Source organism: Lepidochelys kempii, chromosome 1 (genome assembly GCF_965140285.1).
Source record: "Lepidochelys kempii isolate rLepKem1 chromosome 1, rLepKem1.hap1, whole genome shotgun sequence".
NCBI classification, from domain to species: Eukaryota; Metazoa; Chordata; order Testudines; family Cheloniidae; genus Lepidochelys; species Lepidochelys kempii.
In genome coordinates this window covers 249,649,634-249,793,812 of record NC_136380.1, presented here as the reverse complement: position 1 = coordinate 249,793,812, position 144,179 = coordinate 249,649,634, and the positions used below count along the sequence as shown (strand labels likewise).

At 44.4% G+C, this 144,179-nt stretch overlaps 2 protein-coding genes and 1 non-coding gene across 3 annotated transcripts; 2 read left to right on the top strand and 1 right to left on the bottom strand.

The window, feature by feature from the left end:
• Positions 1–80,636: 80,636 nt before the first annotated feature.
• Positions 80,637–135,058, top strand: AKR1D1 (aldo-keto reductase family 1 member D1). Its single transcript, XM_073330061.1, has 9 exons — positions 80,637–81,064; positions 102,815–102,982; positions 109,128–109,244; positions 114,818–114,895; positions 118,533–118,655; positions 121,025–121,134; positions 122,594–122,759; positions 123,111–123,193; positions 134,903–135,058. The coding sequence occupies exons 1-9, from the start codon at positions 80,972–80,974 to the stop codon at positions 134,943–134,945; spliced, it is 981 nt and encodes a 326-aa protein (XP_073186162.1). The 5' UTR covers positions 80,637–80,971; the 3' UTR covers positions 134,946–135,058.
• LOC140905657 (U1 spliceosomal RNA) lies at positions 131,361–131,524 on the top strand. The gene has a single exon (XR_012156902.1). It is a non-coding gene; the product is annotated as a U1 spliceosomal RNA (small nuclear RNA).
• A 2,082-nt stretch (positions 135,059–137,140) lies between the features above and the next one.
• On the bottom strand, positions 137,141–143,687 carry LOC140908530 (uncharacterized). Its single transcript, XM_078852109.1, has 3 exons — positions 143,009–143,687; positions 142,212–142,421; positions 137,141–137,175 (listed from the first exon to the last, which is right to left on the bottom strand). Exons 1-3 carry the CDS (start codon positions 143,589–143,591, stop codon positions 137,141–137,143), a joined length of 828 nt encoding a protein of 275 aa, XP_078708235.1. The 5' UTR covers positions 143,592–143,687.
• Between the last annotated feature and the right edge of the window lie 492 nt (positions 143,688–144,179).

Below are 144,179 nucleotides of genomic sequence, written 5' to 3'. Positions count from 1 at the left end.
ACTAACACGGCTACCCCCTGACATTTGTACTGGTTATGTTACTCTATCTAGTTACGTACAAAGACCCCAATCACAGTGGTATCTAGGCATGGGGATTACAGGCTTAAAGGTCCCACCTATGCACCATGGAGAGATGGCATATTGCTGGAACATCATCAAAACCCAACAGGCCAGTCGGAGCATGGATTTAGACAGTCTAGGACAAAAAAATCTGTGAGTCCAAATTGTACACTGAAGTCTCTTTAATTCACTGTCTAAACTGAGGATGTAAAACACATTTGGTGAAGTACAAATTACTTCAATTATGGTTTATGGACAAGATCTACAAAGTTAGGGGCTACTCACTCCTCTTTAGTCCACAACAGATCTTCCACTGACATCAATGGGAAGTTCAGGGAGTGACTGAGGGTTGAATTTGGCCCCTTGTGGTAACTAAAGTTTTATTTAGTAATGTCACATTCAGATTACTTCAGTGGGAAAAAGTGACAAGGAACTTTTAGGCCCACTGTTATCTCTGTTCTTTGTTTAGTAAGCCATTTTCACATGCAGTCGCAGTAACAGCAGAAATTAGGTGCACCTAATTATTTGAAAGTCAAGTTCATAAGGTGCCATCACTAGACTTAAGAGTTAATATATCACTGAAAAGAATGTGGGCAGATCACATCACAACCTGGAATAGCCTTGTCTGCAGACTCTGGAAGGCCACATCAGATTTTGCATTGATTGCTTTTCATTTAAATTTGGAAGGTTTTCTTCACTCCCCTAATGGCTAGAATCCGAAGGCCAGATCCTCAACTGGTGTTAGGGAGTGAGGCTCCATAGATTTCAATGGAGCTATGCCAATTTACACCAATTGGACAGCTGCCCCTTACCTTTTAAAAGACAAAAGCTTGCATTCTGCAGAACCTAAATTTGCCCTGGGGGTTAGATAAATACTATTAGACAGCAAGATCTGGCCCAGGGAGCAGGTGTTGGACCCCACTGGCTTAGATATTTCTTTGCAAAACCTGCTCTTTTCAGGTCTGTGAAATGCTTCTTCAGTTTTATTCAGTTCACTCTTATTGTATTCATTGCAATTCATCTCTTATTGCATTCAAAGCAGATGACTAATGGATGCTGTGCTAAACATTTGGTGAAGAGGGTACAAGTTGATCCCAATCCACACACATCATTGACTTCACTGGTAGGTCTTCTGTAAAACAATGACCACTGTCTGCTTTAATGTGGAGTTCAGACTGCTTAGGTACTCAAAGGTGTTAGCCTGTTTTTCTGAAAGCCATGCCGTTTTGGAAAACAGTATCCTGCTTCTGAGGTCAGAGCTCAGGTCTTTTCTCCAGGCTCTCAAGAGAAGTGATGGAAACCTAGTCACTTGCATCATTTAAATCTCGAGTGGATAAATTAGTGGAGAAATTTACAGTAGAGAACAATTCTGCTGTAGTAAAATGTCCAGGGGATGGATGAAATGACCTAATACAAGATTTTTTCATGCTCTCTAATTTCTATGATTAAAGTAGTTGACATCAACCTCTTTACTATTTGGCCTTCTAATTAACATTACCATGCTATTCTCTCTACTAGTAGGGAATCTCATGAATAACCTGCTAATTACTTTGAAATAATTGTAAATGTTTTAATGACCACCACTGTAGGACAATCTGATATGCTGCTATTATCAGATACTCCATTCTTCATTCTCATGCACGCTCATGTCTGTTCACGCTAAACTAAGAGGTGGCAGACTCACCGCTGTTCCTTGCTTCTACAGGATGTCAGACTGTTCCAAAGTCCAATCAAATGCTGTGACAACAAGCTCCTCCTACCACCATATCTGGACTAAAAGAAAAGGAGTACTTGTGGCACCTTAGAGACTAACCAATTTATTAGAGCACAAGCTTTCGTGAGCTACAGCTCACTTCATCAGATGCATATCGTGGAAACTGCAGCAGACTTTATATATACACAGAGAATATGAAACAATACCTCCTCCCACCCCACTGTCCTGCTGGTCATATCTGGACTAACTCCTTTCTTCCACAGCTAGCTTCCAAACACTATTATGCATTAAGTTCTGGCTTGTTGATAGAACAAGGGACACTAGTATGTTCCCGTTAGGTGCCTGAAAACTATAATGGGATCACCTCAGTCTTCTGCCTTCCAGTTTGTCCCCTGCTTAACCTATCCTAAGCCAGAGCCTTCCAAACCATGAATTAACTTTGTTTTTCACCTCTTTGCTCTCTCCACAATCTGAATGTTGTATTTTAAAGCCAGGCAAAGTGTACAAAATATAATAGGTGGGGTACGCTTAGGCATCTGATTTGAAAGGTTTTCCTTTGTTTTTCTTATTTCCATACTTTACAGCAGTGATACTCAGATATCAGAGGTTCAGGACCCAAATTAAAGCAATCAACATTATCCAAAAGAGCCACAATGCATTGTTTCGTTTACTATAGTACTATATATTCACATTTTAGCAGTATGACAGGGGAAGTATTTAGTTTGTCTATCTATTATTCTCACAGCAAAATGAGTGACCAAGTATTATTTTATCAACAATAATTGGTTAATATAGTAAAATCATCCTGATTTAATTATTAGCTAGTCTAAGTTATTAACCAGTCACACAGTGTTTAAATATCATATGCTGCAAAGAGCCGCAGGGAGACGCATTCAAGAGCCATTTGCAGCTTGAGATCCACAGTCTGAGTATTACGGCTTTACAGGAACAAACAATGAGACATACTCCCCATGGTGTCCATTATACTGCGGTAACAGATGCATAATGTACAGGAAACACTTCTCCTGCTTCCCTCAGCTTGGGTTATGTTAAGAGGAGAATGTTCAGGATTGATGAGAGCACTGATAAAACCACTGCTCTGCCAATTCCACCATGCATGTGACTTGCAATGAGTAGAAGCCAGGCTTCCCCTACTGGACTTGGGACTTTGTGCTGCAGTTAGAAGGGGATCCAAAAGGTATCAGATAAGAAGATGGACAAAGCAAAATAATCAAACAAAACCTGAAGGACTTTGAAAATGAACATATGGAGGGGTGATACTTTAATAAGGGTTTATTTGTTTCAGCATTTAGTAATGAGGTTCGCTTTGAAGAAAGAATTACATTCTCTCTTAGAAGGAAGTTAGTCACCAACAGTTAAATGCTGAGGTTTTTAAAACAGTGCAGGAAATTTAGTCACACATTTTTCATTATAATGAATGTGAGATTGTGCCTAAATCTCCTGCGCTAATTTGATACTCAAAGATTGGGGGTGGGGCAGGCAGAACAGATGTGGGGTTTGGAAGGGGCAGGCAGATTTGATGTCACTTTCATTTCTGTAGAAAATGATAGACCTCCCACTTTTTTCCAGCCCACTGGAAGCACTTACCATTACACCATCTAATCTGACGTCTTGATAATCACAGGCCATTAAATTTCACCTCTGTATTGAGCCTAGGTAAAAGTGGTAGAAAAACTAAACCATTGTATTGACAGGTAAACATAATAGAGGGGTGAACAAGGGTCTGGAAGTAGAGAAGAAAAACTGACTAAGTTATATTCCATGTAAATGTCTATTGCAGAAAGACCAGAGAAGATTCCCTCTTTAAATCTCTCCTTTGCTGTGTTGCCTACAAACTCTGTTAGGCTACTGGTGTGCTAAGACTACTGTCTATCATGCTGACCAATATTATCTCACTGTTTCTGTGTATTCCCACATTGGTCTCTCTCTCTTTTCATCTGTTGTCTTTTGTCCTGTACTTAGATTGTAAGCGGTTTGGGGCAGACATTGTCTTTTTACTGTGTACACACAGCACTTAGCACAATGGGGTTCTGCTGCGGGACAGTGACTCACAGGTGCAACACAATACAAATACTGTCATAAGAGAAGCAGAACAACGGAGAACTTCATCAGACAACGCTCACTAGGAAAAACCTGGCCATCTCTCCAGAAAGATACTGGTGAGCACCTAATATGAACAGAATTTAACTGATCTCTATGGCCAGAGGGCAACGTAACTTTAGCTAAAGTACAAGACTATTAATGGTATAAAATATGAACTTCAACTACATGACAGAGGGAAAGATCTTTAGGAAGATTGGGCTTGTTTACATGCAGAGTTGCACTGGCTTAACTAAAGGAAGTGATTTTAAACCAATATAGTCAAGGCAGTGTTCAGTTTAAACATACTGAACTTAGAGCAGTTTAAAGAAGCTTATTTCAGTTTAGCTTAAGGCAGTCAGGAACCGGTTAAGGTAACCAAAAATAAACTACTCCAACTAACGTAAGTGTCCACACTAAATCGCTTGAAAAAAAAATCATACCAGAGTCAAACTGGTGCAACTTTCTTACGCACACAAGCCCTTAAATTGAATGTGATCATTAGTACGTAACACACACACTCTCAGTTGCTTCCACGCTCTCTGAAACAGTTATGATGCATGCAATTCAATGTTTGCTTTATCTTTTGCTGACCTAGTTTTTCCATCAGCTATCAGGGTAAAGTCCCCGCACTGCTCTACAATTATCCCTGTTCCTTAAGATTTAGATACTTGATAAGAGCTCCCCCCTCCTACCTGGATGGGAGCAAAGATTAGAAGTTTCACTTTTACTCCAGAAAGGTATAGTTCATTGAACTTGCACTTTGGAAACCTCCAATTGCATTTTGATTGTAGCACTAACACGCAGGCCAGGATATGGAGGTTTAAACCAAAGGTCCTTTAGTGTTCAGTGTCAAAGAGTAACTCTGCTTACTATGTGGCCAGGATTCATAAAAGGAATTTGTACCGTTCGCCCCCTCCAGCTTGTACCACTTTGAAGCCTGAATCAATGTTCAGTATTTGAGCAGCAGCTCATGAAATTTGAAGAGTTCCTCAGGACAGAAAGAAGTAGGTTTTATAAAGCCCTACCTCCACCTTGGAGGGTTTTATAAAGCCCTACCTACCTCCAGAATGTTCTGTCTTTGTTAAGGAGGGGGGGAGAGGAAATATGAAGGCTTAACCTTAAACACTGACCTGAGTGTTTTCCTGAATAGGGATGGACTTGAAGTTAACCACACACTTAAGTGCTTTGCTGAACTGGGGCCAAAGAGGGGTAGAAGTAAACAGAAAGAAACACAGCTTGCAAAGAGCTTCTTAAAATAAGTGACATTAGCTGGTAAATATAATAAGAGATACTTTCAATTGATCCAGATTAGTGAGATCTCAATGATGGTTTCAAATTCCATTTTAATACCATAAAATAATTAGCAAATGAGCCTAAATTCTGAGGGAGTGAAATCGCTACCCAGATCTGATTCTGAAAAGAACCCCTACATTTATAAATAACTGGCCAAGGCAAAACCTCAGTCTCAGAACTTCTCCCTCTTGTCCCCCCACCAATCTTGTGGTATTAGACGAATGAATCCAAAGCTAGATTGTGTAGCTTGAGCCCATTTCTAATATTAGTTAATAATAAATATCAAGCAATCTAGGTTTTACAGAGGCCTCAATTTAAATGCACTACAAAAATCTTAATAAAAAACATTTTTAAGCCAATGTAGACCTCTATCATAGTTCAACACACAGGAGCTTTCTGGAGGAAAAACGAGGGCACCATAATATGCCTCAGGGCTTTTACCACACTTCCTATGGCTTGTCTGAGAGCTCTGTCCTGGGATAACAAAGAGCTGGGCCTGACAGTTGGGACATGTACTATGCTGAAATAACTCATAAGGGAACTACTAGCACGCAAAGCTCTGCTGTTTGACTGCTTCAGCTGAATGATGCTGGCTAATCAATAGTGGTGATCAGCAAATATAGGGAGTCGCAGTGTTTTGCTTTATTCAGTTCAGTGACACAGTAGATGCTGTTGTGCGCTTCTCAGAAAGTAGACTCTGCCTCCCAAAGTTCTCTAGCACCGAGGAGGAAGCCATTGTAATCTCTATAGTGCAGGAGAGTTTATCCGCAGGGAAATTTCTAGAAGGTTCTTTAGAGTGTCACTTGCCCTTAGCACACACTGCAATGTCTGTGCAGACAGTGTGGGGTATGTTTATATTAGAAACACTACAGCGACACAGCTGCAGCGCTGCGGATACACTGCTGTAATGTAGACATGTACTACAGCAAAGGGAAGGGTTCTTCCATCGCTGTAGTAATTCCACCCAGTGCTGGATTAAGATACAAGATAACTAAGCTACAGCTTAGGGCCTCACAATATGAGAGGCCTCTGAAAAAGAAAAAAAAACAAACCTGACTATTTCAAATTTTATAAAAATTGGTTGATAAAGAAGATATGGAAAAAAGAAGATTCTCTCTAAATATAGACATTTTTGTTCAAATATGACAAAAATATACACATCTGACTACACAAATACCCTTACCCTACCCTTACCCTTCACTAATTGTTCATTATCGACAGGCATGAGGCCAGACCTGAGGAAAAAAACAATAGTTTCACTTGTAAAATTAGTATTTCTACAAGTAAGTCTGCTATCAGTCTCCTAAGGCAGCATTTTGTTGGCCAGCTGCTACTGGGAAAATTCTGACTGTACCTTCATAACTTAATAAATAAACAAATAAATAATCAATCTTACCACTGATAAAAATCTGGAAAAAAGCGAGGTTGGAGACGGCAGTGACGTGAAGCAATTCTGCCAAGCTCATACTTGTATGTTAGTGTGTTCTGTCTTCTTTTGATCTGTACATATGTTTAATTGTATATTTTAGTGAACACGCTGCTTTCTGCTTCATACACTATCCACGCTTCACATGATTGAGTTTGCAGGTGATCATCTTATGGACTTGGGTCGAGTGGATCTTGAGAAGGATAAATTTGTGTTGGCTTCCCTCCGTTAGCTTCGGGAACTTTCACAGTAAATATCAGAGAGTGCTGAGGAAAGGATGAACAGAGGGTTTTGAGAGAAGTGAAGGAAGATACACATCTCAAAATATTTTGAGTACTTGGTGACCAAGTTATTTCCGACTATGTGCATATATGATTTATAGGCTATTAAAGCCTATAATATTCATTATATTTGTTTGAATATAGTGAGAAAAACTAGCCTCTCTCAATGCCTGTCCGGAGATTACCAGTCTTTTTTCTGATAAATTCTCTCTCTTTCACACATATAGCTTGTTGTCACTCTGCGTCCAAGGTGTTTACTCAAGATTAATTAATGGTCCCGGGGGAGTGTCGTGGATCAGGCCCACGGTCGGGGCTGCGTGGTAGTGTGGTGGGAGTCAATAACTGGGTGGGGTTTCTACACCTGTTGTTTCTGGCAGGTGCCTCCCCAGCGGTTGGGCGGGGTTTGGGGCTTACCCCCCTTGGCTCGTGCAGGTGGGTAACTCGCTCCGAAGGTTGGCCTGAGTCTCTGGGGGTCTCTGACCTTTTACCTCACACCTCCGACCCTTCAGCAGCCAGGTAGTCTTCCATGAGGCTGGCGGCCTCAGAGAGTGAGGTCAAGTAATGACTTTTCACCCACTCCTTCCCTCTGGAGGGGAGGCTTTGCATGAATTGCTCCAGCACCACCACTTCAGCCACCTGAGCCCCTGTACTCTTCTCTGGCTCCCGCCAATGCCAACAGCTGTGCCGTAGCTTCTGGGCCATGGCCCAGGGCAAGCTCCCGGTGGGTATCGCTCCCGGCAGAAACGTTGTCTGTAAGTTCTGTCTGGTCAAGGATCGCCGCTTTGACCTTCTGGTGATTCTAAAGCATCCTGCAGATCTAGATTGCAATCAACAGCCTGCACGGAACCAGTCAGATATGGCGCCAGAAGGGTGGCCCAGTGTTCCCCAAGCCACTACGCCGTGTTGGCGACCCTTTCAAAAGTGACCAGAAATGCCTCTGGGTCATCACCAGGCCCCATCTTGGTCAGGCGTAGGGGTAGTCCCATCAGGCCCCCTGCGGCTCCCAACCCGCCGGTATGGGCGTCCGGTGCGGGGGTGGGCCTCCATAACGTCGCCACCTGTGGCATCAGGCATTCCTGTTGGGCCTGGTGCAGGGCGGACACCTTCCGCAATAGCTGTTGCTGCTTTTCCTGCTGCTGGGCCAATTGCTGCTGCTGCTGAACTGCCATCTGTTGCAAAAGCTGCATTTGATGCTGCTGCTGCTGCTGGGCCACCTGCTGTTGCTGGCTCTCCAGCAGCCATTTTAGGACCTTCTTGGCCTCCATTCACGTTGGTCACTAGGGGATCCTCATGGCCAAAAGAAAAAATGGCCACAGGAAAAAAAAATAGGGGAAAGAAAAGGGGTGACTGTAGCAGGGCTCTCTTTCAATAGGCCTCCCCCCAGGCCCAAATTGTTACCTGCATTCTGCACCATGTTGTCACAGGTCGGGCCCACAGTCGGGGCTGCGCGGCAGAGCGGCCAGAGTCAATAGCTGCCCCCAGGACTCGGGGTTGTGCGGCCCAGCGGCTGGAGTCAGTCACTGTCAGGATGGGCCGCCACCTCGGGGCGGGGGGGGTGGGGGGGGCAGCGGCCAGGATAGGGGGACCCGGGTCCTCTCTCTCCCCACCGGGTCCCAACCCAGGGCCCTGTTGGTGGTGGGTGCCTGCCACCAGCTCGGCGGGGATCTGGCCGAAACAGACTGAGCTAGCTTCCAGTTGTCCAACCAACTCCCGGTAAAGACTCCCTGGGTTATTTCCTACCTGCTTCTCCGCATCTCGTGGCTTCCTAGTTCCCTCAGTTCCTTCGCCCTCAGTCACATCCAGCACCTGGGGATTGAGGTTTGCTGTCAGCTGGCTGGCCTCCGTGTCGTGAAGTGCCCGCGGCCCTTCAGCAGGGGACAGCAGCACACCTCCTTTCCCTATGGCGATCCACCCAGACTGAGCCAGGCTGCTCCCTCTTATAGTGGTGTTGCACTTTGAGCATACCGTGGGGGGCATGGTTTCCTCAGCCCACAGTGAGGGGTTGCATGGCCCGTCACAAGGAGACAAAGGATAGAGAAGCAAATGCGAAGAGAGATGTCTGCCTAGAAAAAAGACTGGGATTTTCTGTTTGGCGGGTTTGGAGTGCATAAGATATTTTATTATAGGTAGTATGCTATGTAAAAATTCTTCTATAGACTTATAAATCACACACCATATGCATAATACATTGTATTTTTACAGTATGGCAAAAGAAATATCCCAGCAATTCATTGTTTTGTAGCAAAAATTAAATTGGAATAAACATTTGTAAATATATTTTATGTATAGTCTGGATAAATTTTGTATTTCCCTAACAAAATTAATCAAACTTTTTTCATTTATTCATATGAACAGAGGGATAATTTTCCTTATTCATGGTGTAAAAAAATTATATATCTTCTTGTTTTCCTGTGAGAACACAGACAAAACAGCACTAACTTTCACAGAAATATCCTGGTAAAATAACACAGGTTTTAGGCATTGTGACAAAGTTCCTCCTCTGCCTTGGTGGGTCCTGTGCTTATTGGCAGATTTGCTCACCTCAGAGACTCATGGCAGCCCTCAGTTTGGCCACTTTTGCTAGTGGCTCAAACCTGCCGTTCACTCAGCTAACCTCATCACTGGCCAGCATGGGAAAAAGGAAGGAGAACAATCCCCGCAGTCTCTGCTGGTCCACCTAGAGGGTCAGGGGACATTCCAGGGACTTTCTCCTTTGATAGGACCCACAGTCCAGGTCAACACCTCCTGTATCCAATAGGGAGTTGGGGGGATGGGGGGAACCCGGGCCCGCCCTGTACTCTGGGTTCCAGCCCAGGGCCCTGTGGATTACAGCTGTCTACAGTGTTTCATGTAACACCTGTGTGACAGCTACAACTCCCTGGGCTACTTCCCCATGGCCTCCTCCCAACACCTTCTGTATCTTCACCACAGGACCTTCCTCCTGATGCCAGATAGCGTTTGTACTCCTCAGTCCTCCAGCAGCATGCCCTCTCAGTCTCAGCTCCTTCGCACCCCTCACTGACTGAAGTGAGGTCCTTTTTAAACCAGGTGCCCTGATTAGCCTGCCTGTCTTAATGGATTCTAGCAGCTTCTTAATTGGCTCCAGGTGTCCTAATTAGCCTGTCTGCCTTAATTGGTTCCAGCAAGTTCCTGATTGTTCTGGACCTGCCCCTGTTACCTTACCCAGGGAAAAGGGACCTGCTTAACCTGGGGCTAATATATCTGTCTTCTATCACTCTCCTGTAGCCATCTGGCCTGACCCTGTCACAGCATATATAATTTTAATAAAATATTTGTTGTTGGTGTATAGATATATAAATCTCAACATTTATAATATAAAATTAAATTGTTGTTGATTTCAATAAAAGCTTTCTGCTACTAATTTTACTACCCATATTAGGTAATTCAGCATAACCTTCTATAAAAACAAAACAAATCAATTTATTAGAAAAATACAACTCGCATACAATTTTCTGATGGCTGGCTTATTACCTGGGTGTAATTCATATCTATACATGTAATAGCTGAGCTTTAAGCTTGTGGGTTATCTGCATCCTATATCCTCTCTTGCCATCTGATATCCTCTAAGAGTCTCATTGTGTATTTAGACAAGGAATTCCACAGTTTAGATGCCCCAATAGAGAAGAAAAATTTCCTCAGAACTCTTAAAGTAAATAATACAATTTACTAGATTTTTTAAAATATTGTATTGTTTACTTCAAAGTAATGTGTCTACAATTTATTTCTGTCATGATGTCATCATTACAGAGAGGGCTGCTGAAAACGAAGATTATTATTCCAGTTTTACAACCTCGCCTTTGTATATAGGCGAATATAAAGCCTTTGTTTTTATATAGCCAATGTCCTTTCTGTGAAAATGATAAATTCTTTTTTTTTTTATGGTATGGGGCCTCTTACACTTGACATAGTTTAGGGCCTCAGAATGTCATAACCCGGCCCTGACTCCACCTCTCTGAGAGGCGGAAGCTAGGTTGACAAAATAATTCTTCCATCAACCTAGCGCCATCTATGTTGGGGTTTAGTCCTCTTAACTACCTCTCTCAGAGGTGTGACTTACTAGGAGATCATCACTGGTCCCCAGCACTGCACTCAGAGTGATGGAAAATGTGGCTAGTTCGGTTCACATGAACTTTTGACCTTAGTTCAGATGGTGTGCTGACTTCCACCTACCTGTGAGACAGAAGAGATTAACAGACCTGGGTACAGTTTTTCAGGGGAATAGTTTATTTGCCGAAAAATGCAGTTTCTGATCCAATGAAACTGTAAATTTGACATAAATCTGCCAAATAGCTTTAGAGAAGAATTTGGGGGGTAGGGGGCATAGATTCACAAGGGGACTTAGGGTATGTCTGCACTGCAAAGAAAAGCCTGTACCACCAAGTCTCAGAGCCTGGGTAAATTGACTCAGGCTTGCAGAGGCCAGGCTGCAGAGCTAAAATTAGCAGTGTAGACCTTCCCACACAGGCTGGAGCTCAGAGAGGGTCTCAGAGCCCGAGTAGGGAACATCTACGCTGCTATTTTTAGCTTCACAGCCTGGGCCCCAAGACCTGAGTTAACTGACTTGGATTCTTCTTTGCATTATAGACGTGCCCATAGGTGCTATTCACAAAACCACTGGAGGTGGTGGGTGGATGGCTCATTGGGCCAGAGAGAGTTAGAATAACTCTAGATCCTGGTAGTTAAGGGCGCTCATGTGGGAGAGCAGACACTTGAGTTCCAGTTCCTGTTCCAGTTACTATTTACGTATGTTATATACAAAGTGGAACAAGTGGAACAGGAGACACTGAGAAAGACCCTACGCCAGATTACTGTATAACCCACGGGTTAGGTACTCGCCTGCAATATGGGAGATGCACGTTAAAAACCCTACTCCAAATCAGGGAGAGCGGGGACTTGAACCTTGGTCTCAAACATCCTAGGGAGTGTGCCAAATGCAGGTCTAAAGGCAGCGATACACCCACCTCATCTTCCTCTTCTTTTGGCAATGTTATTTCCAAATTTCCTTTCCTTTGTTTAAAAATGCCTAAAATCAAAACAAAAAATTTCATTTGATCCAACATGAACTTCTTCGGTTTTCTGTTTTGCCAAGAAAAAGAAAACAATTTTTGTTTTGGGTCAATCTGAAATGAAGGGGTTTTTGTATTTTGTTTTCTTCCAATTTTTCACTTCAGTCAGCAAACTGAAAAAAAAAAATCTATTTGCACAACTCTAGTGATAAATCTGCTCATGACCAATAGCTCTCCAGAAGGTTCATAAACCTTTCAGAAAGGTTTCAGAGTAGCAGCCGTGTTAGTCTGTATTCGCAAAAAGAAAAGGAGGACTTTTGACATCTTAGAGACTTACCAATTTCTTTGAGCATAAGCTTTTGTGAGCTACAGCTCACTTCATCGGATGCATTCCTCACAAAAACTTATGCTCAAATAAATTTGTTAGTCTCTAAGGTGCCACAGGTACTCCTTTTCTTTCAGAAAGGTATCCTGAATTTTGATTTGTAACAAAGTATCAGAACTCAACTTGTCTGGTTTCAGATTTCATGGGGAGAGTTTTGCTCTAACACTGACATAAAAAGGAACTTTTGAAACAGCTTTTTGGCAAGTGTTTGTTTTCTAATAAAAACTGGAATGAAATTCAACAGGGTTTTTAAAGACCTACTGTACCAGCACTCAGTCACAGGGAAACATTTTAAAAAGTCATGGGAGCTTTCTTTTAACATTAGGTTCAGATAAATGGAACCGACCTTTTTAAAAAAAGTAACTTTAAAAAAAATGAAATCCAGGAAAGCTCACTTATTCAGTTAAGGCAGACACAGTCTATGGGGGAAGACAGTCAACTCTGAGCACTTTTAGGTAAGTTCCAACCTATATTTAAGTGTGTATGATGAGAAGACGTTCTTTCATTCTAAAGAAGTGGCTGATTGAGTGTTAATACGCTAGACCCTGTTCCCCCTGAAGTTAGCAGTTAAATCCTCACTGACTTCAGTGAGAGCAGAAGCAAGCCAGTAAATAGCAATCAAAATCTTCTGTTTTTCCTGTTTTTTTTTTTTTAAATCAGCCTTTTCACACAAACATGGCCACCTTCATGGCGTAACTGCAACCTTCCATCTCCCTAGAAATACTGCAATTTTTGCAGATTCCTCTTCAATTCTTGCCAAAAGCTCTGAAAAAAACAAAACCAAACATTTCAGTTTCACTCATTGCACTCACTGTGGCATGCCAGGAAATGCCCCAGCAGTACGGTGCTCTTTCCTGGCTGCCTTCAGCCCATAACGGTGAACACTCACTGACCATGCTGGCATAGCAGTTTTATTTAGCAGTGTATTGTGTGCTGTGGCTGTGGCTGTGCAGATGGGTGCTGTCCTCAGCTGGCTGGCTTTCCACTATGCCTAGCCTTCAGCTTGTACTCAATTGCACAGTGCAAGACGCTGAAGCGAACTTGCGAAGTCCGTATCGCACTGCCAGAGCTCCTCTCATTTCAGAAGATATGTGCATACAAGGCTGGTTCAGAACAGCTGCAAAACCTGCAGCCCCAAGAAGTCCCAAGATCAAAGGCCCATGTCTAGGATTGCTTTTACCTGTAGATGGCCACCAAAGCTGAGTGAGTGTTATGGCAAGTCTCCCTCAGTTTTCTTTTCGTTCAGCCAATCACCAACTAGCGCTTTGTCTGGTAGTTGCTCACTAAGACTCCAGCTTGCTGGATGGATTGTTAAGAGTCTCTCCCCTTTCAGGGCAGTAAAGAGTCTAGTGAGCCTCTTTATACCAAAAGCAGCTGTGCAAGTTAATGGGGTTATAGCTCCCCCCTGTTCGAGTTACACAGAGGGACTAGGCAGCAATATTCATTGTCTCCTTTACTTTTCACATTGTGCAAAAGGCTCCATGGCCGGAGGATAAGGAACAATGAAACTATGAAAGAATAAACCTTGCAGGAACACATCAGAAAACAACTTTATAGGATGACCATCTAATATTTTTATCTAACCCAAACATTTTCCTAAAATAAATAATGAAAGAAATCCATGACTTTGGGAAAACATCTGGATTCACAGTAAATTATGCCAAATTTGAAATGTGAGCTATTAATTTGCCAAACTCTGAGAAGTCATTCTTCCAGAAAACTTTTGGATGCAAATCAGCAACAAGTTCTATACGATCCCCGAGAGTTCAAATCTCAAAACAACCTAGAAGAGCTCTGTGATTAAAATGTCAAACTACTGCTTCAGCAAATGAAAAAAGATCTGGAGTATTTGGGGAAGTATGCAGTTTTTTGGCTGTGAAGAGCAGCACCGTCAAAAACGAACATTTTGCCAAGGATATCTTTCTTGTTTCAAAATAGGTCTGTAATCATCCCAGGTAAAATCCTAGCAGGAATACAGAGGGTGGTGTTAGACTTTATACGGAATAATGAAAGGCCAAGAGTAAGTTCAGGGTGACTGCTAGATTACTGGGAGCCTCTCATAGGAAAACAAATAGTCCAACTCTAGAGGAATGTTTAAAATATGGGAGGTTGTTATGGAAAAATTAATGCAACAGTTACATACCCAGCAAAATAGACAGAGGACAAATAGATATTCACTATTTGGTTACCATTTATTCAATACTCAAAGTACACTCACTTTCAGAGAAGCCCAGCAGCACCTGTCCAACTTCTCTGAATACACTAAGATTTGATAGATATGCCTGCTTTGTTAAATATGTATAATCAGAGGTTTCACCCAATTTAATAAAGTCCCTAGAAACAGCATGTCATGTCATTACATTGCTTCTTTGTACATTTCACCCTACCTTTGCTTCAGAGGTGCACTGTCTTAACTTTTTGTTCCTCTCCTGCAGTTCTTAGCTGCTATTTATTGCCAAAGTATGGATCCAGAATTTCTCCCCATACTCCCAGTTCTGGCTGCCCCAGCCAGGGTCACATTCTTTGGTCTTTATTTAAAAAAGATATTAAACTTTATAAAAAGATGGAAGTACCCAAAGGGTTACATGCTAAATACCAAAGCCACATCACACTTGCTGCCTCTCTCTGGCACAGGAGTCTGTCAGTGTTGCAACTGAAGGAGAGATTCAAATGGAGTTTTAGTGGCATTGGTTTTGTTTTTTTTTTAATTTAAAAAATAAAACAAAACCAACCCAATTTATCTTAAACCAACAAACAGGATTTTACAAACCATGATTGCTGGTATAGGTCCTTAAAACGTTACATAATTACACAAAAATATTTACACACACACACACACACACACAAATTCTCTTTTGCCTAATACCCTCGCACTGCTTTCATTAATTTTTATTTACACAACTGTATTCAGATTACATTCCCATCTTGTACAATCAGAGACAGTCAAGTTTCAATGGAAACCCCTTATTCTTTAGTGATTTTGATTAAATCATATTTACAAACCATTTCTGTGGGAAAAGGGCCCATTTCCTTCAGAATAACTGTAAAGAAAAACTAGGGATAAAAACAGTGGTGATAGTAGCCACCTGACCCCCTTGTATAATTTGTTTAACTACCAGGGTTCCACCTAATATGACTGTACCGAGTTGAACATATATTTACATAGCTGGATTTTATTATCAAACCAAAAACTTCTTTCTTATGACACCACAACTGTTCCTCTTTAACATCTTCACAACTCTTACTTTTTAACATTTCCACAACTCCCAGCTGTTTACTTCCCTTCAAATTCCCTCCAAACTCTAGCATTAATTTCTGCCAAAGCTACTTGTAACTCTTCACTCACTTTAAATCACTTACTTCTGAATTCAATTCTTTAAGGTGGTACATTTTGCCTGTAACCCCTGCGACACAGCTGCCTTACTCTGTGCTTCCTTTACTTTGGGATTATTTAAAAAGACAGTAAAACATTTGTCTCCATGGTCACCCATGGATCTTTTGCTCCAAAAATTTAAATGGAATCCAGCAGACTTCTGTCATGCTTTGTCCAAAAAATCTTTTCACTAAGTATCCAAAGTACCCTCCATTAAACTTCAGAAAACCGAAAGTGTGAGAGAGGTGGGTGGGGTAGAAAGCAACCGATTAACCCTGTGAGGTTAGTTTGAAGTACAGGCTCTCAGTTAAAACAGTTGAGAACCCTTACCCCTAGATTTTTATACCTGCTCTGGGAGAAGAGTGAGGGTTGTTACCTGTTCCTGCAAACCCTGAATTTGTTCCCCCAGTGTCTGTTTCTTTTGTTTGCACCTCAAGTGAGTTGCAGGAGTGCCTTTCTCCGTTGCAGTTAACTGCTTCCAAGCACCTCCATGAGCTAACTGGCTCACTATCTGCTTTTCACTTTGAAATATTTTGTTTCTTCATTCCCATACCACCAAGTCGCAGCTCCCCTCTCTTAAGATGGTCTGTTAACTCTGCTTCTGACTCCAAACCCTGTTTTGCAAAATTATCTTTAGCCACTCCTAACTCTAATTTACAATCCTCCAGTTGCCTTTGCTGGAGTAGCACTGAACTTGAAAGATTACTGGCAGCCTCCCATAATGCTGTCTTTACTTCAAACCTCTTTTAAGTGGACTTAACTGCCTCCTTTCCCTGGAAGGCATCCTGTCCCCATGGGCACAGACCTCATTCTGCTACCCATTTACCAAGGAGGGTGGGCTCCTCAGCCAGCCCCATCCCTCTGGGTCCCCAACACCATCCCCATCTCCTTTTTAATCTCATCCCAGATTGATTCCATCTTGCAAGGCCCCACAACTACCATCATGAGAGTCTGCCATACCCCTCCAAACAGTTGCACAGACAGTTGGGGACTTACATGGCTGCTACTTACTGTCCAGCATGATGCATCCAAGTCACAGCACCAAGATGTTAGAGGGCTTTCCCTTCACCCTCTCCCCTGGTTCTTGTAATGCAGACAGAAAGCAGAAGACCAGAAGTCTGAAGAGCAGGCAATTCAATGTTTATTGGGGTTAGTTCCAAGCAAGCATATTCATAGCTGTACACACCAGCAGAGTCTGTTTCCTAGTGTTTCGTTCCCAGCTCTGACGCCGCAGACCCTTTACCTCATATCCATCTTCCCAGCTCTGAGCCTTGCCTGTGTCCCCATTCCCATCTCCTCCTACCTGCAATGCACGCCCCTAGTCACACCCCTTACAACTTACAGTCCTGTTCCATTTTTGAGAGTCATGAGTTAGGGTCTTCGTCCCCTCGCTTTTGTACCCCATGGAGGGTAAGGAGTGAGGTTGTGTTCTGGCCAAGGCCAAGTCTTTCTTCGGCTTTTAGTGTTTCTTATGCCTTCCGCCCAGCCCTCCTTGCTCCTCCTAACTGGTTGCTTGACTTTGCCTTGAGATAAGGAGTTGAGGCAGTCTAAGTGTGCGGTCATATATTACATTCCCACCATGCCCAGAAACACTTTAGCTGTATCCCTTATCTTTTCCCATTGTACTAAAATCCCCATCTAGTTGTGGGAAATGCAACAGTCTCTTTGTTCATTGTTCTTCACACATATTAGTATAAGATAGGAGTATCAGAGCATCAAACCCAAAATTCTATCTCAGGCTGGCAAACAAGCCTATATACTAACAAAGAGGCTCTGGGTGGTGAAGATCCCAGTAAAGACACCCCCCACCCCCATCTCCCCTTCCAGCCAAGCCTGGTTCATGTTCAGCAATGATCCGGATACAAAATAGCAGGAACTTCCAATTTAAAAGACAAGTTAAAGTCAAATCTGAACGTTGTTCAGCTGTGCTCATCAAAATAGATCACAGTGCCATCTGCTCCTTGCCATTATAGTAACACAAAGGTAGTAACAGTAGTAGAAGAGTAGTAGTAATGGTTGCTTCAACCTGTTTCTCTTTGAGGCACTGTCTAAAAATCGGAGATGTTTAAAAAGAACGTGCACAGAAAGGAGACATCAGTTTTTCACGCTGGTGGTATGTGGACAAATAACGCTTGAGAACCACTGCACTAGTTCCTATAGTGTGTGTTAAGCAGAAAGTCAGACTAGGATCTCAGAGGTCCCTTCTGGCCTTAGAATCTATTAATCTATTGTACATGATTATTTACATACACACACATTTGTGCCACTTGTTTCTTCTATACAAGTGTTCTTGACGCTCTAGCTTCTGTTAAACCAGAGCAGACAGAAACATAAATCCATTACTACATCAGAGTGCATTTTTGCACCTGTGATATTAATTACAATACACAGACTTATTATTAGTGTTTTTTGATTTACCCAAGTATGATTGCTTACTCAGTGCACACCTTCGGTTTCATAAAACTGTATTTTTGTATGTTATTTATGGAACTAATTATTTTCAAAACCACACAAAGCATATTCACTACATCATCCCTCGTTTTGGAGAATTACCCAATTCTTTGCTTACCAACTTTTCAACTGCTAGCTATATTAGCCCGCCATATTATCTAAAGGCTAGAAATGAGATGAAAAATAGGGAATATTGACACACTGATGGTCGTTATTTTACAGATACAGAGAAAATGGCTGCATGTGGCTTTTTGAGAAACCATTCAAAATTGAGAGCATAAATTATGCTAAGGAATTTTTAAAATCACTTATTGCTTTCAGTGTATTCATCCATCTGTTTTTCATTATATTTGCTATTGATGTTTCTATGAGAAAATAGTAGTGGGAAAGAAAGAAGAATTATGCGGTCAGTGAAAAGTAGAGCATACCAGAATGACACAATGAGGGAAGCAAAGCTATTAATACAGAATGAATTTAGAAGATCCTAGCCCTCTATTCAAGGATTAAAGTAGTGCAGGGTGGATCCAGCTTTAAACATTTTCTACTACAATGTAGAGCTCCACAGTTATTGGCATTAATTTCCTTGGGAGTTCCATGCCATCATAAGGGGAATCTCTCTCGGTCTCCAATGATATTTCAGTAATGTTACTACAGTATTATGCAATAAGATGCACTTGTATATAAAAAAAACTAGTTCACATTTTTGTAATTCAACTGAGGAAAAAAGTCACTGATCTTAATTCATAATTATTTATGTGCATGGATCATAAGCTATATAAAGTATGTGGATTATTACATGTACCTCTAATGCATTTAAAACATACATATATATTGAAAATATTGAATAGTACTAGACCCAAGACTGACCCCTGCAGGACCCACTAGATATGCTCTCCCAGTTCGACAGCAAACCATTGATAACTACTCTGAGTACAGTCTTTCAGACATCTGTTCACTCACCATATAATAATTTCACGTACACCACATTTTCCTAGTTTTCGTATTAGAATGTCACGTGGGACTGTGTCAAAAGCCTTACTAAAAATTACATACTGACTCCCTCCTATCCTCTAGGCCAGCAACCCTGTCAAAGAAGGAAATTAGGTTGGGTTGGCATGATTTGTTCTTGGCAAATCCATTTCTTGTAACCCTATTATCCCCCAGATGCTTACAAATTGATTAATAATTTGTTCCAACATCTTTCTGGGTATCAAAGTTAGGCTGACTATAATTCCCCAGGTTCTCTTTTTCATTAAGCATTAAACACCTCCATTTTCTTGGTGTCATTAGTCATTAGCCCTCTATTTTACCCTGGGGATTCCCCTGGGAAGTTGTCTGGGCAACCACACAAACTTTGGCTTGCTGTGAGTCCAGACTTCACCTTGTCTCCTTATCCTGGTCTCTGATCCCAGCCTGATTCCGACCCTGACTCTTGCCTCCTGATTCCAGCCTCGTACTACCTCTGACCTCCGGTCTCTGACCATGGCCTGACTGACTCTTGCTTACTGAACCTGGCTCTTGGGATTCCTCCAACTCCTACTCAGTGACATGCAGACCCCAGCCCATCTATAACTGCTAGGTCAGACTGCCTATGCCCAGTCCCTTATACCAGCTGTGCATGGGGCCCAGGCTTTAAAAAGCACGCAGGATCTGAGTGGCTGGTGAGACGTATGCAGCTGGGAGACAAGGGTGTTAGCCAGTAGAGAAAGGCAGGGAGGTAGGGTTGGGTTATTGTTTCCCCTTTCCTTAACTTGCAGGTACCCGACAAAGAAGAGACCACAGTGGGAGGAAAACAACAACAACAAGCTCCACTTCCTCTGCCTGTACCGTGGGACTCCCACCAAACAGGCATCCTGACCCTGGAGGCTTCCACCCAGGCCCTGGTCTTGACTTGCTGGGAATATGGACTGCATGTTCCCACTGACGAAAGCCAGGCAGGGGGAACCACGTGGAGTGAGAAGCGTCTGTTGTTGGAGTTCCTCAGGAAACAGGTAAGAGAGCTGCAGGAGGAGGGGGCTCATCTGCATAACATCCAGCAGCACAAGACTTCGATAGGATGCACATGGAAACATCTGGGTTGAAGGATGCTAGCCGACTACAGATGAATACACTGGAATTAGAAGACAAAGGAAAACCAGCTGCTCTATGGGCAGAAGACAAGTTGCTGGCCACCTTGGCCAGTAGAGAGTGGTCCACCAGTCACCCAGGTCCCCCATCCATCTCTGTCAAGGACCAGTAGGCTGTATTGGCAACAGGAGGTGAAGAGCAAACCCCAGTTGCAGAGAAGGAGGGGTCATCTGTTCCTAAGACTTGGAGCCTCATGATCACTGCACGCAAGAGGAGGAGGCATAGGGTGCTGGTGCTTGGGGACTCCCTTTTGAAGGGCAACCGAGGCATCCATCTGCCAATTTGATGTGATGTCCCAGGAGATGTGCTGCCTGCCTTGAGCCTGCATCCAAGAAGTTACAGAAAGGTTGCTGAGGTTCATCAGTCTGCCTGACCACTACTCCATGGGGCTTATCCACATGGGCACTAATGATACTGCCATATAGGATGTCGAGCAGATCAGTAGTGACTACAGGGCTCTGGGAGTGAGGGAGAAGGAGTCAGGGGCTCAGGTGATGTTCTAGTCTGTCCTCCAGGTTGAAGGTAAGGGTCCAGGCAGGGACATGCACATCCTGGAGATTAATGCATGGCTGTGCAGATGGTATTGATGGAAGGGCTTCAGCTACCTCAACCATGGGATGCTGGTCCAGGAAGGATGTGTTTTGAAAAGACCTGGGGTCCACCTGACTAAGAAGGGGAAGACATCTTCTCATTGACTTACCAACCTAGTGAGGAGGGCTTTAAACTAGGTTCAAAGGGGACAGGTGACAAAGAGCCCACAGCTAAGCATAAAGAGAGACAACCTTAACAGAAGGCTAGATTTTGGGACGTAGGGGTAAGAGAAGGCAGCATGGAAAATTACAATAGGTTCAAAAGAGCAACAAGAGGGAAATCAGCGGGGGAGTCTGCTCAGCATCTTAGATGTCTATACACAAATGCAAGGAGTATGAGGAATAAACAGGAAGAAATTGAACTTAACTGTCATCACAGAGACTTGGTGGGACAAATCTTATGACTGGAATATTGGTATAGAGGAGCATAGCCTGTTTAGAAGGGCAGGCAGGAAAAAAAGGGAAGAAGGGGGTCACATTATACATCAACAATATATACACTTGTTCTGAGATCCAGAAGAAGGTGAAAGGCAGACCAGTTCAGAATCTCTGGGTAAAGATAAAAGGGGAAAAAATAAGGGTGACATTTAGTAGGGAACTACTGTAGACCACCAAATCAGAAAGACGCGCTGGATGAGGCATTTCTAGAACAAACAACAGAAATATCCAAAACACAAGATGTGGTTGTAATGGGAGACTTTAATTACCCAGGCAGACATCTGTTGGAAAAGTTATATGACAACACAACACCAAGTTTCCAATAAGTTCTTGGAATGCATTGGGGATAACTTTTTGTTCCAGAAAGGGAATGAAGCAACAAGGGAAACAGCCATTTTAGACTTGATTCTGACCAACAGCAAGAATTTGGTTATGAATTTGAAGGTGGAAGTCAATTTGGGTAAAAGTGATCATAAAATGTTAGATTTCATTATTTTAAGGAAAGGAAGGAAAGAGAGCAGCAGAATAAGGACAATGGATTTTTTAAAAAAAAAGCAGACTTTGACAAACTCAAAACTGGCAGGTAAGGTCTGTTGGAAAAAAATCTAAGGGATAAAGGAGTTCAGGAGAGCTGGCTGTATCTCAAAGAGACAATATTAAAGGCACAACTGGCAAACTATCCTGATGCAAAGGAAAGATAGGAAGAACAGTAAGAGGCCAATATAGCTTTATCAGAAAGCCTTTAATGACCTGAAAATCAAAAAGGAATCCTATAAAAAGTGGAGATGGACAAATTGCTAAGGAGGAGTACAAAAGGATATAGCACATGTACATGGGGACAAAATCAGAAAGGTGAAGGCACAAAAAAGGTACATCTAACATGGGACATAAAGAGCAATAAAAACACGTTCTTTAAACGCATTAGGAACAAGGGAAAGATGAAGGAAAGTGTAGGTCCTTTACTTAGCATAGAAGGCAAGCTAATAACCTATGATATCAAGAAAGCTGAGGTGTTTTAATGCCTAGTTTGCTTCAGTCTTCAATAAAAGGGATCATGGTGACTAGATACTCAATACAATTAATATTAACAACAAGGGGGAAGGAACGCAAACCAAAATAGGGAAAGAACAGGTTAAAGATAAGTTAGATGTATTCAAGTTGGCATGGCCTGATGAAATTCATTCTAGGGTACTAAATGAACTAGCTGAAGCAATCTCAGAATCATTATCTTTGAGAACTCCTGGAGGATGGGTGAGGTCCCAGAAGACTGGAGAAGGGCAAACATAGTAACTATGTTTAAAAAGGGGGGGAAAAGAGGACTCATGGAATTATAGACCAGACTAGTCAGCCTAACTTTGATACCTGGAAAGATACTGGAAGAAATTATTAAATCAATTTGTAAGCACCTAGAGGATAATACAGACGCTCCCTGACTTGTGCAATCATTCTGTTCCAGAAAGCCTTTCGTAATTCGAATTTTGTGCAAGTCGGAAACATATACCCAAACGTTACACAAAAAACACAAACAAAAAAAACAAAAAAACATCCCCTCCTATTTCTAGCTTATGGAACTTTTTTTGTAAGTCTGAATTTCCATAAGTCAGGTCTTGCATAATCCAGGGAGCATCTGTAGGGTTATAAGGAGTAGCTAGCGTGGATTTGTCAAGAACAAACCATGCCAAACCAACCTAATTTCCTTCTTTGACAGGATTACTGGTGTAGTGGATGGGAGGAAGCAGTAGGTGTATCTTGATTTTAGTAAGGCTTTTTGACACAGTACTACATGACATTCTAATATGCAAACTAGGGAAATGTGGTCTAGATGAAATTACTATAAGATGAATGCACAACTCGTTGAAAGACTATATTCAAAGAGTAGTTAATGGTTTGCTGTCAGACTGGGAGGATGTATCTAGTGAGGTCTAACATTGGTCAGTACTGGGTCCAGTACTATTCAGTGTGTTTACTAATGACTTGAATAATGGAGTGGGGAGTACGCTTACAAAATGTATGGATGACACCAAACTGGGAGGGGTTGTAAGCACTTTTGGAGGACAGGATTAGAACTCAAAACAACCTTGAGAAATTGGAGAATTGGTCTGAAATCAACAAAATGAAATTAAAGATAGTTAAGTGCAAAGTACTACACATAAGAAGGAAAAATCAAATATACAACTCCAAAATGGGAATAGCTGGCTAGGTGCTGGTACCTCTGAAAAAGATGTGGGGATTTTAGTGGATCACAAGTTGAATATGAGTCAATAATGTGACACAGTTGGTAAAAGGCTAATATCATTCTGGGGTGTATTAACAGGAATGTCGTATGTAAGACATAGGAGGTAACTGTCCTGATCTACTTAGCACTAGTGAGGCTAGCCTCAGCTAGAGTATTGTTTCCAAATCTGGGTGCCACTTTTTAGTAAAGATGTGGACAAACTGGAGAGTCCATAGGATAGCAACAAAAGTGCTAAAAGTTTAGAAAACCTGGCCTAAGAAGAAAAGTTAAAAAAACTGGATGTTTAATCTTAAGAAAAGACAACTGAGGGGGAACCTGATAACAGTCTTCAAAATGTTAAGGGCTGTTATAAAGATGATAGTGATCAATTGTTCTCCATGTCCACTGAAGGTAGGACAAGAAATAATGGGCTTAATCTGCAGCAAGGAAGACGTAGGTTAGATGTAAGAAAAAACTCTTACTGTAAGGGTAGTTAAACTCTGGAATAGGCTTCCAAGGGAGCTTGTGGAATCCCCATCATTGGAAGTTTTTAAGAACAAGTTAGACAAACACCTGTTAGGGATCATCTAGGTTTACTTGGTCTTGTCAGCACAGGGGGTTGGACTTGGTGAGTTTTAGGTCCCTTCAAGGCCTACATTTCTGTGATCCATGAACAAAGGTCCATTTAACTGCTGGAGGACAAGAGGACCATGTCACAATAGGCATAGCCACCAGTTGCCCTACCCAGGCCATCTGGGTTGGGATTGGTCCCACTTCAAGATGTTGTTATAGACTGCGATGGGGTGTCCACCCCACACAGGACTGGAAGGAGTTAAGGATTTTAGGTAGGCCTATTGACTCCAAAGGCTGCACCTGAAGGGAGAGCCAGGGAACTAACAGCAAGCTGGTTCAGCTGGGCAGGAATAGGTAGGGCCTATAAAACCCAGTAGCTGGCAACAGAGAAGGGCTGCTGCTGGGAAGGAGCAGTCACTCCCTGGGAAGAGGGAGGAGTGTTTAGAGGCTGTAGAGACTTGTAGGCTGCAGTCACTCCCTAGGAAGAGGATTGGAGCTGGTACACCCAGAGAAATCAGGGAAACCAGAAGTGTAGGAAGCAGTCCAGGGAAGGAGCAGTGAGGGCTAGGAGAGGAAAGCCCAGACTGCTGGGTGTAGAGTCCCTGGACTGGAATCCAAAGTAGTGGGCTGACCTGGGTTCCCCTACCAGCCACCGAGGGCATGGCATAGACTGGCAAGGCTGTGAACAGGAAGACTGCCTAGGTCACTGTGGGAGAGAGAGAGAATTGAAGGACTGTATCCCCGAAGTGGGGAAATGCTGAGTAACCTAGCTGGAGGACTGAGTCACGAAGAGGACGCTGCAGTTCCGGGGATGAGAGGAGCTTCAGACCTGAGAGAGAGACAGTGCATCGGCGTGCAACCACAGAAAGGGACGTTGACCTTGAGAGCTAATCCCCACAGTGAAAGGGAAGAGGCAGCAGACAAGTGGTGCATGGAGAACCCCGTGACACAGACTTTATTGATGCGGTGACAGAGGGGCTGAGGTAAAAGAACAGATGTTCGGGATCTCTTTCCTTTTGAAGACAAGGACCTGTTCCTGCTCTAGACAAAGACCCAATGAACCAAACGGTCAAAGCATGCCACAGGACATGAGGGGCAAAACTTGTGCAAGAGGAACGTAGACAGTTGTGTGGGTGAATTGGAAGAGCCACAGTGGCCTACGTCCCCAGAGTTCCACCTCCTGAGCCAAGTCCCACTGATGGTGGGAAACCATTGGTGTTCTCTAATTTACATCTTGAGCAACAAAATGAGTATGCCTTCTATCTAGAGCATTTATGAAGAAAGGGATAGCTCTTGTAGAATGAGAGGTAATAAGACCAGAATTTTCTACCTGACTGCCATGCTTTGAACTATGAGACCTCCAGCAGGTGCTGGAAGGTTTGCCCAGATACCCATACCCTGCATATTCAGAAAAGAGTTGCTGAGGCTGTCCCAAAAATACCAGTGGTGGGACACCTGGCCATGAAAAAATGCTCACCTGTCTCTTGCCTTACTACTTTTGGCTGAGGATCCACAAGGAGGTAAGAGGCATCCCGTCTGACTGCCAATTAGTGGCCCTTAAGTGGGTAAAACCAGCCCCATTAGCTTCCCTTCTGTTGGTTCAAATGGTACTTCCATGAGTAGGAATAGACCTTGGAAGCAGAATAGAAAAATGTTCTGCTACATATAAGGACATTCTGGTCATGATAGACTATGCCACTCATTATCCAGAAGCCATTCCCCTTCAAACCACAGTCCAGGTGACAGCATTGGAATTTAAGATATTTGTGACAGTAGGACTACCTAGGGAGATTTTAATTGACCAGGGTGTGAATTTTACCTCCAGACTGATGAAAGTAGTATGCACGAAAGCTCATGCTCAAATAAATTGGTTAGTCTCTAAGGTGCCACAAGTACTCCTTTTCTTTTTGCGAATACAGACTAACACGGCTGTTACTCTGAAACCCGCCCTAGTTGAGAGGTTCAATCTGACCCTAGAGGGTATGATCAAGCACTTCATTAAGACTGACTGCTGCTGAGAGCTGCTTTTCTCCCCTCACCTTCTGTTAACGATATAATAAGACTCAAGGGCCTCAATGAGTTTCACCTCCTTTGAGCTTCTCTGTGGTCCCCAGCTGAGGGACGTGATGAGCTTAGTGAAAGAGGACTGAGAGGAACAGGCCAATTCTTAATGTGGTACAGTATGTTCTACAACTTAGGGACCACTTGAAGGTTTTTCATGACTTTGCACGGCAGAACCTATAAAGAGCCCAGGTGATCCAAGAACAGGTTCCTATACCAAAGGAGCCAGATTAAGCGAGTTCAAGCCTGGTGAGCAGGTACTAGTACTGTTACTCACCTGGCAATCTAACTTATTAGCAAAATAGCAGGGCCCATTTGAGAGTACCCAGAAGGTCAGGCCAGTGCTGAGTTTCGGCAGTCAGACTGGAAGAAGGAAAAACAAATCATATCAATCTATTAAAAGCCTGGACAGCAAAAGAATGGTTCCTTACAGCCCCATATTTCTATAAACCAGAACTAGGACCATAAATACCAATGCCTGTTACAGGCTCAGAGGTCCAACTAGGTGAACGCTTGACCCCCAGGCAACTAAGGCAGGCTGGGCTCTTGGTAAGCAAGTTCAATACCATCTTCTCAGAGAGGCTGGGACAAACAAGTCTGGTGTTCTACTGAGCCTGAGCCAGAGAAAGTGGTGTGGGAACCAGGTCCTTGAAAGACAAGTTGAGAAGATGCAAAGGTTAGGGGTTGTTGTGGAATCTCAAAGTGTCCAACAGTTCTGGTCCCCAAACCCAACACTTAGTCATATTCTGCATAGACTTCTGTTAAGTGAACAAGTCTAATGCCAACCCTATGTCTCACCTGGAGCAAGCCTGGTGTATAACGACATTAGATCTGACCATAGATATTGGCAAATCCCCCTGACAAGAGCACCTTGGGAGAAGACATCCCAGGGACTATGAATTTACAGACAGGGCCTTCAGCCTACATGGTACAGCAGCCCTTTTCCAACACTTAATGCATAAGATCCTATGACCACATATCAATTATGTGGCTGCCTACTTAGAGAATGAAGTCATCTTCAGCCAGGACTGGGAGACACAGAGAAAGTCACAGTTGTTTTACACTCCTTAAAGGCTGCCAGACTGACAGTGAACCCAGTCAAATATGCTATCATCAAGAAAGAGACCCAATACCTAGGGTACTTCCTGGGAGATGGGGCAATCAGACCCATAATTGATAAAGTGCAGGCCTTGAGAGACTGTCCACACCCATGACCAAAAAACAGGTATGGGCTTTTTTAGGCCTAGCAAACTATTCTAGAAAATTGGTACTGATGTTTTCCACACTAGTGACACGCCTTACAGAACTAAGGGCTCCAGCCCCTGAAAGGTACATCAGACTGCCAAATTCCCAAGTAGCTTTACAAAAAATTAAAGAGATTCTATGTAGTTAACTGGTTTTATGAACTCCAGACTTTGAGAGGCTCTTCATACTCCAGACATTATCACAGGGGTGATGCTGTCCCAAGAACATGACAAGGAGGAACATCAGGTGTGATACTTGAACTGCAAGTTACTTCCTCATGAACAAGCCTATGCGATATTCCAAAAGGAGTGTCTCACAATGAAGTAGGCCACTCAGACACTGTGCTACTATCAGCTAGGCAACTGCTGTGGATTAGTGACCAAACATGCTCTGCTGAAATGGCTGAACCATACGAAGGACACATATTGAAAGAGAGGAGGTCTGTCATGGGGTCTATATGCCCCATGTTGATTTGGCAGCCAAAGGGTTAAGGAAGCAAGGGTTAAGTTTGGCAGCCCAACTGCAGCTGAGAGGATAAAAGGGCTGCAAGGCAGGTGAGGGGGCAGCTGCTAGAGAAGCAGAGGTATTGTAGAGAGATGATCCCTCCAGCGCACTGGTGAGACGCTACCAGAAAAATCAATACTCCAAAAAAGAGAGAAGCAGGACAAGAAGCTGGGGAAGTCTACAGAGAAGGAGCAGTAGCAAGTAGCTCAAGGAACTGATAAGGATGAGCTCTGGCTGTTCCAAACAAGAATCCTGAGCTGGAACCCAATGGATTGGGCAGGCCTAGGTTCCTCCTACCTACTCCATCCAAAGACTTTTGGAGAAGGAAGTCCTAAACCCAGGCCACAGAACTTCCAACTCCCTATTTTCCTGAAGTGGACAGTGACTATTAAGGATCTGGCCAGAGGGCTGGGTCACAACAAGGATTTAAATGCAGAGTTGGAACCAGATTGGTGTAGCTCCCCATGTCACTGTGTGGGACCACGAATAGACAAATACCATTCTGTTTTTTAATCAGAATGTCATGTGGTATCAAGTCAAATAACTTACAGGTGTCTAAGCATATTACATCAACACTATTACCTTTATCAACGTAACTTGTAATCTCATAAAAAACCATATCAAGTTAGTTTGACAGGATTTATTTGCCATAAACCCATGTTGACTGGCATTAGTTATGTTGCCCTGCTTTCATTCTTTATTCATTGAGTCCTATATCAGCTGCTCCATTATCTTGCCTAGGATCAATGTCAGACTGACAGGCCTATTGTTACCCAGGTCATCCTGTTCACCCTTTTTAAATACTAGCACAACATTAGCTTTCTTCCAGTCTTCTGGAACTTCCACAGTGTTCCAAGATTTACTGAAAGGCAACATTAATGGTTCAGCGAGCTCCATAGCCACCTGTTTTAAAACTCTTAGTAGCTACTCTTTAACATCCTCCTGAGATAACACACTTTCCATTCCACAGGTATCACCAAATGATGAGACTTCATCTGTTCCCCATTCCCCCAACTACAGAACAGAGATTCATTAAAAAGTTCTGCCTTTTCTACACAGTTACTGATAATTCTACCACTTTCATCTGGTAATGGATTGTCACAGGGTAGCTGGTCTCTGTGTTTCGACTGAGCCCAGCTCCCCTGAACTGGAGCTGCTTGAGCCTATTCCAGGCCTGGGCTACACCTGGGCCTATAAAGCATGAACTGCCCCACCCCACCCCCTCACTTAATTTTGCCTCCGTTTGCTCATCTAAAATGGGGATACTACTACTTGATTGACAGAGGCATTGTGCAGGTTAATTCATTAACATGTGTGGAGTGTGCTAATAGTCTTGGATGGAAGGCATTTTTAAAGCCCCAAATAGAATACTACATCACAGCATAAGATAACATGACAGCTGTTCACTAGACAGACAAGGTGGGAACGACATGGCTACAGCTACACTGCATACAACAGTTCTTCACTAGGACAGTGGCACAGCAGAAGCAGCTACACCAGCTGGAAGATAGGTTTATTCAGGAGGAAGACAGAATATGGGCACTTCAGTTCAAAACACAGCTATTTCATAAAACATGTTGATGTTTCCCAATTTTTAAATATAAATACCCCACCCCACCCCCAGGTCAGCGGCATTAGGGGAAAAGAAAAATGGTGGGGAGAGGAAGAAGAAAGAGATGTTTGGATTTGTGAGTGTTTCAGTGAAAAATCAGAAACACCATGTTCAATCAAAAAAAAAAAAAAGTCTCCAGTGAAAACTTTTGACCAGCTTTGGATACCAGGGTGAGGAGCATGGTATGAGAACCTAAATGGAATAATAGATCCTGCCCCCACCTACAGCCTATGGTCATAAAGCTTGGCAGTTTGAGTAGACCTTTAAAGGCCTCTCCTTTGATGCCCCTGATGCCGAATACACTTCCCTGTGCTAAGGATTCCTTCCCTGGTCACTGAACCAGAGGTAGCACCCACCAAAGAAAGGAAGAGGCCATTAGGCGATGCAGTTCACATGGAGGTGCTACACCAAAAGTTGTGTTGCCTGGCACATTAAAGCATGTGTGGGCACACTTTAATAATCCACTGATAAGACTATTAAGTCTGCCTATGGGTACTTTGAAGACTGCTCTTTTGCATTGCCAGTTTCTCCTTCTGAGAGCATTTCCTGTGTGTACGTCAGTGGTAGGGGGCACCAGTGAAACCTGCCTTTGAAATCTTTGAAGTAGCCACAGGAAATGCTTTCAGTAAGAGAAGCCAGCAGGTTTTTAAAGTTTTTCCTTGGGGCTTACCTGCAAGGCTGTCTTTACAAGTCAGCAGATTTCCTCCACTGAAGTTGTCATTAACCCAACTCATAGGTACTTCAAAGGCAAGACTCTGTGGTGGTGGCTGAAGCTGAAAGCAAAAGAGCTGGATCAGTAGAAATTGGAGGCTTTAGGAGCTTCATGATCTCAGAACCAACAGTGCTTTTAGAATTATAATCTGCATTAATAGTACTAAGCAAAAGAGGGAGAACATTGCAAGTGTTAAGTATCAGGGGGTAGCCATGTTAGTTTGTATCCACAAAAACAACAAGGAGTCTGGGGCACCTTAAAGACTAACAGATTTATTTGGGCATAAACTTTTGTGGGTAAAAAAACCACTTCTTCAGATGCACAAAGAAGTTCTCTCTCTAGTATTTTTGCTGGGCAGCTTGTGCCAGGTATTCTGTTGTTGAATAACAAGTTCTGATCTGTACACCTGCTTGCTAATAACAGGACAGGTGGGAACTTGGGTTTACCCATTGAGTTAGGTTTTTGGTATGTTTGGTTTCTTACTGGAGATAAGGAAGAGAAACAAGCCGGTCATCTGCCCCCTCAACATGCTAGGAAAAAACCTGAGGTAGGGAAAAATTGAAAACATCTATTTATTCAGTGCAGGGGTTTGGGGAATAATATATTAGAAATTAACTCAGAAGGCTACAAAGCACAAGATACAACCAAGAGAATTATGTGATGGGATAGATATAGGGTGAACATAGGGTCATGACCCTTGAAAAAGGGGTAGTGTAGTAAGCCAAGCTGGATCAAAGCTTCACACTGCCATGGGAATTATCTTGCCACCTTAACTGACGCAAGTCCAGGTCAGGTGATGCATCTTACTCTCTCCCAGGAATTCATGTGTGTAATAGGAGACTGATACACAGGAGTGCTGCTAGGAGTAGACCAGTCTATCTGATCGGGCACAGGGTGACAGAAGTAATTACCTTAGTCACATGACACAGACAGTGTCCACAGTCAACAATCCAGAAGTTACTCATTAAAAAAATAATCAGACAATGGCAAGGAAACATAATCAACTCAAGTTACTACCAGTTACTGTATCTAAACTGCAGTGGCTCTGAGCACCTAGCCACTTGTTCTCAAACAGTTCCATCTACTGGGGCTTGTTTAGCCATTGAGGTGAATCTGAAACCTGGAGTTATACATGATATTCCTGCTGCTTTTCCATTGACAGTGTCTGGTGGGAAATGTGTTACTGATGTCAGCACAGGGGCACTAACTGCTGCATTCTGGAGGTCCCCAAGAAAGACAGTGGTTAGTTGCCTTTGTTCTACATGTAGGAAACTTATGACCTTGTAACAGCCACTTTGTTTAGAATCTTATAATTTGTCTGTGACAGAGGCCCCATTGGTGATTCATTATTGTGTTTCAGCAACTCCTATCAGGCCTGACAAACTCACTATACCTAACACATAGCTGTCATAGTATTTATATATAACAAATGTCATGTGCGGTATCAAATGAAAGCTGGTGACATGCTGGTCACTAATACCATTGTGAAATGCGTGTAATTAATGTTATCTGAGGTCTTATGGATATTTATTGATATTATGCTTTAAAGTCTGAAACCAAACACAGGGAGAAACAGGATTTCTTCCAGAGAGGAGGGGAGGTAGTTATCTCCCCCACCTCTGATGTAAATTTGGCATTGTGTGTCAAATACAATGGGAGTTACCTTTTCAAGTAAAGTAAGCAGGAAAAACAAATTAACCAGGGGGACGTGAAAGCAGCATGGCACCGGCACACTGGAGAAGTTAGCTGTATGTCTGCTTCCCTCTGAAAGGTCAGTTACAGAGTTTCCTCTCTATGTCTGAATCACAGCCCGCTTGTCTGGGCAGACAGATGCTGAATCAGCCCCTCTGTCCTGGGCATTCCCTCCCAAGTGATCAGCATGGGGACATTCATGTGTTAACAACATTACTTCCCCATTTTCCTTCTCTGGAGCCTCCTTTAGGACACATCTCTCTATGCTTTCTAGCATGGGGTCTGTGTGACCTTGCTCAGCTGCAAAACTCTGGCAGTTAGCAGTTGAACAGCCTTTCCAGTGAATTAATTTGCAAATTGGATACTATTAATTTAGGCTTAAATAGAGACTGGGAGTAGCTAAGTCATTATGCAAGGTAGCCTATTTCCCCTTGTTTTTTTCTACCCCCCACCCCACCTTCTGGTTAAACTTGGATTTATGCTGGAAATGGCCCACCTTGATTATCATGCACATTGTAAGGAGAGTGGTCAGTTTGGATGAGCTATTGCCAGCAGGAGAGTGAGTTTGTGTGGGGGGGGGGTAAGAAAACCTGGATTTGTGCTGGAAATGGCCCAACTTGATGATCACTTTAGATAAGCTATTACCAGCAGGAGAGTGGGGTGGGAGCAGGTATTGTTTCATGGTCTCTGTGTATATAATGTCTTCTGCAGTTTCCACAGTATGCATCCGATGAAGTGAGCTGTAGCTCACGAAAGCTCATGCTCAAATAAATTGGTTAGTCTCTCAGGTGCCACAAGTACTCCTTTTCTTTTTTCCAGTGACAGGCACTTACCCCCATTGGCTCTGTGGTGCTGGAGCCAGTCTCAAACTCCCGTCCCGACACACACACACACCCTACTGGAAGCATGCTGCTTCTCCTTGCTGCAGAGGAGTCAGAGGGACCTTCACTCACTTCCTCAGCAGATACTAGGGTTTTATGATCTTTCTCTGGGATTTTAACACTATTATCCCTTTTGCTGCGAATTACTACACAGACGGCTTTAGCACAATGGAAAAAAATCATTTCCAACAAGCATGACAGCAGGGAGACCTATTACCCCCTCCACCAAGTGCTTCCAGGCCCTGCCACATTGCATGAATTTTAGCAAAAGGCACAGGAACCCTGGATCCACCTACTACAAGCTCTGCTGTGTCATCAGGTAACATGTCAGCTTGTTGAATTACACTCTGTTTAAGCAAAGAAATGTGTGCCCCTGAACATAAGAACAGCCATACTAGGTCAGACCAAAGGTCCATCAAGCCCAATATCCTGTCCTCGGACAGTGGCCAATGGCAGGTGCCTCAAAGGGAATGAACAGACAGGTTATCATCAAGTGATCAATGCCCTGTCACCCAATCCTAGCTTCTGACAGAGACTAGGGACACCATTCCTGCCCATCCTGGCTAATAGCCATTAATAGACCTATCTAGCTCCCTTTTGAACCCAGTTATAGTATTGGCCTTCACAACACCCTCTGGCAAGGAGTTCCAGAGGTTGACAGTCCGTTGCATGAAAAAATACTTTCTTGTGTTTGTTTTAAACCTGCTACCTATTAATTTCATTTGGTGGCCCCTTGTTTTTGTATTATGAGAAGGAGTAAACAACACTTCCTTCTTTACTTTCTCTATACCACCCATGATTTTATAGACCTCTATCATATCCCCCCTTAGGTGCCTCTATTTCAAGCTGAAAAGTCCCAGTCTTATTAATCTCTCCTCATATGGAAACCGTTCTATACCCCTAATAATTTTTGTTGCCCTTTTCTGAACCTTTTCCAATTCCAATATATCTTTTTTGAGATGGGGTGACCACATCTGCATGCAGTATTCAAGGTGTGGGCGTACCATGATTTATATAGAGGCAATATGATATTTTCTGTCTTATTATCTATCCCTTTCTTGAGGATTTCCATCATAGTTTGCTTTTTTGACTGCCGCTGCATATTGAGTGGATGATTTCAGAGAACCATCCACAATGACTCCAAGATCTCTTTCTTTAGTGGTAACAGCTAATTTAGACCCCATCATTGTATATGTACACTTAGGATTATGTTTTCCAATGTGCATCACTTTGCATTTATCAACATTCAATTTCATCTGCCATTTTGTTGCCCTGTTACCCAGTTTTGTGAGATCCTTTTGTAGCTCTTCACAATCTGCCTGGGACTTAACTATCTTGAGTAGTTTTGTATTAACTGCAAATTTTGCCACCTCATTGTTTTCCCCTTTTTCCAGATCGTTTATGAATATGTTAAATAGGACTGGGCTGAATACAGATCCCTGGGGGACACCACTATTTACCTCTCTCCATTCTGAAAACTGACCATTTATTCCTACCCTTTGTTTCCTATCTTTTAGCCAGTTACCAATCCATGAGAGAACCTTCCCTCTTATTCCATGACTGCTTATTTTGCTTAAGAGCCTTTGGTGAGGGACCTTGTCAAAGGCTTTCTGAAAATCTAAATACACTATAGCCACTAGATCTCCTTTGTCCGCATGCTTGTTGACCCCCCTCAAAGAATTCTAGTAGATTGGTGAGGCATGATGTCCCTTTACAAAAACCATGTTGACTATTTCCCAACAAATTATGTTCATCTATGTGTCTAACAATTTTGTTCTTTACCATAGTTTCAATCAATTTGCCTGGTACTGAAGTGAGGCTTGCTGGCCTGTAGTTGCCAGGGTCACCTCTGGAGCGCTTTTTAAAAATTGACATCACATTAGCTATCCTCCAGTCATTTGATACAGAAGCTGATTTAAATGATAGGTTACAGATGACAGTTAGTAGTCCTGCAATTTCACATTTGAGTTCCTTCAGAACTCTTGGGTGAATACTATCAGGTCCTGGAGACTTATTACTGTTTAGTTTACCAATTTGTTCCAAAACCTCCTCTAATGACACCTCAATTTGGGACAGTTCCTCAGATCTGTCACCCAAAAAGAATGGCTCAGTTTTGGGAATCTCCCTCACATCCTCAACAGTGAAGACCGATGCAAAGAATTATTTTAGTTTCTCAACAATGGCCTTATCGTCCTGTGAGTGCTCCTTTAGCATCTCGATCTTCCAGTAGCCCCACTTGTTGTTTAGCAGGCTTTCTGCTTCTGATGTATTTTAAAAAAAAATAGCTATTACTTTTGAAGCCTTTGGCTAGCTGTTCTTCAAATTCTTTTTTTGGTCTTTCTAATTATATTTTTACACTTCATTTGCCAGAGTTTATGCTCTTTTTTATTTTCCTCGTTAGGATTTATCTTCCACTTTTTAGGGGATACCGTTTTGCCTCTCATTGCTTCTTTTACTTTGTTGTTTAACCACGGTGGCTCTTTTTTGGTTCTCTTACTATGTTTTTTAAGTTGGGGTATACATTTAAGTTGAGCCTCTATTATGGTGTCTTTAAAAAGTTTCTACACAGCTTGCATTCCCTGTCATTCATTTTAACTGTCTCAACATGTCCCTTATCTGGCTCTTGAGAGCCATCCCCTACAAAACCAATATTGTTAATTTCAGGTGTAGAACCAACCTCTACAAAACTCGCCAGGTAAGTTAGTCCTGCACCAGAGGTGTCTGGATTAATAGCTGAATTTACATGAGCAGGTTGGGGCTTGGTTTCCTTTAATTTAGGGCAGTGATTTCTCAGATGTTCAGTGGAGTTACACTTTAACACCTTTTAGTCTCCTCATCCCCTTCAGGAGAGAAACTACCAGGAGAAGAGGACTTTGGAAAGGTGAGTGCCTAGCCTCCCAGCCTCTTACCTTCTTCCCAGGAGAAAAACGGGGACCCTGCTTTCCATCAGTTTTAAATGCCTCTTTCTGTGATTTATTCTTGATACATAACTGGGTCTGCTCAGAGGCATCTGCTAGAGCAGCTGTTTCTTCCACAGATGTCACAGTTTTATCCGAGACGCAGTTTTACATCATCTTTACATATACTCAAGAAATGTTTCTGACCAATGAGATCATCACTTGGTCAACATTTTCAATACCTTTCCCCTTAACCCACTTCCTTATCAGGGCATTCATCCTCAGAGCTGTCCCTAGGGGACGGCGAATTGGGGCAACCGCTCCAGGCCCCACGCTTTGTGGGGGTCTCACGGGCTGGCGCAATTGGCCGGTGCCACATGGGCGGTAGGTGAATGGCTGGCTGGGGGAGGCTACTCCCAGCCCCGGCCCGTCCACCCAAGGGAGAGTGTGCGGGGGGGGGGGGGGAGAGCATGTGGCGGCACTGCTACTGCTGCAGCCTCCCTAGTCCTGGGAAGGCGGGCAGCATCCCCCCCCCCAGGGAGGGGAGGGAGGAGTGTGGGCAGGGCCATGCCTGGCTGTTTGGAGAGTCACTGCCTCCCCTACCCGTGCCCCCACCAGTCGGTCCTGGAAGTGACATCACTTCCACCCCAGACCCCACACCTACCATTACTCAGACCCACATTTCTCTTGAGATTTCTAAATTTTACCCTGTACACATCAGGAGTAACTTGGAGCATTTTCAAAACAGTGTCTTTAAATTTAGTATATTCTAAAGCAGCCTGAATCGGCATTCCATTAAATATATTTTGAACGTTACCAGTCAGTTTTGCAACCAGGGTGGGGACCTTCTTGTTATCAGGAATTTCATGGACTTCACATAGCCTCTCAAAAGTGGTGAAATAATCCAGGATACAGTCTGACTCTTGGTATGTGGGACACAGTTGTTTCCCAGTTAGAAACTTTTGGAGTTATGGGAATCGTTGGGGTTGGAGGCTCTGCTTTTTTATCAGATCCAGTTGGCATTTACGTTTTCTCTCCTTCTCTTCATCCTCTTTGGTTTTCAGCTCCATGGCCCTCCTGAGTGAGGCTTCTTCACTGGCAGCCTGCCCACCCCTTCTCCTTCATCTCCAACTCTTTCATTTTTATTCTAATTTATGCTTCTTCCATCTGGTGTTGGTGATTTTTCCTCTTTCTTCTGCTTCTAACTGGAAGATGTCTAACTTTGTAACTGTTGCTCTAACTCATATCTATGCTTTTTCTGCTCCTTTCCCCCTTTCTCAAAATAAAGAAACAGAAAGTAACTTTTTTTGACTGTTTTCAGCCACCACACTTAAAATCACTAAACCAGTGTATGAAGTGCAAGTCTTACTCAAGACAACAAACTGTGCCTTTCACCCTGCTCACTGCACCATTGTAACATCCTCCAGGGTATAGTCTGGACTCTGGGACTCTTGTGCCCCCTTTAACTCTCCAGCCCAGGCTCTCTCCTTCACTGCTACACTAGTGAACAGCAAACCTCTCCAGACTCTGTTCACTCAGCCATCAGCATGCAGAGGCACAGCCAGAAAAGTACATGAACGCTCTCCCCAGACTCTCATGAACTATATACAGGGAGACACCAGCAATTCCCCATCGCCCCGCCCCAGCCTTGCACCCCAGAAGTGTGCATTTTACACTGCTCAAGACCTTCTTGAGCAATGTAAGGTCATTAATTAATTTGCCACTCCAGCAAAGGATAGTGGACATGCACCCGCCTTTGTAACCTGAGTATGTTCCTCAAACTTCAATCAAAACCACATTGGCTTAGATAAAACATTAGAATAAGTTTATTAATTACAGAAACATAGGTTAAGTGATTTATAAGTGGTATAGGCACAAACATTCAGAATTGGTTACACAAAGAAATAAAAGATAAAAATCAGTCTAATTCCTGAACTTTATCAAGCTAAGTCAAATTTGAAGTGATAAGGTTTCTCTTACCCAAAAACTTACAGCAGTCTGTGCTAATGGAAACCTTTTCCAGTTCAGGCCACTCCTCCCAGTTCAAATGTTTCTGTGTCTTCCAAGAGACCTTGTTGCCTTCAGTGTAGTTGGGGGAGGAGAGGTCAGGTGGTAATGTCACTGTCCCTTATTTTATACTCTCTTCCAGGTGCTGAAAAAATTCTTGCTGTGTCAGGCGGGTTAGGCAGCACCAGGGGGTATGGGCTCGAGCAAATGTCTTTCATGTGAATTGTAAATCTCTCATTTTCAAGTCCCCTGCTGGCAAATGGTCGGTGATGGTTGCTTAACACCTGACTGGGTGTTGGTCCCCCACCCCCTTTGTTGCCACTGAAGAGCCAGTCTGTGGGCATTTCCCAGACTCACAACGTTTCAGTAACAAACATAGCAAAATCTCATAACTTCATATACAATGATACTGTCCTGTTAAAATGTGTGTAATCTGTTGACCATTATGACTTTTCCAATGATACCTCACAAGGCATACTTTGTGCAAAACATATCATATAACAGTGGTGAATATGGGAGTTTTAGGGTGCTATTTTGAGGTACAGTGAATCATAAAGTAAACAATGGCAGAGGTTCTGAGGAGGTGGCTAACAGATTGGAGCAACAGGGAGCTGACACCCAGGTTAGCACCAGCAAATCTCTCTCTCTCTCTCACTGAGCGAGGCAGGGTGTGGAGGTGTAACAAGGTGACTCACAGTCATGCATACCCTGAGAAAGCTTCATAGTCTTCCACTGGAAATGGAGTTAACAACTCGTTCCAGTAGCTACTGTTAAAATTTTGACTTTAGCTGGGGTTCTGAGGAAGTGTGCATGCCTATTTCAGAGCTTCGGCAGCCCGGGCAATACTGGTGCAATAGCAGAAGATCTGGAGTAGAAGCTGAAGGCATTGGTGGCAAAAGGGAGTGCTAACAGCAGGTGGAAGACTTGGAGAAGACAGCTGTCTTCTGGTTTGACTACTAGCAAGCTCTGCTAACTCTGAACTGGATTGTGTGGGCAGGGCCCAAGAGGGACATGGTGAAGCAGGAGGTGCAGAAAGAAGTCACCTTCATTTCATTTCAGACACTTGGTAGGGCAATAAAAGGGCTACTGCCTTTCAAAAGAGCCTTTATGTTTATGGGCATTAGGAGCAACACCTCCCCTCTTCCTGTAATTAAAAGCCCTTCAAAGGCTATTTGTGCCCCTTTCCAAGCCTGATCAGTGGTGATCTCTATAGCCTACCTGAAGAAATTAGAGCACAGCAGACCAACAGTTGAAAGATGATCACATTTAGAGAGTAGCATGGCCCAATGGATATTGCACTACAGTGGGAATCCCACTGACCTACTGCATGATGTTGAGCAAGTGTTGTAGAGCAGAACACAGATGGTCAGGTCTAGTGGTCACAGCAGGAGCCAGGACCTTGAGCTCAGAAATTAAGACAGACTTGGGAGTCAAGCCTAGGGGAGAGTCAGAAACAGGCATCAAGCCAAGAGTTGGAGCCAGAAGCCAGGAATGGGGCATAGAAGCAGGGATCTGGAACAAAGCAGGAGGGCAGGAATAAGGCAGCGTTCACAAGTCAGGTGAGAAGGTGGAGTCCAATGCAGCAGCCAACCAAGAATTCACCTTGTTGCTCAGACAACTTTGTGTGCCTTGATCTGGCTCAGACTCACTATTTATGCCAATCAGAGCGGCCAGACATCTCCTCCAATTGGGAGCTTTGTGGGCAGTGCCTGTGCTGAGCTAGGGTTCACCAGCCCACACTCCCTAATGGTACCAGTGAGCTGTCAGCTGGTGGATGCAGCCTGACGATTGCTTAGGGACCCAGGCTCAAGACCCATGATCCCTCACACCAAGGGCAAGTCACTTTGTTTCTCTCCCCCCCATTCTTTATTGTTCTTATTTAGACTATAAGCTCTGCAGGGTTGGGACTGTCAGACTGTATGAAAACCTAGTATAATGCAATGCCTCTGTTACTGGAATACAAGGAAGCCAGCAAGGAGGTGAAAATGAAGCCATGTGGTAAGCACCTCCCATTTGGACAAGGCTCTCCTACTCATGCTGCAGCAGAACTAAGCTGTGACTCTGCCGGATCTGCAGTAACCCCTCTTCAGGCAGCATTGCCAAGCCTGCAGACCCTGGGGGACCCTGGCTCCTATCATACCAGGCACAGTGATACATTTACTGCTCATGATTTTGTACTGTGTGGCAGGAGGTGGTAACTGCTTTGCAAGGAAGCAGGATGGCCATTTCTACATGCAGGGTTTCTGTGACATTCCTCCAGTGTTGCTTTAGTGCAACTCCCTTTCACTGCTAGCAACAGTGGGAGTGCAGCATGCACCATCAGCCAGTGTTTTTCAATCCTACCTAAACCTGCTCAGAACAGGCTAGTCCATACTAGCTCTTCAGTGCTACGAACAGCAGAGAAAGAACTTCAGTGACACCTCAGTGTCTCCTTTTCCTCATAACCCTGGGTGGGGCACATTTCTGTTATGCAGGAGAAGGGGGGAGCAAACAAACTTTAATTCACTATTTCCCCAATTTACACCCCACCCCCCAAAGGCACTAGTTGTGGACACATTTCCTATTTTCCCCTTCTTTTTTGCCTGGGTACACAACAGAAACACTGCTCCATCGCTGAAAAAGTTGGGTCAGATAAGATGGGCTAGGAAGTGATCCAGGGTATGACTACACTGCAGACTATGCCCAGTCCCCGGGGACCTGGCTTGAGGACTTTGTGTTTCCAATGCTTGAGTGTCCACACTGCTATGTAAGCCTGGGCTTAATTGCTGAACCCAGGTGTCTCAGCTGTGCTAATGCATCCATATCGCACACATTGACTCAGGTCTGCAGCTTGACCTCCATCTCCACTGCAAAAAAATGACAGGGCTGGGACCAGAGTCTCAGCAGGCTTCGGGCTCTGACCCACCCTCCAGCAGGGTCCCAGGACCTGGGTCCTGAGTATCTGCTGACCGAGTGTCTGAACAGAAGGGGGGCCTGAGACTGAAACCCAAGTCAGATCTTGGGCTTACTGTGCAGTGTAATTGTGACACTCCTCAGGGCACCCAAGGTAGTGAGGCTCCTTCTTGCCATCTGCCTCCAGCATGAGGAAGTCTTGCCTGTGTCAGCTGGGTGTTGGCTCCCTGACACAACCAGTTAATCAGCCATGTAAGCACTCTCCTCTGGATTATACCAGCCCTGCTGGTTGCAATAGATGTATCCCAGCCCCCAAGTCCCTTTAAAGTGTCCCCATATAATATCCAGCCCTGGTCAATGGATACCTAGAGAAATCCTAGATTCACCATTCCCAGAGAAGGAGCGTACCCCACTTCACCAGTTTTACCTCAGCACACTGTTGCTGTATCGCATACACCATTTGAGTTCAACTGTAGTAAAACAAAAGGAAGCTTATTTAAGAAAGAACAGAGATTCAAATAGAAACAAGGGTGAGTGATGGAAACAAATGGTTACATACAAAACAAAATCATAGCACATGAACAAGGGCCTACACTTAAGTTTGCTTTAGTAGATAGGAAAGGTGATTCTCACCCCAACTTTTAGTCTTTTGCAATGTTTGCTAGCCCCGAGGAGTCAGCACCCACTCTTTCATAAAAAGAACAAGGAGTCTGGTGGCACCTAAAAGACTAACAGATTTATTTGGGCATAAACTTTTGTGGTAAAACACCACTTCTTCAGATGCATGGAGTGAAAGTTACAGATGTAGACAAAAATATACTGACACATGAAAGGAAGGGAGTTACCTCACAAGTGGAGAACCAGTGTTGACAGGGCCAATTCGATCAGGGTGGATGTAGTCCACTCCCACCAATAGATGAGGAGGTGTCAAATCCAGGAGAGGCAAAGCTGCTTCTGTAATGAGCCATAGAATCATAGAATATCAGAGTTGGAAGGGACCTCTGGAGGTCATCTACTCCAACCCCCTGCCCAGACCAGGACCAATCCCCAACTAAATCATCCCAGCCAGGGCTTTGTCAAGCCTGACCTTAAAAACTTCAAAGGAAGGGGATTCCACCACCTCCCTAGGTAACGCATTCCAGTGTTTCACCACCCTCCTAGTGAAAAAGTTTTCCTAATATCCAACCTAAATCTCCCCCACTGCAACTTGAGACCATTACTCCTTGTCCTGTCATCTGCTATCACTGAGAATAGTCTAGATCCATCCTTTTTGGATCCACCTTTCAGGTAGTTAAAAGCAGCTATCAAATCCCCCCTCATTCTTCTCTTCCGTAGACTAAACAATCCCAATTCCCTCAGCCTCTCCTCATAAGTCATGTGTTCCAGACCCCTAATCATTTTTGACAGATTTCAGAGTAACAGCTGTGTTAGTCTGTATTCGCAAAAAGAAAAGGAGAACTTGTGACACCTTAGAGACTAACCAATTTATTTGAGCATAAGCTTTCATGAGCTACAGCTCACTTCAACGGATGCATACTGTGGAAATCATTTTTGTTGCCCTTCGCTGGACTCTCTCCAATTTCTCCATCCTTCTTGTAGTGTAGGGCTCAAAACTGGACACAGTACTCCAGATGAGGCCTCATCAACATCGAATAGAGGGGAACAATCACATCCCTCGATCTGCTGGCAATGCCCCTACTTATACACCCCAAAATGCCATTGGCCTTCTTGGCAACAAGGGCACACTGTTGACTCATATCCAGCTTCTCGTCCACTGTCACCCCTAGGTCCTTTTCCGCAGAACTGCTGCCTGGCCATTCGGTCCCTAGTCTGTAGCGGTGCATTGGATTCTTCCGTCCTAAGTGCAGGACTCTGCACTTGTCCTTGTTGAACCTCATCAGATTTCTTTTGGCCCAATCCTCCAATTTGTCTAGGTCCCTCCGTATCCTATCCCTACCCTCCGGCGTATCTACCTCTCCTCCCAGTTTAGTGTCATCTGCAAACTTGCTGAGGGTGCAAACCACACCATCCTCCAGATCATTAATGAAGATACTGAACAAAACCGGCCCCAGGACCGACCCTTGGGGCACTCCGCTAGATATCGGCTGCCAACTAGACATGGAGCCATTGATCACTCTTAGTTGAGCCCGACAATCTAGCCAACTTTCTACCCACCTTGTAGTGCATCCATCCAGCCTATACTTCTTTAACTTGCTGACAAGAATACTCTGGGAAACCGTGTCAAAAGCTTTGCTAAAGTCAAGGAATAACACGTCCACTGCTTTCCCTTCATCACAGAACCAGTTATCTCATCATAGAAGGCAATTAGATTAGTCAGGCATGACTTTCCCTTGGTGAATCCATGCTGACTGTTCCTGATCACTTTCCTCTCGTCTAAGTGCTTCAGAATTGATTCCTTGAGGACTTGCTCCATGATATTTCCAGGGACTGAGGTGAGGCTGCCTAGCCTGTAGTTCCCAGGATCCTCCTTCTTCCCTTTTTTAAAGATTGGCACTACATTAGCCTTTTTTCAGTCTTCCGGGACTTCCCCGGATTGCCATGAGTTTTCAAAGATAATGGTCAATGGCTCTGCAATCACATCCGCCAATTCCTTTAGCACTCTCAGATGCAACGCATCCGGCCCCATGGACTTGTGCACGTCCAGCTTTTCTAAATAGTCCCGAACCACTTCTTTCTTCACAGAGGGCTGGCTACCTCCTCCCCATGCTGTGCTGCCCAGTGCAGTAGTCTGGGAGCTGACCTTGTTCGTGAAGACAGAGGCAAAAAAAGCATTGAGTACATTAGCGTTTTCCACATCCTCTGTCACTAGGTTGCCTCCCTCATTCAGTAAGGGGCCCACACTTTCCTTGACTTTCTTCTTGTTGCTAACATACCTGAAGAAACCCTTCTTGTTACTCTTAACATCTCTCGCTAGCTGCAACTCCAGGTGTGATTTGGCCTTCCTGATTTCACTCCTACATGCCCGAGCAATATTTTTATACTCTTCTCTGGTCATTTGTCCAATCTTCCACTTCTTGTAAGCCTCTTTTTTGTGTTTAAGGTTAGAAAGGATTTCACTGTTAAGCCAAGCTGGTCACCTGCCATATTTACTATTCTTTCTACACTTCGGGATGGTTTGTCCCTGTAACCACAATAAGGATTCTTTAAAATACAGCCAGCTCTCCTGGACTCCTTTCCCCCTCATGTTATTCTCCCAGGGGATCCTGCCCATCAGTTCCCTGAGGGAGTCAACGTCTGCTTTTCTGAAGTCCAGGGTCTGTATTCTGCTGCTTTCCTTTCTTCCTTGTGCCATGATCGACCATCTCATGGTCATTGCCTCCCAGGTTCCCATCCACTTTTGCTTCCCCTACTAATTCTTCCCGGTTTGTGAGCAGCAGGTCAAGAAGAGCTCTGCCCCTAGTTGGTTCCTCCAGCACTTGCACCAGGAAATTGTCCCCTACACATTCCAAAAACTTCCTGGATTGTCTGTGCACCGCTGTATTGCTCTCCCAGCAGATATCAGGATGATTGAAGTCGCCCATGAGAACCAGGGCGTGCGATCTAGTAGCTTCAGCGAGTTGCCGGAAGAAAGTCTCATCCACCTCATCCTCCTGGTCCGGTGGTCTATAGCAGACTCCCACCATGACATCACCCTTGTTGCTCACACTTCTAAACTTAACCCAGAGACTCAGGTTTTTCTGCAGTTTCATACTTGAGCTCTGAGCAGTCATACTGCTCCCTTACATACAGTGCAACCCCCCCACCTTTTCTGGCCTCCCTGTCTTTCCTGAACAGTTTATACCCATCCATGACAGTACTCCAGTCACGCGAGTTATCCCACCAAGTCTCTGTTATTCCAATCACATCATAATTCCTTGACTTTGCCAGGACCTCCAGGTCTCCCTGCTTGTTTCCCAGGCTTTGTGCATTTGTATATAGGCACTTGAGATAACCCGCTGATCGCCCCTCATTCTCAGTATGAGGCAGGAGCCCTCCCCTCTCACACTCTCCTGCTTGTGCTTCCTCCCGGTGTCCGGCTTCCTCACTTACCTCAGGGCTTTGGTCTCCTTCCCCTGGTGAACCTAGTTTAAAGCCCTTCTCACTAGGTTAGCCAGCCTGCTCGCGATGATGCTCTTCCCTCTCTTCGTTAGGTGGAGCCCATCTCTGCCTAACACTCCTCCTTCTTGGAACACCATCCCATGGTCAAAGAATCCAAAGTCTTCTCTCTGACACGACCTGTGTAGCCATTCATTGACTTCCACGATTCGACGATCCATACCCCAGCCTTTTTCTTCCACGGGGAGGATGGACGAGAACACCACTTGCGCCTCATACTCCTTTATCCTCCGTCCCAGAGCCACCTAGTCTGCAGTGATCCGCTCAAGGTCATTCTTGGCAGTATCATTGGTGCCCACGTGGAAAAGCAGGAAGGGGTAGTGGTCCGAGGGCTTGATGAGTCTCGGCAGTCTCTCCGTCACATCGCGAATCTTAGCCCCTGGCAAGCGGCAGACTTCTCTGTTTTCCCGGTCAGGGCAGCAGATAGATGACTCAGTCCCCTTGAGGAGAGAGTCCACGACCACTACCACCCGCCTCCTTCTCTTGGGAGTGGTGGTCGTGGAACCCCCAACCTTAGGACAATGCATCTCATGCCTTACAACTGGCGGAGTCTCCTTCTGCTCCCTTCCCCCAGACGTATCATCTGGGCCACTCCCCACAATGGTATCTGTGGAGAGAACATGAAAACGGTTACTTCCCTGTATCTGCGTTGCTGGTACATGGACGTTCCCCCTTCTTCTTCTGGAGGTCACATGTTGCCAGATTTCTTCACTGGCCTCCTGTCCCCGCTGTACAACCTGCTCTGAATCTTCAGAACCTTGTGCCCGTAGAAGCATATCCTGACGTCTGTCCAGGAAATCTTCAGATTCTCTTATGCAAAGCAGGGTCAATACCTATTGCTCCAGACCTTCAACCTTCTCTTCCAATATGGAAACCAATTTGCATTTTGTACACACAAAGTCGCTTCTGTCCTGTGGAAGAAAGACAAACATGGCACATCCAGTGCAGGTCACAACAGCTGAACACCCCCCATCCATATTACCTTCCTACTACGAGCTTCCTCAGGAGATGCAGTAATTACTCAGAGAAGCCGTCAGGGTGTAAGCCTCAGTGGGCTCACCCCAGGCGAACTCCCAGGCAAACTCCTGCTGTTTGCTGCTCAGCTGGTTCCCCGCTGCTCAGCTGGTTCACAGAGCGCCGGCTTTTTTAAACAGTCAGGCTCACCTGAAACAAAACACTGCCAACTCCCGCCCTTTTCAGCCAACCAATCAAGCACTTGCTCAAACTTTCCAGCTGCCCTCACTACAAATACTCCAATCCTACTCAAATGCTTTCAGTAAGAGAAGCCAGCAGGTTTTTAAAGTTTTTCCTTGGGGCTTACCTGCAAGGCTGTCTTTACAAGTCAGCAGATTTCCTCCACTGAAGTTGTCATTAACCCAACTCATAGGTACTTCAAAGGCAAGACTCTGTGGTGGTGGCTGAAGCTGAAAGCAAAAGAGCTGGATCAGTAGAAATTGGAGGCTTTAGGAGCTTCATGATCTCAGAACCAACAGTGCTTTTAGAATTATAATCTGCATTAATAGTACTAAGCAAAAGAGGGAGAACATTGCAAGTGTTAAGTATCAGGGGGTAGCCATGTTAGTTTGTATCCACAAAAACAACAAGGAGTCTGGGGCACCTTAAAGACTAACAGATTTATTTGGGCATAAACTTTTGTGGGTAAAAAAACCACTTCTTCAGATGCACAAAGAAGTTCTCTCTCTAGTATTTTTGCTGGGCAGCTTGTGCCAGGTATTCTGTTGTTGAATAACAAGTTCTGATCTGTACACCTGCTTGCTAATAACAGGACAGGTGGGAACTTGGGTTTACCCATTGAGTTAGGTTTTTGGTATGTTTGGTTTCTTACTGGAGATAAGGAAGAGAAACAAGCCGGTCATCTGCCCCCTCAACATGCTAGGAAAAAACCTGAGGTAGGGAAAAATTGAAAACATCTATTTATTCAGTGCAGGGGTTTGGGGAATAATATATTAGAAATTAACTCAGAAGGCTACAAAGCACAAGATACAACCAAGAGAATTATGTGATGGGATAGATATAGGGTGAACATAGGGTCATGACCCTTGAAAAAGGGGTAGTGTAGTAAGCCAAGCTGGATCAAAGCTTCACACTGCCATGGGAATTATCTTGCCACCTTAACTGACGCAAGTCCAGGTCAGGTGATGCATCTTACTCTCTCCCAGGAATTCATGTGTGTAATAGGAGACTGATACACAGGAGTGCTGCTAGGAGTAGACCAGTCTATCTGATCGGGCACAGGGTGACAGAAGTAATTACCTTAGTCACATGACACAGACAGTGTCCACAGTCAACAATCCAGAAGTTACTCATTAAAAAAATAATCAGACAATGGCAAGGAAACATAATCAACTCAAGTTACTACCAGTTACTGTATCTAAACTGCAGTGGCTCTGAGCACCTAGCCACTTGTTCTCAAACAGTTCCATCTACTGGGGCTTGTTTAGCCATTGAGGTGAATCTGAAACCTGGAGTTATACATGATATTCCTGCTGCTTTTCCATTGACAGTGTCTGGTGGGAAATGTGTTACTGATGTCAGCACAGGGGCACTAACTGCTGCATTCTGGAGGTCCCCAAGAAAGACAGTGGTTAGTTGCCTTTGTTCTACATGTAGGAAACTTATGACCTTGTAACAGCCACTTTGTTTAGAATCTTATAATTTGTCTGTGACAGAGGCCCCATTGGTGATTCATTATTGTGTTTCAGCAACTCCTATCAGGCCTGACAAACTCACTATACCTAACACATAGCTGTCATAGTATTTATATATAACAAATGTCATGTGCGGTATCAAATGAAAGCTGGTGACATGCTGGTCACTAATACCATTGTGAAATGCGTGTAATTAATGTTATCTGAGGTCTTATGGATATTTATTGATATTATGCTTTAAAGTCTGAAACCAAACACAGGGAGAAACAGGATTTCTTCCAGAGAGGAGGGGAGGTAGTTATCTCCCCCACCTCTGATGTAAATTTGGCATTGTGTGTCAAATACAATGGGAGTTACCTTTTCAAGTAAAGTAAGCAGGAAAAACAAATTAACCAGGGGGACGTGAAAGCAGCATGGCACCGGCACACTGGAGAAGTTAGCTGTATGTCTGCTTCCCTCTGAAAGGTCAGTTACAGAGTTTCCTCTCTATGTCTGAATCACAGCCCGCTTGTCTGGGCAGACAGATGCTGAATCAGCCCCTCTGTCCTGGGCATTCCCTCCCAAGTGATCAGCATGGGGACATTCATGTGTTAACAACATTACTTCCCCATTTTCCTTCTCTGGAGCCTCCTTTAGGACACATCTCTCTATGCTTTCTAGCATGGGGTCTGTGTGACCTTGCTCAGCTGCAAAACTCTGGCAGTTAGCAGTTGAACAGCCTTTCCAGTGAATTAATTTGCAAATTGGATACTATTAATTTAGGCTTAAATAGAGACTGGGAGTAGCTAAGTCATTATGCAAGGTAGCCTATTTCCCCTTGTTTTTTTCTACCCCCCACCCCACCTTCTGGTTAAACTTGGATTTATGCTGGAAATGGCCCACCTTGATTATCATGCACATTGTAAGGAGAGTGGTCAGTTTGGATGAGCTATTGCCAGCAGGAGAGTGAGTTTGTGTGGGGGGGGGGTAAGAAAACCTGGATTTGTGCTGGAAATGGCCCAACTTGATGATCACTTTAGATAAGCTATTACCAGCAGGAGAGTGGGGTGGGAGCAGGTATTGTTTCATGGTCTCTGTGTATATAATGTCTTCTGCAGTTTCCACAGTATGCATCCGATGAAGTGAGCTGTAGCTCACGAAAGCTCATGCTCAAATAAATTGGTTAGTCTCTCAGGTGCCACAAGTACTCCTTTTCTTTTTTCCAGTGACAGGCACTTACCCCCATTGGCTCTGTGGTGCTGGAGCCAGTCTCAAACTCCCGTCCCGACACACACACACACCCTACTGGAAGCATGCTGCTTCTCCTTGCTGCAGAGGAGTCAGAGGGACCTTCACTCACTTCCTCAGCAGATACTAGGGTTTTATGATCTTTCTCTGGGATTTTAACACTATTATCCCTTTTGCTGCGAATTACTACACAGACGGCTTTAGCACAATGGAAAAAAATCATTTCCAACAAGCATGACAGCAGGGAGACCTATTACCCCCTCCACCAAGTGCTTCCAGGCCCTGCCACATTGCATGAATTTTAGCAAAAGGCACAGGAACCCTGGATCCACCTACTACAAGCTCTGCTGTGTCATCAGGTAACATGTCAGCTTGTTGAATTACACTCTGTTTAAGCAAAGAAATGTGTGCCCCTGAACATAAGAACAGCCATACTAGGTCAGACCAAAGGTCCATCAAGCCCAATATCCTGTCCTCGGACAGTGGCCAATGGCAGGTGCCTCAAAGGGAATGAACAGACAGGTTATCATCAAGTGATCAATGCCCTGTCACCCAATCCTAGCTTCTGACAGAGACTAGGGACACCATTCCTGCCCATCCTGGCTAATAGCCATTAATAGACCTATCTAGCTCCCTTTTGAACCCAGTTATAGTATTGGCCTTCACAACACCCTCTGGCAAGGAGTTCCAGAGGTTGACAGTCCGTTGCATGAAAAAATACTTTCTTGTGTTTGTTTTAAACCTGCTACCTATTAATTTCATTTGGTGGCCCCTTGTTTTTGTATTATGAGAAGGAGTAAACAACACTTCCTTCTTTACTTTCTCTATACCACCCATGATTTTATAGACCTCTATCATATCCCCCCTTAGGTGCCTCTATTTCAAGCTGAAAAGTCCCAGTCTTATTAATCTCTCCTCATATGGAAACCGTTCTATACCCCTAATAATTTTTGTTGCCCTTTTCTGAACCTTTTCCAATTCCAATATATCTTTTTTGAGATGGGGTGACCACATCTGCATGCAGTATTCAAGGTGTGGGCGTACCATGATTTATATAGAGGCAATATGATATTTTCTGTCTTATTATCTATCCCTTTCTTGAGGATTTCCATCATAGTTTGCTTTTTTGACTGCCGCTGCATATTGAGTGGATGATTTCAGAGAACCATCCACAATGACTCCAAGATCTCTTTCTTTAGTGGTAACAGCTAATTTAGACCCCATCATTGTATATGTACACTTAGGATTATGTTTTCCAATGTGCATCACTTTGCATTTATCAACATTCAATTTCATCTGCCATTTTGTTGCCCTGTTACCCAGTTTTGTGAGATCCTTTTGTAGCTCTTCACAATCTGCCTGGGACTTAACTATCTTGAGTAGTTTTGTATTAACTGCAAATTTTGCCACCTCATTGTTTTCCCCTTTTTCCAGATCGTTTATGAATATGTTAAATAGGACTGGGCTGAATACAGATCCCTGGGGGACACCACTATTTACCTCTCTCCATTCTGAAAACTGACCATTTATTCCTACCCTTTGTTTCCTATCTTTTAGCCAGTTACCAATCCATGAGAGAACCTTCCCTCTTATTCCATGACTGCTTATTTTGCTTAAGAGCCTTTGGTGAGGGACCTTGTCAAAGGCTTTCTGAAAATCTAAATACACTATAGCCACTAGATCTCCTTTGTCCGCATGCTTGTTGACCCCCCTCAAAGAATTCTAGTAGATTGGTGAGGCATGATGTCCCTTTACAAAAACCATGTTGACTATTTCCCAACAAATTATGTTCATCTATGTGTCTAACAATTTTGTTCTTTACCATAGTTTCAATCAATTTGCCTGGTACTGAAGTGAGGCTTGCTGGCCTGTAGTTGCCAGGGTCACCTCTGGAGCGCTTTTTAAAAATTGACATCACATTAGCTATCCTCCAGTCATTTGATACAGAAGCTGATTTAAATGATAGGTTACAGATGACAGTTAGTAGTCCTGCAATTTCACATTTGAGTTCCTTCAGAACTCTTGGGTGAATACTATCAGGTCCTGGAGACTTATTACTGTTTAGTTTACCAATTTGTTCCAAAACCTCCTCTAATGACACCTCAATTTGGGACAGTTCCTCAGATCTGTCACCCAAAAAGAATGGCTCAGTTTTGGGAATCTCCCTCACATCCTCAACAGTGAAGACCGATGCAAAGAATTATTTTAGTTTCTCAACAATGGCCTTATCGTCCTGTGAGTGCTCCTTTAGCATCTCGATCTTCCAGTAGCCCCACTTGTTGTTTAGCAGGCTTTCTGCTTCTGATGTATTTTAAAAAAAAATAGCTATTACTTTTGAAGCCTTTGGCTAGCTGTTCTTCAAATTCTTTTTTTGGTCTTTCTAATTATATTTTTACACTTCATTTGCCAGAGTTTATGCTCTTTTTTATTTTCCTCGTTAGGATTTATCTTCCACTTTTTAGGGGATACCGTTTTGCCTCTCATTGCTTCTTTTACTTTGTTGTTTAACCACGGTGGCTCTTTTTTGGTTCTCTTACTATGTTTTTTAAGTTGGGGTATACATTTAAGTTGAGCCTCTATTATGGTGTCTTTAAAAAGTTTCTACACAGCTTGCATTCCCTGTCATTCATTTTAACTGTCTCAACATGTCCCTTATCTGGCTCTTGAGAGCCATCCCCTACAAAACCAATATTGTTAATTTCAGGTGTAGAACCAACCTCTACAAAACTCGCCAGGTAAGTTAGTCCTGCACCAGAGGTGTCTGGATTAATAGCTGAATTTACATGAGCAGGTTGGGGCTTGGTTTCCTTTAATTTAGGGCAGTGATTTCTCAGATGTTCAGTGGAGTTACACTTTAACACCTTTTAGTCTCCTCATCCCCTTCAGGAGAGAAACTACCAGGAGAAGAGGACTTTGGAAAGGTGAGTGCCTAGCCTCCCAGCCTCTTACCTTCTTCCCAGGAGAAAAACGGGGACCCTGCTTTCCATCAGTTTTAAATGCCTCTTTCTGTGATTTATTCTTGATACATAACTGGGTCTGCTCAGAGGCATCTGCTAGAGCAGCTGTTTCTTCCACAGATGTCACAGTTTTATCCGAGACGCAGTTTTACATCATCTTTACATATACTCAAGAAATGTTTCTGACCAATGAGATCATCACTTGGTCAACATTTTCAATACCTTTCCCCTTAACCCACTTCCTTATCAGGGCATTCATCCTCAGAGCTGTCCCTAGGGGACGGCGAATTGGGGCAACCGCTCCAGGCCCCACGCTTTGTGGGGGTCTCACGGGCTGGCGCAATTGGCCGGTGCCACATGGGCGGTAGGTGAATGGCTGGCTGGGGGAGGCTACTCCCAGCCCCGGCCCGTCCACCCAAGGGAGAGTGTGCGGGGGGGGGGGGGGGGGAGAGCATGTGGCGGCACTGCTACTGCTGCAGCCTCCCTAGTCCTGGGAAGGCGGGCAGCATCCCCCCCCCCAGGGAGGGGAGGGAGGAGTGTGGGCAGGGCCATGCCTGGCTGTTTGGAGAGTCACTGCCTCCCCTACCCGTGCCCCCACCAGTCGGTCCTGGAAGTGACATCACTTCCACCCCAGACCCCACACCTACCATTACTCAGACCCACATTTCTCTTGAGATTTCTAAATTTTACCCTGTACACATCAGGAGTAACTTGGAGCATTTTCAAAACAGTGTCTTTAAATTTAGTATATTCTAAAGCAGCCTGAATCGGCATTCCATTAAATATATTTTGAACGTTACCAGTCAGTTTTGCAACCAGGGTGGGGACCTTCTTGTTATCAGGAATTTCATGGACTTCACATAGCCTCTCAAAAGTGGTGAAATAATCCAGGATACAGTCTGACTCTTGGTATGTGGGACACAGTTGTTTCCCAGTTAGAAACTTTTGGAGTTATGGGAATCGTTGGGGTTGGAGGCTCTGCTTTTTTATCAGATCCAGTTGGCATTTACGTTTTCTCTCCTTCTCTTCATCCTCTTTGGTTTTCAGCTCCATGGCCCTCCTGAGTGAGGCTTCTTCACTGGCAGCCTGCCCACCCCTTCTCCTTCATCTCCAACTCTTTCATTTTTATTCTAATTTATGCTTCTTCCATCTGGTGTTGGTGATTTTTCCTCTTTCTTCTGCTTCTAACTGGAAGATGTCTAACTTTGTAACTGTTGCTCTAACTCATATCTATGCTTTTTCTGCTCCTTTCCCCCTTTCTCAAAATAAAGAAACAGAAAGTAACTTTTTTTGACTGTTTTCAGCCACCACACTTAAAATCACTAAACCAGTGTATGAAGTGCAAGTCTTACTCAAGACAACAAACTGTGCCTTTCACCCTGCTCACTGCACCATTGTAACATCCTCCAGGGTATAGTCTGGACTCTGGGACTCTTGTGCCCCCTTTAACTCTCCAGCCCAGGCTCTCTCCTTCACTGCTACACTAGTGAACAGCAAACCTCTCCAGACTCTGTTCACTCAGCCATCAGCATGCAGAGGCACAGCCAGAAAAGTACATGAACGCTCTCCCCAGACTCTCATGAACTATATACAGGGAGACACCAGCAATTCCCCATCGCCCCGCCCCAGCCTTGCACCCCAGAAGTGTGCATTTTACACTGCTCAAGACCTTCTTGAGCAATGTAAGGTCATTAATTAATTTGCCACTCCAGCAAAGGATAGTGGACATGCACCCGCCTTTGTAACCTGAGTATGTTCCTCAAACTTCAATCAAAACCACATTGGCTTAGATAAAACATTAGAATAAGTTTATTAATTACAGAAACATAGGTTAAGTGATTTATAAGTGGTATAGGCACAAACATTCAGAATTGGTTACACAAAGAAATAAAAGATAAAAATCAGTCTAATTCCTGAACTTTATCAAGCTAAGTCAAATTTGAAGTGATAAGGTTTCTCTTACCCAAAAACTTACAGCAGTCTGTGCTAATGGAAACCTTTTCCAGTTCAGGCCACTCCTCCCAGTTCAAATGTTTCTGTGTCTTCCAAGAGACCTTGTTGCCTTCAGTGTAGTTGGGGGAGGAGAGGTCAGGTGGTAATGTCACTGTCCCTTATTTTATACTCTCTTCCAGGTGCTGAAAAAATTCTTGCTGTGTCAGGCGGGTTAGGCAGCACCAGGGGGTATGGGCTCGAGCAAATGTCTTTCATGTGAATTGTAAATCTCTCATTTTCAAGTCCCCTGCTGGCAAATGGTCGGTGATGGTTGCTTAACACCTGACTGGGTGTTGGTCCCCCACCCCCTTTGTTGCCACTGAAGAGCCAGTCTGTGGGCATTTCCCAGACTCACAACGTTTCAGTAACAAACATAGCAAAATCTCATAACTTCATATACAATGATACTGTCCTGTTAAAATGTGTGTAATCTGTTGACCATTATGACTTTTCCAATGATACCTCACAAGGCATACTTTGTGCAAAACATATCATATAACAGTGGTGAATATGGGAGTTTTAGGGTGCTATTTTGAGGTACAGTGAATCATAAAGTAAACAATGGCAGAGGTTCTGAGGAGGTGGCTAACAGATTGGAGCAACAGGGAGCTGACACCCAGGTTAGCACCAGCAAATCTCTCTCTCTCTCTCACTGAGCGAGGCAGGGTGTGGAGGTGTAACAAGGTGACTCACAGTCATGCATACCCTGAGAAAGCTTCATAGTCTTCCACTGGAAATGGAGTTAACAACTCGTTCCAGTAGCTACTGTTAAAATTTTGACTTTAGCTGGGGTTCTGAGGAAGTGTGCATGCCTATTTCAGAGCTTCAGCAGCCCGGGCAATACTGGTGCAATAGCAGAAGATCTGGAGTAGAAGCTGAAGGCATTGGTGGCAAAAGGGAGTGCTAACAGCAGGTGGAAGACTTGGAGAAGACAGCTGTCTTCTGGTTTGACTACTAGCAAGCTCTGCTAACTCTGAACTGGATTGTGTGGGCAGGGCCCAAGAGGGACATGGTGAAGCAGGAGGTGCAGAAAGAAGTCACCTTCATTTCATTTCAGACACTTGGTAGGGCAATAAAAGGGCTACTGCCTTTCAAAAGAGCCTTTATGTTTATGGGCATTAGGAGCAACACCTCCCCTCTTCCTGTAATTAAAAGCCCTTCAAAGGCTATTTGTGCCCCTTTCCAAGCCTGATCAGTGGTGATCTCTATAGCCTACCTGAAGAAATTAGAGCACAGCAGACCAACAGTTGAAAGATGATCACATTTAGAGAGTAGCATGGCCCAATGGATATTGCACTACAGTGGGAATCCCACTGACCTACTGCATGATGTTGAGCAAGTGTTGTAGAGCAGAACACAGATGGTCAGGTCTAGTGGTCACAGCAGGAGCCAGGACCTTGAGCTCAGAAATTAAGACAGACTTGGGAGTCAAGCCTAGGGGAGAGTCAGAAACAGGCATCAAGCCAAGAGTTGGAGCCAGAAGCCAGGAATGGGGCATAGAAGCAGGGATCTGGAACAAAGCAGGAGGGCAGGAATAAGGCAGCGTTCACAAGTCAGGTGAGAAGGTGGAGTCCAATGCAGCAGCCAACCAAGAATTCACCTTGTTGCTCAGACAACTTTGTGTGCCTTGATCTGGCTCAGACTCACTATTTATGCCAATCAGAGCGGCCAGACATCTCCTCCAATTGGGAGCTTTGTGGGCAGTGCCTGTGCTGAGCTAGGGTTCACCAGCCCACACTCCCTAATGGTACCAGTGAGCTGTCAGCTGGTGGATGCAGCCTGACGATTGCTTAGGGACCCAGGCTCAAGACCCATGATCCCTCACACCAAGGGCAAGTCACTTTGTTTCTCTCCCCCCCATTCTTTATTGTTCTTATTTAGACTATAAGCTCTGCAGGGTTGGGACTGTCAGACTGTATGAAAACCTAGTATAATGCAATGCCTCTGTTACTGGAATACAAGGAAGCCAGCAAGGAGGTGAAAATGAAGCCATGTGGTAAGCACCTCCCATTTGGACAAGGCTCTCCTACTCATGCTGCAGCAGAACTAAGCTGTGACTCTGCCGGATCTGCAGTAACCCCTCTTCAGGCAGCATTGCCAAGCCTGCAGACCCTGGGGGACCCTGGCTCCTATCATACCAGGCACAGTGATACATTTACTGCTCATGATTTTGTACTGTGTGGCAGGAGGTGGTAACTGCTTTGCAAGGAAGCAGGATGGCCATTTCTACATGCAGGGTTTCTGTGACATTCCTCCAGTGTTGCTTTAGTGCAACTCCCTTTCACTGCTAGCAACAGTGGGAGTGCAGCATGCACCATCAGCCAGTGTTTTTCAATCCTACCTAAACCTGCTCAGAACAGGCTAGTCCATACTAGCTCTTCAGTGCTACGAACAGCAGAGAAAGAACTTCAGTGACACCTCAGTGTCTCCTTTTCCTCATAACCCTGGGTGGGGCACATTTCTGTTATGCAGGAGAAGGGGGGAGCAAACAAACTTTAATTCACTATTTCCCCAATTTACACCCCACCCCCCAAAGGCACTAGTTGTGGACACATTTCCTATTTTCCCCTTCTTTTTTGCCTGGGTACACAACAGAAACACTGCTCCATCGCTGAAAAAGTTGGGTCAGATAAGATGGGCTAGGAAGTGATCCAGGGTATGACTACACTGCAGACTATGCCCAGTCCCCGGGGACCTGGCTTGAGGACTTTGTGTTTCCAATGCTTGAGTGTCCACACTGCTATGTAAGCCTGGGCTTAATTGCTGAACCCAGGTGTCTCAGCTGTGCTAATGCATCCATATCGCACACATTGACTCAGGTCTGCAGCTTGACCTCCATCTCCACTGCAAAAAAATGACAGGGCTGGGACCAGAGTCTCAGCAGGCTTCGGGCTCTGACCCACCCTCCAGCAGGGTCCCAGGACCTGGGTCCTGAGTATCTGCTGACCGAGTGTCTGAACAGAAGGGGGGCCTGAGACTGAAACCCAAGTCAGATCTTGGGCTTACTGTGCAGTGTAATTGTGACACTCCTCAGGGCACCCAAGGTAGTGAGGCTCCTTCTTGCCATCTGCCTCCAGCATGAGGAAGTCTTGCCTGTGTCAGCTGGGTGTTGGCTCCCTGACACAACCAGTTAATCAGCCATGTAAGCACTCTCCTCTGGATTATACCAGCCCTGCTGGTTGCAATAGATGTATCCCAGCCCCCAAGTCCCTTTAAAGTGTCCCCATATAATATCCAGCCCTGGTCAATGGATACCTAGAGAAATCCTAGATTCACCATTCCCAGAGAAGGAGCGTACCCCACTTCACCAGTTTTACCTCAGCACACTGTTGCTGTATCGCATACACCATTTGAGTTCAACTGTAGTAAAACAAAAGGAAGCTTATTTAAGAAAGAACAGAGATTCAAATAGAAACAAGGGTGAGTGATGGAAACAAATGGTTACATACAAAACAAAATCATAGCACATGAACAAGGGCCTACACTTAAGTTTGCTTTAGTAGATAGGAAAGGTGATTCTCACCCCAACTTTTAGTCTTTTGCAATGTTTGCTAGCCCCGAGGAGTCAGCACCCACTCTTTCATAAAAAGAACAAGGAGTCTGGTGGCACCTAAAAGACTAACAGATTTATTTGGGCATAAACTTTTGTGGTAAAACACCACTTCTTCAGATGCATGGAGTGAAAGTTACAGATGTAGACAAAAATATACTGACACATGAAAGGAAGGGAGTTACCTCACAAGTGGAGAACCAGTGTTGACAGGGCCAATTCGATCAGGGTGGATGTAGTCCACTCCCACCAATAGATGAGGAGGTGTCAAATCCAGGAGAGGCAAAGCTGCTTCTGTAATGAGCCATAGAATCATAGAATATCAGAGTTGGAAGGGACCTCTGGAGGTCATCTACTCCAACCCCCTGCCCAGACCAGGACCAATCCCCAACTAAATCATCCCAGCCAGGGCTTTGTCAAGCCTGACCTTAAAAACTTCAAAGGAAGGGGATTCCACCACCTCCCTAGGTAACGCATTCCAGTGTTTCACCACCCTCCTAGTGAAAAAGTTTTCCTAATATCCAACCTAAATCTCCCCCACTGCAACTTGAGACCATTACTCCTTGTCCTGTCATCTGCTATCACTGAGAATAGTCTAGATCCATCCTTTTTGGATCCACCTTTCAGGTAGTTAAAAGCAGCTATCAAATCCCCCCTCATTCTTCTCTTCCGTAGACTAAACAATCCCAATTCCCTCAGCCTCTCCTCATAAGTCATGTGTTCCAGACCCCTAATCATTTTTGACAGATTTCAGAGTAACAGCTGTGTTAGTCTGTATTCGCAAAAAGAAAAGGAGAACTTGTGACACCTTAGAGACTAACCAATTTATTTGAGCATAAGCTTTCATGAGCTACAGCTCACTTCAACGGATGCATACTGTGGAAATCATTTTTGTTGCCCTTCGCTGGACTCTCTCCAATTTCTCCATCCTTCTTGTAGTGTAGGGCTCAAAACTGGACACAGTACTCCAGATGAGGCCTCATCAACATCGAATAGAGGGGAACAATCACATCCCTCGATCTGCTGGCAATGCCCCTACTTATACACCCCAAAATGCCATTGGCCTTCTTGGCAACAAGGGCACACTGTTGACTCATATCCAGCTTCTCGTCCACTGTCACCCCTAGGTCCTTTTCCGCAGAACTGCTGCCTGGCCATTCGGTCCCTAGTCTGTAGCGGTGCATTGGATTCTTCCGTCCTAAGTGCAGGACTCTGCACTTGTCCTTGTTGAACCTCATCAGATTTCTTTTGGCCCAATCCTCCAATTTGTCTAGGTCCCTCCGTATCCTATCCCTACCCTCCGGCGTATCTACCTCTCCTCCCAGTTTAGTGTCATCTGCAAACTTGCTGAGGGTGCAAACCACACCATCCTCCAGATCATTAATGAAGATACTGAACAAAACCGGCCCCAGGACCGACCCTTGGGGCACTCCGCTAGATATCGGCTGCCAACTAGACATGGAGCCATTGATCACTCTTAGTTGAGCCCGACAATCTAGCCAACTTTCTACCCACCTTGTAGTGCATCCATCCAGCCTATACTTCTTTAACTTGCTGACAAGAATACTCTGGGAAACCGTGTCAAAAGCTTTGCTAAAGTCAAGGAATAACACGTCCACTGCTTTCCCTTCATCACAGAACCAGTTATCTCATCATAGAAGGCAATTAGATTAGTCAGGCATGACTTTCCCTTGGTGAATCCATGCTGACTGTTCCTGATCACTTTCCTCTCGTCTAAGTGCTTCAGAATTGATTCCTTGAGGACTTGCTCCATGATATTTCCAGGGACTGAGGTGAGGCTGCCTAGCCTGTAGTTCCCAGGATCCTCCTTCTTCCCTTTTTTAAAGATTGGCACTACATTAGCCTTTTTTCAGTCTTCCGGGACTTCCCCGGATTGCCATGAGTTTTCAAAGATAATGGTCAATGGCTCTGCAATCACATCCGCCAATTCCTTTAGCACTCTCAGATGCAACGCATCCGGCCCCATGGACTTGTGCACGTCCAGCTTTTCTAAATAGTCCCGAACCACTTCTTTCTTCACAGAGGGCTGGCTACCTCCTCCCCATGCTGTGCTGCCCAGTGCAGTAGTCTGGGAGCTGACCTTGTTCGTGAAGACAGAGGCAAAAAAAGCATTGAGTACATTAGCGTTTTCCACATCCTCTGTCACTAGGTTGCCTCCCTCATTCAGTAAGGGGCCCACACTTTCCTTGACTTTCTTCTTGTTGCTAACATACCTGAAGAAACCCTTCTTGTTACTCTTAACATCTCTCGCTAGCTGCAACTCCAGGTGTGATTTGGCCTTCCTGATTTCACTCCTACATGCCCGAGCAATATTTTTATACTCTTCTCTGGTCATTTGTCCAATCTTCCACTTCTTGTAAGCCTCTTTTTTGTGTTTAAGGTTAGAAAGGATTTCACTGTTAAGCCAAGCTGGTCACCTGCCATATTTACTATTCTTTCTACACTTCGGGATGGTTTGTCCCTGTAACCACAATAAGGATTCTTTAAAATACAGCCAGCTCTCCTGGACTCCTTTCCCCCTCATGTTATTCTCCCAGGGGATCCTGCCCATCAGTTCCCTGAGGGAGTCAACGTCTGCTTTTCTGAAGTCCAGGGTCTGTATTCTGCTGCTTTCCTTTCTTCCTTGTGCCATGATCGACCATCTCATGGTCATTGCCTCCCAGGTTCCCATCCACTTTTGCTTCCCCTACTAATTCTTCCCGGTTTGTGAGCAGCAGGTCAAGAAGAGCTCTGCCCCTAGTTGGTTCCTCCAGCACTTGCACCAGGAAATTGTCCCCTACACATTCCAAAAACTTCCTGGATTGTCTGTGCACCGCTGTATTGCTCTCCCAGCAGATATCAGGATGATTGAAGTCGCCCATGAGAACCAGGGCGTGCGATCTAGTAGCTTCAGCGAGTTGCCGGAAGAAAGTCTCATCCACCTCATCCTCCTGGTCCGGTGGTCTATAGCAGACTCCCACCATGACATCACCCTTGTTGCTCACACTTCTAAACTTAACCCAGAGACTCAGGTTTTTCTGCAGTTTCATACTTGAGCTCTGAGCAGTCATACTGCTCCCTTACATACAGTGCAACCCCCCCACCTTTTCTGGCCTCCCTGTCTTTCCTGAACAGTTTATACCCATCCATGACAGTACTCCAGTCACGCGAGTTATCCCACCAAGTCTCTGTTATTCCAATCACATCATAATTCCTTGACTTTGCCAGGACCTCCAGGTCTCCCTGCTTGTTTCCCAGGCTTTGTGCATTTGTATATAGGCACTTGAGATAACCCGCTGATCGCCCCTCATTCTCAGTATGAGGCAGGAGCCCTCCCCTCTCACACTCTCCTGCTTGTGCTTCCTCCCGGTGTCCGGCTTCCTCACTTACCTCAGGGCTTTGGTCTCCTTCCCCTGGTGAACCTAGTTTAAAGCCCTTCTCACTAGGTTAGCCAGCCTGCTCGCGATGATGCTCTTCCCTCTCTTCGTTAGGTGGAGCCCATCTCTGCCTAACACTCCTCCTTCTTGGAACACCATCCCATGGTCAAAGAATCCAAAGTCTTCTCTCTGACACGACCTGTGTAGCCATTCATTGACTTCCACGATTCGACGATCCATACCCCAGCCTTTTTCTTCCACGGGGAGGATGGACGAGAACACCACTTGCGCCTCATACTCCTTTATCCTCCGTCCCAGAGCCACCTAGTCTGCAGTGATCCGCTCAAGGTCATTCTTGGCAGTATCATTGGTGCCCACGTGGAAAAGCAGGAAGGGGTAGTGGTCCGAGGGCTTGATGAGTCTCGGCAGTCTCTCCGTCACATCGCGAATCTTAGCCCCTGGCAAGCGGCAGACTTCTCTGTTTTCCCGGTCAGGGCAGCAGATAGATGACTCAGTCCCCTTGAGGAGAGAGTCCACGACCACTACCACCCGCCTCCTTCTCTTGGGAGTGGTGGTCGTGGAACCCCCAACCTTAGGACAATGCATCTCATGCCTTACAACTGGCGGAGTCTCCTTCTGCTCCCTTCCCCCAGACGTATCATCTGGGCCACTCCCCACAATGGTATCTGTGGAGAGAACATGAAAACGGTTACTTCCCTGTATCTGCGTTGCTGGTACATGGACGTTCCCCCTTCTTCTTCTGGAGGTCACATGTTGCCAGATTTCTTCACTGGCCTCCTGTCCCCGCTGTACAACCTGCTCTGAATCTTCAGAACCTTGTGCCCGTAGAAGCATATCCTGACGTCTGTCCAGGAAATCTTCAGATTCTCTTATGCAAAGCAGGGTCAATACCTATTGCTCCAGACCTTCAACCTTCTCTTCCAATATGGAAACCAATTTGCATTTTGTACACACAAAGTCGCTTCTGTCCTGTGGAAGAAAGACAAACATGGCACATCCAGTGCAGGTCACAACAGCTGAACACCCCCCATCCATATTACCTTCCTACTACGAGCTTCCTCAGGAGATGCAGTAATTACTCAGAGAAGCCGTCAGGGTGTAAGCCTCAGTGGGCTCACCCCAGGCGAACTCCCAGGCAAACTCCTGCTGTTTGCTGCTCAGCTGGTTCCCCGCTGCTCAGCTGGTTCACAGAGCGCCGGCTTTTTTAAACAGTCAGGCTCACCTGAAACAAAACACTGCCAACTCCCGCCCTTTTCAGCCAACCAATCAAGCACTTGCTCAAACTTTCCAGCTGCCCTCACTACAAATACTCCAATCCTCTCAACAAACACACACTCAGATACCCAGATACTCGCCAGCCACTCCCAGTCCCTATTCAAGCCCAAATTAATTGTGTTAAATATGCCCAAATGAATTTTAGTTCTGCTGTTTCTCTTTGAAGTCTGTTTCTGAAGTTTTTTTGTTCAAGTATAGCTACTTTTAAATCTGTTGTAGAATGTCCAGGAAGATTGAAGTGTTCTCCTACTGGCTTTTGTATGTTACCATTCCTGATGTCCGATTTGTGTCCATTTATTCTTTTATGTAGGGACTGTCCAGTTTGACCAATGTACATGGCAGGGGGGCATTGCTGGCACATGATGGCATATATAACATTAGTAGACATGCAGCTGAATAAGCTTCTGATGGTGTGGCTGATGTGGTTGGGTCCTCTGATGGTGTCACTAGAATAGATATGGGGACAGAGTAGGCAATGAGGTTTGCTATAGGGATTGGTTCCTGGGTTAGTGTTTCTGTGGTGTGGTGTGCAGTTGCTGGTGAGTATTTGCTTCAGGTTGGGGGGCTGTCTGTAAGCGAGGACTGGCCTGCTTCTTTCATGAAGCCCTCTTGCTGTTTGAAGGTACCGCCTCCCTGAATGGAACCTGAAAGTCTCTCCCCAGTCTCCACCCTGTACTATACTGATGGAATCTTTTGTCTTTATTCATATAGAGGACAAGCCCCTCACTGTCATATGGTTCCTTTTCACTCCCAGATGGTTTTGATGTTTAGAGTTTGTCCTTGATGGTTTTCCATTGATATTTTTGGGTTGTTACAATGATAGACAATTGAGCAACACCATATTTAATCCACTAGCCAGAAAGGGGTGACAACTCCCATTTGAATGGGCCATCACCCAGACACAGGATTCCTTGTACCTCATTTTCACTCCAGGACCATACAAGCATGGTTTTCAATATAGTTACATTATTCCTTAAAGATTACTCATCATCACTGTGAGAAGTGTGTATCAGTAAGTTACATGCTTTCAGTAGAGACAGCACATATTACCCTATGGATAAATACCAGGAAAGCAGTGTTAGGTGTTGTGAGTTTGTCAGGTCTGAGTCAGGATTTGCTCATAATGAATACGGAGCCCTTTGCCAATTGGCACAAATAAGGCTCTGACTGTAATGCAGTGTGCAGAGTAGCGCAGTGTAGACAGTGTTGACTCAAGTCTTGCAGTCAGACGGCCAAATTAAAAGGCTTTGCAGGAGACCCCAGCGTTACATGAACCACCACTGATACACTCCTTGCTTCCGGCTACTGCTAACCATTGCCAAGATTTAGGAGTCTTATGATTGGTCCCTAATCTTACTTTTGTTTAAAAGGAGATTTGAGCAGAACGGTGTGAAGTTTGGCAGTTTTGTTTCATAGGGGTTCAGAGCACATAGGTAGGTTTTCTTCCACATTGGTTCACCTGGTTGTGTCTCAGTCACACAAGACTAATTTTGCATGACTTATAAATAGAACCATAAGTCAGTCCAGGCTCACTTGAAACCGGGCCTGTGTGCACTGTGGCTGGGTTTGGGAACCTTAACAGACCCTTCAACAGGCCTGGTCTGTGATTTTGATTTTGATTAGATACAAAACCAGAAGTCAGGCATGGTATGTAGGCAAGTAATTTACATGGGTCTAGAGCTAAATGTCTGGTCTATGCTTAGAAGTTTTGGCAACATAGTGTCAGTTAGGAATGTGAAGGGGGGAAAAAGTCACAATCTTAACTGACAGTTATGCGAGCAAAGCCCGAGTGTAAACACAGTTATAACCAGCAAATAAGTCCTTTTGCCAGTATAGCCTTAAAAAAAACCCCACACACCACACAGGAAACTGGTTTAAGCCATACCACCTGCAAGAGGACTCTTGCTGGTATAATATCTTCACTATACTAGCAAACTGTTGGCAGCATAGACCAGGCCACAGCCTGGGCTTATTCTCCCCTTTTCTCAGGAGCCATTTGATACTGTGACTCTGGATAGTCAATAAGGATAATGGGGGACGTGGAGGAAGAGTACAATGGATCAGGAAAGGTAGCTCTTTCTCCTCTTGACCTGTTGCCATTTGCATTCATATGACTGTAGCTGGAGGCTCCAGTCAGAACGAAGAGGGCTCCACTGTGCTAGCTATTGTACAGATATGGTGCCTGATTCCACCCTCACACCAGTTTTACTCCAAAGTAACTCTACTGAGGTCAGTGACAGCGCCCCCAGTTTATACTGGTGTAAGTAAAAGCAGAATAGTCTGTCAAGGCTAAATCCCCACTCTGGCACTTTGAGAACAGAAGGTGGGGGCCCACAAGGATTCTAAAAATTAATATGGGCCACTCCAGGCTTGTATTAAACTCCCAAGCTTACAGCTTTTCTCTGACCTTGGCTTAGTAAACGCTGCTACCATCCCAGTGCAAAACCCCCCCCACTGCTTGGATCCAGGAAGGAACACTTGGGAATTCCTCCCTATGGGGTACCCTCAAACCCTTTTACCTCCCTCCAGGGAAGAGCTGAGAAAAAAACAACAAAGGAAATTAGCTGTAGCCACCAGCTAATCAAACAGTATATGCACAAACCTCTTGGACACCAAAAATCTAATCCTATTCTTTGAAAAGGTAAATTTTATTAAAAACAAAAAGGAAGAAAATACATCTGGAACTTATGCTTATGCATAGATTTTAAAAGAGTAATTCCAAAAATTAGACACCCAAACTAGCTGGGGGGGGAGGGGGAGGGGAGGGGAGGGTCAGCTTAAAGGTTACAAGCAAACAAAAGCATCAGGAGTTAGCACAGAGGAGATCCACAAGCCAAAATAAGAAATACACCTGATAGCGTCTAACTAAACGTTCACTATCCAAATTATTTTTTCTGGGTATGGAAGATACTTTTTCATACCTGGTTCAAACCTTACACAGCATTCCTGCTTATAGCATTGCTGCTCCATGTCCCTCCAGCCCAGAGAACAACAGACAAAGGGAAAGTTTCTTTCCCAATTTTTAAAAGTTTTAGCCTTCCCATTGGCTCTTTTGGTCAGGTGCCCACTTTTTTTTATTTTCTCTTTACCTGGGGGACTTTTAACCCTTTACAGGTAAAGCAAGAAGAGAACAGCTACCAAGAGGGATTTTACAGCTAACTGGCTGGCTGGCTAGTCATTAAAGGGAGCTACCCCCCACTTATCACACAGTTCCTCAGGGGCCTTCAGACAGTGGTACAAACAGTAAGGGTGAGGATAAGGGAATGGAGCAATGCAAACAAGATTAAATTTGTTAAGATTAAAGAGGTCACTTGAATGAAGAGTCAGAACCTTTACAGGAATGTGTTTAGGTAGCTGTAACATCCCTCCAGTGAAAGCTGAGTGACAATCTCTGGTCTCAGTTTGCGGATGCTTCGGTGCTGCTGAGGACCCAGTGAAATTTCACTATGGAGTGATTTCTAACAAGAGTGTGGTCAGTTTCCTTCATGGTACATCTACCGTTTGAAATCCAGGTCCAGTCATGGTTGTTCAGGCACCTAAATCAGAAGCCCATAACAGACAAGCCCTCAGCAGCACAAAATGAGCATTGAGTAAGCATGCAGAGATGGGGTTCCATGTGGTTAAAGTCTGTGCAAGAGGTTGTCTAACAAGACCACACCTTCAGTTCAGTGTGGACCACCAGTGTGTGGAGGAAGGTTGCTCCTTCCACAGTAACTTGATCGCTTTGTGGCAATGAGCCTCTGATTCTGGCAATCATGATGGTATGAGTGAATTCTTTGAAAAGACCTTAGACTAGTTGTCACTTAGCTCTCACTGCATTTTCCAATTCCTTGCAAGACAGACATCCACCAACAGTACAATGTGCAGCATTTATCCAGGGATCCTGTGGACAGCCTAAAGTAAAACAACCTGAATCCTGCCTACAGTGCCATTATGTGCCTGGCTGGCAGCCATAAACAGCCTTCTAACATCCCCATCATGAAACCAGACAGTTCTCCCTACTCACTGAGGGACAGAAAACAAGTTATGAAAGTGTGCTGAACCATGCACCCTCTGACATGGCTGCAGACCCAGGGACAAACACTGATCTTCCATTGCTCAGGAAAGTATGAAAGGCCACCCAAAATTTAATGAACAGACATGCTGCTGGACCTGATGATATTCCACCCAAGCTGCTCAAAGATGCCGTGGAACCAGTGAGCATCAGCCTGCATCATCTTAAAAGTGTGGGTGTCAAACAGAATGGAAAGACTGCATCATAGTGTCCCTGAATGAGGGCAAAGGATCTCTCTCTCCGAGTGGCAACTACAGGTCAATCTCATTGTTGTCAGTTCCTGGAAAGGTCTTCACCCACGTTCTGCTTGGTAGGATGCAGCCACTTCTTAAAAGACATCATAGAATCATAGAATATCAGGGTTGGAAGGGACTTCAGGAGGTCATCTAGTCCAGCCCCCTGCTCAAAGCAGGACCAATCCCCAACTAAATCATCCCAGCCAGGGCTTTGTCAAGCCTGACCTTAAAAACTTCTAAGGAAGGAGATTCCACCACCTCGCTAGGTAACACATTCCAGTGTTTCACCACCCTCCTAGTGAAAAAGTTTTTCCTAATATCCAACCTAAACCTCCCTCACTGCAACTTGAGACCATTACTCCTTGTTCTGTCATCTGCCACCACTGAGAACAGTCTAGAGCCATCCTCTTTGGAACCCCCTTTCAGGTAGTTGAAAGCAGCTATCAAATCCCCCCTCATTCTTCTCTTCTGCAGACTAAACAATCCCAGTTCCCTCAGCCTCTCCTCATAAGTCATGTGTTCCAGTCCCCTAATCATTTTTGTTGCCCTCTGTTGGACGTTTTCCAACTTTTCCACATCCTTCTTGTAGTGTGGGGCCCAAAACTGGACACAGTACTCCAGATGAGGCCTCATCAATGTCGAATAGAGTGGAACGATCACGTCCCTCGATCTGCTGGCAGTGCCCCTACTTATACATCCCAAAATGCCACTGGCCTTCTTGGCAACAAGTGCACACTGTTGACTCACATCCAGCTTCTCGTCCACTGTCACCCCTAGGTCCTTTTCCGCAGAACTGCTGCCTAGCCATTCGGTCCCTAGTCTGTAGCGGTGCATGGGATTCTTCCGTCCTAAGTGCAGGACTCTGCACTTGTACTTGTTGAACCTGATCAGATTTCTTTTGGCCCAATCTTCTAATTTGTCTAGGTCCCTCTGTATCCTATCCCTACCCTCCAGTGTATTTACCTCTCCTCCCAGTTTAGTGTCATCTGCAAAATTGCTGAGGGTGCAATCCACACAATCCTCCAGATCATTTATGAAGATACTGAACAAAACCAGCCCCAGGACCGACCCTTGGGGCACTCCACTTGATACTGGCTGCCAACTAGACATGGAGCCATTGATCACTACCCGTTGAGCCCGACAATCTAGCCAACTTTCTATCCACCTTATAGTTCATTCATCCAGCCCGTACTTCTTTAACTTGCTGGCAAGAATACTATGGGAGACCGTGTCAAAAGCTTTGCTAAAGTCAAAGAACAACACGTCCACTGCTTTCCCCTCATCCACAGAGCCAGTTATCTCGTCATAGAAGGCAATTAGATTAGTCAGGCATGACTTTCCCTTGGTGAATCCATGCTGACTGTTCCTGATCCCTTTCCTCTCCTCTAAGTGCTTCAGAATTGATTTCTTGAGGACCTGCTCCATGATTTTTCTAGGGACTGAGGTGAGGCTGACTGGCCTGTAGTTCCCAGGATCCTCCTCCTTCCCTTTTTTAAAGATGGGCACTACATTAGCCTTTTTCCAGTCGTCCGGGACTTCCCCCGATCGCCATGAGTTTTCAAAGATAATGGCCAATGGCTCTGCAATCACATCCGCCAATTTCTTTAGCACTCTCAGATGCAACGCGTCCGGCCCCATGGACTTGTGCACGTCCAGCTTTTCTAAATAGTCCCAAACCACTTCTTTCTTCACAGAGGACTGGTCACCTCCTCCCCATCCTGTGCTGCCTAGTGCAGTAGTCTGGGAGCTGACCTTGTTCGTGAAGACAGAGGCAAAAAAAGCATTGAGTACATTAGCTTTTTCCACATCCTCATTCAGTAAGGGGCTCACACTTTCCTTGACTTTCTTCTTGTTGCTAACATACCTGAAGAAACCCTTCTTGTTACTCTTAACATCTCTCGCTGGCTGCAACTCCAGGTGTGATTTGGCCTTCCTGATTTCACTCCTGCATGCCCGAGCAATATTTTTATACTCTTCCCTGGTCATTTGTCCAATCTTCCACTTCTTGTAAGCTTCTTTTTTGTGTTTAAGATCAGCAAGGATTTCACTGTTAAGCCAAGCTGGTCACCTGCCATATTTACTATTCTTTCTACACATTGGGATGGTTTGTCCCTGTAACCATAATAAGGATTCTTTAAAATACAGCCAGCTCTCCTGAACTCCTTTCCCCCTCATGTTATTCTCCCAGGGGATCCTGCCCATCAGTTCCCTGAGGGAGTCAACGTCTGCTTTTCTGAAGTCCAGGGTCCGTGTTCTGCTGCTCTCCTTTCTTCCCTGTGTCAGGATCCTGAACTCGACCATCTCATGGTCACTGCCTCCCAGGTTCCCATCCACTTTTGCTTCCCCTACTAATTCTTCCCGGTTTGTGAGCAGCAGGTCAAGAAGAGCTCTGCCCCTAGTTGGTTCCTCCAGCACTTGCACCAGGAAATTGTCCCCTACATGTTCCAAAAACTTCCTGGATTGTCTGTGCACTGCTGTATTGCTCTCCCAGCAGATATCAGGGTGATTGAAGTCTCCCTTGAGAAGCAGGGCCTGCAATCTAGTAACTTCCGTGAGTTGCCGCAAGAAAGTCTCGTCCACCTCATCCCCCTGGTCCGGTGGTCTATAGCAGACTCCCACCATGACATCACCCTTGTTGCTCACACTTCTAAACTCAATCCAGAGACTCTCAGGTTTTTCTGTAGTTTCATACTTGAGCTCTGAGCAGTCACACTGCTCCCTTACATACAATGCAACTCCCCCACCTTTTCTGCCTGTCCTTCCTGAACAATTTATATCCATCCATGATAGTACTCCAGTCATGTGAGTTATCCCACCAAGTCTCTGTTATTCCAATCACATCATAATTCCTTGACTGTGCCAGGACTTTGAGTTCTCCCTGCTTATTACCCAGGCTTCTTGCATTTGTGTATAGGCACTTGAGATAACTTGCTGATCATCCCTCTTTCTCAGTATGAGGCAGAAGCCCTCCCCTCTCGCGTGCTCCTGCTTCCTCCTGGTATCCCACTTCCCCACTTAGCTCAGGGCTTTGGTCTCCTTCCCCCGGTGAACCTAGTTTAAAGCCCTCCTCACTAGGTTAGCCAGCCTGCTCGCGAAGATGCTCTTCCCTCTCTTCGTTAGGTGGAGCCCGTCTCTGCCTAGCACTCCTCCTTCTTGGAACACCATCCCATGGTCAAAGAATCCAAAGCCTTCTCTCCGACACATCACCATTCGTTTACTTCCAGGATTGAACGGTCTCTACCCAGGCCTTTTCCTTCCATGGGGAGGATGGACGAGAACACCACTTGCACCTCAAACTCCTTTATCCTTCTTCCCATCATCCACAGCAATCAGGTTTCACTGTTGGGCAGTTGATAACGGATGCTGTATTTACCCTCCAGCCTCTGACTGAGCTGTACTGAGAATTTAACTGCCCACTTCACATGGCATATATCAACATCAAACCAGCCTTTGATTTGGTCAACAGGTCAGCACTTGGCTCGCACTGAAAGAAGTTGGAGTTCCAGATGTTTTGCTAAATCTGGTATGCAATCTTCACACTGATTCCAGTGAGAGAATGCATATTGGTTCATGAAAAGAACAGGAGGACTTGTGGCACCTTAGAGACTAACAAATTTATTAGAGCATAAGCTTTCATGGGCTACAGCCCACTTCATCGGATGTGTCGGAGAAAAACACAGTTCCCACTCTCAGGTTGGGTGCGGCAAATCAGATACACTTTATTTCCTCAAGCAATTGCACAGAGGGAGAGAGTGCACTAGGACAGAGGGTTTCCCTGACCTAGGCAGGTCTCTCCCAGATAAACAATTAGAGCAAGTATTTAGATCTTTATTACAGACAATAATAAGCAACAACTGCACATTGTTTATATATATTCCTTCATGATATCTTATTTTTCTTACCATTTTTCTTATAGTCTGCATTCTATTCTTATCTAATACAAGGTCACAACAGCCTCTTTCACAGTTGTTTTCCACTTGCTTCGCAGTATCCCCTCTTCTACAAATCTCACGTTATTAAAGCTAGAGTTAGCCTGACTCCTGCTCATTTCAGAGGCCTGCATAAATTCCCTTTATCTACTTCCACAGATGCATAGAATGGAACATATAGTAAGAAGATTATGTATGTATGTATAATTAAGATGAGCTATTATCATCAGGAGAAAAAAACTTTTGTAGTGATAATCAAGATGGCCCATTTAGACAGTTAAGGTGTGAGGACACTTAACATGGGGAAATAGATTCAATATGTGTAATGACCCAGTCACTCCAAGTCTCTATTCAAACCCAAGTTAATCGTATCCAGTTTGCATATTAATTCAAGCTCGTTGGAGTCTGTTTTTGAAGCTTTTCTGTTGCAGAATTGCCACCCTTAAGTCTTTTACTGAGTGGCCAGAGAGGTTGAAGTGTTCTCCTACCGGTTTTTGAATGTTATGATTCCTGATGTCAAGATTTGTGTCCATTTATTCTTTTGCATAGAGACTGTCCGGTTTGGCCAATGTACATGGCAGAGGGGCATTGCTGGCACATGATGACATATATCACATTGGTAGATGTGCAGGTGAACGAGCCCCTGATGGCGTGGCTAATGTGATTAGGTCCTATGATGGTGTCACTTGAATACATATATTCAAACTTGGGTTTCAATAGAGACTGGGAGTGGCTGGGTCATTACACATATTGAATTTATTTCCCTATGTTAAGTATCCTCACACCTTCTTGTCAACTGTCTAAATGGGCGATCTTGATTATCACAACAAAAGTTTTTTTCTCCTCCTGATAATAGCTCATCTTAATTAATTAGCTTCTTACCGTTTGTATGGCAACTTCCACTTTCTCTGTATGGATATATCTTCTTACTATATGTTCCATTCTATGCATCCGATGAAGTGGGCTGTAGTCCACAAAAGCTTGTGCTCTAATAAATTTGTTAGTGTCTAAGGTGCCACAAGTCCTCCTGTTCTTTTTGCGGATACAGACTAACACAGCTGCTACTCTGAAACCTATTGGTTCATAGTTTTTGCTACATTTCTATACAACCTTAGGCCTGCAGGAGGGATGCATTCTCACCCTGGCACTATTCTGTTGAGCTATCAACTGGATATTAGGACTTGCTGCTCCACACATCAGAAACAAGGTTGATCAAGAAGCATTCACTGACCAAGACTATACAGATGATGGTCTTGCTTTAGAATTTCAGTCCTGCCCTCCAAAGTGTCCAAGATGCTGCCCATGCTATGAGGTTAAACATCTCATTGCAAAAGCCTGGGGTCCAGAACCTCAGAGCTAGGCCACCAAAACCTCTGGTGCAGGTAGGGTTGAGTACTGGGGAGAGGGTTGAGAAGTTCATCTACCTACGCTGCCAGCAGAGTTCAAACGACCACAGGAAACTGGATATTCTTTGATGAATAGGTCTTGCTGTCTCCTGCATGCAGTCCATATCTAGCTTATGGGTGCAATTATGTCTTTGTCCTGAGACAAAGTTCAGGATCTATCAAACCTGTATTGCTATATGGATCAGAAACCTGGACCCACTTTCAGGCAGACTTGGACTGGCTAGAGGCATTCCATATACCCTGGCCCTGCCAAATGCTGAGCATAAAGGGGTTTGACTGTGTGAACTGTCATAATGTTGCAGAGATCTGGCCTTCCTTCAGTCACTCATATTCAAAAGCAACATTGCATGCTCTTCAGCCACGTCACCAGGATGAACAAAAACACTTCCGCACACCATGTTCTCAAACTCTTCACTGATGCACAAAGAGGTGTGCAGCCAGACCGTACCTGGCACCACTTGTAGGGCTGCCCCAGACATTCATGGATTCTCAGGATTGAGCCAGATCTAGGAATTTTACTGCATGCTGCCAGGTGCGACGCCATCAACCATGGTCACTCTGGCTGTCACAGCTGTTCTCTGGGTGTTTGATGATGACGCCCTCCAGAGGTTCGAAGGCCCTGTCTACACTGAGGGATTTCAGCTATCAGCAACAAGCCACCAGTATAATGGCATCAGTACAAAGCCCCTCATAGGCAGATGACACTGCTGTAAATCACAACTCCAGCAGCTTTGCCTGTCTATAGGAGGGGTTTGTTCTGGTGCAGCTACACTGACAGCTGTAATTAGGACACATCTCCAGTACAGCAATGGGATATTTTTAAATAAAATAATGATTGCAGTAAAACAAAGAGCATGTTATTTAGCGGTTTCTCTCCACACAATATTCATTCCTTTCAGCACATAAATAACTGGTCTATCACTATACAGTTTTCACATAACAGTGGGAAGTTTGCAAAAAACGCCTCTTAGTAAGCCTATTGATATCACACTTCCTATGCAACACTAGGCTGTTATCCCGCAGGGCATGTGGCCTCCTCATTGTGTAACAAACAATATGAACAAAGGGAGAAGAGTACATACGCCCACACATGAGTAAATCCTTAGCCATTAACTAAAGTATTAACATGTACAACATAATAAATTGTTTGTCTCATCGAGTCTCCTTGTGAGCTAGACTACTATATGTAATGGTGATAACTAGATTCTGGGTGGTAAGAATTACAGTAGAGAAACCTCATGTAAAATAGGAAATATAAATCGTCCCAAAGGGGGAAAAAAGCCATGCAGAATTCAGTTTGTTTCTACACTGGAGATGGGGTGTAAGAAAATCCTCCTTCAATTAAAGATTTGCTGCATTCACAGTGCAGAGATTGCTTCACAAAGATAGATGGTGGGTTAGAGGATTTTTTTTAACATACTTATTGTATTTTGTGATTATGTACAATTGATTTTTTTGTATTTATATGCTAGAATAAGCATATATATAAGAATAAGCTAGTGAGTCTCCCCACAGCAACCCAGGCTCCCATGGCAGCTCTTACCATGGCCAGGCTCCAGCTTCTGGCTTCCTGGGAGAAAGAGGAGGAGCAGGGGGCAGGGCCCCAGTTCCAGCACTGGTACCCGCCCCCCCCTTCCACCCAGGTTCCAGCACTCCTGCAGGGGGCCCCCCAAATTGGCCAGGGCCCCAGACACAGACCCCAAGTGTTAATCTTCCACTGGGTATACATGATGAGAAGAGAAATGCCAGTCATAAGTATACCACCAAAAGCTCAGTGCTAAGGAGCTATAACAGTATATGATAGATACATGCCAACATAGACGGACTGGTCTATACAATTTGATGATAAAGGTCCAGTTGAGGATATGCAAACATATAAGGCCAAATTTCAACATGCAATCCAGCACCTAGCTATATAAACAGTACTAAAATACAGCTTACAGAAAATGGATGCACAGCACTGCTAAAGCAGTATAGCCGAGACCTCTAGTCAACATAGAAGTACAAGAGTTTAAAGAACAATTAAGAAGAAAGACTTACAAAAACCCCAAGGTTTTAAAGACTGCAAATCAAATACCTCCAAATTAAGTTTAACATCAAACACATACAAGACATAAACGAGGACTAATTTTATACCTCCCCTACCCCCAAACAATACCTTACTAATTTCTCAAAATGATTATCAGAACAATGAATCACTCAAGGCCTTTACCTACACCCCTTTACATCACCTGTACTCAGCAGCATACATCTCCCCTCTTTCTAACATCTTCTCTTTTTCTCCTGATGCTTGAATAAGGCTGTATTTAAAAGCCCCCTCCTCTTCTCCCAGTATGCTCAGCAATAGGATATAAAATGAGAAAAAGGAACCTGTGGAGTGACTTGTTTCTTCAGGTGCTCTTTTGGATAGTAATCTTATTTTACGTTGATAAGGTGTTTCTTTAAAGTAGTTATATTTCTTTAGTACTAAGAATAATTCAGCTTTTTAGGAAAGGGATATTTGATGCATTTTTCTCTTAAAGCTCAGATCTCAGGGCTTTGTTAAAAGATATATTAAACTAAAATAAGCTTGTTAATGAGTGGATTTCTTCTTTCTAAAACCTTCGTATTATTGCTTACAATCGTGTGTTTGTCTAGTCAGAGTATACATAAAATCCTCTCTCTCTCCCCAGAGCTCCATAGGCTGTATGGATTGCTCTCCAGGCTGGTCCTTCTGTGCATATTTTAAAAGCGTAGTTGAATGCCTATTTTGGAATTCTGAACCTATGGTATGATGCTACCTCACCTTAAGTAATGTTAAGGTTAGTCTGAAACCTCACTGTTCTCTTCCTAGGAAATAAACTGAAACCACATAAGTACTGAATAGCTGTTGGCTAATAACTCTAGTAGCTGATCAAGAGCTTAGTACATAGATGCTCTTCTCATTTTTAATGGAAGCTGCTAGATTGTGTGCTCCTTGGAACACATGGACAACTTATTTAGATCCCAATTAGCAACTGAGTTCCCTTGAAAACCTAGCCTCACATAGCTACTACTAACCTGAGCTGTAGGTGAGAGGCTCCAGATCTCATTGCTAAACTTATCCAGAGTCCCTTTTTCCTAAATACTATTTTATAGGCTATTTATGCCAGCTTAAAACACACTAGTAATTCTAGCTTCCAAGGAGTAAATGTACCATCAGGATTGTTGTTTGTCTTTAAACTGTTTTAATAGTTCAGCTTTAGAGTTAAAAAAATGTAACTTTCAATCTGTTTGCCGGTCAAAGGTGGAGGTTGGGCTCACTCTGTGAAGATATAGGAAAAGTAGAGCAGAGAGGCAGCATACAATGCTGTGTGTGATACAAACATGTTCTAGTCCACGTATAAGAAACCCTTCTATGTGCTTTTGGTCAAGACTATGGGAAAAAGCTGGATGAAATAATTGAGAATCAGACTCCCTTTAACTTCTTTGACAACTTTATTCCAAGCTAGGTATGGCATAGAAACTGCTCTTATGTTGGCAGATCTACTCCTGGGGGTTGATATAAATCAAGTGTAAATACTGATATCAGGTCTCCCAGCTACCTTTTGATACTGTTGATGTTGACCTTGAGGTGGTTTTGTGTTTGCAGTCCTTAACAGGAGTTGCTAGGACTGAGTTTTGGTTGGCTACTTCTTTTATGAGTCATCCCAAAGGGCAGGGTTACTCTACTTTCCCCCAGTTGTCCCCTTTTGTGGGGTGTGACAAGGAATTAGTCTATCACTCTCTTAAACAAGTGTGTGTAATTGAGAGAGCTGAATGAGCTTGGGTAAGGATGGTCCCCATATTGTTGACAGCTGATTTTTAGGATCATTCATCTTGATATTACAGCTAATCTAAGGAATGTGGTTGGGCACCCTTAGGACATGGGTGAGGACTTGCTGCCTGATTGGTTTGTTTTTTTATTTTTAGTAGTAGACAGATGAAGGTAAGGTGTCTGGGGAGCAACTGGAGGATTTGGCTGAGGTTATCAGGCTCCTCTCCCCTGGGTGACATTGGGTACATACATCCTATGTACCCACAGCTTCAATGGAGCTGGTGGGAGGTTAGAGTCTCAGTTGCTTTTAGGTGAGCCAGTAGTAGCAGTGACCAAAACTTCTTTCTATCGACACTTGGCCAGCAGGCTGTGCTCTCCTCTTTTGCATGAAGACTTAATCAGCTCTACATTGGACTTCTGCAGTGCATTCTACCTAGGGCTACACCACAAATCCATTTAGAAGGTCAGAAGTCAGTGGCCCACTTGTCAGGATGAGTATTTCACCACAAGGACACAAGTTCTGGTTTGAGATCTGCCCTGGCTGCCTACTTGCTTCTGGGTAGAATTCAAGATGTTTTCTGACCTACAAAGGCCTGAATGGCTGCCTCTGCAGGTAGTATCTCCTACTACTACTACAGAGAAGCTCAGCAGAGATGGCCAATCTGGATCCTCCTTGATACAAAAGGTGGATGCTAGCAGGATATTCTCCATGAGCATTCTCTGTCCCTCCCCCAAGTCCAAATTAGCATGGCTCTAGTGATTCTCAAGAATTCTACAAAGGTAACTCTGATTTATCTCCATATATTTTTAAGGCCAGAAGGGACCATTGTGATAGTCTAGTCTTACCTTCTGCATAACACAGGCCATAGGACTTCTCTGTATGTATTCCTGCTTCAAATCCTATGGCCACGTTTTGAATGAGTGCCTATCTTACAAAAACATCCAATCTTGATTTAAGAATTGCCAGGGATGGAGAATCCACCACCACACTTGACATATTATTCTGATGGTTAATTACCCTCCCTGTTAAAGTATGCCTTATTTTTAGCTTGAATTTGTCTACAGTTTAACTTCGAGCCATTTGATCTTGTTATACCTTTGTCTGCTAGACTGAAAAGCCCTCTTATGAAATCTGTGTTCCTCGTGTAGGTACTTAGGACTGACATGATCACAATAGATTCAGCTCTTTGAGTCTCTTACTATAAGGCATGTTTTCCAATCTTTTAATAATTCTTTGAGGCTCTTCTATGAACCCTCTCCAACTTATCAACATCCTTGTTCAAGTGTGGTTACCAGAACTGGTCACTGTATTCTAGCAACAGTTGCACTAGTGCCAAATAAAGAGGCAATATAACCTCTTTACTTCTATTTAGGACTCCTCTGTTCATAGGCACAGACTGCCCCTCTGCCTGGTGGGTGCTTGATGCCCTGGCCCTGCCCCTTCCTGCCCCGCCCCCTTCCTGCAAGTCCCCACCCCACCTCTTCTCTGCCTCCTCCCCTAAGCGTGGCCTGTCCCCACTCCTCCCCCTTCCTCCTGGAAAGTCCTAAGTGCCGCCAAACAGTTGTTAGGGGGTGGGTGGTGTGAAATGCTGAGAGGGAGGGGGAGGAGTGGGGATGGGGCATCCTGGGGGAGGCAAAGGATGGGGGAGCTTGGCTGCTGGTGGGTGCGGAGCACCCACGGAGTCGGTACCTATGCCCCTGTTCATACATCCAAGGATCACATTAGCCCTTTTGGTCACAGCGTTGCCCTGGGAGCTCATGTTTTGCTGACTCTCCCCCATGATGCCCAAGTCTCTTTCAGAGTCACTGCTTTCCAGAGAAGTCCCCACATCCTGTAAATGTGACTTATAGTCTTTGTTCCTATGTGTATGACCTTCTACTTGGCCATATTGAAATAAATATTGTTGCCTGGGCCCACTTTACCAAGTGATCCAGATTGCTCTGTATCAGTAACCTGGCCTTTTCATTATTTACCACTCCCCGAGTTACCTGCAAACTTCAGTAATTTCGTTTTTTCCAAGTCATTTAAAAAAAAAAAAAGACAAATCATGTCCTTGGCCCTACATGTGAGACCCCACTGGAAACGTAGGTGCTGGTTGATTCTCCCTCTTATAAATACATTATGTAACCCGTTTTTAATCCACATAATGTTGGAGTTTTTGTGTCGTTCCTTAAGGTGCTGTACAGTACCAAGTCCAATGTCTCTCACAACTCTAAGTATACACAAACTATCTTTATTGACCAACTTGTAATCTCATCAAATGATGATTAGTTTGACAAGAGCGGTTTCCCATAAACCCATGTTGATTGGCACTGATTATATTCCCTGCCTTTAATCCTTTGCATCTCACATCAGCTGTAGCATTATTTTGCTGTGACACAGAAGCCCGTTGGTGCCAAATGGCAGCGGGATCACTGTTCATTACAAGCAGCTCCTGTTTCAGACCTGACAGCCTACTGAGGTGAACTTGTGAAGTTCCAGGTCCCGCTCCACAAGTTCCATGATGCATGCATACATAGCTAGTCGAGAGTGGCTCCAAACCGGCAGCCACAACGCATATAGCTACACTATGTAGTCTGGAAAGATGTAAATTAGGCCTGTAAGGACCTGAGAGAAATGTGCACAAAAAGAAGTTTGCATGTGGTACTTCAAATATCAATCCTTTAAGAAGGTGGTAGGTACACAGACCAATAATGATTAGGAATGCCTGAGCTAGGCCACTGATACAAATGGTCTTGAATGCTTATGGATCAGAGTTGTCTGTGATTTGGAAACAGACAATACCATATTTGACAGTGCCATTCTTCTCTTCCCGCCCCCCCCCCAGGTGCACTCCTAAATAGGTTCAGCCAGTGACACTCATACATGCCTCTTCAAATTGCACACCTGCTACAAAGCAAGGAAGTGGGGTATTAGGATGTATAACAGTGAAATAACCTACACCACAAAGTTGGGGGTTGAGAAACAATTCTGCTGAGTCTCCATTTCAATTGGATATAAGGCAAGACCCATAAAATGTTTCTACATGTGTAGATTTAAAAGCGGAGCGAAAACATCAAGACCTTAATTATAGGATAGAAAATAACTAGATGAAGCACAAATGGAGCTGGGAAATCTATTTACACTGTGGGATAAGGGCATAACCTAGGTGTGAGATTAGAAAAGGAGAGACTTAAATTGGATTTCAGAAAGGGACTGTCCCCTTGGGGACATCATTGGTATGTGGGATAGCTTACTGTAACAGAGCAGGAACTATTTATGTGAGGGATTTTAAAATTCAGAATAAATAAATGAAGTAAATCATAATGGGATAAAGTTAGAGAAGTTAGGACTTCTGCCCACAGTGAATGGACCATTCATCAATTCCCTGTGCTCTAAACTTTCTCCATTGCTATCAAAATGCATTAGTATAGTAGCATTTTTCCTTATTTCATGCCTCTAAAGCTATTTGGGGGTGGAGGGCTGCAGTCATTTGTGATTGCAATATACTAACTCAAGCACCTAGAGTGCCTAACATTAAGCTCTCAAATCTGTGTTTAGCCACGTAAATAAGTTGGCTTGTTTCTCTTCTCCTCTCCCCCTTTCCTAAAATATCCAGCAGCTCTTACTGAAGTCAGTGGAAGAGGTTAGATGCTGTTTCCCCCTTCTGAAAAACTGGGGCCCTTTAGACAGCTAACTATGGATTTAAAGGCCTAATTAAAAAATAAAATAATCTGTGCTACAATGTCTGGTGAGGAGGGTGTAACACACTTCTGTGCTGAGAAGAGAGACTGAATCTTATTTCCATCCTGGCCCCAGTGCCCTGGTCCTTTTGTATTTAATGTATAAATGGGTGGATTGCAACTGAATGAGTCCCTAACACTTTTTTGCTTGATGCTGGGACAGAACTGTGAAAAGGTGCTTAAATGAGACTAACCAGGAGAAAGATTTTTATGCCTGGATGGGGGAGGACAAAAGGGCCGTATGAAGATTAGGTACAGAAAAAGGCACATGCTGAATACATTTGAAATGGAAACTAAATTGGCCAAGGGATCTCCTGAGTGTTTTGATGCACATGTAATTCCAATTGACTTCAACAGTGGGCACATGCAACAGCTGAAGAAGTGAACCCTAAATGTCAGTTTCTGAACAGCATTAATAGGAAAGGAAATTCAATGTGCCTGTTTACAAATACAAGTTTAGCACAGACAGAAGTGATGGGAATAACTGGGGCTTCATGCTAGTAACTGGGGTATTAATAATCAAAGGGATAATCTCTACTACTAATATAAAAAGCAATGAACAACTGGTGCCATTGACTGAAATGCTAAATTGAATGTTGCTCTTGTGAATCTTTCACATGGGTTTGGAGTTGTCCTTTCATTACTGGAAGAAGAATCATAGAATCATCGAATCTCAGGGTTGGAAGGGACCTCAGGAGGTCATCTAGTCCAACCCCCTGCTCAAAGCAGGACCAATCCCCAACTAAATCATCTGATTTGTAAATAATGTAAAGACTGAAAAGCACCCTTTCCCCCCAAAAAAGACAACCTCTGACTTTGGGCAGGGGAATGAATTAGCCAAGTCTGATCTAGAGGCAAACAATGACAACCAGGGGATGGGTACTGGATTTCCTCTCCTGAAAGTAAAGGAATGGACTGATGTAAATAAGGGGTTTAAAACAAGTCTTCCATTAATAAAATCATGGACCATCGTCCTGAAAGTGAAAGGACTAGCATAATCGGAACCTGCATGCTTAGAGGGGCAATAGGAACAGTGAACGAATCAATGGGAGGGAGAGCAGACGCGACTGAAGGCGAATCCAGGATAGTGTAGCTCAGGGGCACGCGTGCCAAAGGCGGCACACGAGTTGATTTTCAGTGGCACTCACACGGTGCGGGGCCTGGCCACCGGTCCGGGATGGGGGGGGGAGGGGCTCTGCATTTTAATTTGATTTTAAATGAAGCTTCTTAAACATTTTAAAAACCTTATTTACTTTACATACAACAATAGTTTAGTTCTATATTACAGACTTATAGAAAGAGACCTTCTAAAAACATTAAAATGTATTATTGGCACGCGAACCCTTAAACTAGAGTGAATAAATGAAGACTTGGCAGGCCACTTCTGACAGGTTGCCGCCCAGGTGTAGCTACTACATTTAATGGTTTGGCACACACCAGCCGCTGGGGAGGTGAAGATTGAGCTAAAGGCTGATGGGTAGCTCCTGGTTTGACAGGAACCATGTCTTGTTCCAAAAACCCGTATTTCCTCCTGCGATGAGCCCTGAAGTGATTGGAGGAGTCAGCAAACAGACCAACCTTGTCTGGCAGTGGAAGCCCGCTGCAAGCATAAGCCACACGCAGACCGCTCCCCGAAAACCACAACCCCCTTTCAGCCTCCTCTCTCTCCTCCTGCGCTCCTAGCACACCCTTGCTTTTAGCAGGTACTTAAAGCCACCCGGAAAAGAAAACTCGCGTGCTTTTGATGAAGCTGGTTGAACGGGGACCATCTCTCCTGCGCTGAGTCGCTCCCCCCGTGCCTAACGAGAGCGGGCAGTTAATATTTCACCCTGCTGCAAATTTGCTTTCAGGAGAATGGAAGGGCAACCCTGGCCTGGCCTGTCAGTCCTGTCCCATGACGAAGTTGGAAACGCTACCCCAGGCTGTTCTTAGAGGATCGCACGCGTGCTGCTGGCCCAGGGCAGGCTGAGGAGCCGAAGTTTTCGCTCTCTCGCGCGCGCCCTCTAGTGCCATAGCCCGGGGCGCGCGCCACACACAAAGTGGGCTCTTGCTGCTTTCATTCAGTCTGTTAGAAAGTTGCAGTCAAGTGTTTTATCATCTGCATCATGAATCTAACGGCTGCAAACCACCGCATACCTCTGAGCGATGGGAACAGCATCCCAGTGATTGGACTTGGCACCTACGCTGACCCCAAAAAAGTAAGTATCTATCCTCTACTTTTCTTTTTTATCAACACACTTATTGCTCGGAGCAGGCTGCCAGACTTTGTTCTGAGCACAAAGATCCAGGAGGACTGTTAAAAGTTGATACTTTCCTTTCAGAGGCACTGCTGGCTTAGGCACTTGCCTTACAATGCCTTTCTGCAGGCATCCTGGAGGGTTCTTTAAATTTAAGATTGTTAGCAGTTCAGGCAAAGTGTGGCCAATCTACGAACCTCTTCTGTGGTCCTCTCATTCAATTTACTGTGAAGAATTTAAAACCTCCAGTTAACAATGGTGCTTTCACATCCTGGACTACAAATATTATAGCAAAGTTTGGACTCTTTCTTGCTAACTTCCAAATATTCCCAGCTCAGTATTTTACAGCAAGCAACCAGTGATTGAAATGCTAACTAAAGCTGTGGATAATTCCTACCCCAAGTAATCGTTTCTCTTTAGGACTACTGAATAATCCCTAGCATTGATACAGCATTTTATATCCTCAGTGCTTTACAAAGATTAATTTATTATCTGGGTTGATAGCTAACTACACACCATGATACAGGCATATTTAATTGAAACTTCATAGGGCAGGCTGGTTGAGCTGGCATTTGTCTTACAGTAGTTCAGTGCTGTATTGTTATAAGATATAGAGTGCACAGACACTTTGAGATAGGTGTCAGAGTAGCAGCCGTGTTAGTCTGTATTCACAAAAAGAAAAGGAGGACTTGTGGCACCTTAGAGACTAACCAATTTATTTGAGCATGAGCTTCCGTGAGCTACAGCTCACTTCATCAGATGCATTCAGTGGAAACAGCGTTCCGCCCACCTATATATGTTTTGTTGACAAATTCTGCCCCATACAACTCTGACTTCATTAAGGTTGCACAGGCTGCTAATCAGGAAAGTTTTAAATTATTGCTAGTCATCTTGGCAGCTGCAGACTGGCTTTAGCTTAGTCCTGAGTTCCCAGAAACCCTGATTCCAGCTGAATCTGTTGAGAGAGAGATATGCTGGAGAGCAAAGTGTGCTTGCTGCACAGTGACTGGGAGACCATCTGCCTTCCCTAAACTCAGTAGCAGTTTCTGAGGCTGCAAGCTGGTCAGCAGACCTGCTGTGCTGAGCAAAAAGAAAAACTCAATTTTCTTGTAGAACACCTTACAGCTGGCTTGGACACTTTCAAAGGAATATTTCTGAAACAAAGACTCAGGATTCCTACATCCTGATTCCTGTGGCTCCCAAAAGCTGAATGCCAAAAGGTTCCAAAATATTCTGTGATCCTTGATGTGATGTCCTGGCAGTGAAATAATGAACAAATTGACTGCCTCCCTCTCAAATTACTTGACTTTTATATGCTCTGTGTCATTGTCTTGTGTGAAGTGAGATAAAAATTGTGGGCAGAACCCTGCGCCCTGTAGTACGGTATTGCAGTTAAAATGAACAACTAAGTGTGAGCCAAAACACCCCTGTTATGAAGGTGATTACTTGGCCAACAACGATTTTGTACTTTAGCATATACAGTACCAATAAATTAATACACAAAGGTTAGTATGATCAAAGAGAAAATCCTTTTTGAATAAACATAGCATTGTTGCAGGCAGTACAAGACTGATCATCAGTGAAGGCTTCAGATAGTCTAACAATTAAGGCACGTTGTCTGAGTTAAGACACTTATTACTGTTGCAGAAGAAGGGACACAGCAGTGAGACAGGTTCTCACACCCAGACATTAACCCTAGAAATGCAGAGAGTGATGCCTAAAGTCCTCCAGCAGCTTTAGAATTCTATCAGATGAGTATTCAGAAGGTAGTTGATGGGTGGCTAATAGAAAGTTAAGGCTGGATTATTTCTGGCAAGTGAAATACGTTGTAGCAAAGCAGAATGTTGCATAACCTGGGGGATGGGAGGAGGAGTCAATCTGGCAAATATAACACCTTACTTCAGACATTTCACACTCTGCTTAGCACCAGTTACTCTAGGCACCTAAAGTTTAGGACTAGGACATCAGCCTTAGAACATCTTCCAGGTGCCTCACCCTCTGTAAACTGGATGGGAGTCAGATGTCTGTGGCAGGGAGAGGTTGGACTGCTGAGCGGGGTTGGCACTTGAGAAGGGTCAGGGAGAGGTGGAGAAACTCAAGGGAGTTCTCAAGGGAGAAGTAGAGAAACGAGGCAGTGGGGAAAGGGGTGGTAGAAATGGGAGGCTTGGGGCCATGGCCCCATCACTTTTTTTTACATCATATTACTGGCCATAAGGATGAGCAATGGGGGAGAGAGCATAGAGGAACAAGCAGGGGAAGGGGCAGCATGGGGGCGGAGGCCACGGTTTAGTCACTGATGCCCCCCCCCCCACACACACACACACACTTGTAGGGAGCTTCCGCTGCTCCTGGGAGGATGTTAATGAACGTGTTAGGGAGAATTGCAGGAGTGTTTGCATTGGTGGCTGGGGCTAGGGCTACACTACAGAGCTTACCACAGCAGTAAGATGCAGATGCTCTAGGCTGATGGGAGAGCTCTCTCCCACTGCCCTTGCTCACAGGGGCTGGAGTAACTATGTCAATGGGTAGGGTAGAGGGCAGAACACCTGACTGGGTAGTGATTAAAGGGTCAGCAGTTTGGAGATGGGCAGCTCACTTGCTGGGAGAGTTGCAGGGAGAGTCTGGCATTTGTCAGCTGGCAGGTGATGTCCTGACTAACTTGCACTGCACTACAGACAAGTTGCTTTGCTTGAACGTTCTAGCCATCCTGCATGGTGATGTTACACTGAAGTAATTCTGTAGTGTAGACAAGGGCATAGAAACTGCCCCTCTGCCATGGACATTGGCCAAACTGGACAGTCTCTATGCAAAAGAATAAATGGACACAAATCTGACATCAGGAATCATAACATTCAAAAACCAGTAGGAGAACACTTCAACCTCTCTGGCCACTCAGTAAAAGACTTAAGGGTGGCAATTCTGCAACAGAAAAGCTTCAAAAACAGACTCCAACAAGCCTGAATTAATATGCAAACTAGATACGATTAACTTGGGTTTGAATAGAGACTGGGAGTGGCTGGGTCATTACACGTATTGAATCTATTTCCCCATGTTAAGTGTCCTCACACCTTCTTGTCAACTGTCTAAATGGGCCATCTTGATTATCACTACAAATTTTTTTTTCTCCTGCTGATAATGGCTTATCTTAATTAATTAGCCTCTTACCGTTTGTATGGCAACTTCCACCTTCTCTGTATGTATATACCTTCTTACTATATGTTCCATTCTATGCATCCAATGAAGTGAACTGTAGCTCACGAAAACTTATGCTCTATTAAATTTGTTAGTCTCTAAAGTGCCACAAGTCCTCCTGTTCTTTTTGTGGATACAGCCTAACACGGCTGCTACTCTGAAACCTTCCTTTTCACTGGAGTATAGTCCCAGTTTCTATGCCCTTGTCTACACTACAGAATTACTTCAGTGTCACATCACCATGCAGGGGTGTGCTGTAGTTCAGTGGTTTTCAAACTGCGGGTTGCAACCCAGTACTGAGACGCAGAATGTAAGGCACTGGGTTGCAGTGGCTCTGGTCAGTACCACTGACCAGGCCATTAAAAGCCCTGTCAGCAGTGCTGCCCGGATAAGGCAGGCTAGTCCTTACCTGTTCTGACACAGCGCTGCACCCCGGAAGCGGCCAGCAGCAGGTCCAGCTCCTAGGCGGGGGGACCACGGGGCTCTGCACGCTGCCCCCATACCGAGCACTGGCTCCACACTCCCATTGGCTGGGGGTGGCGATGCCTGTGGGCAAGAGCTGTGCAGAGCTGCTTACATACATCCACCTAGGAGCCGGACCTACTGCTGGCCACTTCTGGGGTGCAGCACGGTTCATGGTGCCAGGACAGGCAGGAAGCCTGTCTCTGCACCCCTGCTGTGCTGCTGACCAGGACCACCCAAGGTAAGCCCGTGCCCCAATCCCTTGCCCCAGCCCTGAGCCCCCCCCCCAACCCAGAGCCCCCTCCTGCATCGCAAATCCCTCATCCCCAGCCCAAAACTTGCACCCCCAGCCCAGAGCCCTGACCCCCTCCTGCATCCCAACCCCCTGCCCCAGCTCAAAGCCCCCTCCCACACCCTGAACCCCTCATTCCCACACCACAGCCCTCACCCCTGCACCCCAACGCTCTTCCCCAGCCCTGAGCCTCTCCCACAACCCAAACCTCTCATCCCCAGCTCTGTTGGGCCACAGGAATCAACAATTTTCTTCAACTGGGTCGCCAGAAAAAATTTTTTTGAAAACCACTGCAGTTATACCAACCTAAGCACTAGTGTAGACAGCACTTTGTTGGGAGGAGAGCTTCTCCCACTGACATAGCTACTGCCTCTTGCAGAGGTGGAGTAACTAAAGGCTAGGTCTACACTACACAGCTTTTAGTGACCTGGCTGTGTCGCTACAGCTGTGTCACTAAAAGTTGCGCAGTGTAGCCGCTGTTTGTCGGCTCTCCTGCTGACAAAAAAATGTCCACCCCCACAATGAGCAGCATTTGCATTGTCAGCTGGAGAGCACTGTTCACACTGGTGCTTGTTGTCACCAAAACTTTTTTGTCTTTCAGGGTTTTTTAACACCTCTGAAAGACAAATGTTTGTCGTTCAATTGCCAGTGTAGACATAGCCTAAGAATAGGATCAAAAGGTTTTCTTGTTAACGCTTTATTATTTCAATTGGTCCTTCTAGTCACTTTAGAGATGTGACACGGGCATCCAAGGGCACCCAAGGGCCAATGTTTACAGGTGACTTTGGCCATGTTAGTCTTAATTCATCTCTGACTCAACCTTGATAATTACTGGCCTGAGGTAAAGAACAAGGTAGCTGTTGGGCCTATTAAAAAGGCTGGTGTATTGGAGATGCCTAGAGAACTTGAGGTCTCTTGGAAACAATGAAGGTTGTGCTCTTGAAGTCAAGAGGCCCTTTTGTAGGGACGAGAAGAGAAACTTTGGAGGGGGTCACGAGTCAGCTTCAGTCCTTTTCCCTTCAAAATAGGTCAACTGTCTTTTTGCCACAATATCTAATATCTAGCATATTGAAAACCTCAGATGAGCTATCCCACTTCCAGATGCTTCTGCAAGCTGCCAAAGTGCAACAGTCACAAGACCTCCAGTACGGCCTCTTCCGGTCCTAACTGGAATCTACCTTGTTGTTCCGCAAAATGAAATCCCTTTATAAAAGAATACCTCCAACCTCAAAGGTCACACTTGAATGGATTTAAGTGCAGAGTGAGTAATGATCATTTACATGAATAATTCTAATTGCTACATGAATTAACTCCCATCATAATTGTGCTCGTTGTTTTTAGCATAAATATTCAGCCAATGGAGGTCACCTTATCTTTCCACTACAGATTAGGATCAAACTTGAGGGAAGAAGTGGAGATATTTGCTGGGTTTGGAAGCTGCCTCAGTCCTATCTTCCTACTGGAACCTCTAAAGCACCTAGTGCATAGGACATAATGACTGCAGATGACTAGAAAAGCCATTGGCTCATCTTCTAAACAGATGTTGCTACCTCAGGTTGCAGAATTTTTTTTTCTTCTTTGGCTCCTTGAGGAGTGCTTTGGTGAAGAGACAAGAATTTCACTGGGCTATTAAGGCAGCACGTGTGGGACTTTTTTGTTTGTTTCAGAGCTTGACTTTGGGGATGGCAGATGGCTCCTCTGCCAGATCAGGCTGGCTGCCTAATTTCAAAATGTGGGGGGTCAAATGTTACATCCACCCCATACACAAGCAACAGGAAGGAGGTGTAGACCATGTTCCTGGATCCACTAAAAATCTCAAAGTTCTTGCTTGGCTGCTAGGGAATACCTAATCTGGCCCCAGTCCACATTTCATTTGAGCTGGGCTACCTCTGTTTCTCTTTACTTCCTACATATGCAGTCAGGACCCTTGTCTGAAAAGCTACATGGCTCAATATTTAAAGAGTTGATGACAAGTCATGGGAATGAACATGACATACAGTGTAAGCAAAAACCTGCATTCCCTTCTCCTTTTTGCTCTTGGGACTTGCTCTATAAACAGTATCCTGCGGCTTGGGAGTCTGTTGCTTATTCCTCAAATAAGTCCTAGAATTTTTGTTGCGATCTAGTTGCCAAGAATGGATAAAGATGGGATATATTTGGTATTGGTCCCCAGCTGCTATAAAGAAGTACAGAAGCAGCCACAATTTTTTAGCAGGCAGCAGAACCAATGCTGACTTCTGGTGGGAAGAGCTGGGCTGCCTAACTTAGGAATGAGATCAGACTTGAAAAAAGACATTTAGGAGAGGAATCAACATGGGAATTTGGGAAACTTCAGTAGCTCTGGGCCTTAGTTTTGTCTTAATTTGCCCCAGCTATTTGCTGCAAAGATGGCAACCAAATCAGACTTCAGGTAAGGGATCTTTAAGCAATAAAAATCCTGCCTTCATGAATTTCTTTTGCAATAACAAAAGGGATGAGGAGTCAGTGGAAAAGATAGCACAGGCAGATGTATCTCTAACAAATACTCTTCAGGTTTTATCACTAGCATCATTGGGTCTTTTTATATTTTTAAAAAACAAACTTGACATTGTGGCAATCCTCAGTGAGGTTTTTTAAAATTCAGACTAGAACTTTGCTTGCTTTTCACCACTGGCAAAACTTATATTTATGGCTACTTCTCCCTTAGTTCTCCACTTGCCTGGCACTAGCATTGTTTGCCCTCTTGTACACCTCTGCTGCTGTTCAACTCTGGAGCTTGTAGGCTGTTCCAGATGGTACCTGTATCTCTGCCTCCTACTCTCCTTCCTCTTGGTGCTCAGTTAAGTCCTCTCTCTCTTGCCTATAGCCTCCTCTTGATTTCTTGCCTAGTGCTCTTCACATTTTATGAAATCTATTGCAATACAATGTACTTTTTCACAAGTCAAAATTCCCATTTTTTACAGGGGGAAGAAATTAAATCACTTAAGTCTTATCGTGAAAACAGAAAAATTGATGAACTTTGAACTGGGGCAAGCATGAGAATTCGAAATATTTGTCATGGGACAGAATTTTTCCTCCTGGCCACCCAAAGCAGAGTTTGACAAACTGATATTTATCAAATTGGAGAATATGCAGACTCTTCACATACAAACCCTTTTCCCCGCTCAAAAATAGCCTGGTATCTCCCTACAGCTTTGGTTCTGGCAAAGATCATACCACACTGTAAGATGAATGGATTTTTATGTTAGGGGAACATGACTCTCTCTGCTATGTGGGAAGTTGACTTTTTACTAAAATCTCCACATTGAGGACCTTATTTTCATGAATTTTACAGTTCTTTATAGAAACCAAATTAAGACCGTACGATTAATTCTTCTTTAGCTCTAACTGCTTCAGAGGCCATGCATGCACTTAGTGTTTAATGAACTGCAACCAATTAAAGATGGCACTTAGTGATATGGCCACCATGCAGAATCTCCAATTAAACAGGAGCATCCTTGTATGCGGTGTTGTAGCAGTGTCAGCCCCAGGATATTGGAGAGGCTAGGTGAGTGAGGCAATAGCTTTCATTGGCTCAGCTTCTGTTGGTGAAAGGCCATTCTGGTTTACACGTGTGTAACTGAAGGCCATTGAAAGATAGGAGTCAGGGTATGAAGTACTTCTAGGAATTAACCCCCCGCTGCCCCTGGAAATCTGTATTCCCATAAAATGATGCCTGTTGTTGTATCACTCAAAATCTGAACTTGTTTTTTAGCCTGGCCCCAGAAAAGGGATATGAATAGCATGGATTCTCTACAGGCCTAATTGTATTTCAAGCCTCAAAGTCTGTTCTAAACACTGTAGGCTTTGAGGAAACGGTTCCTCAAATCCAGCACTCTTTTAATACCTTCGTTGTGTTAGGACACACCTCTTCAGAACACTTTAGAACACAGCGGCATAGTCCTATGTTGCAAAGTGTAAAACTCAATTTAGTGAAAATATGAATAGCTTGATTGTCAGCTGGTGCCAATGGAGCTATGCCAAGCTAGACCAGCTGAGAAGCTGTCCATAATAGCCAAGCTGGCACTGTTCACTTGGCTTCAGAATACTTTGACACATGCAGACCTGCTAATATGCAACAGTAGTCCAGCGTGACACTCCCAGAGCACAAGACAATGCTGGGGAGACCGCAAGTTTTAGGCCTTGAGACTGCACCCCTTTCTGATGCTGATTGTTGGTTAATTCCCACTGGCACTGACAAATAGCAACTTCTGTATGTTAAATGTAGCTGGGTGAATGGCTGACAACTTCAGTCAACTTGATTAAACTCTATCGATTCAAGGGCCTATTAATGAAGAGTAGCAGAAATATTTGAAAAAATAGTAATACCTCAGAAACCAGAGGGGATTTCGTACTCTTCAGCCAGAACCGCTTGAGGAGTGACCAAATAAATAGGAGAGCTGCTCATGCTGGTGTCACAGCTGTTTACTGTAATGATTAGCCTGAGTGTTAACTGTTCTACTCCTACCTGTGCTACTGTGAGTCATGCATCATCCAAAAGCCGTTAGCTAAGTGGCATGGCTTGACTCTGCCCCAGGTTGCACAAGTGCAACCCAAGGTCAGAACTTGTCCTGCAGAATCATTAATACTGGTGCTGAGGCTTTGAGACTCATGATTTGCAAACCCTTGACAATACATACTTTGGGTTCTTTTTAGTTGCCTTCTAAATTTTTGAGCCTGTAGGGCTCAGTGTCATGTTCTTCTCCCAGCCAGGCCGCCTAGAAACTCTTTCTAAACAAAAACTCAGATTCTTGCAATCACATGACTACAGGAGCTGTCATGAACTGAATGTCATGAACTTGTACATTGGCAACACTGCAGAAGTGAGAAGGAAAACTGAGCTCAGCACTCCAAGCTCAGGTTGACCTAGTTCAACTGGAAGCCTAAAAACCATGTTAGGGCTCTAACTGGTCCCTTGATTACTTGTGAATAAAGCAGACTTGATCTGGAAGTTAGGGAGGGGTCTGTCTCTAGTTTCTTGAGGCTAGAACCACACTTCAAGTGACCACCATAATGTGTCCCATGGCTTAGTTTCTCTTTAAAATGGCATAAGCCTCCTACAAAAACAGGTAGCAGCTCTGCTCATAGGAGACCATGCTTAACTTTGGCCTCAGTCTTTCACTTGTTCATGAGGCCAGGCCCACTAAAACTCCAGACGATACTACAAGAAACTTGGCTGTTTTTCAGGCTTCACTGAACCAAGCTTTTGCCGGTTCAACCTCTCAGCTAGCTTGGTGTTGAGGCTCTGATACTACTGCAAACTCCACTTGTACCCTCACAACAATCCCAGAAATCTTACCTATAATTTGATTTGGGGATAAAGAGTGAACTGACTTGCAAGCCACTACCCTTATCCCCTGTCACCAGGGATGCTGGTGCCCCTGCTTTTCCTGAGATCGGAAGACACTGGGGAGGGGCCACATAGAAAGATTTCATTTTTAAAGGAATTCTTGGAGTCTTCTGATAGGGTGGCTGCCCTTCCAATTAATATGTAGCATAGTGTAGCTGTGACGGTCCCAGGATAGTAGACACACAAGGTGGGTGAGGTAATATTTTATTGGATCAACTTCTGTTGGTGAGAGAGACAAGCTTAAGTTAGTCCAATAAAAGATATTACCTTACCCACCTTGTCTCTCTTCCAATTAATAGACAGCTTCTGGGGCTGTCAGGCTGCCTTGTCCTCATGCTGTCCAGGAAATTGTCTACCTTATTTCAGCTGCCAGCTGAATGATCCATGGGGATGTGACACGTAGAAAATTTAAGCAAGCCATCAAACCAGAAGCATGAGGCACTTTGTGCCCTGTAGGGCTTTCAACCACTGGCTGTTGAACAATTCCGTTTCATGTCTGACACCCAAAAAGGTGGAATGGTGTCTACAAAGACCATTCCTGATAGGTAGTAACAGCAAACATTAAGGCAGTTGGTAATTTGCAGGCCACCTGCTATCACCTTTTCTAGGAGGCTTCAAAGGTAAAGGGCTTCCCCAAAACTTGGCTTCATACATAATTCACAGGTTTTAACAGAGGTTTTCATGGATCTAAGTGCTTGTATGGCTCATATCACCAAGAAATGTGACTTCCTTATGAGAATTAATGAATGTCTTCACATCATCCCCACTTTACATAGATTGGGGATGTGAGGAGAACTGAGCCCTAGAAGGGCTACATGACTTGTACACAGAGGAGCTTGGAATTGAACTAACATCTCCTGAGTTGCAGTCAGTTCTTTGACCACAGGACTATCCTTGCATATACTAGAAACCCCTTAATATTTGCTTGAGTCTCAAAGGCTGCAACCCTGTGAACAAAACTTCTGAGTACAGTTTGAGAAACTCTTACTAAATCAAAGCCAATGGATTTCTCTGCTAACAACCTTTAAATGTGCCTAAGAAAAGTAAGAGCTCAAAAGTGGCTTGGTTGCTTCATAGGCAGGGCCTAAGGCATGTTTATGAAACAACCCAGCCTTGCAGAAAAGCAAAGCTATCAGGACAGAAGCCCATTGGCTCATAGAGGATATATTCACAATGCTTCGAAGAGTGTGTTCTATGGAAAGTTGCAATGACTACAAATTGCAGATTCTGCAATCTTTTATTTGCTCTGGTAAAATAACTGGGGCAGACTATGCCAGCTACAATAGTCCTTATCACAGCTTTGGCTAAATCCTAGAACAACAACCTAACAGGAATTTTAGAAATGCTAAATCTAATCATGCATGCTAAGTTGCTATTGCAAGGGCGGGGGGGAATCAAACCTCGCACTTCAGAATATAAATTGATGACCTGTTGCATTAGAGAAGAAATTCACCCCCTTTCCTCCTAGTCATCTCATGGCACAAGAGGTAAGATGCATTATGGATTTTCCCCTATTTTCTTCAGAAGCATCTGGTACCAACCTCTGCCAGAAGCAGGATACCAGACCAGATGGAATAGCACTCTGGTCCAGTGTGTAGCAATTCCCCAGATGGCTTCCCCATCAGAGTGAATAGTGTATGGTACATGGGTTGCCAGCAGTCCTCTTCAGCCATCATTTCTGAGCTCTGTCAGCTTTTTGCAGGGATAATTTCTCTGGATTTTGCTTCCTTGTTGATGTTTCCCGGGGAATAGCTGCCAGATTTTTCTGTATAGAAGCTGGTTATGTTCTGGTGATTGGTATTTTCCAAGAAAGAGGCACAGTCCAGTTTCTCATCTGCAAAAGTAAGCAATTCTAAGAATGTTCCCTTGTGCTGTTTGCATCCTTAGTCCACAAAGTGGATCTGGCTTTTCCTGTAACATCTCAATTACTCAAACCAGGTGCTTTTCTACAGTAAGGTCCCAATTTTGGACACTTATTCTCTTGTTGCTTTATTCAGAAAATAGGTAAAGGGAATTAGGCTCTGGAATTTAAGGAGGCTTCCAGAAACTTTAATATGAAAATCTGTTTGCAGCTTCTGGGCATTTGCAAGGTACATCCCAACACTCAAAGTGTCCCTATCTTCTTCCTGTATCTAGTGAACTAAGATTCCTAAACAGTGACTTGAAATCTGAAATTATGATTGGAACTGGTAGATTTAATCCACAGCTTGCCTCTTCAGCATGCTGTAGTTAAAATCCAGTGCTTCTGGAAGAAGGCTCAGTTCTTCCCAGCACCCCATGGCAATCCTTCTTCTAGTTTGAGGTAGGCTGGATACCACTGGCCAGATCGATTTGGTCAAGACCACTGCACACTGTTCCTTCCCTTCAAGTGTTGCCTCTGCAGCTCCCAGTCTCTGCCAGTCTGGGAACAGACAGCAACTAGGCTCACACACCTAGATAATTTTATTGACGTAAGAGACATGGCAGGATGTACTAATTCTTATTGGTTTTCTGCCATTAGTCCATATTTATTAACCTAGTAATCACAAAGTAATATAACCCTGCAAAGGCATAGCACAAAAGCACTGCCTTTAATATCTTAACTTTTTCTCCTGTGCGTGTGCTCCAGCAAAAAAGCAATCAGGCCAGTCAGCAAAAATTATTTCACTAGCTTAGTGGTTAGAGTAATAGAACCTTCCCCACTGCCCTCCATCAGCTGGAAAGCTGAAGAGGTAGATTGCAGAATTACCTCCTCATCACCAGCTAGGAAGCTCTTCAGTGGGAGGAAACAGAACAGGATGAGAATTCTCTCCATTCCTGCAGCCAGAGGGGGCTGCAGTGGCACCATAGATTGTAAACCACCAGTAGCTGGAGGCTGTTATGAAAGATGGAGACATTTGGTGTCAAGGGACAGGGCTCTGCTAAGAATCCAGAACTTTCCCTGAGCCGGGGCGGCTCCACCAATTTTGCTGCCCCAAGCAGTCGCCGCCGGATTGCCACCGCCACAACAGCAACAGAGCTGCCGCCAAATTGCCGCCGTGCTTGGAAAAGCAGCGGAGCTGCCGCCCAAAAGCTGCTGTGGCAGGAAGAGCGGCCAAGCTGCCGCCGAATTGCCGCTGCAGGACACGGACTGCAGCCCCATTCTGAATGCCATCTGCTTGGAAAGCAGGTGCCTGGAGCTGGCTGTGCCCTGAGCACTGCCCCTGAGTAGTACCCTCCCTCAGATCTCCATCTTCAGTTTGTCTCCAGTTAGTAGGATTAGCCCTCTGGATACTGAGTGGCTAAAATGTCCAAGCTGGCGCTGAGAAGGGGAGAGAGATGGGATACATTAGAAGTACTCTGTGAGGACTTCAGTGAGAGAACACAATAGAGAGAAGGAAGGGATGCTAACGTGACAGGGAAAAGAGACTGTCTTACAGAAAAGAAAGCGGAATAAAAGCAGGAAGCAAAGGTGGTAACAAGTGAGAACTGTAGTAAGAAGGGCTATTTGAATATGTTGGATGAGTACCAGTGCTGTTTGCCTTTTATGCACTCAATATTATTCAAAGAGCTTCTCAAATGTTCAGTAAATACTTAAGCTAGAAAAATGCCAGTGAATTTCATATGTGCAACAAATATATCCTTCTGTTGGGTTCTTAAGTTTGCTTACTACTAGGCTTTAAGACTGAATATTCTCTGGGCCAGGGAAGAGCTGTTTTAGACAAGTCACTGGGACTGGAGGATACACATCCAAGAGTTCTGAAGGAACTCCAGAATGAAGTGGCTGAGGTGCTAATAATGTGCAAACTCATTAAAATCTGTCCTGTTGGAGGAATGGAAAGCAGCAAATATTGTACAGCTGTAAGTTCTTGGGTGAACCAGGTAATTAGATGAGAAAATCCCTCAACAAACCCAGTAATCATGGGGTAAGAGGTAGAGTATTGATCAACTGACTAAACCCAGAGTGGACGTAGCAAGTTATTTGCTTTTTGCCATGTCATAAAGACTTGTATTACATTAAATATGGGGCTTACTACTGATGTGGAAAATGGGATACATGGAGGATAGAAAGGCCAAAACTAAACTAGGTTAATGGGTAGCATGATTACTTGGCAATTCATCTGTTACCTACACAGGTAGGCACAGCTTGAACTACTCTTAATGAGTTCTAAATTCGCTTCTGCTAGGGAAGGAGATACTTTCTTTGAGTTGTCTAACCTTTGTACAGTAGGGCTCAAAAAGCAAACCTCTGTTTCAGGAGGCAAAGAATGAGATTATACAGCTTCCATTATCTGCCACTGTCAGCTATGGTTTGCCCTCAGCTGGAAACCTGAATTCTGATTACTGTATCTCCACAACGTAGTAGTTCAGAGACTAAGGCTATGACTACACTAGCGATCTTACAGCGGCACAGCTGTAAGCTTTGTGCAGCCTCTCTAAACTGACAGGACAGCACTTTCCCATTGGCTTAATTACTCCAGCCCCCCGTGAGAGGCAATAGCTATGTCGGTGGGAGAAGTTCTCCTGCCAACATCTGTGCTTAAGTCAACATAAATGGTGCTGCTCATGGACGAAGGGAGGTGGCTAATTTACACTCCTGAGTGACATAATTTATGTTGATTTAGGCTATTGCTACACTACAGCTTAACTGTTCTTCTTGGAATATTACTTCCATGAGGGGAGATATTGAAAAGATTTAGGAATGCTTTCTTTAGAGACGAGACACGGTAGATGTGTCTAAAACAAGACATGGTATTGAGTGGAGCTGTTTGAAAACTTTTTTCGTCAAGGGAAAATCTCAACTATTTTCTGATCCAGGTTGTTTTGTTTCAAGCAAACAGTGGATTTTTCTTCAGTTCTAGAAAAAAACCTTCACCTGACAGTTCCCTGTGTGGGGAAAATCTGAAGTTTGACAAAACCATGCTTTCTGAGGGTAACTTTCCTTGTGATACTTTGCGCACCTCTAGTATAGAGCAGACTTTATCAGTTATGCTTATAAAAAGTCAGCATAATCTCTCAAACAGGGACAGGCATCACCAAACAAAACTGAAAGGCAACATAATTAAAAATTATAAATACTACTTAACACAAGTGTCCTGGGGAACTCCTGGCCACAATGTACCAAAGCCAAAAAGCTTAATATTGCAGGATCCAAAAAAGGATTAGTCACATGGATAAGCTATACGCCTCCACAGTTGTACTAGAATAAAAAACATAGCAGGGTTACTAATTCAATTCTCTGGGGCTAAGACAACCTGTTTGGAAGCAGGTTTGGCAGCAGAGCCAGTCTATGGGCAACCTAACAAGCACAGCTGGCCTGTAGTATGCTGCCTGATTAGTGGGAAGTCAGTGGACCAGCTCTTAAGCCCAGCAACAGCAGCAGTTCAGTGACTGTTCAAAGCATTTGCCCATCACTGGGTAGCTCCTGCTCCCAACTTGTTCCAGCCCAGCTCCTGTCTTAGACCCTGACAATGCACATTTCAAGATCTAGCAGTCCTGCACGTGCCTATCACAACATGTGGTTTACCTCATCCAATGCATAAATGCCTCAACAACAACTATGTGGGTGAAACCAGAGAGACAATCACTGTGCTCTTGAACTTGCACCGGAAAATGATAAAAGACAAAAACACCCTATCTCCTGTGGGTGAATACTTTTCATAAAGCAATTATGCTATATGTGTCCTCTCAGTCCTCATAGGAAACCTGCACAACATTTTCAAAAGATGAGCCTGGGAGCTTAAATTCATAACTTTGCTAGCCATTAATCGTGGTTTTAATAAGGACACTGGATTTATAGATTACAACAATCTGTAACCCACTACCCCCTCCCCTTTTTGTCCTATCACTACAGGAGTGTTAACAGGCCACTTCACCTTGAATGTTACCTTTGAATCTGTTCCATCTTGTATTTAGCTGTGACACTGGGAGTACTTTTCCCAAGCGTGGAGAAGAGCTGTGTGTGGGGCTCAAATGCTTGTCTCTCTCTCCAACAGGAATTGGTCCAATAAAAAACTACTTCATCCACCTTGTCACTCTAGGAAACTCTCCATGTTAGGACTTCTTGCACCTTCATCTGAAGCATCTAGCTCTGGCAGCTGTTCTAGCTAGGACACTAGGCTGGCTAGAACATTCATTTGGTCTGGTGTGAGGCTTCCTGTGTTTCCAGATCTTTAAAATAAGCCTCTTGCAGTTGGCCTTACCCCAGACTGAATTTGAAAAAGCCCTCCTGACCTCAACTTGGAAGTCCTTTGAAGACTGAGATCAGTCCTTGAAAGAAAACTCCAGTACATTTGTATCAAGATTTACAGATCTATCATTCAAGCTCACCAACATCAACATGGGATGGCCAGGAAAGGTAGATGACGCTCGCATCTTCAGGAACTCTGTTCTGTTTCAAAAGCTGAAGGAAGGGACTTTATTCCCAGACCAGAAAATAACCGTTGGGGATGTTGAAATGCCTATAGTTATCCTTGGGGACCCAGCCTACCCCTAAATGCCATGGCTCATGAAGCTGTACACAGGCAGCCTGGACAGTAGTCAGGAGCTGTTCAACTACAGGCTGAGCAAGTGCAGAATGGTGGTAGAATGTGCATTTGGAAGTTTAAAAGCGCGCTGGCGCAGTTTACTGACTCGGTGAGACCTCAGCAAAACCAATATTCCCACTGTTATTACCGCTTGCTGTGCGCTCCACAATATCTGTGAGAGTAAGGGGGAGACGTTTATGGTGGGGTGGGAGGTTGAGGCAAATCGCCTGGCCACTGGGTACGCGCAGCCCGACACCAGGGCGATTAGAAGAGCACAGAAGGGCGCGGTGCGCATCAGAGAAGCTTTGAAGACCAGTTTCATGACTGGCCAGGCTACGGTGTGACAGTTCTGTTTGTTTCTCCTTGATGAAACCCCCCGCCCCTTGGTTCACTCTACTTCCCTGTAAGCTAAGGACCCTCCCCTCCTCCCTTCGATCACCACTTGCAGAGGCAATAAAGTCATTGTTGCTTCACATTCATGCATTCTTTATTAATTCATCACACAAATAGGGGGATAACTGCCAACGTAGCCTGGGAGGGGTGATGGAGAAGAGAAACGCCGGGAGGGGTGGTGGAGAAGAGAAGAACAAGGACACACAGCATTTTAAAAGTTTAAAACTTATTGAATGCCAGCCTTTTGTTGCTTGGACAATCCTCTGGGGTGGAGTGGCTGGGTGGCCAGAGGCCACCCCACCGTATTCTTGGGCATCTGGGTGAGGAGGCTATGGAACTTGGGGAGGAGGGTGGTTGGTTATACAGGGGCTGCAGTGGCAGTCTGTGCTCCTGCTGCCTTTCCTGCAGCTCAACCATACACTGGAGCGCATTAGTTTGATCCTCCAGCAGCCTCAGCATTGAATCCTGCCTCCTCTCATCATGCTGCCACCACCTTTCAGCTTCAGCCCTCTCTTCAGCCCCCCACTTACTCTCTTCAGCCCACAACCTCTCCTCCCGGACATTTTGTGCTTTCCTGCACTCTGACATTGTCTGCCTCCACACATTTGTCTGTGCTCTGTCAGTGTGGGAGGACAGCATGAGCTCAGAGAACATTTCTTCACGAGTGCATTTTTTTTGCCTTCTAATCTTCACTAGCCTCTGGGAAGGAGAAGATCCTGTGATCCTTGAAACACATGCAGCTGGTGGAGAAAAAAAAAGGGACAGTGGTATTTAAAAAGACATATTTTATAGAACAATGGGTACACTCTTTCACGGTAAACCTTGCTGTTAACATTACATACACAGCACATGTGCTTTCGTTCCAAGGTTGCATTTTGCCTCCCCCCATCACGTGGATAGCCCCTCACCCCTCCCCGTGGCTAACAGCAGGGAACATTTCTGTTCAGCCACAGGCAAACAGCCCAGCAGGAACGGACACCTCTGAATGTCCCCTTAAGAAAAGCACCCTATTTCAACCAGGTGACGATGAATGATATCACTCTCCTGAGGATAACACAGAGAGATAAAGAATGGATGTTTTTTGAATGCCAGCGAACATACACTGCAATGCTTTGTTCTACAATGATTCCCGAGTACATGCTACTGGCACTGTGGTAAAGTGTCCTACCGTGTTGGACGGAATAAGGCTACCCTCCCCAGAAATCTTTTGCAAAGGCTTTGGGAGTACATCCAGGAGAGCCACAAATGCCAGGGCAAATTAATCATTAAACATGCTTGCTTTTAAACCATGTATAGTATTTTAAAAGGTACACTCACCAGAGGTCCCTTCTCTGCCTGGCGGGTCCGGGAGGCAGCCTTGGGTGGGTTCGGGGGGTACTGGCTCCAGGTCCAGGGTGAGAAACAATCCCTGGCTATTGGGAAAACCGGTTTCTCTGCTTGCTTGCTGTGAGCTATCTACAACTTCATTATCATCTTCCTCGTCCCCAAAACCTGCTTCTGTGTTGCCTCCATCTCCATTGAAGTAGTCAAACAACGCGGCTGGGGTAGTGGTGGCTGAACCCCCTAAAATGGCATGCAGCTCATCATAGAAGCAGCATGTTTGGGGCTCTGACCCGGAGCAGCCGTTTGCCTCTCTGGTTTTCTGGTAGGCTTGCCTCAGCTCCTTCAGTTTCACGTGGCACTGCTTCGGGTCCCTGTTATGACCTCTGTCCTTCATGCCCTGGGAGATTTTGACAAATGTTTTGGCATTTCGAAAACTGGAACGAAGTTCTGATAGCACGGATTCCTCTCCTCATACAGCGATCAGATCCCGTACCTCCTGTTCGGTCCATGCTGGAGCTCTTTTGCAATTCTGGGACTCCATCATGGTCACCTCTGCTGATGAGCTCTGGCCAGCGTGGCAAGCTGCAGGTGACCATGCAAACAGGAAATTGAAATTCAAAAGTTTGCAGGCCTTTTCCTGTCTACCTGGCCAGTGCATCTGAGTTGAGAGTGCTGTCCAGAGCAGTCACAATAGAGCACTCTGGGATAGCTCCCAGAGGCCAATACCGTCTAATTGCGTCCACAGTACCCCAAATTCGACCCAGCAAGGCCGATTTCAGTGCTAATACTTTTGTCAGTGGTGGAGTAAGGAAATCGATTTTAAGAGCCCTTTAAGTCGAAAAAAAGGGCTTCATCGTGTGGACGGGTGCAGGGTTAAATCGATTTAACGCTGCTAAATTCGACCTCAACTCCTAGTGTAGACCATGGCTAAGGCTGCGAACTTACCAAACTGCTCTTTGCTGTGATTTCGGGAAACTTCCTCACATCCCTTCTCCCTTTTTTAGCCTCTAATGCCACAGTGATTGACACTGTTTCCTGGCCTCACCTGCCCCTGGATACTGGGTCTCCAGGCCTCCTGATCAAAATGGAGATGGTCACCCAAGCAAAGATGCATCACTGACTCCATCCAAAAATTCCATAGCTGTTCCCAGTGCTTCCTGAAACCTACAGTGCCAGGATGGATTCAATCTGAAGTAGTACTAATGCTTTCACATAGGAATACACTGAATTTCCTGAAACTTAATCATCGCTCCAATTCACTAGCGCACCAGGAGTGGCATACTGAAGTTGGCCCCTGAATGCATCAAAGTGCTGAAACTTGCCCCAGGCACTGGCGCCAACCTGGTGTGTACTTGATGGTGGCCTTCACCTCTATCAGGCCAAACAGTGCAAAGATGCCTGTTATTTTAGCAATATTTGTCTAACAGTGATGGGGAGCATGATAAAACAAACTCTAAAAGAGACATGGAAAGTTAAAAAACACTTCCCCGGAAAACATACCAAGATGATAGGACTGAGAGGCTTGAGCTACAAATGGAAACGAACTCTTAAGTAGATAAGATGCCTTCAAAGGATGAGAATTACAGGTATGTGGCCTTCACCTTATGGTTTCCTTAAATCCTGTCCCTGCAGGTTTAGGTACCACACAAAATACAGTATGTGTTTGAGTTTGTCATTGCTCCATGTTTGATGCACCCAAAACTTTTTAGCTATCATGAACAGATTAAAAATGTGGCAGGACAGTGACTCGGTCTCTTCAGCTTTGGTGTCTTAGCTGATAGGATCTTTGTTACTCTGGCATGGCCTATGCTGCCAACTTGGAAAGGGCCTTGGCAGGGCCTGAAAGTCCCTTCAGAAAGGTCACTTGCTGAAAGAAGGAAAGCATTTGAACAAGTGTTTGTCTCCTCGGTGTACCTATTAAATGAATGAAATAGCACTCCGTTTTCCCCAACATGGGATGGGTGGCTGGCCAAACACACAAATTTGGCCTCTTAAGTTTCCCTCAGACTTTTTTTTAAAATTTGAGTCCGCATTTTAAAAAAGCTTATAGTTTTAATATACCTTCTGAATCACAAAGTTACCTTTTTCTTGTACCTTCCTAGATATACATGTGAGCCCTGGCATGTTGAGAGCTCTGGATAAGGATATAAATATTACATTGTACAGACATAGCATCAGTACCTTCCAAAAGGTGAAGTTAAACTATGTCACTACAAGGACCTGTGAGTAGGGTTCCCCAGCAGTGTCCTCTATTTGGGAACTTGAAATATGGTATCTATACCTGCTGTGAGTCCTCCAATAAGCAAAGACACTGGCAAGAGCGAGCCGTAGCATCAAGCTACTTGCAGTGACCATCTTAGATGTGAAAAGAAAAGGAGTACTTGTGACACCTTAGAGACTAACCAATTTATTTGAGCATGAGCTTTCGTGAGCTACAGCTCACTTCATCGGATGCATACTGTGGAAACTGCAGAAGACATTATATACACACAGAGACCATGAAACAATACCTCCTCCCACCCCACTGTCCTGCTGGTAATAGCTTTTCTAAAGTGATCATCAAGTTGGGCCATTTCCAGCACAAATCCAGGTTTTCTCACCCCCCCCCCCCAAACTCACTCTCCTGCTGGTGATAGCCCATCCAAAGTGACCACTCTCTTCACAATGTGTATGATAATCAAGGTGGGCCATTTCCTGCACAAATCCAGGTTCTCTCACTCCCTCACCCCCCTCCAAAAACCACACACACAAACTCACTCTCCTGCTGGTAATAGCTTATCCAAAGTGACCACTCTCCCTACAATGTGCATGATAATCAAGGTGGGCCATTTCCAGCACAAATCCAGGTTTTCTCACCCCACCCCCACCCCCATACACACACAAACTCACTCTCCTGCTGGTAATAGCTTATCTAAAGTGATCATCAAGTTGGGCCATTTCCAGCACAAATCCAGGTTTTCTCACCCTCCGCCCCCCCCCCCCCCCCCCCCGCCACACAAACTCACTCTCCTGCTGGTAATAATCTTAGATGTGGTGATTGTGGTTCTACTTCTGCTTTCCACACTGTACTCTCCCACTAAGTGAACTTCTTGTTTGGTTTGGCTGATGTGCATCTTGAACTCGAAGCTGGTACATGGCAAAGAGCTGAGCTGCTCTGAAACAAACCCAAATTTATTGTTTTTTTTAGGGTGAGTCAGCATGGCTGCTGAAAGGCAACATGAGACCCAAAGTACAGCAAAGGCTTAGCATGTTCTTCATTTGGAGATATCAATCCCATACAGTCTCTCCCTCAGTTTTAATTTCTAGACTGCAGCAGTCAGGACCTTCTTATTAAAAAAAAAAATCAAATGTTCTTAGGCAGACTATGAAGCCACTGCCTACCTGCAATATGCTAATCCAACAGGGCCCAATCCTACTCTCACCCCCATGTAAAATGTAGCAACTCCAATGGTGCTGAGCTGGTGAAAGTGAGGAGGGTCAAGGCAGTGTCCGAATTCCTCTTCCCCATGCCTCAATAAATTGCTAATAAGGTTATTAGCCGCACAGGCAATTTCTGATCTGTTTCAACCGAGCTGTGCTTCAACCAAAAACTTTCCCATGAGGTCTTGTCAAATGACTTCTTATGGGAAAGTGTTGATTTGACAGGAAACTTCACAATGAGGTCATCTTGATCTAAAATGTTTTAGTTTTGCTTTTTGAAAATACTCACTTTCTTTTTCTCCTTTTTTGCCACGGAGTGCATTAAAATAAACCATGTCCCAAGGCTTTTCCACTTTTTACTCCTCTTCCATTTTCTGCTCTAACTCTTCAAAACGTGTCCAAATTTGGAAAAGTAGTAGCAAAAGGAAAAACTAAATTCTGTCTGTCACTTTTCAACCCTTGAAAAGTTAGGGTGGGAGAGGGGTGCACATGGAGAACTTTTTAGCATAATTCTATTACGTTCAGTGGTAGAAAGGGAAAAGGGGGACTTAAAGTCTCCATAAATCTAAATTAATTTCTATTAGGACAGCACAGCAGTTCAGTCCTCGCTTTTTCCCAGGAGCCTAGTATGTGAACAGAGTTGTGTGCGTTGTAGACTAGGAGGTGAAATGTTGACTTGTGCTTCCCACTCATTCAGAATTAGCACCGTCCCATTGCTGCTCAGATGGGCACGAACAAAGTTGTAACCATGTCGACCTTTCTCTTGTCTCCATTAGACTCCCAAAGGTACCTGTGAAGAATCAGTGAAGATTGCCATTGATGCTGGTTACCGCCATATTGATGGGGCCTTTGTGTACTACAACGAGCATGAAGTGGGACAGGCCATCTGGGAGAAGATTGCAGAAGGAAAAGTAAAACGAGAAGAAATCTTCTATTGTGGCAAAGTGAGAAGTTACATCAGGCTACTTACTCTTAGTCCTGTGATTTATGTTTGTGGGTGTTCGGGTGGGCTGGACGTGTAGTACATTTCCTTAATTTCAAGTTAAATCATCCAAACTTTTCAGTACTTTTTCAAACCCAACCTCCTGAGGTTTTGCCCATCGTTAGCCTCTTGGAACTTATACCGTGACTCTTTCTTTGCATTGTACATGCACATTTTCCACTGCAGGCCTTTTCAAACACCACTGCTTGAATTAATTGTTTTAAAGAGACTTAATGAATTTACAGGGAAGGGAGGGAGTGGGAAAGGACATGAGAGGAAAATCTGGCAACTACATGGGGGGCTTCCAAAAAGAAAAATGCTCCCTATAATTTTAGGTTAAACTTTGACAGTCATCTCATACAGCTGGATTTCCAAGAAACCCTTCATATAAAAGCCAGCTTTTGTTGTGGGATTTATATCTGAAATTCAGTGATCAATGCAGAAAACTGTCTTGTGGTGATGTAGTCTTGCGCTTGATTTCAAGCGGGGAAAGGCTCCTGAGAATGAGTCATGAGCTAGTCAAAGTTTAAAATCTTAAATCTGACACTTTTTAAAGATCTTCCAAAGAAGTAAAATGGAGAACTTTACTTCAAAGTATTGGTAAAGGGATTCAACTTTAACTTTAGGTCATTGGTACAAAAGTGGTACCAGTTCAGTTATGCGTGTAATAAGCTAGCAGGCTCGGGTCAGTTTTTTACAGGCAGATGCTTCATGTTATAAAATCCTCCACCACACTTAACACAGTGCTCCCCACATTTTTCTTTCTCTGTACAGTGAATATTAAATGTGCACCACAAAACACTGGTTAAATAAATATTTCAGATACATAAAGAGTATGCATTCAGTGTTTTGTACTGAACAATTGTAGCTGTTTACTTTCATAACAGCTTCCATTCTAGGAGCTAAGTATTCCACAAACTAGGATTCTGAGCCATAGCTTCAGATGGTTTTAGGGCTTAAGTGAGTTCTCAGAGGTTAGAGAGCAAGTCGGTGGCAAAGCTGTGAACAGACTTCCAGTCCTGTGCTTCAACTAGTCTATGCTAACTGCTTTCTGTCACAGATACAGCTGGGTGGGAAACTGTTTTCCTGTTACAAGGGGGGGAATAAGATTTCAAGTTCTTCCCCAAACTGGGGCAAAGTCAGTCACAAGTTTTTCACTAATCAAAAATCTAAACTCTGGATCAGGTTGGTCAAAGCAGTTTGTATTGAGCACACTCAAAATTTTTCAAGTGATTTCAAACTTCTCGTTTCAAAAATGTCAGAACAGGACCTGACAATTTTGAAATGACTCAATTTTTTAAAATGGGAATTCAGCAAAACTGACCCTTTCTTGCAGGAAGTTTTTGGTTTCAACAAATTGGCATTTCTTGCTGGAAAAACACTTTGCTTCTAGATTTGGGTAGGAAATTTTCAAAGTGTTCTAACACCATCACCTGATCTAACCCCTAGACAGCCTATTAAACGCACTTTGTCAAACCATTGGCAAAACGTCTTGTATTTGTCCTTGAGTCAAAGTTCAGTTGGACAGAGTTTCTCTTTAGGGAGAGTGGAACATGTGGTTCCCAGAAATGAGGTTGTGATCCTGATCCTATTTAGACTGTAGCTTTTTTTGAGAGAGAGAGAGAGAGAGAGAGAGAGGCATTCTGGTTCAAACCTTGGCTGCAATAACATGCAATAACATGCAATATGTGGGAATTCCTCAACTGCAGCTATCTTTCTGTTCTGTTCTCTGGTCACTACTTAACAAAATATACATTTAACCCCAAAGGTTCAGATTAAATCTTTATTTCATCTGTGATTTCCCCTCCCCCCGCCATCACCCCCAAACTCAGATCCTCTTTTTTCCTAAAGCACAAACTGAGCTAATGGCAAATTTGTAGCCTATAATGGCTGACCAACCCTAATTCTTTGCATTATTAGAGATGCAGTGGTTAAGTTCACTAGGCCACTTATTACTACCACATGAGAAAGAGCTATGCTTGTTTCTTACTTGACCCAAACCAGCAAGTACTAGAAATTTCACAGGAGAACCTGGCTTTATTGTGCAATTTCTCAACTGCAGGAGTTCAGGTAAGTCTTTAAATGTTTTGATGATACTAATCTCACACCAGCCCATCAGCAGTGGTTAACAAGACTAGGCTCAGTTGTTCTGGAATAATGACTTTACAAAGTCATACGCTATCTGCCAGCTGAAATCCACATTTGTGCTTGGCTCCTGCTGTTAACATGTTGATCACAGACAAAGCATCCAAAGATTTCAGAGGCTTTCCATCAATTGCCAACAGTCTTTGGCTTATGTACTAAGGCTTTCATGGTTGTCTTTCACCCCAGATATTTTTCTTTTATTAAGCCTAAAAGTAACATTTCCAGGGAATGTGGTGTTCTAGAATGCCACAGCTGCTTTGCAGCTTTCTGATCGTTGATCCACAGATGTAGATAATCACTTTTACAAATTGTGAAAACCAGTTAGGAAACTCGCCTAATATTTTTGGCACCAGTTAAGCTAAGGTAACAGGGTTCACAACCATTGCTACAGCACCTTTCTTTGAAGCCTCTGCAGCTTTTTAAAACTGCTGTATTCATGGCACTTACTCACTGATAGGTCTTTATTCAGGGCTCTCTAAGGCATGTGGGTCTGTTGCAAGATAAAACACATCACCATTACCCCATGGGTAACTGTGTGTCTGCTGAAAATGACTTTGTCCTGAGCTCACCCCCATAGCAACTGCAGGTTTTCCATTAAACATCCTGCAACCTAAAAATGGCCAGCCGCATATTAAAAAGAAAGTTCCAAAATCGAGGCTCTCTACCAAAAAAATGCCCTGCTGCCTATATTCAAAAATTCCCCATCTCGTTTAGGATTGAGAAACACCTTGAATTTCCTCCAAAAGCAGATTTAAGGCTTTGTGCTGTACAAAGCCTAGATACTCTGCTCAACTCAAGCTGCCCCTGTTAACACAGGTGGTTACACTGGCAGGTGGTAGTTAAATTTTGGTGTGGTCTTCACGAATAGCCCTAAATAGAGCAAATTTCAGTTAACCCAGATGGGAGAAGACAGACCTGGAACACTGCTTCAGCAAGGTCTGCCTTCAGGCTAACCAGATGATGGGTATCTTGGGTCACCACTGACACATGGGAATCCAAGAACAGTGATGGTTTTAAAATCATTGACATCTGGGAATAATCCCTCAATGGAGGAAGCAAGCATAATTAGGGACTATATAAATCATGTGGGTGGTTTTAGAAAATTCATGACCATGTAAATGACAAAGTATTGAATTTCACAATTTGCACAGAATGAACTTAACCAGCAAACTTTAGTCAATTTCATTTGTGCCTGTGACTTAAAAAAGAAAAAAAAAAAGACCCATCCATTCTGTTTCCCCGCTAGGTCTTTTTCATACACGCGTGCACAGCACTCAATTCCTCTGCATGTGCACTGCACAGTAAGCTAAGGTAATATTTAAAAGATCCTAGTATGGGGGCATTTTCATGATTTCTGTGCCCCCTATGAAATTGTTATTTACACAATGCCCTAGTTCAGTTTTCACTCTAACCACATCTGCTTCATGCCTATGGAGCATCAATGCAGCATTTATCTTTCAGTGAGGTTCTTACCTTAAACAAAAACTTCCCTAGATCATGCAGAGACTCAGTGGCTCTGGCCACATCAGAAAACCAAAGATTCCGCTCAAACCTACCTAGTCCTTTCTTCATAATATCATTTGATCACATGACATAGCCTCAACATGACAAAACTGACCACAGAAATTGGAAAACTTAAGAAAAATCAGTATATACTAGGGCTGTCAAGCAATTAAAAAATTAATTGCATGATTAATCGCACTATTAAACAATAACAGAATACCATTTATTTAAATTTTTTGGATGTTTTCTACATTTTCAAATATATTGATTTCAATTACAACACAGAATACAAAGTGTACAGTGCTCACTTTTTGTTTTTTTACTTGTAATCAAAAATAAATATAAAGAAATAGTATTTTTCAATTCACCTAATACAAGTACTGTAGTGCAATCTTTGTAATGAAAACTGAACTTACAAATGTAGAATTACGTACAAAAAAAACCTGTTTTATTTTTGAACAATGTAAAATTTTAGAGCCTGCAAGTCCACTCAGTCTATTTTTGTTCAGCCAATTGCTCAAACAAGTTTGTTTACATTTGCAGGAGTCAATGCTGTGCTTCTTGTTTACAATGTCACCTGAAAGTGAGAACAGGCATTCGCATGGCACTGTTGTAGCTGACATCGCAAGATATTTACATGCCAGATGCGGTAAAGATTCATATGTCCCTTCATGCTTCAACCACCATTCCAGGGTACATGCATCCATGCTGATGGTGGGTTCTGCTCGATAACAATCCAAAGCAGTGCAGACCGACGCATGTTCATTTTCATCATCTGAGTCAGATGCCACCAGCAGAAGGTTGATTTTCTTTTTTGGTGGTTCGGGTTCTGTAGTTTCCACTTCGGAATGTTGCTCTTCTAAGACTTCTGAAAGCATGCTCCACACCTCATCCCGCTCAGATTTTGGAAGGCACTTCAGATTCGTAAACCTTGGGTCGAGTGCTGTAGCTATCTTTAGAAATCTCACATTAGAACCTTCTTTGCGTTTTGTCAAATCTGCTGTGAAAGTGTTCTTAAAATGAACAAGTGCTGGGTTATCATCCGAGACTGCTATAATATCAAATATATGGCAGAATGTGGGTAAAACAGAAGAGGAGACATACAATTCTTCCCCCAAGAAGTTCAGTCACAAATTTAATTAACGCATTATTCTTTTAACGAGCATCATCAGCATGGAAGCATGTCCTCTGAATGGTGGCCGACGCATGAAGGGGAATATCAATGTTTAGCACATCTGGCATGTAAATACCTTGCAATGCCAGCTACAAAAGTGTCATGTGAACATCTGTTCTCACTTTCTGGTGACATTGTAAATAAGATGAGGGCAGCATTATCTCCTGTAAATGTAAACACACTTTTTTGTCTTAGCGATTGTCTGAACAAGAAGTAGGACTGAGTGGACTTGTAGGCTCTGAAGTTTTACATTTTGTTTTTGAGTGCAGCTATAAAAAAATCTACCTTTGTAAGTTGCACTTTCACAACAAAGAGATTGCACTACAGTACTTGTATGAGGTGAACTGAAAAATATTTTGTTTATCATTTTTGCAGTGCAAATATTTGTAATAATAATATACACTTTGATTTCAATTACAACACAGAATACAATATATATGAAAATGTAGAAAAACATCCAAAATATTTAATAAATTTCAATTGGTATTCTATTGTTTAACGTGAGATTAAAACTGTGATTAATCACAATTAATTTTTTTAAATCATGATTCATTTTTTTGAGTTAATCACATGAGATAACTGCAATTAATCAACAGCCCTAGTATAAACCAAACTTGATAAATTTGGGGAGTTCATTTTTGTTTCCAAAGTCACTTGCTCAACCCTGAACAGATACTCAGTGATCTCTACTTGAAGCCACAAATCTCTGCAATTTTGTCCATGTGCAGACTTCAGGGCATGAATACAAGTGCACAGCTCAAAAAAAATTTTTTTGTTTGTTTGTAGATCCTCTTGCTAGAGAGGGAAGGGGGAGCCCTCCAGTGGGAATAAGCAAACTTCAGAAGGTTCAGAATCTAGTTGTGGCTTAGATAAGTATTTGAACTATCCTAACCATGAGACACCTCTCTGAAACCTTCCCTTCCCGTTTAGCTAATCCTTTCCAATCACAGGACCCTTGCCAACATCCAGCTAAATTCAGGAAGTAGAAAGTTGTTGTCTACATTTAAGTATGTGGCTGTGTTTAAAATCTAGGTCAGGACAGGTTTAAGTTATGAGTAAAGGTTCTGGTCAGTTCTCTATGCTGATCCATCCTAGGGGGGAAAACGGAGCTTCTCCTTTTGTGTACATAAGTAATCCAATAATGCACTGACTTACATCCTGTGCTAACCCGATGTAGTCTGTAGTACTATCTAAAGGGGAGAAAGGTAGGGAAATCAAGTAACTGAATTTCTATTTATCTCACTAGAACCAAGAGTGTTTTATGTTTTTTGTTCCCCTCCCCTAGTTATGGAATACATGTCACCCACCGGAGCTGGTGCGTCCAACTTTGGAGAAGACACTCAAGATTCTGCGGCTGGATTATGTTGATCTTTATATTATTGAGCTGCCAATGGCATTCAAGGTAAAAAGAAAAGTAGCCCTAATGCTTATCACAATATCTGCCTGCGTGAACCAAGTCCTCTGACTCAAGTAATTCTTCAAACTTACAGACCACTCTTTGTTTAAAAAAGTGGTTCTTTGGTGGCAATGTAATGCTTGACATTCTTTGCATGTGCATATTGCTCTTCATTGAAGAAGACAAAGCACAATAACATCAACTTTGTTAAATGGAGTATCCAGGCCAAATAGAGAGAGCATAAATTGTAAAGTGGAATAAAATGGGCCTTCAGCACTGGTGCTAGGAGAGCTCCTTTAGCTGGGGTCAGAGGGGGGATATTACTCCTGAGGGCACTCTGCACCAAAAAATTACAAATTCTATGCCAAAAAAATTAAAATTCTGTGCATCGTATTTTAAATTTCTGCAAAATTCTGGAAATTTTATTTGTCAAATAAATGTGGAGGCTCCAGCATGGCATTGGGGAGTCCAGATCACTGGCTGCACAGAGGTGGGAAATCACTGTGCAGCTCTTCTCCCCCCTCTCCCGCCCCCCCGCCCTCCCCAGGACACGGACTCAGTGATGAGGCTGCACCCAACCCTGACACAGTGCAAGGACCGCGCCTGCCCCAGAAAAACCCCAGGCCCTGCCCCTCCATGCCAGGTGCACCAGGTATGGGCAGGCAGGCTCAGCAAGGCAGGAACAAAGTGTGGAGGGACTTAGTGTGGAGGGATGCAGGTGCGGGTTGAGAGAGTTCTGTGTGGGGCAATCTGGGTGTGAGTGACTCAGTCGGGGATCTGGGTGCAGAAGGGATCTGGATGCACTGTGGTTTGTTGGGGTTTTTTGGGTGCAATGGTAATGGAACTCTGCAGAGGGTCCAGGTGAAGGTGGTTGGGCCTCAGCTGGGGGGATGGGTGTCTGGGTGTGAGGGGGATAGGGCTCAGTTGGGGGTCCAGATGCTGGAGGAGTGGGACTCAGTGGGGTGGGGATCCAGGTGCAACTGGCTGGGGCTTGGTGGGGTGGGTATCCAGATGCGGGTAGCTCGGGGTTGTCCAAGTGCAGGGGGAATGGGGCTCATCAGTGGGGTTCTGAGTGCGGGGTGGGGTGAGGGTCTGGGTATGAGGGGTCTGGATGCATGGGGGTTGGGTGGATGGGGGAGCAGCTCCCTTTACAGGGATCCCTCCCCCCGCAGCTGAGGAGCAATGGGTGCAGTAAGGGGGAAAGTTTGCAGAGCTTCCTGTAGCTGGGGGACAAATCTAGGGGTGGGTCTGACCCGGCCCTAGATGCTGTGCAGGGGAAGAGGAAGTCCTGTCTTCTCCAGCCCAGCCCAGCCATGCCTAGACTACCACCTGAGCCCGGTGCAGACTAGGAGCCACCAGCCTGGTCTTCCCCAGTCCTGCCTTCTGCCCCACAGTGATTTACGTCTTTGCCGGCTGCCCTGGGCACCCGAAACATACTGCTGGGGAGAGTCACATGACCATTCTAGTGGCTTCCCTTTGCTTCCCCATCAGGAAGTCATTTTTCTGCGGGGAAGCAAAGAAATCTGCAGGGGACAGAATTCCCTCAGGAGTAGGATATAGAAGTCTGTAATAGCCTATGAAGCCATTTAGGAGCCTAGTGCACTATCCCCATTTTCCAGATAGAGCATGGGCTGGGTCATAGAGTCCAATTCCCTGCTATTAAAGGCAACCACATTGTTTAACCCCTTTTGTAAGTTCCATCTTAAAACCACTTAAGTTTCTTGTCCCCTGTTGGAAGGTTGTTCTAGAATCAAACTCCTCTGATGGTTGGAAACCTTTTTAATTTCCAATCTAAATTCATTTATGGCCAGATGGGAAGATTAACAGGAGTTAAGTGACTTACAAGGCAACACTGAATTAGTGGTAAAATTAGGGAATAAAACCGTTCTGACTCCCAGCTTTGTTCCAACCACTAGAGAGTCTCCATAGTATTTAAAGATATTGTGCAAACCATTTTCACAAAATCTTGCATATCTGCTTGTTTGTGGCAGTCAGCTAGACAGACAGCTTTAGGAGGACAGACCTAGCATCTAAACTTGGGTTCTCTGAGGCAGAAATTTAAACAATCATGACTTCTTGTTCCCTCATTCTGGGGATCACTGGTGTTTGAGGAACTGGTATAATTTCTTGCAGTGTTGCCAACTCTTGCAATTTTATGACCACTCTCATGAGATTTGGTGCTTTTTTCTTGAAGCCCCAGCTCTTAAACAATCTCAGGGGCTGGGAGGATTATAAAAGGAGATCACTAGCCCTCATGGTTTCAGAGAGAAAGTTGAAAACACAATGCAAGTGCTCCTCAGAGGCTTAAACCGGAAGGCAAATATAAAAAACCCAAACAGAACTAAGGCATTCATAATTTGAGGGGGGATGGGGAGGCTGGATCACTTTTAAATGCTCTGAGTGGACAATACTGCTTCCACCAAGAAAGGAATCTACCTGAGTCTTTTGTTTCCTGACAACTCTCAGAGCTCATGCCTTCCTGTGACTGGTGCATTCAAATGCCAGTACCTCTAGAGATCAGAAACCAACACATGGAACTCACTCAGAGGCCCTACATTCCCTTCGCTCCTATAGAAGTGGCATCCTGTTCCTTACACAAGAGTAATTGGCCTCAGATGTTAAGGATTATGTAAAGCAAGCTCTAGTATGGAACCCTTTTAGGTGCACTTTAGAAAATAGTTCCCACCATCTGGAATTTCCGGTTTCCTTTTACTCCTGTTGCTTTCCTCCCATAGTTCATTCTCCCATATGGTGAAGGTCAGTGTCCCACAAAATAAAGATATTGACAGCTGCCTTTTAATAAATCTACTTCTGATTCCCTAAATCCTGCACCAAGATGCTCTCAGTTGCAGTCCTGAAGCTCCACTCATGCATCCCTTTGGGGAGGGGAAAAATCCCTTTCTTTCTAATACAATATGCAGTGAAGTATGGAGCAATGTCTGGACCAAAATCTGGGAAGCATCTCTTGGAACTGGAACAGTTGTTTCTGCAAAAACTACACACAAGGCAGGATTTGTTGGGACAGCTTTCCAGCGCTCCCCATCTGCAACAGCTATTGTTGGGCTAGGTGCTGTTTAATCTCCCTAAAGCGTCTTCAAATTTAAGTTTAAATTTGTGTGTTAATAGTACTCTATCAATTGGCACACAGATTTGTGTATTTTGTATAGTAACAGTTGTGCCAGCACACATTTGCCACAGAAAGTGGCATCACATTACAAAAAACTCATATTTTGCCCCAGACAGAGGCTTGCTAGTTGAAGGAGACTTCCTTTCTTGCAGCCAAAAAATCTTACCTGCAAAATGAGCCTTTCATGAATATGTGAAAATATTGATGCTTGAGGCAAAATCCACAAACATGCCTCTTGTAAAATTGTAAACTCATCTCTTTACTGATTTTACTGATGCAAACTTTTTTCATATAGCTCTTTGGGAGGACTTTGTTCTGAGAGTAAAACAAAAAAATTCACTCTGGAAGAGTTCTGAATATATCCAGAAAGGCTTGATATGTGGATTCTTCTAGTGTCTCCCATCACCATTATATCTGAATGCATCCCAAGAGAAAATAGATAGGTACATTGGCTGATTTTGATTAACTTCCTGCCTTCTTCCCCAGATGCAGTAGTGGCTAGGAATTGTTAAATAGCCATTTCTCTCTACCTTTCTTTTTTATTGCCAAGTTAAAGTGGGTTTGACCCTTAGCTCTGAAGGCAGTGAGATCTCGAGACCTTATTTCTTCTGGAAATGAGTGGGCGGGTCTATTTAAGATGGACAAATTGTAGGTGGAAAAAAGCATTTCTTGTACTCATGGGAAGAAGTCTCTGAAGGTCTAGTAACCACAATTGCTTCATTTTCCAAACTGTCTGCCTCTTCCCATCAGCATTGCCTCCATCTTCTCTGGTTCATATTCAGCCAGATCTTTCATCTAGATGCTTTCTCTGGAATGCAGGTAGCTGTGAGATGGTCCTATTTGCATCAATGATCAAGGGAATGTAGAGAGGAGTACCATCTGCCTACTATGGGTTTTTCAGACACTGGCATCTTAACTTCCTACAGCAGCTCCATGTAGATGTTGTTATAAAGGATGTTATAAACCTTGTGGAAATGCACAGGAGGGCACTCTGGATCTTGCTGTTTCTTTGAGCCTTTCTTTTTCTTTGCTGTCTAGAATATTAATACTAGTAGCAAAGGAATTTGGAGGTGATCCCAAGTTAAACATTCCCTTTCTATCTAATGAGAGATGGCCCTAAAACCAAACTCCTGGATCCAGATCCAACCCATAAACTCTGAGTTGGCTGGAAGTCCACACCTGCTTTGCAACAACCCTTACCTTTGTAATGATCCCTATAGAAGACGCCAAATTTTGGAGTAGGATGTTGCAGAATCCTGAAAAGTTTTGGCTAGGATCCCATGTTCATAAAGAACTCCAAACCCCTCTCTACTCTTCTCTCGCTCTCACCCAATTTAAGATGGAAAAGACCTAAATGCCATCTTACTTTTTCCTGACAGTGCAAGGTTCTTCTAATAAGACATAGTAAGAATTAATAATAGTAATAGGCCTGTCTCTTGGGTCTTGCTTTAAGGAATGGTCTCATTTTTGAGGCAAAAAAACCTACACTTAACTCCACTTCATGCTCCAATCTCTGAAATGTGAGGATGCTTTGTTGTACTAAGGTTCATTTTCACCCTAAAATGTCTTGCAGTTGCATGTGTTGAATGTGGTGGCGCCAGTCACTGAGCACATTAGTCACAGCTGCGTATTCCTGAGGAATTACCCTGTCGACACGTCACCCCGCACTTTTTGAACTATGGCCATCTGAAGTCAGATCAGCTACCAGACACCACAAAAGGCATTTAAGGAAACAAAGTGAAACTAATATCCGATGAATGATTGACATTTTAAAATATACTGCCTGTAGTAGCAACAAATTGATCAGCAAATGAGAGAAAGTGGTGCACTTATGTACCAGGCCTACGGATGCTTGCAAGCATCCTTAAAGTGCTCTCTGGGGTATCAAGGGAGATAGGAGAACTTGGGGCATGATCCTGAAAGATTCTTGGCACATCCTGCCAGGTGTCCAATGCATACAACTCTCATTAGCATCACTGGGAGTTGGTCCTGCAAGATTGTCTTGCAATATCAGATGTTTAACTTGCATTGCTCTTCAGTGTCCCTGAATGGTAAATAGCACAAGCAAGCAGCATTGGAGGGGAATTGGGCTTTTGCAATAGTCTAGCCATGTGGAAATGTTTGGCTGCCACAATGGAATATCTGGGAAATAGGCGATTAGACTCCGGAAAGCCATCCCCTCTTGCAACCTCCAGGATCATGGCACAAATCAAATGGAACTTTTTACTGCATAGCCATATGAGGGGAATATTTCAGGAAGTGCACTTAATGATTATAGCATCAAAGTGCTGGTAGATGAAGGGAGGATGTGGCAAGCGCAATATGAATAACCTTTTGAACTTGGTGTGTTTAGAAAGCCTCTGGATTTTTGTCCACTGATAAATGTAGAGAGTATGTGTAAAACCTCCGTTCTGAGTAGTGGAAGCTGAAAACTATGACTTTGTTCTTTCAGCCTGGAGATGCAATCTACCCGAGAGATGAAAATGGAAAATATATCTACCATGAGACAAACTTATGTGCTACTTGGGAGGTACGCAGTTGTAACATTCCTATGCATTTAAACGCCATCACATCTGGGAAAGTGGCTCCTCTGCACTCTGGCTGAGGAACCTTGACAAGGCAATGTAGGTAAACTTGCATTTCCACTGACCGTGCTACTGACTCCCTGGATAAAGGGACTTCTGTGTGCAGGGGTGTCTCATTCCACCAGCATTAAGCAGACTCTGAGGGTACAGCTATGCAGCAAATGAAGGTGTGACTAGCGCAGACAGGCGCGCCTGTGATAGCTTTAATCTAGCTCATACAGATAACAAAAGTGAAGATGTCAGCTTGGGCTAGCAGCCCAGTATGAGCCTGCTGAGGACTATGGGTGGCTGTCTTGGGCTGCTAGCCAATGCCAACATGTCTTTACTACCAGCAAAAAGAAAGCTAGCACATATGCCAACACGTGCTAAAATCACACTTTGCATCCAATGAAGTGAGCTGTAGCCCACGAAAGCTTTGCTCAAATAAATTGGTTAGTCGCTAAAGTGCCACGTACTCCTTTTCTTTTTGCAAATACAGACTAACATGGCTGCTACTCTGAAACTGACTTTATTTACATGTAGATGTATCCAAAAATGTTTTTAGAAATGCCTTTTCACACTCCCTGATCAAGTCATTGCACTTGTCTTGGATTAGTTGGGGCTTCTGGAACTGTTCGACTAGTTTGTTGTGGGCTCTCAGAGACCACCACGTTCATTGCAGTTGTAGCCTTTCAAGTCTTACTACTTTCAAAGAGATGGAGGAGATAGTGGTCCTTGGTAACATATGACTAGCTCCTTCTTGGTAACAGAAGATGTAGTTTCAAGGTAGGATAGAAAATTATGTTGCCTCACAAAAAATAACTCTCCCTCTGTTCTGGGGTATAAGTTACCATAAGGGTATTCAACATTTCTTTTAATTACGAGGACTTTAGAACAGTGGCTCTCAACCTTTCCAGACTACTGTACACCTTTCAGTAGTTTCACCTCACTTAAACTACTTGCTTACAAAATCAGACAAAAATACAGAATTGTCACAGCACACTATTATGGAAAAATTGCTTACTTTCTCATTTTTACCATATAATAAATCAATTGGAATATAAATATTGTACTTACATTTCAGTGTATAGTATATAGAGCAGTATTAAGTCATTGTATGTATGAAATTTTAGTTTGTACTGACTTGGCTACTGCTTTTTATGTAACTACACTGTAAAACTAGGCAAATATGTAGATGAGTTGCTGTACCCCCTGGAAGACCTCTGCGTACCCTCCGGGGTATGCATACCCCTGGTTGAGAACCACTGCTTTAGAGGGTAGTAGAACTGCATAGAGGTGCTGAATTCTGAATTGTCAATGGGCTGTGCCTTTCAAGGTTCCCACCTTTTAAATATCTCAAACCTGCCCTTACTTAGAAGTAGAAACTTTGGTTCAAGTAAAGGGGACAGGGCAATATACAACCCATCCTTAGTCACATCTAGACACCACACTTTTTTTCTTACACCACAGGTAAAAGGGAGTCTGGATCTCAGTCTAGTCCTCACTTTTGCACATCCTATAACATGATTTTGGAAATTAATTGATCTTTAAATATTCATGGTAAATAGGCCCAATGGCCTGTGATGGGATGTTAGATGGGGTGGGATCTGAGTTACTACAGAGAATTCTTCTTGGGTATCTGGCTGGTGAATCTTGCCCATATGCTCAGGGTTTAGCTGATCGCCATATTTGGGGTCGGGAAGGAATTTTCCTCCAGGGCAGATTGGAAGAGGCCCTGGAGGTTTTTCACCTTCCTCTGTAGCATGGGGCACGGGTCACTTGCTGGAGGATTCTCTGCTCCTTGAAGTCTTTAAACCACGATTTGAGGACTTCAATAGCTCAGACATAGGTGACAGGTTTTTCACAGGAGTGGGTGAGTGAGATTCTGTGACCTGCGTTGTGCAGGAGGTCAGAGTAGATGATCATAATGGTCCCTTCTGACCTTAGTATCTATGAATAAGCCATGTGGCTTTTAACAATTTACTCAGCACAAGCAGCCATCTCTCCTCAAGAGACGGAAATAGCCCAGGGTGCTACATGTCCAAATTGAATCTACACTGGCAAAAGTTGCATAGTGATGCCCTGCACTGGCTTAGCATGAGCTGCTGTTGGTCAAGATTTGGACACAATGGCAAAATTCTGAGGTGGGCTCCCAGGGCTGGAATAAGAGAGGGGGTGCTTCCATGGAACACAGTTGTGTGGGTAACTTCCAGAATAGCTGCTCACGATATGCTTGGCCTGAGCCCGTGCTGTTAGTTCCTCAGATTCACAAGTCAAATTCACTTAAACATGAAAGAAAAACATCTGTCAAACTTTCTCTGTTCAGTCCCTGCAGCTTGTTACCCTCAATCTGTTTCTTATTGTAAGGCTCTAGTGTAACATGACAGCCTCAGTAACAATAGGCAGGAAAAACCCAGCTGCTGCCGCTGAGAAGGGGTCATCGCTGCCTGTAAATATTAGGATCAGTCTATATACAGCCAGCTAAACTCCTCCCTGGAGTAATTTAATTGTTTCAGTGTGGCTTCAGCAGCCAGGATTGTGGCTATTCTTGTTGCCTCACTGTTGAATGATGAAAATCATATGACAAGAAGAGGCCAGCCAGAGGCCATAAAATAAATGGAGCCTTTTGCTTCCCTAATTCCCCTATTCATTTAAATCAGAAAAGGATAATAAAACTGACAAGCAGGACATTCAGTACCCAGATGTTGGAGACAAGAGTAGAGTCTACTGTAACTCTGCTTCATTGCACCACTGAATAGCCACTGCATTCATCAGAGGGGTTTTGGGAGAGAGGAGTATCTCTAAGTAAAGATACTCTTCTCCTGTTAATGAAGCATGGCATCAACTAAAAGCAGAGTATCAGAGGATACTTAATGAAGGAATTATTGTATGTTTACCTTGTTTGTATAAGCTTCCTTAACTGCATAGCTATATTGGTTTGAAATGCAAATCCTGTATTCCTCTCAGCCCCATCTTCTCCTCCCGCTTCATTTTGCAATGAAGTCTTAATGCTGATTTTTGTGATGCACAATTTCATGGCAACACTTTGGCATAAAATTATGACTTAACTGTAGACTCTGGCAGGAGGAGAGCCTGGACTAACACTTGCACAGCTGAAATAATAGCTGGGGTAATTCAGAAAGTGACAGGGAAGAGAAGCTATCTCTTGTTCAGATGTTGTCTCCCTTTCCCCACCCCTAAAGCTGGAGCAGTGTGGCAGTCCCTCTAAAATTTGAAATAAAACTCTGGAAATGAACATGTGAAATGTATAAGTGCTGTATCTCAAATGTTTCTTCTGATTTGCTCTGCTTCCTGGGAAAATTCTACCCTAGTATGAAGTAACATTGAAATCTGAGGTGCCTTGGTTTGGTCTTCTGAAAATCTATGGCTGCATGAGAATTGAGTTTAGAATAGGAACAAAGCATCAACAGGAGTGCTAGTCCCTCCAAAGTAAAGGCCTTTCCTGTAAAGCATGCACACTTAACTCTCTAGACAGAGTCCCGAGTAAAGTATATTTCACCTAGCTAATAATGCTTACTTTCCTCCGCTGGAAGGTTTCTATTGAGGCTTTCTTTCTAATGCTCCCCGTTGCTATCTTTGCAGGCTTTGGAAGCATGTAAAGATGCCGGCTTGGCAAAATCTATTGGAGTGTCCAACTTCAACCGCAGGCAGCTGGAAATGATTCTGAATAAGCCAGGGCTCAAGCACAAACCTGTCAGCAATCAGGTATGATCCTAAGCAGAACCCTAACTCTACCTGAAACTGGCACTGTGGTACGGTGCTCAGAGGGACTACAAATACTTCTGCACAGATGACCTACTGCAGGTAGTAAGCTATCCACCATACCGCCAAACATTGAAAGCCAAACTTTCCTTCTTAAGAGTGAGCATGACTGATTTTTCACTCTACACTCAATATAAATATCCAAATTTGCTGGGAACATCCATTTCCTTCCAGATCCCTCTCCAGTGCTTGAAAACCTGAGTTTGTCCCATGGTGTATGAGTTTTAAGGGCTGTATGAATCCTTGTCACTGCAGACATGATCAAAAGGATTCAGCCATGTACTCAAGTGATCCAAGAAAGTTCCCAACAGGCTAACCAGCCATCAGTTACCTCATTTAAAACAATTAGAGCCCAGCCCTATAGCATATGGGATATTGTGCTTTATGTGTCTGCTATAAGGAACGATCTCTAAGAAACTACAACAAGCCAAGAATCTAAGGCACTCTTTTCTATGTCCTTTCCACAGGTAATTCTGTGGAGGTACTAGACCAAAGAACTAACTTAGCAATAAGACCATGTCATGCCATCAGCTTAAGCTAAACTTGCCACTGAAGTCAATGGTCAAGTCTAAGTAAAATCATGACAACGGGGTCCACAACCATTTATTTCTAAGTAGCTGGTCTGGATACAAGTCATTAGCATCTGGTGGTGGTTAGGGTGGCTTCTGATTTGGAGCTGGAGAGATGGTGTTAGAGATGTCCAGTGACTGATATCGTGATTAGTGCTAATAGATATCCTTGTTAGCAGCATCAGAAGAGAGGCCAAAGATTGTATGGGAAAAAGAGGAAACTATCCTTTCACCCTCTGAAGTTGGCCTTGGAGGGACACTGACAAGGTAGTATTGGGGAAGTCTGCCACTGTCCTTGTACCTGTTCTTTGGCTACGCAGGAGTTTCCTTGCCTCTGTGGCTGTCATTCTAATACTTTTTCCCACCACCAGCATTAAAGATCAAGTTATCAAACAAGCACTAAACACCATAACTGCTTCTGGCTGGATTGTCTGACTCCATTCCCCCCCCTCCAAGAGTACATCAATACTACCCTCTGTCTGGGCCTAATGAAGATGCAAGGAAGAAGGTTCTGATTTAAAAAAAAAAAAAGCAATTCTTAGGGGTTTGTATCAACTTCAGGAACTTATTATAAGAGCAAGCTGCTTGTATACCTCAGGAATGGATCTCCGAGAAATTTGAACACATAGCCAGAAAAACTCACTGTGGGTGATAGTACAGAATAGCTGCAGCCTGGAAAGGCAGAGGTTTGCAGCAGTCCATACAAAAAAATGTGGGTTTTATTTATTTATTTCCCTCAATTTTCTGCTGATGGCATAAGCTGTCACCAACTTTCTGGAGGGAAACTAAGATGGAAGCAGCCATCATTCTGGCTACAAAGAGAAGAGAAAAATACAATCATCAGGTAGCCAAGATGCTCCTGCCTCCTGGCATAGATCTCTATTCAGATGGCTATACATAAGTGTTGGGCAGAACATAAAGGCTGGTGAGTCAGGTCAACAGTTACCCTCATGCTCCCAATCTCTCTTCCATATCTTGTTTGCCATCTATCCACTGGGGAGAAGGCAAATTTCCCCCCATGTAATTACAATCATGAATTGCAAAGGTGTTAAACGGTCTGAATTGTTTCCCAAAAAGGAGGTCCACATTCCTCTTAGACTACTGTATATCTTGATTTTTTCCCCCCCCTCTTGCCTGGACATGGCTCAAGGTCTGTCATCATTGGAGCTGGGTGAAGCTTTTCAGCTGATACATCTTTAGCTGAAAAATGCAGATTTGGGGTCAACCAGAATATTAGAATTCATGTTGAATTTGCAGAATTGTTTAGATCAAACCTAAAATTCTAAAACTCTAAACTTCTCATTTGGACACATTTGAAATTAAACATTTTTTCCCCCAAATCAAAACTACTTTTCATTTTAAAAACTCGAAAAGCTTAGAAAAATGAAGTGTTTTGTTTCAGGTCAACTTCTCAGTGAATCAAAAGTTTCAAAGTTTCTTTTGGGTTGATCCGGAACACACTCTTTTTGATATGGCCAGCAAAGTGAAAAATCAATTATTTCCACAGCTCCTGTCACAGTCTTTCCCCTGGGAAGGTCAGGATGACCTGCCACCACCAGGATGGCCTGGATTTGAATGATTAATCTAGGGGGTAAAAGGTTCCATTTTCTTAAAACATTTTCCCCTACAATCTCTAATTCATCTGAGATTATAATTGGTCAAACATGCAGAAAGAGATGTCAAGACATTATTCAGTATCTGTCACTATTTAATTTAATTGCTCCTTCTGTTTCATTCATGTAGGTTGAATGCCACCCATATTTCACCCAGCCCAAGCTCTTAGAATTTTGTAGACAACATGACATTGTCATTGTTGGGTACAGTCCACTAGGAACCGCAAGGGATGAAACGTGGTAAGTCTTCATACTAGCCTCACTTGTGCGGTGAACATTGCTACTAGAGAGTTGCAAGTCTCCCCACAGAGATCCAGCAAAAAGTAATATTATGGCTTCTCCCAAATGCTTGCTATCCTCCAGTGAGGCAAGTATGAGCATTTGAAGCTGGGCTTCTCCTCTTTTTGGAAACATGCTTCAGAGAAGCCAAAGTTCTTAATTTGGAATTTGGGTAAATCTACCTCACCATCCCTTTTACTAAGATGTAGCTTCTCAGCTCTAACCTGGGAATCCAAAATGTGATTTCCAGTATTCCTAAGGCCAGCAGGCTATACAGGGTACGTCTACACTGCAGCTGAGAGCAATCCTCACAGCCTGGGTAGATGGACTGAAGTTAGCGCACTAAAATTAGCAGTGTGGACATTCCAGCTCTGACGTAAGACCACCCAACCCCCTGGGTCTGAGCGCAAGTGGCTTGCCCAATTCTCCACTGGAGCTGCACTGTTTTTTAGTGTGCTGGCATATGTCTCTTGACTTGTGCTGGGAGGCTTGCTCCCAGCTGCAGTGTAGACATAGGCAGCACTGACTAACCCTCTGAAGTGATCTCCTTGCCTTGCTCTGTCAATAGGGAATGTCAGTGAGTCAGCCCCATACAGTTGGCCAGAAGAGAGGCAACTATAATATAGAGCTATGAAATGAGTAGCTGCATGGTGGGCAAACACTAGATCGTTTAGGGCACCAAACAGAACAGAGGACCTACCCAGTGGAAAACAAGTAGAACTCTTCCTAGAAGTCATGAGGAACATCTCTCCTCTCTTCTCCACACAACTGATCCCATGATAACTTGATCTGGGCTGTTTAATACCTGACTCCGAAGCAGATCAGGATTATCAGGAAACAAAGGTACAGTATCAGGCTTCCCAAAGGCTAGAAGATGCCTGTACGCTTTGAACCTGATCAGAGGTTAGAGGTGGACAACTTATTAGATCACCCAGTCCATCTCTCTGCTCATGTAGGACTGATCCCCTTGGTACATTTTCCTAGAGTCCTGTTCTGTTTACTTGTAAAAGTTCCAACGGGTGTTGCTTCCTGTGAGAGACTAACTGCCTTCCAAATCTTATTGCATGATTTACTGTTCAGCTCATGTACTACTGTAATATATTTGACAATCAAACTTTTCCAAACACTTTCCATATTGAATAGGATGAGTGCTGGCTCATGGTCTGTAAACTGCAGGTCGAGAGTGGGCAGATGAACTTACGCATGTTACTTCCACAAATCTTATTGTTTGACAGAGGCAGTGGGAAAACCGTATAAACATGGTGATAACTGATGCATTTAGAATTAATCTTCATTTCATAACAGATTGTCTGAATCAGTTTTTGCTTCAGATTTCTGCTCTCTGCCTCTTTTCTTTAAATATTCCAGAATCAAAATAAAACACCCTTCTTTTTCCTTTTTTTCCCCCCCCCAATTTAAGGGTAAATGTGTCTTCCCCTCCTTTACTGAAGGACCCTGTCCTGAATGCCATTGGGGAAAAATACAACAAGACGGCAGCACAGGTTGTTCTGCGCTTCAACATCCAACGAGGGGTGGTGGTCATTCCCAAAAGCTTCCATCCACAGCGGATCAAAGAAAACTTCCAGGTAAGTTATAGATTTGTCTCTGCTCCACTGATATTGCTGACCCCTGCTTAGAACATCTTCCCCTTCTCTCCTGAGGCAGAGAGGAGGCTTAACCATCCCGGAAACCTTTTCTATGTTGACTCTTACTCACCATCATTTCTATCACTTGGTGATGGTGCAATAGAGGGGAAGCTAGTATGGACAGGACACTGGACTCTTCATCAGTGTCATCTAGACCTATTCTGAGCAGGCTAAAATTCCAGCAGCCGGTCTACACTAGTGCTCCCATGTGTAGTAGTGCAACAGTGAGAGATCAAGTAACACTGAATCTCCCTTGCTGCGGATTACTCCTAATCTCCTCTTTTTCCCTAGATTTTTGACTTCTCACTCACTGGCAAGGAAATGAAGGACATTGAAGCCCTGAATAAAAACACCCGTTACGTGGAGATGCTGATGTAAGTCCAAGCTGAATCCCAGCCCTAGAGCAAGTGAATGGAGGCTCCTGAACAGTGCTGGGTTCTTAATGTAAACCCTGCCATGTCAACACTTCCATATACAATCACATCTACCTTATTTCAAGAGGTTCTCTTACGGTGATAAAAGGGCATCTGAATTTCAAACATCAAAGCGTAGGGGTGTTCAGGTCTAGTGGTTCAGCACATAAGATGACTTGTAAAACTTCAAAATTTGCAACATTTGCATATGGTTCAGAGTCTGAACAGCCTCCTAGGTCAAGGGGTAGGTAGGTGGTATTTGGCTCAGTTCCATCTCTGTTTCAAAACTCTCTCCCCTCTTTCCTCAAGTGGTGGTGACTGTCCCAGACAGCTAAGGAGCATGCTGTGGAGCTCACTCAGTAAAAGGAATCACTCAACAATTGTCACTGACTCCTAGGAGTGGAGTACTGTCTCTTGCCTCTGCTGCGCTGCCATTGTTTTCCTCATATCAGCGGTGTCACAGTTCAAGGCAACTGCACCTGTATTTCCCCTTAGTGGTGCAGTAAGGGCATCCATTCTTAGGCTTCTGGCTCCCCACATGTTGCCTCTCTTGAGTGGTGTCAGGGTTCCCTCCCCAGTCTGAACTCTAGGGTACAGATGTGGGAACCCCACATGAAAGACCCCCTAAGCTTATTTCTACCAGCTTAGTTAAAAACGTCCCCAAGGCACAAATTCTTTCTTGTCCTTCGAACGGTATTGCTGCCACCACCAAGTGAGTTAGACAAAGATTTAGGAAAAGGACCACTTGGAGTTCCTGTTTCCCCAAAATATCCCCCGCAAGCCCCTTCACCCCCTTTCCTGAGGAGGCTTGAAAGTAAACAAGGTGAGCACAGACCAGACCCTTTGGGTTTTTAGGACACTAAAAGCCCCAATTGGATTCTTAAAAACAGAACCTTTATTATAAAGAAAAAAAGTAAAAGAAACACCTCTGTAAAATCAGGATGGAAAATAATTTTACAGGGTAATAAGATTTAAAACACAGAGGATTCCCCTCTAGGCAAAACTTTAAAGTTACAAAAGAACAGGAATAAACCTTGCTCTTAGTATAGGGAAAATTCACAAGCTAAAACAAAAGATACTCTAACACATTTCCTTGCTATTACTTACTATTTCTGTCATTTTAGATGTATCATTCAGTAGGAGCTGGATTACTTGGTTGGTCTCTCTCTCTTTGTCGCCAGAGAGAACAACAAAAGCCCAAAACAAAACTCTTCCCCCACAGATTTGAAAGTATCTTCTCCCCTTATTGGTCCTTTTGGTCAGGTGCCAACCAGGTTATCTGAGTTTCTTAACTCTTTACAGGTAAAGGAGGGATTTTATACTATCCTTGGCTGTATGCTTATGACACGCCCCCCCAAATCATAGACCGTGCTGGACAGCCTGCTCCACACTGGCTGTGATTTCTTCCTGGAGCTCTAGGAGAAAACAGAATTAATAAGACACATGCACCTTTAGATATACTATTGTTTATATAAAAATTAACAATATTTTCCACATTTCAAGTATGATTTTAACCAGTTGATTCTGGGAAACTTTCACGGGAGAGTGCATCAGCCACTTTGTTAGAAGCTCCTGAAATCTGTTCTATTTCAAAATAAAAATCTTGGAGAGCTAAACTCCCACAAAGAAGTTTTTTGTTATCGTCCTTGATGGTGTGAAGTCACTTCAGCGCAGCATGGTCGGTATGCAGGTGGAAACGCCGTCCCCAAATGTATGGGCGTAGCTTTTCCAGCACGTACACAATGGCGTAACATTCCTTTTCGCTGATTGACCAGTGGCGTTCCCTCTCAGACAGTGTTTTTGCTGAGAAACATGACAGGATGGAATTCTTGATCCGGTCCTTCCTGCATTAAAACTGCTCCCACACCATGCTCGGATGCATCTGTGGTTACTAGGAAAGGTTTGTCAAAGTCTGGGGCCCTTAGCACAGGGTCAGACATGAGTGTCGCTTTAAGCTGGTTAAAGGCCTTCTGACACTCTTCGGTCCACTGAACAGCATTTGGCTGTTTCTTTTTGGTTAGGTCTGTCAGTGGGGCGGCGATTTGGCTGTATTGCGGTAGAAATCACCTGTAATATCCGGCCAAGCCTAAGAAGGATTGGACCTGTTTCTTTGACTTTGGGACAGGCCACTTTTGGATAGCATCCACTTTGGCCTGTAGGGGGTTGATAGTTCCTTGACCCACCTGGTGTCCAAGGTAAGTCACTCTGTTTAGGCCTATTTGACACTTCTTAGCCTTAATAGTTAGTCCTGCCTCCCTTATGCGCTTGAAGACTTTTTGCAGATGCTCCATGTGTTCTGCCCATGAATCAGAAAAGATGGCCACATCATCAAGGTAGATGACTGCAGATTCTCCCAATCCTGCTAGGAGACTATCTACAAGTTTTTGGAAAGTGCTGGGTGCATTTCGCAGCCTGAAAGGGAGCACATTAAATTCATACAGCCCTACATGGGTGATAAAGGCTGACCTTTCCTTGGCGGATTCATCCAGCAGTACTTGCCAGTACCCCTTGGTTAAGTCTAAGGTAGAGATGAACTGGGCATGTCCCAGTTTCTCCAATAGCTCATCTGTGCATGGCATTGGATAGTTGTCTGGGCGAGTTACAGCATTTAGTTTATGGTAGTCCACGCTAAAGCGTATCTCCCCATCTGGTTTGGGAACTAGAACCACTGGAGATGCCCATGCACTGTTAGAGGGGTGGATTACACCCATCTGTAGCATGTCCTGGATATCCTGTTCTTTAGCAGTTTTGGCTCGAGGAGACAACCGGTAAGGTTGGGCTCTAATTGGGCGAGCATTACCTGTGTCAATGGAGTGGTATGACCGTTCGGTCCATCCTGGGGTGGCTGAGAACATCGACGTGAAGCTAGTGCACAGCTCCTTGATTTGCTGTCGCTGCAGATGTCCAAGGGTCATGGAGAGGTTCACCTCTTCCATGCCACTGTCACTTTTTCCTTCATAGTAGACACCTTCAGGCCACTCAGCGTCATCTCCTCCCTGGGCTGTAAACTGACAAAACTTTAATTCTCTGGAATAAAAAGGCTTTAGAGAATTAACATGGTACACTTTAGGCTTTAGGTTTGAGATGGGGGATGCTATGAGATAGTTAACAGCTCCCAGGAGCTCTTGGACCGCAAATGGCCCTTCCCACCATGCTTCCATCTTATGGGCCTGGAGCGCCGTCAAGACCATGACCCAGTCCCCGACTTTGAAGGAATGCTCTCTGGCATGTTTATCATACCAGGTCTTTTGCTCTTCCTGAGGATCTGTTAGGTTTTCTCTAGCAAGGGCTAAAGAGTCTCGGAGGGTGTTTTGTAGGTTGTTTACAAAGTCCAGAATGTTAGTTCGTGGAGAAGGCGTAAACCCCTCCCATTGTTGTTTCATCAACTGTAATGACCCCTTAACCTTGCGGCCATACACAAGTTCAAATGGTGAAAACCCTAAACTGGGACGTGGTACAGCTCTGTAGGCAAAGAGCAACTGCTGCAGCACTAGGTCTCAATCATTGGAGTGCTCATTTACGAATTTACATACTATGGCCCCCAAAGTTCCATTAAACTTCTCCAGCAGGCCATTTTTTTGATGGTGGTAAGGGGTGGCAACCAAGTGGTTCACCCCATGAGCTTCCTAAAGGCTTTTCATGGTTCCTGCCAGAAAATTAGTTCCCGAATCCATAAGGTTGTCGGAGGGCCAACCTACCCTTGCAAAAATGTCTGTCTGTTAATGTCTGGCACACACTTTTAGCCCTGGTGTTGCTTAGAGCTACTGCTTCTGGCCATCAGGTGGCAAAATCCATGAAAGTCAGTAGGTACTGCTTTCCTCTGGGTGTCTTTTTTGGAAAACGACCCAGAATATCCACAGCTACTTGCTGAAATGGAAACTCAATGATGGGGAGCGGCTGGAGACGGACTTTGACCTGGTCTTGGGGTTTTCCCCACTCTTTGGCACACCTCACAAGACTGGACATAGGTAGAAATGTTCTTGCCCATTGTCTCCCAGTGGAATGATTTCCCCAAACGGTCTTTGGTCCTGTTCACCCTAGCATGGCCACTAGGATGATTGTGGGCTAAGCTCAAGAGCTTTATCCAGTACTTAGTTGGAATTACCGACTGTCTTTGAGGATGCCAGTCTTCCTGGTGCCTACCCAAAAGAGTTTCCTTCTATAAAACTCCTCTTTCTACCACAAACTGGAATCTATTAGAAGAGCTGAGAGGTGGTGGGTTGTTCCATGCTGCCATCCAAGCTCCCTGGAGCTTTCATCTGCTTCCTGCTCAGCCTGGAACTGTTCCCTTGATGCTGGAGACATCAGTTCTGCACTGGATTGTGGACTTGGGCTTGGTCCTTCTGGAAGCGATGTGGGTAATAGGGCTGTTTCTGCTGACTGTGAACCGCTCTCCGCTGGTGCACTATGTTGGGTTTCAGGCTCCGGTTGAGCCTCTTGCGCAGGTTTAGCTGCTGCTACCAGTGCGGGCTTGGTGGTGTCCTCTGGTGTTAGAGTTGCTGACTGGGTTGTAAATGCTGGATTCAGTGCTGCCAATGGTTCTGGTGCTGGTTGCTCTGCCGGTTCTGGGACTGGATCCACTACTGCTGTTGCAGACGTTGAGGTGGGCTCCGGTTCCACCACCTCAGTCTGGGTCTCTGGTAACACAGACTGGGCCCTTGTAGAAGGCTCAGGAACAGAGCTAGGTATGAAGGCTTGCTTAGCCTGGCTGTGGCTGACAATTCCCACCCTCTTGGCTAGCTTCACATGGTTGGCCAAGTCTTCCCCGAGCAGCATGGGAATGGGATAATCTTTATAGACTGCAAAAGTCCACATTCTTGACCAGCCCTTGTATTGGACAGGCAACTTGGCTGTAGGCAAGTCAAAAGAGGTTGCCTTGAAAGGTTGAATCATTACTTGGGCCTCTGGGTTGATGAATTTGGGGTCCACTAGGGATTGGTGGATAGCTGACACTTGTGCTCCAGTGTCCCTCCACGCGATAACCTTCTTCCCACCCACACTCACAGTTTCCCTTTGCTCTGAGGGTATCTGGGAGTCATCTGGGCCTGAGGACCTTTGGTGTGACCCCGGTGCAATGAACTGCAATCTGTTAGGGTTCTTGGGGCAGTTGGTCTTTACATGCCCCAGCTCGTTACATTTAAAATGTCACCCAGCTGACTGGTCACTGGGGCGAGGTGGGTTGCTGGAGAATGCTGTGGTGGGACGATAAGGTGTCTGGGGTTTTCCTTGGGGTGTAGTTGGAGCCTTGGGCTGCACCCGGGGATATGGGGTGGTCTCAGGGTGCCCCTTCTGGTATCCCCCCAAACTGCGACCAGGGTTGTTCCTCTCTGCTACCTCCACCCGGTTTGTTCCGATTTGCTCCGCCTCTCTGGTGGTCTGGGACTGCTTGTATTGATCAGCATAAGAAGCAAGACATTCTGCTGAATCCATTTTCTTATCCCATAAACACTGTTTTACATCATCATTGCTCATTAGTCAGGAACTGCTCCTGGACAACCAAATCACACATTCCTTTCAAAGCTAGTTACACCCCTTCCTTTGACCCATTTATCGAACAGATCCTTCATCTGGTTTACATAAACCATGTTACTTAGTCCAGCCCTTCTCTTAAGGGCTCTAAATTTCACTCTGTAAATTTCAGGTGTAATTTAAAATTGCTTCAAAACCAAATCCTTAAATTTGCCATAGTCAGAAGCATCCTCAATAGGCATCTTGTTGAATATGTCCAGAGCTCTTCCAGTCAATTTTGCGACCAATGTGGTCATCTTGTGATCTTCAGGAATCGCATGGAGGGTGCACAGTCTTTCAAAGGTGATGAAATATTCAACAATATCACTGGATTTATCATACTGTGGACATAGTCGTTCCCATTTGTGGATTTTTGGGGAGGTGGAGCCACTTGCTGAAGGGTTTTGTCCTTTTAACTTTATCACCTCCAGTTTATGCTTCCTCTCTCTTTCTCTCTCCTCCCTAGCAGTTTTTTCTCTGGCCACTTGTGCATCAATCTCCATGTTTTAATTCCAGTTGTCTTTCATGTTCCTTCTTTCTTTCTTCAGCTTCCAATCTGGCTAAATCTAGTTTCTTTTGGACATCACTTTCTGTCATCTTAGCCTCCCTGCGCTTAGCTTAGCCTAACCCGAGAGCGAGCGAGCTAGCTAGCTAGCTAGCTAGAAAGAAAGAAAGAAAGAAAGAACCCAGCTTGTGAATTCCCTTGCTCTAGCTTAACTACTCTGCCCTGAGGCAGACAAGAGAAAAAACAAAAAACCTCCAGCTGCTCTCAGCTAAAAAACAACAACCCAGCTTGTGAATACCCTTGCTGTAGCTTGACTACTCTGCCCTGAGGCAGAGAAGAGAGAGAGAGAGAGAGAACCTCCAGCTGCTCTCAGCTAAAAAAAGGTGTCCTTTTAATAAAAAAAAAAAAACAAAAAACCAAACCCTCCCTGCTTTCCAAGCAGCCAAAAGAAGAAAAAAGTCCTTTTAATATCCTGAAGTTTGTTCTTCTGGTTCAAAATGATCCCACCGCTCTGCCACCACCACACTTTCCTAGAGTCCTGTTCTGTTTACTCGTAAAAGTTCCAACGGGTGTTGCTTCCTGTGAGAGACTAACTGCCTTCCAAATCTTATTGCATGATTTACTGTTCAGCTCATGTCCTACTGTAATATATTTAGCAATCAAACTTTTCCAAACACTTTCCATATTGAATAGGATGAGTGCTGGCTCATGATCTGTAAACTGCAGGTCGAGAGTGGGCAGATGAACTTACGCATGTTACTTCCACAAATCTTATTGTTTGACAGGTGGAAACACATGTTTTTGTCTCTCCCTTCTGACTGGGATATTTCTATGCTGAATAGTCCCCTGCCTTCCTTGTGATTATCTTCAGCAAACAGCAGGCTGCCTAAGCAAGCTATTTTGCCTTCTCTTCAGAGATGGTACACAGTGTAATTGCCACAGTTCAGCTACCACACAGCTATTTCTAAGCAAGCACACTTAATTCTTAAACTAGTCAGCATGCACATAATTTCTTTACCTTCTCAGCAGTCACCTCAACTTTACCATGAGCTCTGGTTGGTGATTTAGTCATTCAAACCCTACCCAGGGGTTTTTCCTGTGGTCACAAGTTCATCACAGTTTCAGCTCAGAACAAGCACCCTCGTGATATGGAATAATTCATTTACCCAGTTTGGGCCTTTGAGGAGACTGCGATTACCTAATCAGCCAGACAGTGGTTTTCTGCCCAAGCCAAAGCTTCAAAAGGGGTGTGAATCACTGTCATTCCCTTCACCCAAAGTATTTCCTAGACAATCTGCTTAATATATGTTCTCCCAAGAAGTCCTGCTGAAATTCCTAATACTTCTCAGAGATTGCATTAATCACATCTCCTAGAGAAGTTGCATACAAGTCCGCAATAACACATAAATAATGCACTTTTAATACAATGGACCCCAGAGGCATTAATTTAATTCAATAAGATGTGCCAAAGTTCCTGCTCTACCTTGGTGGGTCTTGCACTTATTGGTGGATTTGCTTGTCTTGGAGCTTCACGGCAGCCCTCAGCGTGGCCGTTTTTCTGAATTCACAGTCCAGGTCGACTCCTCCTATGTCTGACCAGGAGTTGGGAGGTTTGGGGGGAACTCGGACCAGCCCTCTACTCCGGGTTCCAGCCCAGGGCCCTGTGGAATGCAGCTGTCTAGAGTGCCTCCTGGAACAGCTGTGCGACAGCTACAACTCCCTGGGCTACTTCCCCATGGCCTCCTCCCAACACCTTCTTTATCCTCACCATAGTGTGGTGTCTGATAATGCTTGTACATAGTGTGGTGTCCTCCTGGTGTCTGATAATGCTTGTACACCTCAGTCCTCCAACTGTCCACATTCTCACTCTCAGCTCCTAGCGCCTCATACTCCCAGCTCCTCACACGCACACCACAAACTGAAGTGAGCTCCTTTTTAAAACCCAGGTGCCCTGATTAGCCTGCCTTAATTGATTTTAGCAGCTCCTTGATTGGCTGCAGGTGTTCTAATCAGCCTGTCTTAATTGTCTCCAGAAGGTTCCTGATTGTTCTGTTACCTTACCCAGGGAAAAGGGACCTACTTAGCCTGGGGCTTATATATCTGCCTTCTATTACTATACTTACATGGCAGGGGAGATACCATGATCACGAAGGTGGTTTTCCCAGGGCAAGGCTCATCCATTGCACTGCGGGTGTGCTGACCCATGCGATTTCCCCAAATGCGGGAAACTCGACTGCATAATTTGTGGTAGTGGGGGACTGCGTTCGTGCTCTCCCCTGGGAAAAAAAATTATTACTCTCCTATAGCCATCTGGCCCGACCCTGTCACAAAGATTTATCTTAATTCCATAAGGTTCGTCCAGGATAGTGTTATCTGTTACAGGTGAATGCTGGAGCTGAATCTCAAATTCCTATCGTGTGCATAGTACTAACACTTGACATTTGTATAGTGCCTTTGATCCTGAAGCATCCTAAAGCACTTCTCTTAGGGCTCCAAGTTTGGCTGAAAATAAGACTATCCATTTTCTAGTACAAGAGCATGTCCAGCCTATGGCTATACTGTATGCTGATCCCTTTTCAGGACACTCACTATGTTACCTAAAGCAACAAAGGCATTAATTTTGGTGTATCCCTCTCCACCTTCTTAGATTAGCTCTCGTGTCTCCTGATGGCTGTGCTGGGACAAAAGGTCTAAAAATTCTAGGATTGCAGCAACTCTAGAGTATTAACAGCTTTTTTCCTGCCTTTATCTATGGTTAGCGAAGTCCAACAGGAACAAATGGACCAGTTTACTTAGCTACCTAAAAGGTGATGGACTATAGACGATAGGAAAGGTGAATTAGGTTGAAGATGCACTAAAATCTCAGCAAGGTGGTTGTAATCTATAATTATGTTTGTTTATTCATTCAGTGAATCTGGGGATAGCCAAGTGATCAACTTGCAATATGTTTTTAATGATTGTCTTTTTCTATTTAAAAATTATCTAAAATTATTATGTTCTTGATACTAGAAACTGTTTGGATTTCTTAGCTAAAATTCCTAACCTGCAGATATTTCGAATTTATAATTCAGACTCTGCTTGTGAAAAGTGAATCTTGGCTGGAATTCATAAATATCTTCATGTAGGGAAGTTCGATGCCCATGGGAAGGGGGAGAATGTTGAGAAGAGGGAGGATATTCAATTAAGTTTAAAGGTAGTAAATTTAAAACTAATAAAGGAAATACTCTTTCACATAACACATCATTAGACTGTGGAATTCATTGCCACAGGAAGTCAAAGGCCAAAAACTTAGCAAGACTCAAAAAGGGAGTGGACACTTTATATGGATAACTAGAATATAGAGAGTTGTCATAATTATCAGCTTTTGGGAGGAGATGTTAAGCCTTATGCTCCACTGTTTAAGCCAATCTCAAATTGTTAGAACACAATTTTGCCTAATTTGTGTGGGGCAGATGACACTGGATCTTCTTAAGAAGGTGTTAGAACACTGTGTTAAGCATCTGGACCAGCCCCTGTCAGAAAGGACATTGTCTGGTCTGATCCAGGTTGTCAGTTCCTGTGTGAAAAGATCAAACAGTAAAATGAAAATATACTTAATGTATTTGTGGGGAAATATTCCACTATTGCAGGTATGAATGAACAAACGTTTTTGACTTTCCTGTGGTTTTTCCAGCTTTAAACTAGAATGGAGTTGTGTACAAGTACATTTCATTTTGATAGCATTATCTTATTAGTTACCAAAGCTTACCCATGTTAACTACAGTGGAATTTTACATCAACATGTTTGACAAACAATGCAGTATCTGAAATCTAAACTGTCTTCAGAAAAAACTGATCTTGCTGAATTTTGTATGTTTTCCAGTGGGAAACCTAAATGTTTCAGGTCAGCTGATCTGTCAGCCTGATGTGCTATAGTGCCTCATGGGAGTTAAAGTTCAGGTGTCTTATCCCCCCACATTCTCCCCTTTGAGCCAGGCTCCTTGGCTGAACTACATCTCCTATGATGCACTGTCCCTGCTTTCATTGAACCAGTAGCAGTGCAGCATGACCACAGTATATCATGAGATGTGGGGAGCCCAACCCAGAAAAAAATGGAAACCATGAGGCACTATGGCTACTCAGGGGGACCAGATTAATGCAACCCAAGCTGAAACAAAACATCTTGATTTCGTTCAACAAACTAGTTTTTTCAATCTGGGAATGTCAAGGTTTCATTTTGGTTGAAAAAGTCCAAACAAAATGTCTTAACATTACTGAATTGAAATGTTTGGAACTTTCCATTCTGCGAATTTCATCCTTAAGTCGGAAGGAAAAAAGTCAATATCCCTTCCCATGGGACAAATTCCAGTTTTTATCCAGCTTTACTGATTATACGCTAATGGTGCAGATAAATAACACAGCTGCCATGATGCCCTCAGCAGTGTTTCACACGACCGTTTGTTTTTACTGACAGGAAGTGCTGGCCTACATCTTCATTATAACCTACTTTATTTCAGAAACCACCTATAATATCTGCTTAGTTAGCCAGAAGACTGGAAGTGTAGTGTAGCCTCCAGGTTTTCTGGGACTAAAGAGGGAAATGTGGAAGACATTTGCACTTGCCTACATTTGGCTCTGGGACCATGTCTGCATTTTATGGCATTCCTAGATCTTTACTTTTCCTAGACATACACAACTTATATGAAGTATGAAGTCTTGCAATTGAGTCTGTAGTCTGATGGACATAAAACAATTGCACTAACATACATGAACTTTCCCTTCACCTTAATTAGGTCATTCAAAGGCTCCTTGTGACCACTGAAACATGAATGCTATAAAATAACTAAATAGGGTATCCACACCCATGCTGAGTTACTGCAATTTCATTAAAGGGGACAGCTAAGGTTAGCTTGGATGCAAAAGACTCATGGAAAAAAGGCCAAACCAGAGCAGACCCATCCATGCCAGCTCAAACAACCTGAGCTAAAGAAATGCATCTTTTTTTCAGAGCTGCTGTTTTCTGACTTTCCTCTAAGTTTAGCCAGTACTGGGACTCCAGCTGAGGAGCATTCTAGCCATATGGCATCCATCAAACAAACAGTGGCATTTCTTTTCCCCTGCAGAAGTAGGAAAACCTGCAGATTTACCCGTTTTCTGAAACCTGCGTAGAATGTTTTGCATGAAGAGGGTTTAACATAGGTCTGAAGTCTCTAGCAACAAGGCAGGGAAAGTTTGCCCGACACTAATGTGCCTCATATCTCACCTAGAGGGAACCACCAATTTATTTTTCCCCCCCCTGCCTGGTAAGTCTCTGGCTTCCTGAGTCTGCCCACAAAGCTGTGTCAGTCCCAGTGCTGACTTGCGTGGTGTGAATACCAGTCCACCCGGAACTTAACTAACACACACATCCTGCCCCAGAGCTCTTCAGATAGGTCAATGAATAGCTTTCGATCGCTTTCGCTCTGTAAGCGTCAAAGCTTAGCTGAAGGACTCTACTATCTTCTTTTCTTAAGCCTATTTGGGTTACCCCAGTAGCATTTTATTACAGTAGCAGGCAGAGACCTCAACCCGGTCTGGAGCCTGTTGTGCTAGGCACTGTATAACTAGTGCTAGCATCTGGTGTTGCCGTATGTAATAGCTTTTGTAGTGAAGACTCTTTATCTGCATTCTCTTCACAGGTGGCGTGACCATCCGGAGTATCCCTTCAATGATGAATATTGAAAATAAACCATAGTGGCATATATTCAACTCAATATTGTGGGGCTGTGTCCAAAAACACCTAGTTCTAAAAGGGCTTTCATTGTAATGGAGACTTTCCAGAACATCAGAATTAAAACATGAATGAAGTTACATTTCATTTGTCTCTTCAAACTTTCCTTGTCACCCTTGCCAACAGCTGAAGGATAGTTCTGTTTAAGTTACTGATAGGCCCAAACCATGTGAGCTGAACACTTTAATTTTTTATTTGGGGCAGGGTGGGAGGGGAGAAGAGCACGCAGGATCCAAAATGAATCCTATTTCTGAGTCTTAATGTGCAGTCTATATAAAACAAAGATCAGAACATTCCTGACTTGTAGAGTTTTTAAAACTGGGTCAAAACTGTGCAGTGCGGGCACATTGCTACCTCAGATTGAATGCTGCATGTCCGCTCACCATCATGTTTGATCTTGCAGTGAAGCCGTAGCATTGAATTTGTGATATCAGAATAATTTCCACAGCAAAGCAGCACAAACACAGCATTCTCAAGATCAAGTGAAAAGGCTGGTTGGGAGGCGGAGATTACTTGGGCATTTAAAAAAAAATTGTCTAATGGAGGTTTTACTTTTGCATATGGTCTCTTCTGCTTGAGTGTAATGTGGAAACCACCACTTAAAGAGCTCTGTGTGTGTGTGTCTCTCTCCCCCTCTCTCTTTCTTTCTTTTTCATCAAGCTGAGCACATGATTCTTTAGTCCTCTTGCAAATCCCAAAAATGATGATCCCCCCCACAAGAAACTATTCATTTCAAAGCCCTGAAAAGAACTCTTATTTGTAGTGTGCTTACAGTGAATACACCAAATTCCTGACCCAGTCTTTCCTGCTCTAGTAAATGTGAATTTAGAAGGGGTATTTTGTTAAATATCATTGACTTTATATTGTGCTTGGTGTGAGGCAGTACAAGATTTGTAATGTCAACAGTAGCAAACAGATGAACGAAAGGAATCTGGCTGGACATGACACACTTGTACAAACTTCCTTGTATTTCCTCCAGAAGCAGAAAACATCTCAATCTGTGGAGGTTTGACTGGATAAACAGGGCCTGCAGTAAGGGAAGGCCCCAGCCCCTTCTGGCTGGAGTTTTCAGGTTAAGTATGAGAATGTTTTAACTCTCTATCTCATACCCAAATACACTGAGAAGGAAAAGTTGTCTTGGGGTACCCAGAAAATTGAAGTCCATTGCTGAAGGGGAAATAAAGGGAAGGGAGATGGGTTGTTGTTTTTTTGGGGGCTTGTATTTTTCTCAGATAAGAAAATGCTCAGACAGGAGATAAATAATTCTTGGAAAGGACATAATGGTCTTGTGTTGGCTTCCATGTACACCACAGTGCTGCTAATGCAGAATATCCCTCTATTGATTAGACTAGAACTATTCTGAAGTCTAGTCTGCGTAGGTAGAGAAATGTTTCAGTGGAAACAGAATCTGTTTGTTCAAGCCCTTTCCTAGTTCTTGTAATGTTGTCTTTAAAAGGAGATACAATGGTGATCTTTCAAAAATAACAGTGTAAGAAAGACACTTTAAAACAGACATGATGGTGCTAGAGTAATTTTGGGTAGATGGGAGTGGTGAGAAGTGTTGTAAACAAATACATTCATTGTGGGAGAAGAGGCTTTATGCTGAATTATCAGCCACAACTGAACCTCCCTAATGCTACTATGTCCATAGGGGAGTGTCACAAGTGGTACACTAACTCACTGTAGATACTAAAGACCAAGGGCAATCCAGATCTCCTTCAATTGTCCATTTAGGTCAACAGATGCAAGCTAGGAAATGAATGTTCTCCATGGTCAGTCTAAAGTTCCTCCTCCTCCTATTCTTAAGGAAATAAAGAACCAACTCCTTGGCTGCCAGAATGGTACTATGCTGATTCACAGCAGCTGGGGATGTGGATAAAGTTTTTTAAATCTTAAATTCCAGGTTCAGAGTAATATGCCTATTGCTATACAAAACAACCAGGGAGTTAGAGGGGTAAAACACCATTACCTCTGCTCTCGTTAATACACTCAAGCCTTGAATGGACATACGTCCTGTGCTGAATTGCTTAACACTAGCACAGTGCACTACTTTCATACTGTAACCTGACCAGGCTCAGGTTGCACACCCAGCACTCAGGCCAGGTCTGGCAGCATTGTTTTGTATATTAGAAGTTGCCTTGATTTCTCAAATCTTGTCCTTTAAACCATTCTCTGCAAAACCTAGAGAGGAGATCTGCAATAAAATGCTTGATCTAACCTATGCATAACTCTTGGCTAAACCTGGATTCCAAACACCCCTCTGCATCTAGAGGGTGCCTGAAGTTCTAAGAAATCAGCATCCCTTCATTTTCCCTTGTAAAGGGGATACGTAGAAGCCTCTCCCCTCAGCAAGCCATAATGATGTACATATACTCATGCCGTCTTTCAGTAGGGAGGTAAAGAAATGGATAGGACTGATTGAAAGCTTCTCCACTCTATACTCTGCCCTTCATAGACTTCTCCAGGCTGAAATGGGTGATGAAAAAGATTCTACTACTTCCCAGGTGGAGATTCTTCCATGCTGATTTTCACTAATTATGAAACTATTCCTGACATCTAGCCTAGATAACCCCTTTGCTCCGTTTCAGACCATTGCTTCCCATTGTTCTACATGTTGCCCTAAGACTAGGAGGTCTAGAGAAGGGGAAACAAACAGCCCTGCAGATGAGATCCCCAGTCATGCATTCCAGCTGCTGCTGCACAAAGTAAAAAACAACAGAACATGGACTTGACTTGCCTGTAACCCATTTCAAAGTGCCGTTTAATTCCCTGCCTGGTGTGAAATATGTTCCTCCTGAGCACTTCATGCAGCTCTGCTCCAAGTGGAAGGGCCAGCCCTGGCCCAGGGGGCCTAAGTGCCTGCTGTTCTAATACTAATTACAGGTGAAAAGAATAGACCTAAAAAACAGTAAAACTTGTTCACTTTTACTGCACCCAGGAAACTGACCAGTGCCAAAAATTCTTCCAGACTCAAACACAAAATGAGACCCAGACCAAAGATGGCTACATTATACTTTCATGTGTTCGAAAGGGCTTTTATTGCCAATAGCGCACAAAGGACTGCCAGTCCAACAGTATAAATCTCTCTCTCTCCGCTACATGAACAGCATAATAAGCTCTTCACATTCAAAGTGAGCCAAGGTGGCTGAGGGGATTTGTAAGGTAATGTGAAGTTTTGCACAGCAAAGTTCAGCAGAATCTAGTGGTGACCAAGATCTGCTTGTCCCTACAAAAATCTTAGGGTATGTCTACACTACGGTATAAGGTCGAATTTATAGAAGTCGGTTTTTTAGAAATCGGTTTTATATATTCGAGTGTGTGCGGCCCCACAGAAAATGCTCTAAGTGCATTAAGTGCATTAACTCGGCGGAGTGCTTCCACAGCACCGAGGCTAGAGTCGACTTCCGGAGCGTTGCACTGTGGGTAGCTATCCCACAGTTCCCACAGTCTCCGCTGCCCATTGGAATTCTGGGTTGAGATCCCAATGCCTGATGGGGCTAAAACATTGTCACGGGTGGTTCTGGGTACGTATCGTCAGACCCCCCGTTCCCTCCCTCCCTCCGTGAAAGCAAGGGCAGACAATCGTTTCGCGCCTTTTTTCCTCAGTTACCTGTGCAGACGCCATACCACGGCAAGCATGGAGCCCTCTCAGGTAACCGTCACCCTATGTCTCCTGGGTGCTGGCAGACGCGGTACGGCATTGCTACACAGTAGCAGCAACCCCTTGCCTTCTGGCAGCAGACGGTACAGTACGACTGGTAGCCGTCATCGTCATGTCCGAGGTGCTCCTGGCCACGTCGGCTGGGAGCGCCTGGGCAGACATGGGCGCAGGGACTAAATTTGGAGTGACTTGACCAGGTCATTCTCTTTAGTCCTGCAGTCAGTCCTATTGAACCGTCTTATGGTGAGCGGGCAGGCGATACGGACTGCTAGCAGTCATACTGTACCATCTTCTGCCGAGCAGCCATGAGATGTGGGTGGCATGCAGTCCTTCTGCACCGTCTGCTGCCAGCCAAAGATGTAAAAGATAGATGGAGTGGATCAAAACAAGAAATAGACCAGATTTGTTTTGTACTCATTTGCTTCCCCCCATCCCCTGTCTAGGGGACTCATTCTTCTAGGTCACACTGCAGTCACTCACAGAGAAGGTGCAGCGAGGTAAATCTAGCCATGTATCAATCAGAGGCCAGGCTAACCTTCTTGTTCCAATAAGAACGATAACTTAGGTGCACCATTTCTTATTGGAACCCTCCGTGAAGTCCTGCCTGAAATACTCCTAGATGTAAAGCCACCCCCTTTGTTGATTTTAGCTCCCTGAAGCCAACCCTGTAAGCCGTGTCCTCAGTCGCCCCTCCCGGCGTCAGAGCAACAGCAAACAATCGGGCATCTGAGAGTGCTGTCCAGAGCAGTCACAATGGAGCACTCTGATGGGGCTAAAACATTGTCGCGGGTGGTTCTGGGTACGTATCGTCAGGCCCCCCGTTCCCTCCCTCCCTCCGTGAAAGCAAGGGCAGACAATCGTTTCGCGCCTTTTTTCCTCAGTTACCTGTGCAGACGCCATACCACGGCAAGCATGGAGCCCTCTCAGGTAACCGTCACCCTATGTCTCCTGGGTGCTGGCAGATGCGGTACGGCATTGCTACACAGTAGCAGCAACCCCTTGCCTTCTGGCAGCAGACGGTACAGTACGACTGGTAGCCGTCATCGTCATGTCCGAGGTGCTCCTGGCCATGTCGGCTGGGAGTGCCTGGGCAGACATGGGCGCAGGGACTAAATTTGGAGTGACTTGACCAGGTCATTCTCTTTAGTCCTGCAGTCAGTCCTATTGAACCGTCTTATGGTGAGCAGGCAGGCGATACGGACTGCTAGCAGTCGTACTGTACCATCTTCTGCCGAGCAGCCATGAGATGTGGATGGCATGCAGTCCTTCTGCACCGTCTGCTGCCAGCCAAAGATGTAAAAGATAGATGGAGTGGGTCAAAACAAGAAATAGACCAGATTTGTTTTGTACTCATTTGCCTCCTCCCTGTCTAGGGGACTCATTCCTCTAGGTCACACTGCAGTCACTCACAGAGAAGGTGCAGCGAGGTAAATCTAGCCATGTATCAATCAGAGGCCAGGCTAACCTCCTTGTTCCAATAAGAACGATAACTTAGGTGCACCATTTCTTATTGGAACCCTCCGTGAAGTCCTGCCTGAAATACTCCTTGATGTAAAGACACCCCCTTTGTTGATTTTAGCTCCCTGAAGCCAACCCTGTAAGCCGTGTCGTCAGTCGCCCCTCCCTCTGTCAGAGCAACGGCAGACAATCGTTCCGCGCCTTTTTTCTGTGCGGACGCCATACCAAGGGAAGCATGGAGGCCGCTCAGCTCACTTTGGCAATTAGGAGCACATTAAACACCACACGCATTATCCAGCAGTATATGCAGCACCAGAACCTGGCAAAGCGATACCGGGCGAGGAGGCGATGTCAGCGCGGTCACGTGAGTGATCAGGACATGGACACAGATTTCTCTGAAAGCATGGGCCCTGACAATGCATGCATCATGGTGCTAATGGGGCAGGTTCATGCTGTGGAACGCCAATTCTGGGCTCGGGAAACAAGCACAGCCTGGTGGGACCGCATAGTGTTGCAGGTCTGGGACGATTCCCAGTGGCTGCGAAACTTTCGCATGCGTAAGGGCACTTTCATGGAACTTTGTGACTTGCTTTCCCCTGCCCTGAGGTGCATGAATACCAAGATGAGAGCAGCCCTCACAGTTGAGAAGTGAGTGGCAATAGCCCTGTGGAAGCTTGCAACGCCAGACAGCTACCGGTCAGTTGGGAATCAATTTGGAGTGGGCAAATCTACTGTGGGGGCTGCTGTGATGCAAGTAGCCCACGCAATCAAAGATCTGCTGATATCAAGGGTAGTGACCCTGGGAAATGTGCAGGTCAGAGTGGATGGCTTTGCTGCAATGGGATTCCCTAACTGTGGTGGGGCTATAGACGGAACCCATATCCCTATCTTGGCACCGGAGCACCAAGCCGCCGAGTACATAAACCGCAAGGGGTACTTTTCGATAGTGCTGCAAGCTCTGGTGGATCACAAGGGACGTTTCACCAACATCAACGTGGGATGGCCGGGAAAGGTGCATGATGCTCGCATCTTCAGGAACTCTGGTCTGTTTCAAAAGCTGCAGGAAGGGACTTTATTCCCAGACCAGAAAATAACTGTTGGGGATGTTGAAATGCCTATATGTATCCCTGGGGACCCAGCCTACCCCTTAATGCCATGGCTCATGAAGCTGTACACAGGCAGCCTGGACAGTAGTCAGGAGCTGTTCAACTACATGCTGAGCAAGTGCAGAATGGTGGTAGAATGTGCATTTGGACGTTTAAAGGCGCGCTGGCGCAGTTTACTGACTCGCTTAGACCTCAGCGAAACCAATATTCCCACTGTTATTACTGCTTGCTGTGTGCTCCACAATATCTGTGAGAGTAAGGGGGAGACGTTTATGGCAGGGTGGGAGGTTGAGGCAAATCGCCTGGCTGCTGGTTACGCGTAGCCAGACACCAGGGCAGTTAGAAGAGCACAGGAGGGCGCGGTACGCATCAGAGAAGCTTTGAAAACCACTTTCATGACTGGCCAGGCTACGGTGTGAAAGTTCTGTTTGTTTCTCCTTGATGAAACCCCCCGCCCCTTGGTTCACTCTACTTCCCTGTAAGCTTACCACCCGCCCCTCCTCCCTTCAATCACCGCTTGCAGAGGCAATAAAGTCATTGTTGCTTCACATTCATGCATTCTTTATTCATTCATCACACAAATAGGGGGATGACTAACAAGGTAGCCCAGGAGGGGTGGTGGAGGAGGGAAGGAAAATGCCACACAGCACTTTAAGCACAGCACTTTAAAAGTTTACAACTTTAAAATTTATTGAATGACAGCCTTCTTTTTTTTGGGCAATCCTCTTTGGTGGAGTGGCTGGTTGGCCGGAGGCCCCCCCACCGCGTTCTTGGGCGTCTGGGTGTGGAGGCTATGGAACTTGGGGAGGAGGGCGGTTGGTTACAGAGGGGCAGCAGTGGCAGTCTGTGCTCCAGCTGCCTTTGCTGCAGCTCAACCATACAGTGGAGCATACTGGTTTGGTCCTGCAGCAGCCTCAGCATTGAATCCTGCCTCCTCTCATCACGCTGCCCCCACATTTGAGCTTCAGCCCTGTCTTCAGCATGCCACTTACTCTCTTCAGCCCGCCACCTCTCCTCCCGGTCATTTTGTGCTTTCCTGCATTCTGACATTATTTGCCTCCACGCATTCGTCTGTGCTCTGTCAGTGTGGGAGGACAGCATGAGCTCGGAGAACATTTCATCGCGAGTGCGTTTTTTTTTCTTTCCAAGCTTCACTAGCCTCTGGGAAGAAGAAGATCCTGTGATCATTGAAACACATGCAGCTGGTGGAGAAAAAAAAAGGGACAGCGGTATTTAAAAAGACATATTTTATAAAACAGTGACTACACTCTTTCAGGGTAAACCTTGCTGTTAACATTACATACATAGCACATGTGCTTTCGTTACAAGGTCGCATTTTGCCTCCTCCCACCGCGTGACTACCCCCTCAACCTTCCCCCTCCCTGTGGCTAACAGCGGGGAACATTTCTGTTTAGCCACAGGCAAACAGCCCAGCAGGAATGGGCTCCTCTGAGTGTCCCCTGAAGAAAAGCACTCTATTTCAACCAGGTGACCATGAATTATATCTCACTCTCCTGAGGATAACACAGAGAGATAAAGAACGGATGTTGTTTGAATGCCAGCAAACATACACTGCAATGCTTTGTTCTACAATGATTCCCGAGTATGTGTTACTGGCCTCGAGTGGTAAAGTGTCCTACCATGAAGGACGCAATAAGGCTGCCCTCCCCAGAAATCTTTTGCAAAGGCTTTAGGACTTCATCTAGGAGAACCGCAAATGCCAGTGCAAAGTAATCCTTTCACATGCTTGCTTTTAAACCATGTATAGTATTTTAAAAGGTACACTCACCAGAGGTCCCTTCTCCGCCTGCTGGGTCCAGGAGGCAGCCTTGGGTGGGTTCGGGGGGTACTGGCTCCAGGTCTAGGGTGAGAAACAGTTCCTGGCTGTCGGGAAAACCGGTTTCTCCGCTTGCTTGCTGTGAGCTATCTACAACCTCCTCCTCCTCATCATCTTCTTCGTCCCCAAAACCTGCTTCCGTATTGCCTCCATCTCCATTGAAGGAGTCAAACAACACGGCTGGGGTAGTGGTGGCTGAACCCCCTAAAATGGCATGCAGCTCATCATAGAAGCAGCATGTTTGGGGCTCTGACCCAGAGCGGCTGTTCGCCTCTCTGGTTTTCTGGTAGGCTTGCCTCAGCTCCTTCAGTTTCACGCGGCACTGCTTCGGGTCCCTGTTATGGCCTCTGTCCTTCATGCCCTGGGAGATTTTGACAAAGGTTTTGGCATTTCGAAAACTGGAACGGAGTTCTGATAGCACGGATTCCTCTCCCCAAACAGCGATCAGATCCCGTACCTCCCGTTCGGTCCATGCTGGAGCTCTTTTGCGATTCTGGGACTCCATCATGGTCACCTGTGCTGATGAGCTCTGCATGGTCACCTGCAGCTTGCCACGCTGGCCAAACAGGAAATGAGATTCAAAAGTTCGCGGTTCTTTTCCTGTCTACCTGGCCAGTGCATCTGAGTTGAGAGTGCTGTCCAGAGCGGTCAGAATGGAGCACTCTGGGATAGCTCCCGGAGGCCAATACCATCGAATTGTGTCCACAGTACCCCAAATTCAAGCCGGTAACATCGATTTAAGCGCTAATCCACTTGTCAGGGGTGGAGTAAGGAAATCGATTTTAAGAGCCCTTTATGTCGAAATAAAGGGCTTCATTGTGTGGACGGGTGCAGGTTTACATCGATTTAACGCTGCTAAATTCGACCTAAAGTCCTAGTGTAGACCAGGGCTTAGGTCTGAACATTTCAACAATGGCATTAGCTGAATAGAACTTAAGAGGTGTCAGATGCCACGCCAAAGAGTCGTTAACTAACACGATGCTGAACATTAACAAGTGTGTTCAACCAAGGTAAAACTCTTATGTAGATCAGACCCAAGAGCTACTATGCAGTGGCCTGCATGAAAAAGGCCATTTTAGTGGACAAGTGTCTATGTCAGAGAAACAATTCCCACTACCGGCTT

Coding starts and splice junctions, on each gene's coding strand:
- LOC140908530 (XM_078852109.1), bottom strand. CDS start 143,591: ATGCAGAGCTCATCAGCACAGGTGACCATGATGGAGTCCCAGAATCGC. Junction 142,422..143,008: donor AGGCGGAGAAGGGACCTCTG/GTGAGTGTACCT, acceptor TTTCTCCACCAG/CTGCATGTGTTTCAATGATC. Junction 137,176..142,211: donor GAGGTGGCGGGCTGAAGAGA/GTAAGTGGCATG, acceptor TCTCCTCTCTAG/GTTTTGCAGAGAATGGTTTA.
- AKR1D1 (XM_073330061.1), top strand. CDS start 80,972: ATGAATCTAACGGCTGCAAACCACCGCATACCTCTGAGCGATGGGAAC. Junction 118,656..121,024: donor ACAAACCTGTCAGCAATCAG/GTATGATCCTAA, acceptor TCATTCATGTAG/GTTGAATGCCACCCATATTT. Junction 122,760..123,110: donor GGATCAAAGAAAACTTCCAG/GTAAGTTATAGA, acceptor CTTTTTCCCTAG/ATTTTTGACTTCTCACTCAC.